This window comes from Pipistrellus kuhlii, unplaced genomic scaffold (genome assembly GCF_014108245.1).
Source record: "Pipistrellus kuhlii isolate mPipKuh1 unplaced genomic scaffold, mPipKuh1.p scaffold_m20_p_4, whole genome shotgun sequence".
Taxonomy (NCBI): Eukaryota; Metazoa; Chordata; class Mammalia; order Chiroptera; family Vespertilionidae; genus Pipistrellus; species Pipistrellus kuhlii.
Window position 1 is genome coordinate 77,873,272 of NW_023425540.1, and position 110,939 is coordinate 77,984,210.

Sequence of the window (110,939 nt, forward strand, 5' to 3'; positions counted from 1 at the left end):
GTGAAATTTTGTGCCAGGTGCTTGGATTACCTATTCAAAATGAATAAATTTGTAACTTTTTACGAAAAGAACTCTCACTGTCTCAGCACATATGAACATCTGGTTCACGTGACATTTCTACGTTTCTGTGTAATTTAATGCGCCTCATGTTGAATACACATTCTGAACACTGCATCTGTTTCTCCTCCCGGGCTTACCGCCTCCACGTGATAGAGCTCAGACTCGGAAAACCTGACATGAGGGCACAGACACTGTACCCGCTGACCACGAGGCCGTTCTGAGGGCTCAGAGCTTGTTTCTCCCAAACAGCCCGGCAGTCCCAGGAGGGCCACGGACAGAGAGGGAGGGGCCACGTGCTGACACCCCAGTGAGAGCCCAGAAGCCGCTGCCCTCTCCCAGCCGTTGCATGGCTTCTGCCTCGGGGATTCATCCTCCAGGACAAAGGCCCAGCCAAGGGTAAGCGGGGGACCCTCACGGCAGTGCCCTCGCCTCCTGGAGGGGAAGTCTGTGCATCACATCTGGAAGTGCTCAGGTTTTGAGGGCAACTGAAGAGCAGCACGGCCCCCCACACGTGCATTCTGAGGGCGGTTGGCTGTGCTTTGGCTTTTGGAAGGACAGACAGATGTGTAGCACATCTCGCTCCGTGGCATTTCCATTCCCGGAGCTGGCCTGGAGAGAGGCTGCTGCCGGGATAGGAGGTGGAGGGGGTAGGGGCGACCTCAGAAAAAGAAAACTGGGGAAGAGAACATTCGGGTCCTACTTTTTTCTTCTCTATCCTAGACCCAAGGAGCTAGAACTGAAGGTTAAGAAGCAAAGGGTTTGAACACAGAAAGAGGAGAGGACAGGCTACCTTCGAAAAGCAAGTGCAGGAGCAGAGAGCTCTCAGAGAGCACAGACAGGCTGTGGGGGGAAGTGGAAAAGTGGGGACAAAGGAAGGTTTTTTTTGTTGTTGTTTTCTAAAAAGATATATTTTATTGATATTTTACAGAGAGGAAGGGAGAGGGATAGAAAGTTGGAAACATCGATGAGAGAGAAACATCGATCAGTTGCCCCCTGCATACCCCCCACTGGGGATGTGCCCGCAACCAAGGTACATGCCCTTGACTGGAATCGAACCTGGGACCCTTCAGTCCTCAGGCTGATGCTCTATCCACTGAGCCAAACTGGTTTCGGCAAAGGAAGTTCTTAGGGTAAGGGCAGAAATGAGGAGGACAGAAGGTAGCTTGTCTGCCCCATCCTCCACCCTGTCCCCTGCATGAAGCGTGGCACTAAATGAATGAATGGATGGGAGAATGAATGGCTAGATGGTTAGCAAACGCTGTGGTTATCAATGAAGGCCACCAGAGCAAAGCAGAGGGGGACACAGGAAAGAGAGTAAGAGGGAGCTCAGGGTCCTACCTGGAAAGGAGTAAGACAGACTCCAGGTAAGGGCTTCCGGGCCAAAGATCCTCGAGAGGGAACTGAGGGAAAACATTCGCTTAACTTAAAATGACCCCAAAGCCCTGGCTTACTTAGGACAAGTTAAGCACTTACCTGCAGACAGCATCAGAGAGCCAACGAGCTGCAGGAGGCACCTCACAATTCTCTTGAAGCTTGTGGGACAGAGGGAGCTGAGACAAAAATAAAACGGGGGTACAATTCAAAGAAAAGGGGGAAAGGGAGCATGCTTCCTCACTTTCCCCACCTCTAGATCCAGGAAAGCTGGCGAGGTCAGGCCCCTCGGCCACATCAGCATTTTAAAACAAGAATTCAGCCTATGAGCAGGCGTTTTCCAAATGGCTACGGAATTCCTGCACCTTCCAAAAATACCTCTTCGTGCAACTCCTGCCAGGGAGAGAGGGCCACATGCCCAGACTGGAACCAACCAACTGGCTCTCTGAGCCCCGGAGCCGCGTTCACATGCTCTGCAGACCCCGGTTACAGGAAATGCCCGCTGCTCGGTGGGTAAACACAGCCAGGCGGCTACTGGTGCTGAGTCGAAGACTGACAGCAAAGCATCCTCTAGTTCCACTTGTGACGAAGGAGGTCATATGGCTGCGGGGAGGGGTTCCAAGCCTTGCTCTGCCTGTTGGCCACCTGTGCAGCACTGTAAAAGCACCAGGCCTCTGGTCCGAGGCCCTGGGGGGACAGGGAGGTGGCAGGAAGGGGACTTCTGAGAGGCCAGTTGGTGAGATTCTGTCCGGACCTGGGAGTTACCTGGTTTGTTCACTTTGTGAGAATTCATCACACTATTGACCCATGTGCACTTTTCTGTGTTTGTTATACTTTACTTAAAACTATGCAGCCGAACCGAAACCGGTTTGGCTCAATGGATAGAGCATCAGCCTGTGGACTGAAGGGTCCCAGGTTCGATTCCGGTCAAGAGCATGTACCTTGGTTGCGGGCACATCCCCAGTGGGGGTGGGTGGGTGTGTGTGTGTGTGCAAGAGGCAGCTGATCAATGATTCTCTCTCATTGATGTTTCGGGTTCTCTGTCCCTCTCCCTTCCTCTCTGTAAAAAAATCAATAAAATAACACACACACACACACACACACACACACACCTCCTGGGTGAATTCTGCTCCCCTGCTGTGCTTTAGAACCACTGTGTCAGAGGTCCAGGGTGAGAGTATTGGATTATACAAACAATGCTGGGTGCTTTGAGTATGGGCTGGAATTGCCATGGGTGTTTGCAAACTTCCCTGGCAAATGGCTGGCCAACAAGAAGAAAGGTTCAGGGAGGGGAAGGATGGGGAAGGGAGGTGCTCCAGGGAGCCCTTCTCTGCCTGCAGATGCTGACCAGTGACCAGTGTGGACCAAACACAGCCGCCAAGCCTGTGACTTGTCCTGTACCTCATGCACGGCGAGGACAGAGCTAATTCAGGCCCCCGTGTTACCTGATTCAAAAAGGTGATATCCTCCTGTGGCTGGTTTCCCGCCCTGGTTCAAGAGGGAATTAAATTCTAGCCACCCTTCTGGGTTCCCTTCCCAGGGCAAGCAGCTTCTATGCTATTTCCAGCAGGATCTGTGTGACTCCAGCATGAGATCTCCCAGCGTCCTGTGCCAGGCGCTGTTCTAGGCACTAAGGATGAATCAGTGAACAGATCTGTCCCTGCTGCACTGATGAGTTTATAGCTTCATGTGGAGCCTGACACCCAATTACATCTGAAGGAGATTAGAATTCCCCACTTCAAAAATGTGCCACTGTGGCATAGCGAATCTTTTGAGATGAAGGCAATTAAGAAACAGAAAACACAGGAATTCTTTGTCCTTTCTTTCGCCTGAAGCAAGGCATAAATTTCTCTTTTGTAAAAGACATGTTTCCATTTGAAAATTGGTGAAAGAAATACCAGTCACTTAGATATGCAGATGACACCATCTCCCCAGCAGAGAGTGGCCATGATTTGAAACAACTGATGAACGTGAAAGAAGAAAGTGTCAAAGCAGGACTGCGTTTGAACACCAAGAAAAACAAAACTCGTGACTATAGGAGTCATACCCAACTTTAACACAGACGGTGAAGAGACTGGCATTGTTAAAGAACTTCCTTACCTTGGCTCAATCCATTCAAATGGAGACTGCAGCCAAGAAGTCAAGAGAAGACTGGGATTCTGAAGAATTAGAAAAGATCACCCAGAGCAAAGATGTGTCCTCACATGCTGAGATCACCCACATCCTCATAGCCCCAGTTTACTCTGAACAGATGCAAAAGTTTGACAGTGGAGAGAACTGATAAGAAAAAATAAAAATTAATTGGAAATATGGTGTTGGACGGGAGCTCTATGGTTACCTGTACCAGCAGAGAGACGAGTGATCCTGAAACCAATTAAGCCTGAAACGCCACTGCAGGCAAACATGACAAAACTGATGTTATTGTACTTGAGGCCCATCAGAGGAAGGCAGGGTTCTTTGGAAAAGACAATAGGGCTGCCGAAACCGGTTTGGCTCAGTGGTAGAGCGTTGGTCTGCGGACTGAAAGGTCCCGGGTTCGATTCCAGTCAAGGGCATGTATCGATACATTGGTTGCGGGCACATCCCCAGTGCGGGGTGTGCAAGAGTCAGTCAGTCGATGTTTCTCTCTCATCGACGTTTCTAGCTCTCTATCCCTCTCTCCTCCTCTCTGTAAAAAATCAATAAAATATATTAAAAAAAAAAAAAAAAAAAGACAATAGGGCTGGGAAAATAGAAGGCAGCAGGAAAAGAGGAAGACCCAATATGAGGATTGACTCCATAGAAGGAGCCGTAGGCACAAGTATCCCGGAGCTGAGCAGGGCTGTTGAGGACAGGACATTGTGGACATCAGCCATAGACTTGCCAGGAGTTAACTCAATGGCAGGCAGCACAAAGGTGTCCCCCACCTACACCAGAAAGGGGAAACAACTTGGAGATCAGTCTGACCAGCTTGTTATGACTTGAGTCTTCATAACACACTCATTTTATGTTAGGGCCCAAACCAGACAAAAAAAGGGACCACATACTGAACCCAACCAGCTTATGGGAGGCCTGCATGGTGAGTCTGACCAACTCAGAGACCTCAACTAATATTCTTGTTCCTGCGTTCCAAGAGGCCCATGATCCAAGAGCTATGTGGATTCCAAGAGTCCACTGTTTTTTATAAATAAATCCATGTTTAGACTTAAACTAGTTTGAGTTAGATTTCTATCATTTGCAACCAAGAGTCCGCAGTTGAGTAGCTTTAAAACCAGTATTCTCAGATAGATTTCAGGTGAACCAGCCTGGACACCTGGCTTTACCTGGCCCACAGTTTGGATGACTCTCCCTTCGGTGCCCCGAGCCAGAGCCTTCCCTAACACAGGCCAGCAGCTGGCAGACAATCTTCGTTCCCTTTCTCTGCAGGAATTTTATCTGCTGGGGATACACAATGGGAAGTGGTCGCCCCTTGTCCTTTTTAAAATGCAGGCTTTATCTAATGTAAATACTCGTCTTGTTTTTATGTTTGGATTCAAACCTTTTGTTAGAATTTAATTACCATATTTGTCATTAAAATTGCACAAATGATCATTAAAATTGCACAAATGAGGCTGTTAAAGGCCTCACTGGCAAGTGCTACCCATGTCAAGAGCTCCTCGAAATAAGATGTAAGCCCAAGATGGTACTTCAAGAGAAATACTAAAAATCTCCACCACTTCTGCTTCTCTTTATAAATACCATGAAGCAGGGGTGGTATAGTGACAGGAGAGTAATGTTTTGAATTTTGAGGAGAAGTTTTGAAGACATAAAATCTTGTGCTTGTGTGCTTTTTAGTTTTCTTCTCATAATTAATTTTGTTTCATACCATTGTGATAAGAGAAGATGTTTGATAGGATTTCAGTCTTCTTACATTTATTGAGACTTGTTTTGGGCCCTAACATGTGGTCTATCATGAAAAATGTTTAATGTGTACTTGAAAAGCATGTATATTCTGTTGCTTTTGAGTGAAATGTTTTAAAAATATCAATATTAACTAAATCCATCTAAAGTGTCATTTAAGGCCACTCTTTCTTTGCTGATTTTCTGTCTGGATGATCTATTCATTGATGTCAAAGGGATGTTAAAGTCCCCTACTATAACTGTATCACTGTTGATATCTCCTTTTATGGCAGCCAGTATTTGCTTTATATATTTTAGGTGCTCCTGTGTTGGATGTGTAAATATTTATAAGGGTTACATCCTCTTGTTAGACTAATCCCTTTATCATTATGTGATGCCCTTCTTTGTCTCTTACAATAGTATAGTCTTTGTTTTAAAGTCTGTGGCACTGTTGGTTGGAGGGTCATTCCATACACCAAAAATTGGTGGGCCCAAACGCCAGTCAGGGCACATACCTAAATTTGGGGTTTGATCCTAGGTTGGGTTGAGTGCAGGAGACAACCAATGGATGTTTCTCTCTCACATTGATGTTTCTCTCTCTCTCCCCCTTCCTCTTTCTAAAATTAATTTAGAAATAAATCTTTAAAAAAGTCTATTTGTCTGATATAAGTATTGCTACCCCAGCTTTTGTTTTGGTTTCTATTAGCATGAAATATCCTTTTCCATCCTTCCACTTTCCCAGTGAATTTTTCAAAGGCTGAATTTTAACTTTTAACTCTCAGCAGGCTCCAGATGATTTCAGGCCCATGGAGGTGCTGTGTAGCTGCCAAAAGTCCAACTTTAGTAATCAATTGTCACCATTATCAGTGTAGCAATTGATGTCATTATGTAAATATAATATTTAATAGAATATATGCAATGAAGGTACTGTTCAGTGATAAGAAACAAAGGTCTCATAAACTTAACAAAGTTGACACATACATGGGAATGATTAGCTGTGCTCAAATTGGTGAATCTTTACCTTTAAGTTAAAGTCTCATGATATTGAAACTAATTTTGTAGTTACTTGTGAAGGGGGGAAAACCAACTTATGTAATACAATGGAGGCCCCTGTAGATTCTAGGAAAATGCATTCCTTTGGACTGGACCTGAAATATCTTATGGCCTGCCTCCATGACCCTGAGAGCATAATAGAGCCAGTGAAGTTTCTTAAGATTCCACAAGGCAGTGTGTTCTTGGCATTTTCTATGTTACCCTGACAACTTCAAGAATGTCCGAGCCACTAAACTTTAACAGGATTGTAAAAGCTTTATTATGCTTCAGACTTTCTAGATCAAGGTTATATTTCTTTGTAATATAAATATCTCTACAACTATCTATCTATATCCAGACGATGATAGAGAGATGATGATGATGATAGATAAATGAGAGAGATGATAGAAAGAGAGATAAATAGATAGGTAGGTAGATATTTTATAGGACTTACAGAATCCTTTAATCAGTGGGATCTGGGTCTGATTCTTCAGGGGGGAAAGGATTTAAACCTTGAGAACTGAGTAAAGGAACTCTAGAGTTTCTGAAAGTTGAGTTAGAACAGCTTAGGAATGCACTGTCCGTTGGGGAATAGGCACATGAGGACACATTTTAATCATTAATGCTGATGCAGGCCAGATTGCTTTCCAAGAAACCCTGCCCTGTCACTTTTTCCAGCCATTCTTGTTTGAGGCCCGAGGAAAATAAGCAAGCTTGGGTATTCTTGAAAGGAAAACTGTGCCTGAGCTTGGTGGGGTATGTGCAATGCAGGGTGTGATGACAGAGAGCGCGCGCAGCTTCAGGCAAGAGAGGGGATTCAGCAACTGGCCACTCCCAGAGGCCACACTCTTCCAGGTTTGGAGGCCACAGAATAGAATCCGCGCCAAAATCCAAATGTGACCTATTTCCCCTGTGCTTCTGAAACAGGGCCAGGGCTCACTTCTTATCCAATTACTCCATCAGCAGATTGTACAATTTGAATAATTGATCTGGTGTGAGGCAGCAAAGCACCCAGGACTGTGAGATTAAGGGTTCTCAACTGACAGTACGTCACCTGGACAGACAGTTCAAAATCCATAGACCAGATCCCCATTCTGGACCCATAGAATCAGAAAGTCTGAGGCCTAGACTCATGTAGGGTTGAGAAAGTTTATGGAGATTCTAGTGCAAGCCCTGGGTTAAGGGATGGTGGGAAAGAACATGGAGTCAATAAGGCCAGACCATGGCCTTGATATTTTTTCTTATTGTGTTAAAAATGTCAGTTTCGCCTGAGTCACCAAAATACATTAGAGGCCATCTTCCACAGGGCGGGCTAGGCCAGGCCTCTCAGCTTAATGAGCATACAAATCACATCTTGTGAAAATGCAGATCTTGATTCTGTGGGACTGGAGTGGGGACTGACAACTTACATTTCTAACTAGTTCCCATGTGCTGCCTGTCCATGATCCATACTTAGCAAGGGGGCTAGGTCAGTGACTCTTAACCGTCACCCGGAGAAAACATTTGGCAATGGGAAATGCCTGGAAACACATATGGTTGTCAAATGGGGAAGGGAAAGGTTTAACCATATAGCCAGTAGAGGCCAGACATCTACTAAACATTCTACAGTGCACAAGACAGCCCCCACAGCAAAGAATTATCCAGTCCAAAATGAGGCCCTAGGGCTGAGAAACCCTGAACTTACACCAAATGCAGAATTTATGAGTTTTCTGAAAAGTAATTACTTGATTTTCAACTGGTTATTCCCAGAGGGACTGAAGGAGATACGTTCTGGGAGAGAACTTTATAGGAGAAGATGTGCATTCGCCACACCCAGCTCCATACCAAAGGATTGTTTTATCAGCACAGTCCTCGAGCCTCGGAGCTTGGATTGACATAGTCCATCCAAAGCTCCGGGGGAAACTTTGAGCAGAAGTCTCTTCAAGAGGCTGCTGAAGACGAGAACTGGACTGGATGCTATTTGTGGCCCTCTGCACATCCAACAATGCGGGAGAGCTGAGGAAGACGAGAGAAAGAGGCCACTTAGATTTTTATTGCACTTCCCAGCTTCGCTCTTCTGGAAAATTCAGCCCCTGGAAAGCAACCAGCCTTCCAGCTGCAAATCAGTTTCAGGAGTTCTTCCTTTCCTCCGTCTCTCCCTCCCTTCTCTCTCTCCCTTTTTCTTCCCTTCTCCTCTTTTTTTCTAACTTTATTTTTCCAATGATAAAAAAATATATTTATTTACCATGAGCAGTTTAGAATACACAGCAAAGTAGTAAAATGTAAAATACCTCAAAGACAGTCTCTATTATTAACATTTTGATTTCACTTATTATGTGGAATCTAAAGGACAAAATAAATGAACAGGCAGCCTTGAAACAGACTCATAGATACAGAGAACAGATTGATGGTTGCCGGAGGAGAGGAGAGTTGGGGGAGTGGGTGAAAGCGGTGAAGGGATTAAGAAATACAAATTGTTAGAAAATACATAATCATGGGAATGTAAAGCACAGCATAGAAAATACTGACAATAATATTGTAACAACTGTGGTGCCAGATGGGTACTGGAAATATTAAGGGGAACACTTTGTAAAGTGTATGATTGTCTAACCACTAGGCCATGCACCTGAAACCAATACAAAATAATTTTGAAAGTAAACTGTAATTTAAAATAAATAAACTCATTAAAAAACATTTTGATAACTCCTTTTGGTTTAATAATGTAGTTTTTAAAAACCATAATTAAGAACATTTTTGAAGTAGATTCTTGCAGTAGAGACCTCTGGTTTATTCATGCTTCCCTCTACCTCAGCAATTCTTGGTGTGCCACAAGAGTTTTTAAAAGATCAATACCTGACTATTTAGTCAGGGGCTCTGACCATTTCCCCCTTAGATTGTCAAATTTAAAAAATGACAACAGCCAACACAATAGCCATCCTGTGTGAATAAATCAAAATTACAGCTATATTTCGGTCAGATCAGCAAAAAAATATATTTTTTGGTGTGCCACAAAATTTTAGTAATAGCTTACATGTACCATGAGATGAAAAAGGTTGAAAATAGCCGCTCTAGCCCTTGCCAGTTTGGCTCAGTGGATAAAGCATCAGCCTGCAGACAAAAGGGTCTGAGGTTTGATTCCAACCAAGGGCACATGCCCAGGTTGTGGGCTCGATTCCCAGTGGGGGGCATAATGGAGGCAGCCAATCAATGATTCTCTCTCATCATTGATGTTTCTATCTCTCTCCCCCTCTCCCTTCCTCTCTGAAATCAATAAAAAAATATATTAAAAATTAATTTTTTAAAAAAAGAAAATAGCTGCTCTAGCCAACCTACTGTCCAATGCCCTCCCTTACTGACTCTGGGCTTGGTCTGCCTGACTTGCTTTTAGCCAATGGGACATTAGTAAATTGAAACAAGCCTGAGCTTGACAAGTGTTTGCACCGGATGCTTGCTTTTTGCTGCTCTTTGGAACCATGAAATTGCTATGAGAAGCCTGGGCTCGCTTGTGAGATCACAGGAAACAGAAACGGGCTTCCCCCGATGAGAAAAACTTTGCCCTCTATCCCAGGTAGCCAGGCAATCACCAGACTTGTGAGGGAGGCCATCCTGGACTATCTACAGCTAGACACAAAACACCCGGACACACAGAACAAGGGAAATAATAAGTGCTTTTTGCTTAACCCATTACATTTGGAGTGGTTAGTTACACGGCAAAAGCTGACTTAAATACGAATTTATATAAAATCCTATGGCCTACTTTTGGCACTTGATATTTTAACATAAGCACTTTGTCATGATTACAACTCCTCATAAACATTTGTGTTTAACAGTCACGTTATAATCCCATGAGGAATATAGTTTACAAAATTGTTCCCCTATTTATATAGTTCTTAAGTTTGGCACTCATAATATTGTTGGAATCTTTATGCCTAAAGATTTTTTTATATTTTATATTATTTTCTAAGAATACACCCTTGGGAGTAGAATTACAGAGTCAAAGCTAATTTTATTTAGCTTCTTAATATAAAAACTTAAACAAGGAAAACATCTAAGAGAAGAGTGGGATGCATCTATATACCAGCACCCAGCTTCAACAATTATCGTACTTTGCCATTCTTATTTCCTATATCTATTCCCCACCCTCTTTTCTTCCTTAAGTATTTTAATCTATTATTTAACCCAGACATTTTTAGTATGTATTTCTAACTGGTTAAGATTAAAAAACAACATAAGCACAATTTCACTATTACACCTAACAGCATTAACAATAATACATTCGCCAAAACTGGTTTGGCTCAGTAGATAGAGCATAAGCCTGCGGACTGAAGGGTCCCAGGTTCGATTCCGGTCAAGGGCATGTACATTGATTGTGAGCACAAACCTAGTGGGGGGGGGGGGGTGTGCAAGAGGCAATTGATCGATGTTTCTCTCTCATCGATGTTTCTAACTCTCTATCCCTCTCTCTTCCTCTCTGTAAAAAGTAAATAAACATATATTTTTAAAAAATAATACATTCATGACTGCCACAGTTTAGTCCATATTAATTTTCCCTGATTGTCTGAAATTATACTGATCTTTTCAAATCATGATTCAAAGTGGGTTTTGGTTGGCATATGTCTTAACTTATTGCTCCTATAAATTTCCCATAAACTGGATTTGGTTGACTGTATTCTTATGATGACATTTACCACATTTCTCTAGTCTTCATATTTCCTGATATTCCAAGAAGATGCTTGATTAAATTAATGGCAATCACTAGACATGTGAGGGAGGCCATCCTGGATTATCTATACCCAGCCAGAAAACACCCAGACACACAGAACAAGGGAAATAATAAGTGCTTTTTGCTTAACCCATTACATTTGGAGTGGTTTAGTTACACGGCAAAAGCTGACTTACATACAAGTTTATATAAAACCTAATATAAGAATATTTCATTGGGACCCTGGCCAGTTGGTTGGGTACCGCCCTGTGCACCGAAAGGTTGCCAGTTAGGTTCCCAGTCAGGGCACATCTGCCTTTCCTGTGCAGAATTGCTAGAATGTGTCCTGATGTTTGTAACTAGGCAAACCTAAATTAAGGCAAGACAGGTGTTGTATCTAGAATGAACTGTAGGTGTTGTCTGGATTCTAGACTGACCCTTGATCCAGTGTGACCCATGCAGACCAGCAGCACCTGCAGCAGCTGGGAACTTGTTAGAAATGCATAATCTCAGCTTCACCCCAGTTCTGCTGAATCCAAATTGCATTTTACCAAGATCCCCAGGGGATGTGTTAACAAATTGAGAAGCACTGGTCTAGATTCCCAACCCTGGTTGTACTTTAAAATCATTTGGGGACCATTTAAAAAAATATTGATGTTCATTTACATCCTCCATGACAACAATTGATTCAGAAAAGAATCATTAATGAAGCCTAAAACCTCAGAATTTCCCCACAGATCACTTATGAATTACAAAAGGGTAAGTGACCTTTACAGCAGAGAAATTTGGCAGAGACCACATAAACAAATGAGAAAACATCGCAAATAATTGGGCAAAGTGCATTATGAGCCTCCTAATAATCAGAACACAATATCACCTATGTGTAATTTTATATTACAAAATCTCCAAATGTTAACATTTAGAATCCTCCATCAAGGGTCAGCAGACTCTTGAGCCAGATGGTAAATGCAGTAAGCAGTACAATCTCTGTTGCAATACTCAACCCTGCTGTGTTAGTGTGACAGCATCCGTCAATGATAAGTACACAATAGATCTGCCTGGGTTTCAATAAAGCTGCGTTTATGAAAAATAATGTACAAATTTTATTACATTAAAATTAGAAAACAGTCATTTCGGCAATTTCCATCTCTGAAAGATAATGCACCAAAATGTTATCAATGATAATGACTCCTGAGGAGCAGGCAGCTGCTCAGGAGGAATGTTATGTTTTGTTAATATACTTCTGTACTGATTAAATGTTCGAAAGAGTGTTTGACGGTTTTGTTTTGTTTTTCATAAGTGGCCTCTTAAGTTAGTCAGCTTTTGGTGCAGTAACAAACAAGCCCAAATCTCAGTGCCTCATAACAACAAATATTTGTTTCTTATGTTACCTGAGGGCTGAGGATAAGCTGCATTTTGAATATATTTTATTGATTTTTTTTTTTACAGAGAGGGAGAGGGACAAAGAGTTAGAAACATTGATGAGAGAGAATCATCGATCAGCTGCCTCTTGCACACCCCCTACTGGGGATGTTCCTGCAACCAATGTACATGCCCTTGACCAGAATCGAACCTGGGACCTTTCAGTCCGCAGGCTGATGCTCTATCCACTGAGCCAAACTGGTTTCGGCAGTAAGCTGCATTTTGGCTCATGTATTTTCTCACTCTGAGACGCAGGCCAAAGGACCAGTCCTGTTTGGAGCACTGGCAAAGGGCAGAATTTCTAGAGATCAGGCCAAACTATATAATTGCATTTAAGCTTTCTGCTCCGACTGATTGGGTCATGCCTGTTCACATGTTAGAGGCCAAAGGAGTCACATAGCCACGCCTCACAAGGGAAGACTTAGTGACAGGGTATATGTAACCAGGGTACAGGGAAGGGGATGAGTAATTGTAAAACAAGGATATACTTTACTACACTTTTGTTGAATTAAGCAAATTTATTTGAGAAAATATTTCTTTGCTCTTATATAATTTGCTCTTATTGACTCACTTTTTTCTTTTCAGTCTTTGATTCCCTATTTAAATGTAGAGACACAAGTCTTCAGCAGTACTTTTCAAATATGGGTGGTAACTTAGTGAGTCATGAAATGAATTTAGTGAAGACACACCACTAAATTTTTGTTGAAAAGAAACAGGATACAATAAAATAGAATACAATAGAAGAGAAAATTATAAGCCCAGCGTCATAGCTCAGGGGTTGAGTGTCGACCTGTGAACCAGGTGTTCATGGTTCGATTCCCAATCAGGGCATGTGCTCTTGTTGCGGATTCAATGCCTAGTGTGGAGCACACAGGAGGTAGTCAATCAATGATACTCTCTCATCATTGATGTTTCTATCTCTCTCTCCCCTTCTCTTTTCCTCTCTGAAATCAATAAAAATATATATTTTTAAAAGCATTGCACATGGTAAAGATAAAGACTGTTTCATGAAACTTTTGCTTCAATTACATATATATTCCATAATGATATCAACTATAGTTTTTGCTGAGTTTCAGTAAAAAACATTTTTCAGTCCTGACTAGTTTGGCTCAGTAAATAGAGCGTCGGCCTGGGGACTGAGGTGTCCCAGGTTCGATTCCGGTCAAGGACATGTACCTTGGTTGTGGGCACATCCCCAGAAGGGGGTGTGCAGGAGGCAGCAGATCAATTTTCTAACTCTCTATTCCTCTCTGTAAAAAAATCAATAAAGTATATATATTTAAAAAGAAACACATTTTTTCAAACCTTTATCTAGAGGACAGGCTAGATTGAGGAGATGAATGCTCCCAGTTCCCACTTGAACTCAAGGATGCTGGTGCCAAAGATGAAGGGAAACTGGTTATAGAACCTAATCACTAAGACATGACTGCATGCTGAGAGCCCATGGTGCATACAGCAGGCTTACTGCCTCACCCTCCTTCCAGTGTCCCATCCTCCTAATCATTGCAACTAAAAACCTAAAACTACATTTCCCAGACCTCATTGCAGCGGAGTTCCAGGTGGGATTTTGCTTCCACTCATCAGATGCTATTGTCGATTAAAGATTGAACACAATCTTTGCTGCTCCTCCCATTGAATGGTGGAATCTAATTCCCTCCCTAAAAATCTATCTGGCTTTGTACGTAATTGAAGCAATTTCAAGGTCCCACAGCCTCTAAATGGCAGAGCTGGACTCATCTGACCTAGAGCTTGTGCTCCAACCAGCCACTCACACTGGTGTGGCTGGTATGGCTCAATGGTTGAGCATCGACTTATGAACCAGGAGGTTATCGTTTGATTCCCAGTCAGGTCACATGCCCGGCTCAATCCTTGGTAGGGGGCATGCAGGAGGCAACCAATCAATTATTCTCTCTCATCATTGATGTTTCTATCTCTTCCTCCCTCTCCCTTCCTCTCTGAAATCAATAACATATATTTTAAAGGATGCAGAAATGATGTTCTCCAGCTTTGAGCATAGTCCATAAGAAGCCTTGCAGCTTCAACCTGGGCCTCTTGGAATGCTCACTCTGGGGAAGCCAGTTACCATGTGAGAAGTCTGACAGCATCCTGAAGGCCCAGAAGGATGAGAGCCCACAGAGGTGCTCTCCCTGGGAGTGAAGAAGCTATCTCACAGGTGGATCCTCCAGCCCCTGCTGCCCCAGTATTGGCTGGGGATGCATCACCCAACCAAGTCCTCTCGTGCCTCACAAAATGATCAAAATAAAAGGCTTATTTCAAGCCACCAAGTTTTGGAGTACTTTGCCACATGATACTAGATAAACAGAAGAGATGCCTTTTCTTGAGACTTGCCGTTTGAACCGAATTAAGCAGAAAGACAGTGTCATGCAAGGCTCCCGAGGGGTAGAAGGCTGTTTCTTGTTTGGGTATCTTGAGGCAGATGTCTGATATGCAGGGCACATGCTTCTACCCTTAGCAGGTGTAAGAGTAGGGCAAGCTCCAGGACAGAACTCTTGGGAACCAAGAGCCATTGTGCTGAGAGAATCTAGAGACTAACACTAAGGACCACCAAAAAGCCAAGAAGAACTTGGGGTACAGAGCCAGAAACGAGCAAGGCAAAGTGATGCCTTCAGACAGCTGTCATCTGTTGGACACCTACTATGCGCTGGGAAGGCATCTGCACTCTGTGTTCCCCCCAGCTATCCCGGGAGGTAGCTTCTATTATTCACATTTTTTAAAATGAAGAAATAATTCAAGACACAAAGAAGTTAACTAATTTCAAGGTCCCACGGCCTATAAATGGCAGAGCCTGGACTCATCTGACCTAGAGCTTGTGCTCCTATCAACCACTTGCACTGGCGTGGCTTCAAGCCCTTCAAATGAGGCTGAGACCAGAGCAAGCACTAAAGGGCATGGGAGCTGGGTGTATGTTCTTGCTCAAAAGCACGGACAGGATTCGGCCACACAAACCTGCCCTATTGCAGTTGTTCTTTTACTCAAGTTAACCCACGGGGGTGTGCTACCCTTCACTCTCTGAGACATAGGATATGCAGCCTCCATCACTATGAGTTTTTGGGGCCCTAAGGCTCCTCCATTCATGGTGACCAGAGACTGACTTAGCTTCGGCATTGCTCAGAGCTTATTCTGGGCTGGCCAGGACAATTGCTAGGAGGGCTGGGCCTTTTAAGATGGCCCCTATAACTTTAGTCCCCTGGTGTTATGCTATGTTATATGGCAAAAGGGAAATTATCCAGGTGGGTCTAGCCACACTCGTCTGAGCCTCTTATCAAGCAGGCATTCATCTTGGCCTATAAAGACTTGAACCCTAACATAATTTCTAACTGCTCAAGAACACATTTGTAGGATTACCCTAGCCCCCTAAAAGTACATGCCCCAGAAAGCTCAAGACTGCCAAAGAATTAACTATTTGTTCCTGTCAATACCAGAGAGTAGGGCCTCTTTCTCCCAGTCTTTTGGGGAGGATAGAATCTTAACTTCAATAATTGCTGGCTAGCAAACAGAGCTGGCCTAAATGCATTTACATTAACTGATCCTCTACAATTTGTCATTTCCCTGACTCTACTTGAACCCCGCTTACCCTCTCCCCTCCCATCACTCCACCTCATTCTCCCTTTAAAAACCCAATCACCGGTTTGGCTCAGTGGATAGAGCATCAGCCTGCGAACTGAAAGGTCCCAGGTTCGATTTCGGTCAAGGGCATGTGCCTTGGTTGCGGGCACATCCCCAGTAGGGGTTGTGCAGGAGGCAGCTAATCGATGTCTCTCTGTCATCGATGCTTCTATAATAACTCTCTATCCCTCTACCTTCCTCTCTGTAAAAAATCAATAAAAATATATTTTAAAATAAAATAAAATAAAAACCTAATCAACTCTGTACAAATCGATGTTCAGTCCAGTTTACGTTGGACCCTTTTCCCTATTGCAATAGTTGTTAATGATTAAACTCTGTCCTTAACACTTCAACTAGTACCCACCTCTGTGTATCTTTGACAGACCTTGGAGAGATTCCAAGCGAGAATGATTTCACCCACTTTGGCTGTTTTGAAGATGGAGGGGGCCATGTAGCAAGGAATAGGGGGCAGCCACTGGAAGTTGAGAGCAGACAACAAAATGGGAACTCAGTCCTAGGGACTAAATTCTGCCACTGAATTTCCTTGGAAGTGAATTCTTTCCAGAGCTCAGCCAACATCTTAATTTTGGCCTTGTGATAATTTCCTTGATCTCTATCCTTCACCACTGAAAGGAAACAGGCTCCTTAGAGGAATGACCGAGTCCAGGGCTGGTGCAAGATATGCTTGGAATCCCCTCGTTATACCAGAAAGTAAGGAAGTGCTAAAAATAATAATGCCCTGGCCAGTTTGGCTCAGTGGATAATGTCAGCCTGCAGACTGAAGGTTGTGAGTTTGATTTTGATCAAGGGCACATACCTTGGTTGCACACTCAATCCCCGGCTCATGTGAGAGGCAACCAATTGATGGTTGCCTTTCTCACATCAATGTTTCTCTCTCTCTCTGTCTCTCCCCCACCCTTTCACTCTCTAAATATCAACAAGGGGGGGGGAGGGCGGGGGAAGGATATATGTCCTTGGGTGAGGATTAACAAAATGAGAATGAGAATAAGAAGAATCAGAATAATAAGAATAAGAATAGGAGAAGGAGGAGGAGGAGGAACTGGAAGAAGGAAGAAAAGGAGGAGGAAGAGGAGGAGGAAGGAGAAAAAGTTCCCACTAGCAAATCAGGGACAATTTGAATGCCAAAATAATTAAGAATTAAATTGTAAACCATGGAAAAAATTTGAATTCATGAGCCCATAAGGTGAGTCCATCAATACATAAATGGGAGAACATCTCTCATTCACAGAATGCTGAGGGCAGAATGGAAAGCATGGAAGGATTATTGGAGTTAGTAAATCACTATTTTGCAGCCATCATGGTAAGGACTGGCATAGACAAGAATCATAAGTGGATGCTCAATCTAGGAGGCAATTTTGATAAAGAACATGATATTTGCATGGTCTCCCCACACTGCTTATTAGTTGCAAAGAAGAGGAAAAAACAGCAGTAATTATACGGTGAAGTACTAAAGGGTAAAGAAAGGCCAAGATGTATTTAACTCACCTTAAGATGGTTCAGGAAGGAAATGAGCATTTTTTATATTGTGCTGCTTTTATTTTTGCAACTTTTAGAAGTTTTAAATTATTTCCAGATAGTTTAAAGACAAAAGAGCCACTATATGTAAAGTCTCTGAGAGTAAAGCTCTTGAAGAATGCAGTTTTCATCCAAAGAGGGTGGAGGCCTGACAGAGTAATCACAGCAGATGAGGCACGGAGCTGGGTGACTCCAGCTGTTAGGACACAGAGCTGCGCCCCAGGTAGCAGAGGTGGGTCTAGGCCTGAGGGGCCCATTTGAGATGTTCTATTGTAACTGAAGAGGTAGACGTCTACCATGAAGCCTGATCCAGGAGGGCATCACAACTATGCACACTCCTGGCTTTGTACCTCTACCAGACTTAGGCCACTGTCAGCCGTGGAGACTCAGGATTTCCTAGAGCAGCCCTGAGTGACCCTGACCTGCTGGAGCTTGTTCCTGGCTCCGGTTCTGACTGTCCCCTCCTGTGATCTTGCCTGCATCTGTTGACTTCTCCCTCCTCCCAGCATTCAAACCGCGGCATTACTCCAGGTTTTCTGGCTCAGCATGTCATGCCCTGGCCCTGACTCTTTGGTTTCCCTATGACTCAGGGCTCTGGCTCTCAGCCCTAGGACCCACCCTGCCTATGTTCTGGTCCTCTCAGCTAAGGCCCCACAAGAGGGAAGAATGGGATGTTTAACCCAGAACCTGCCAGGTTACCAGGACCTGCCATGCCCGTCCTGTGAACAAACAGCTTGGGGCTTCTGGTTGTGTGAACCCAGCCATGTCTGCAGGGCACTGTAGATACAGTGACACATGAGGCTGCAAACTGGGGGTCAGTCTGAATGGCTCTATTTGGGGAATTGCCTACTGACTGCAGAACACACCCAGCGAGTTATAGCCACAGCCCAGAAGTCCGCCTGCCATACCCGCTCTAAGTCAGGGAGTGTATGGGAAGCACATAGAGGAACGTCAGAAACAGGCTTGCTTCGTAGACCTGATGCTTGGAGTCCCTGTTCCCAGCTAACACTTGCTTCCCAACCTGCAGCATGTGAGCTTGGAGCAGATGGTCCTGGAGTCTACCCCCATTTCCACGCTTGTGCCATTGTTTCACCACTTCAGCTTCAGCCTCCTGATCTGTGACATAGAAATGGTACATGTTAGGCAGTACCTGGAACAAGGTTGGTGCTCAAAAATAGCAGCTGTTGATTTGAGAATTATCAATAAATGCTTACACTAGTAAGTGAAAATTTGATGAAGAAGAGAATATTTATATAACCTTAAAGATTATTTTTATGATCTTCCTATAAATTGCTAATTAATGGGGGGAGGGAAATAATCAAAGGGTATCCTCTAGTGCACATGTGTCAAACACAAGGCCCGCGGGCCAAATCCGTCCCGCCAGGCCTTGCAATGTGGCCCGCACCGCGCTGTCATCACTGCACTCCGCTGCGTTTCCATCACAATGACAGTTTATGACTGTTCAGTAAACAATTCGGCCCGCGATTTAGGCTGGATTTTAGATTTTGGCCCCTTCTCTGATTGAGTTCAACACCCCTACTCTAGTGAGTGAAAACAACCCATAAATGGGAGAAAATATTTTCAAACTGTATATCTGATAAGGAATTTAATATACAAAATATAAAAAGAACTGACTCTCTGCAACTAAACAACAAAAACAATGCAATTCAAAGTAACTGAAGAGACATTTCTCCAAATAAGATGTACAAATGCTCAATAGGCACATGAAAGGATGCTCGTTATTAATCATTAATCATTAGAGAGATGCAAATTAAAACCACAAAGAGATACCACCACACACCTATTGTATCAGCTATTATGAAAATAAAACAAAAAAACAGCCCAGCAGTGTGGCTCAGTGGTTGAGCATGGATCTATCAGTCAAGAGGTCACCGGTTCAATTCTGGTCAGGGTACATGCCCAGGTTGCAGGCTCAATCCCCAGCGAAGGGCATGTGGGAAGCAGCCAATCAATGATTCTCCCATTATTGACGTCTCTCTCTCTTCCTCTCCCTTTCTCTCTGAAATCAATAAAAATGTGAATTTTTAAAAATACTAAATAACAAGTTTCAGGTAACTAAAATGAGGGATAAGAACGTAACACAACCCAAACTAGAGAGATATGAATTTTTATATATGAACTCAGTTGACTGAAAAGGCCTAGAAACAATGATCCATCAGAAGCAAGGCAGATGTGATCCTGAAACCAGGGCTTTTGGGAAAAATGGATGATTTCAGGGAAGGAAAGGTACAAGATGGCCTGTACCTCTTCTCATACCAGATCACAAAGTAGCGCTCAAAGCCTTTACAGAGTCAAAAGGACACAGGAGCCAACTTTGAAGAGGCTCCTACTGGCCAGTAGACAATTTGAACTGCATTAAGAATAACTACATAGAGTGAAGCTCATCTATTATTGCCTGAGTTAATAATGGTATTTAAAACAAACAAACAAAATTTATTGGTCACCTCTGGAGAACTATTAGTCCCCCCTCCTCACCTTCCTTCTGCCCAGGCTTTCCTTTAAAAAACTTGAAATTACAAATACTTCCTGTCTCTTTTGAGATGTAAATCTGTAAAAAAGTTAAATTGACTTCTTGCCAGTTTTTCATGCCAGAAATGTCTTTCCAAAGGCCTACGAGCCATCTCCTTGAAATGTGCACTATTGTGGTAAGGGATGCACACTTAATAAAACCATACGAAACCCAAAGAAGTGGCTACCATAAAAGTCACAATTGAGGGTATTTTAAGTGGAAGGAATGCGACTCTATCTGGGAATGGGCAAAAGGAGAGTTTCTGGGGTGGCTGGCAAAGTTCTATTTCTTTTTTCTTTTTCTTTAGCAACAGTACTTATACTGTGCTACAAATTCTAAACTGTTTCACAATACAGTGAAATCTTGTTTCTCAAACGTAATCCGTTCCGGAAGGCCATGTGAAAACAGAATCATTTTTTCCCATTAGAAATCATGTAAATTGAAATCATCTGTGCCAGACCCCCAAATGATTCCGTTTTAACCTTTCTTATATAAAGTACATGTCTATTATACTGTTTACTCTATAAACAAACACTTTAAAAACAAACAGGACATGAAATGTTAATAAAAACTTGAAAATGTACAGTAAAAAATGAAAATGTAACAATTAAAATCAGGAACAAAAGCAAAAAAAAACAAACACACACACACAAAAAAAATATTCACAGCACAATAGCTTGAGATTTTAACAGCGTACCTTTGATCATACATGAAAGGGTTGCCAGGTTGAGAAGTGGTTTGAGATGGGAGACGTCCGAGAAACAAAGTTCCACTGTAATTAATTAGAATGACATGATAAATTCTAACTACACACTTTCATTTTTTTTTAAACTATCATTGGACTAGGACTTAATAAGCATGAAATCAGCCTAGACCTTACCTAATTATATTTCTGTATTAATATACAGTTCTGAAAACTCAATAATAATTTCCAGTGGACAAGTTTCCACACTATGATGATCTACAATAATAAAAATCTTACAGCTATTTAAAGTGTTAGAAATATAAATTTGTGACTCAATACTTTTACCTTGGAGCATGTTTTCATCTAAAAATTTTTGTCTTTCCCAATTTATTTTCCCTTTCACCCACTCCCATTCCTCCCCTTTGGCAACCATCAGGGAATTCTCTTTATCTATGGGTTTTTTTCTGATTATTCATTTGTTTTGTTATTCAAATTCCACATATAAGTGAAATCATATAGCATTTGTCTTTCTCTGACTTATTTCATTTAGCAAAATACCCTCTAGATCCATCCATATTGTCCCAAATGGCAAGATTTTATTCATTTTTATCGCTGAGTAATATTCCATTATTTATTTCCCCAAAAATAGGACAGTGTCTTATATTAATTTTTGCTCCCAAAGATGCGTTATGTCTTATTTTCAGGGGATGTCTTATTTTTCCATGAAGAAGAATACGGTACACATTTATTGTTAAATGAAAATAAAGGAAATTTATTACCTGTATACGGCACGGTAGTACGGTAGTTGTCAACACAAACCAAACTGTGAATCCTACAGTATCAAGAATTTACTCATTTATTCAATGACAATCATGTCATCATCTTCTGGAACATCATCATAACAATCCAATTCCTGAATTTCCTGGTGAATTTCTGTGACTCCATTTCTTTCAGAATCAGTGGACCAAATCTCTCACGTATCAAGGTGGGGGGAGGGGGATCACTTAAAATGACACAGGGGGGATCAGAGGGGGGATTACCATTTAGTAACCCCTTTTGATCCTCCTGTGTCATTTTGATTGCCCCCTCTGATCCTCCTGTGTCATTTTAAGTGATCCTCCTCCCCCACCCCTGTGCCACTGAACACCTTCACCAGATATTCCCCCTACCCCTTTATCAGACATTTACCCCCTGGGGCCTGCCTGAGAACCTTCAGTCATCATGAGGGTGTCTGCGAGCATCAGGTGGTGTCAAGTGTCACCAGAGACAGACCAGCACTCATCACCTTCACCGCATCCCGTCCACTCTAATCCTCCTGTTCTTCTACACACAACTGCAAAAGGCTCCTCCTCTCTCCCTCCCCGCACTCACCGCTCACTCCGACCTCCGCTCCACCTCCACACAGCAGTGACGTCAGGACTCCGCGAAACGTCACTGGTTGCTAGATGCCAGTCGGGGCAGCCCTAGCGACCAGTTTACGGTAAATTAATTTTCATTCTGAGACAGAGCCTAGGAGGGCCTTATTTTTGGGGGGATGCCTTATATTTCACTCAGGAAACCAGTAAGTAGGTCTTATTTTCGGAGTTTGTTTTATTTTCGGGGAAACATGGTACTAGAGGCTTAGTGCACAAAATTCTTGTGCCGAGTATGGTCCCTAGGCCTGGCCTGCAATCAAGACCATCTTCCCCAGCTGCTTGCGGCTGGCCCCGCCCCCTGCCACAGGTCGCAGTGTGTGTGGTGCGACCAGCAGGGCAGGGGCCTTGACCTGGAGCCACCCATGTCCCCCACCAGCTACCCCTGGTTCCCCATTCACCATTGGGTGATTGGAGCCTGCCGGCCGGGGAAAGAAACCAAGAGGTGGTCAGTGCTCCTCATAGTGACTGGTCCAGTGGTCATTTTGGTTGTTCCACCAGTAGGGTCAATTTGCATATTACCCTTTTATTATATAGGAAATTTTTAAAAAAATATATTTTATTGATTTTTTTTTACAGAGAGGAAGAGAGCTAGAAACATCAATGAGAGAAACATCGACCAGGTGCCTCCTGCACACCCCCCACCGGGATTTGCCTGCAACCAGTGTACATGCCCCTGACCGGAATCGAACCTGGGACCTTTCAGTCCGCAGACTGATGCTCTACCACTGAGCCAAACCGGTTTCGACTTATATAGGATATTTTAAAAATTTATCCATAAGCTTATCAATGAACACCTAGGTTGCTTCCATATCTTGGCTATGGTAAATAATGCTCCAATTTGGTTTTCTTTGAATAACCAGAAGTGGTACATTGCTGGGTAGTTCTATATCTTGAACTGAGTAGTGGTTTTAAGGATATTCTCCTTGTAACTCATTAAGCTATGAATCATAAATTCTCTTTACAATCCAGCTCCTGTAATTTATGTTTGATGTGGGGAGTTTTTATATCCGTTTTATTTTACAATTTTAAAAAGGTAAAAAGGTTAAGATTAGTTAGTCCTTTAATCATTGCTTTCTCAAAAAATTCTGCATGAAACTAAAAGAGATGTGACATGCTAATGGATTACATGGAGGTTGGAGTCAAGGGTGACTTCTAGATTTATGTAACAGGGCAAGGTGAGGATTGCAAAAATATAGTAAGTCCATGCATATATGGCAGCTAAAAACCAACAAATGTGTCTAGTTTATAGTCAGGAGAGAATACTTCAGCAGAAGATTACTAGAAAGGAGTTAAAATTTGGATACTTGAAAAAGGCATGAAGTACAAGCAGATGGCACAGCATACACAAAAGTACAGAGATGGGGAAACACAAAAATATCTTCAAGGAATGTTCTTTCATTTACTAACTTCTCCTCATCCTTCTACTCATTCATTCTCCCAGACCAGGTCAGGTTTTTTATTTATATACTAGAGGACTGGTGATCAGCCAGCTAACTGGATTCTGCTAAGTTCTCATCCCAGCAGCACTCTGCGCCCCCGCTTGGGAAGTCCCTAAGGAAGTAGATGGAGCTAATTAGTAGGCCAGCCCATCAAAGGCAACACAGTACTGTACTAGCGGCGTAAAAAGGACTTGCCCACAATTGTGGCAAAGGCCACAAAAGAAATATTTTCCCACAGAGGGTTCCCCAGTCCTTGTCCTCCTTTCTTCAGCTCTCTGTGCTGACGTCAGCCTGGCTTCACCATGTTTCTTCTCCCGAATGCAGTTCTCTCTCTCTCCCACTTATTTTTGAGAATTATTTTTGTCATTTACCCAACTAACCATGGAATCAGGTGTGCTGGGATAGAGGATAAAACTAGACAAATAGTGCTCTGTGTCTGAAAAGCAGCGCTGGCCTCTGAGGTTCCTGAGATGCCTGGCCCGGGTGTGCGTGCTCTTCTACGCCGGGTCCCCTTCCTCCATCGTCACGTCACAGCCGGCAGTTTTCTTCTGCTCAGCCTCTGGCCCCGCAGGCAGAATGCTTGTGACCGTGTGGAGAAGCGCTTCGATCTGCTCCTCTGTGAGCCGTTCTTCACTCTCTTCCACCATCTGCAGAAGGAAGGAAACCTCCAGGGTTACAATGGGCCTGCTGGGCTGGGCCACCCATGTCGTTCCCAGTCCCAGCCCAGCCTCTTAGCACAGAGCTCGGGCCAGTCCCGAGCAACCTCCGGTCTCTGGGTCCGCTCCACCTTGGCTCCACAGGAGGGGGAAGTTTTCTTTAAAGAAAAAGAAGCTGAAACCGGTTTGGCTCAATGGATAGAGCGTCGGCCTGTGGACTCCAGGGTCCCGGGTTCGATTCCGGTCAAGGGCATGTACTTGAGTTGCGGGCTGGGGACGTGGAAGAGGCAGCTGATCGATGTTACTCTCTCATCACTGTTTCTGGCTTTCTATCCCTCTCCCTTCCTCTCTGTAAAAAAATCAATAAAATACATTAAAAAGAAAAAAGAAAAAAAAGAAAAAGAAAACCCTAACAGTTTTGTCCCTATATACACATGTGAATATGTTGTACATGCAAAGAAAGTGCATGGTGCTTTATATATTTTAGTATTTCACAAGTTCATCTGTAACTTACAAACTAGCAACAACTCATCTGATGACTCAGCAGGAGTCTAATGAGCGCCCCTGGAAAACAATCCCACACTGCCTCACCAACGGTGCCAAATGGTTTATACATTTTTTTCTAATCCTCATTAACCCCACCACCTAAGAACAGCTCTTTAGGGAGCTATGTGCCTGGCGCTGCACCTTACACTTTACATCCATTATTTCTTTTAAGCCTCAGAACAATCCTGGCAAGGGGCGAACTAGAAATCCAAGCCAGGCCTATCCAACTCAAACACACAACACTGGGCCCTAAGTCTCCTCCTGAGAATGCAGAACAGGAGTCTGATGAGTGACGCTGGAAAGCAACCCTACATTGCCTCCTCACAGGTCTACTTAAAGCCTGACTTCCAACAGTCCTGGAAATCTGAACACACAGCTGACACCCTATCTCTGACATCTGGCAAGTAAGACCAAAAGGAATTCTAGAAAGAAATCCGGCAGATTTAAATAAAGGAAGATGGCAAGCTAGATTTACAATCCTGAAATCAGTCCACTGCCTCACTTTACAAATAACAGGATAGAAACAAAAGAAGTCCGGTGATACATCCAAGAGCATTCTGCAAACTCCTGACAAAACATTAGTCTCTTCGTTTATCTTAGTCCAAAAATGTTTCCACAACTAGAAAATAAACCCAGGTAGTGTAGGGTGGGGAAGATACCAAGTGAACCAATGAAATTAATTCCCATCACACTGTGAAATAAAATGTCCATTGTCTAGCCAAAACCAGTTTGGCTCAATGGATAGAGCGTCGGCTTGGGGACTGAATGGTCCCGGGTTTGATTCCGGTCAAGGGCATGTACCTTGGTTGCGGGCACATCCCCTGTAGGGGGCGTGCAAGAGGCAGCTGATCAATGACTCTCTCATCAAAGTTTCTAACTCTCTATCTCTCTTCCTTCCTCTCTGTACAAAATCAATAAAATATATATATATATATATATATATATATATTTAAATATATTTTATTGATTTTGTACAGAGAGGAAGGGAGAGAGATAGAGAGCTAGAAACGTCAATGAGAAACATCGACCAGCTGCCTCTTGCACACCCCCTACCGGGGATGTGCCCGCAACCAATGTACATGCCCTTGACAGGAATCAAACCTGGGACCTTTCAGTACGCAGACCGATGCTCTATCACTGAGCCAAACCGGCTTCAGCAAAATATATATATTTTTTAAATGTCCATTGTCTAATGATTCAAAGGCATAATAAAATGTAACTTCTTTTTTAAAAAAAAAATTTTTATTGATTTTTTTTTTGTTTTTACAGAGAGGAATAGAGAGTTAGAAACATCAATGAGAAACATCAATGAGCTTCCTCCTGCACACTCCCTACTGGGGATGTGCCCGCAACCAAGGTACATGCCCTTGACCGGAATCGAACCCGGGACCCTTCAGTCTGCAAGCCAATGGTCTATCCACCGAGCCAAACCGGTTTCAGCTGTAACTTCTTAACTGAACAAGAAACAATCCCCAAGCCCATTTTTAAAATCAGACATGCAAAACTGGTGTCTATGAAAGGACTAACATAGACTGCCTCCAAAGAATGAAGTAAGAGGAAGGAGGGACATAGCCAATCTGATTTAATCTTGAGAAAAAATTATCTCCATTTGAGAAGAATCTCTCCAAGTTTATGAATAACTGGCATATGCAGTTGATGGTGAACTACTTCCTGCCTCAGGTGAGAGGATGAAGGAGTTCTGAACTACTGTTAAAAGAGTGAGAGTCTCCACTAGAATCTGTGCAGTGCTCCACAGACTGTGAGGGGCTGTCACAGAATCACCGCCCCAGAGCTTCTCAAGAGCACTGCACATCAAGGCAGGACAAATTTACCGGTAAGTGGAACCTGACCTGGGTCTCAAAGCAAGTGGGGCAAGGTTTTTGACTTTCCATCCCAGCTTTCTAGAACACATGCCTTCTACGAGGAGGTTCTAGTGTTTCCTCTCTCAGAGATGCTCTGCTGTACAGCAGACTACTACAGAGTCCACTGGTTAAGAGTTCGGTTATGTGACCTCTAAGAGGCCTTCCCTTTCAGAAAACCAAACAGAGAGAACCTCAATAGGCCACCTTCTTGCATCCCAGTCTCTGGGTTTGGTAGATGCAACACTAAGATCAGGTGTCAGGGAGGTGTGTTCTTGGCAAAAGGGCTGATGAGCTTTCCATTTAGCCAAATATTCCAGAAGCAGCTTTGATTCGCAAATGATCCTCAGGGATAATTATAATCAGGAAGTTTTCTTTTCAACCCAAGACTCTCAGGCCCAAATAAAGAAGTGCAAAGCACCATCTCAACATTCTGAAATCAAAGGTTTCAAGTTATTCAGAATATAAAGGCAAATGAAATTTTAAAATCCAAAGTATTTGCAGATGGGTCAACATACATCACACGTCTTTAATCATACACAAAGATTATATCAATGGTCAGGAGCTGTCAAATTGAGCTGATGAACTGTTTCTCATTTTAAGCTGCCAGGCCTAACCTCTTACTTTACGCAAACATCTCAAAATCTAATAATAGTCACTGACACTTTTAGCTAGTTGACCCAGGAACAGTTCACCCAACCTCTGTAAATTTCAATTTTCTCTATTATAAAATGAAAGTAATGTGTAGAGCCAAAACCGATTTGGCTCAGTGGACAGAGCATCGGCCTGTGGACTGAAAGGTCCCAGGTTCAATTCCGGTCAAGGGCATGTACATTGGTTGCGGGCACATCCCCAGTAGGGGGTGTGCAGGAGGCAGCTGGTCGATGTTTCTCTCTCATTGACGTTTCTAGCTCTCTATCTCTCTCCCTTTCTCTCTGTAAAAAATCAATATATCTAAAATAATAATAATAATAAATAAAATATATTAAAAAAAGAAAAAGAAAAAAAGTAATGTGTATAGTCAGGACCAAATAAGAACAAATACTATCGTCTTTTGTAAGCCATAAAACTCTACATAATTCAAGACATTTTGCTGAAACCGGTTTGGCTCAGTGAATAGAGCGTCAGCCTACGGACTGAAAGGTCCCAGGTTCGATTCCAGTCAAGGGCATGTACCTTGGTTGCAGGCATATCACAGTGGGGGGAGTGCAGGAGGCATCTGATCGATGTTTCTTTCTTATCAATGTTTCTAGCTCTCTATCCCTTTCCCTTCCTCTCTGTAAAAAATCAATAAAATATATGTTTGTTTAAAAAAAAGACATTTTATAGTCACTACACTATAACAGGCATAGATGGCAGTGCTGCTCAGGGCCATGGCCGGTGAGGTCATGGGTTCACTGTCCTATCTTCAGATCAGAGGGCTCAAAGGGGAGGCAGAGTCATAGAAGCTGGTGGCTTCCTCTTCTTCAGACAGGTCTGAGGATTCCAACAAATCATGGCTGAGGTGCAATTGAAAAAGAGAAGCTTCAGACCCTAATACTGAATACTAACAAATGTTAGATGCTGGGATTACTTCAAAATGGTTGTAAGCTTTAAATGAGGAAAGTCTCAAGTGCTCTGCAGTTTCCATTCTCTGTGAAAACTCAACTTCTTATTCCACTCTGGTGAGAAGAGATACTGCTACAAGCCTTGGTAAATGATTTGCTATCTTTTACAGCCAAATCCCAGGCTGGGAAAACTCTGTATATAAAATGGTCCAATTACTGGAAAACAACATACATAATTTTCACCAAGGAAAGGAAAAGAGAACAGTCTGAGGGGATCCAAAAGTACGTGGCTTGGGGGAACACAGTAAGACTTGTGAATGAGACAAACTCGAATCAGCCTCTCACTAACCAAGATTATGGTGGAGGCATTAAAGGTGACCTTTACAAAGCCTTAGCACCACGTCTGGCATAAATAGGTATTCTCAACAGCAGCTAATTTTACAAGGGATGATAGAGCTTTCTACAGGCTCTGGGATGAGGTCACACTAATCCTCCTCATCTCTTTTCCATCTGTTCTGAAGCCATGAATAACATATGTTGCTGATTAAAGTTGAAGGAGACATGACATGTGATCTTTAACCCAGAGGGAAAGGAATTAGTTTCTTGCTGTTTTGTTTGTTTTTTCTCTTTTCCAAGTTGAATCTCCTACACACAGTCGAAAGCATAAGAACAATGAGGGTTTAAAATGAATCTTTGTGATCCTGAAGGCCAGTTACCCAGAAAGGCACCCTTTGTGGAAGGAACTTTTCTAAATTTTGAGTGCATTCTGAAGGGCAGAAGCAACACTACAAAGACAATAAGTTTTAGTCAAAAATTAAGTATCCCATGACTCTTTAAGGAAAGAATATTTTTGTTTTGTTTTTTAAACAATTTTAGAGATCATAGGCATTACTGGCCATTTTCTTCCACACTTTTCTGAAGGAAATCTGACAAAGTGCTAAATACTTCTAAAACTGATTTTGGAAACAGTTTTATTCTCATTTTGTTAATTCTCCAGCCAAAGTTTCTCTCTGGCAGTTGAATAGCTTGCCTAATATTTGTTGCTTACTGATGCTCTTTGCTCTGTACTACTGAAGGAAACAGCAAGTCAATATAGCAACCACTCATCTGTATCACTGGACCTGTTTCACAGTCTCCTTACACCACCTCAGCTTCCTACTCCAGCTGCCTCCCACAATTCTGAAGCTTTATGCTGGGGCTGCAATTTAGACTTTCCATGTGATGAGGCTCCTCTGAATGGTTTTATGCAGGGAAATAAGATCATCAAATCTGTGGTTTTAGAAAATGAACTATATAGTGCTGTGGAAGATAGACTGAAGGGGCCAGACTGGAACAGGGAGAATGGTGAGAGGATAACTGCAAGAGCCGAGTGGAGATATGATGACAGAGAGTAGTTCAGTGCAGTAGGGAAAGGAAGAATAAGAGACAGAAGCAATAGAACCTGAGGACGCAGTGTGATAAAAGAAGAGAATGACTTCCAGGTTTCTAGCTTAGGAGACTGGGCCAGGAGGGTAAGAAAGAGAGCATGTGGGAAAGTGCACATATGCTCTATTAGCCAAGAAAAGAAATTCAGGAAGAGCAGGTCAAAGGGTAGGCGTGGGGGAGATGTATTCCAGCAGTCGTGTCGAGTCTGTTTGTATGCAACATCTGGGTTGGCAATAACCCTACAGGGGAGCAATGGCCAGAATCACGCAGAACATCAGGTGAGAAAAGAGCTACCAAATCATAGGCCTAAACCTATAGAAGGAATTAAATTTCGTCTTCTACTTTACCTAAGTCCATACTAAGTAGGATTAAATTTCACTTATAAAATGTAGTGGCCTGACAGTCTTTCCAAGTTATGCCAGTTCCTGGCTTGGCTGTTGTCTGCCTTTATATCACCCTTTCTACATCTCATACCCATAAATCAACCCACCCACCCCCATTACACACACACACACACACACACACACACACACACACTACCCTCCTTCACTCACCAGCTGGATCTCAACAGCAGTCATAGGCCTGTGATTCAGCAGCTGAAGTTTTTCAGCTCTGTCAAAAAACAAATTACAAAGCATTGAAAACTCTCACACCCCTAAGGATCTTGATTCTTTACCAAGTTGTTTAGAGAACAGTTTGCAAGACAAGTGGGAGAACCACTTGGAATATGGCCCTCCACTTCCTCAACTGTAAAATGAAACTCAAGGATACAAATGTGTATTAGAATCTTACTGGTCATAGAGACTTAGACTGTTATAAATGCAACAAACATTAGAGATGAAAGTTTAATAAATTTTATTTGGAAAATGTAAAACCAGTTTTCTTAATTCAGATAATAGAAAGTAAAGATTAACAAAATAATATTGGTTGGTCACTGCTTGAGAATTCCTTTTTGAGATTAAGATGAACTCTTATTCAAGTTTGACCTATTATCTTAGAAAACAATGGTTTTAAGGGAGCAGGAGTTAATATGCATAGTAGTACACAGTACGGATCTTCTGCCCTCAGAGTTTACAAACCAGTTGGGGGAAAAAGACAAATACAAACAAATTTTAAAAAAGGTTTGCTGAAACCGGTTTGGCTCAGTGGATAGAGCGTCGGCTTACGGACTAAGGGGTCCCGGGTTCGATTCCGATCAAGAGAACGTGCCTTGGTTGCGGGCACATCCCAGTGGGGGATGTGCAGGAGGCGGCTGATTTTTATTTCTCTCATCGGTGTTTCTGACTATCTATTCCTCTCCCTTCCTCTCTGTAAAAACTCAGTAAAAATAAAAAATAAATAAAAAAGGTTTAAGTAACAGTTGAGGATCACTGCCATATGTCACATGGCACTATGTAGCTCACTGCTGAAGTGTGGTTGAAATGTGTGGACTCTCAAAGACGACAAGACTTAGAGAACAACTTAAATTACCACTCTGTACAGGTAACAATTCCTAAATTTTTCTATCATCTGACCCCGGAACTCCAGATACAACCTTAAATTCAATAAATACTTACTGAGTTTAAAGATACTATAGAATAAAAAGATGAGTAAGCCACAAATCCCACAGTCGTGTGTTTGGGGAAGCAGTACAAGTTACCCAGACTCCCTAAACCTCAGTTTCATCATTTGTAAAACATGCATAATGATATATCTACTATCTCACAAGGGGTGAGAAGGGATGAAAACCTTACCATTTATGGTGGCAGCAACAATAATTTATTGCTTACTTTCCATTAAGAGAAGCACATTTAACTGTCAGACTTAACTGATGCTGAGATTATAAATAACTCTTATCATCAAAGCTCACGTTCTTAATCATCTGCTTTTAGTGTTCGCAGTGTTCATAATGTGGCTGTCACACAGTAATTTCTCCATAGTCATTGCTATTAGAGTTGTAGCACAGTTCTATTCCTCGTAATCCCCCAAACATTTACTCTAAACTTGAAGAAGACTTCACAGAGAAGACCCTTGCACTGGACTCTGCAGGACTTTCTGGGCAGAAAGGAGAAACAGAATGGGCAGTCAAGGCAGGAACACACAAGTAAATGCCCAGAAGTACAAACATTCATGGAGCTTTAGGAAATGGCTCCTCGAGCGGTTGTGGGACACAAGGTCCAGAGAGTCCTCTGGGACAAGATTGCTAAGAGTCCTGCCCACCAAGAGGCTGGATGTTACTCTGTATTCACGGAGAGCAACCAAGGAAAGAACTAACATGCTCAAGCCGATACTGAAGCAATTCTGGAAGACCTGAGAAAGTGGAGGCAAGGACACTGTAATACTCCCAGGTGAGAGAAAACAAAGTCATGAACTTGGGCAGCAGCAGCAGCAGCAGCAGGGATGGCAAAGAGAGTCTGGACATGTGAAATGCTCTTGGTCACCCCAGGTCTATCAGTTAACAGACCTAACAAGTGCCTAAGTTTGGTGAGGCTGGAGGAAGGCAAGGGAAGAATTAAAGTTTATTGTCAGGTTTTTAGCCTGTTTGGAAAATGTTTAACTGAAATTTTATTGATTGACTGATTGACTGGTTTGAGAAAGGCAAAGAGAAACATCGATTTATTGTTCTTCTTATTTATGCATTCACTGATTGATTCTGATACGTGCCCTGACTGGGGTTCGAACCCACAACCTTGGAGTATCAGGATGACACTCTAACCAACTGAGCTACCTGGCCAGGGACAAGTTGGTGGTACTGTAAAAAAAACACACACACAAATTCTATCAAGCAGACTGTGTAATTTTAATCTTAATTTGTTCTAAAACGAAAGAAAAAGACCAGAGCTGGATTTATTCTCAAGGAGTTATCTAAAACCATCACAGTGGATAGCATAGCCCAGAGACCAAGTACAGGGTAAGTGAAGAACAAGGACAACACCATAAAGCACCTCCATTTAAAGGGCCAGGAGAGAAGGCGGTTTAGGAGAATGAGGAGGAGGAAAAAGCATAGTATATACAGAGTTCGGTACTTTCCATGGTTTCAATCATCCACTAGGAGTCTTGAAATGAACGTCCCATGGATAAGGGGGGACTGCCGTAAACAACACTGCAAACACTACACAGGAAAGCATCAGGCTGCCTCCTGATTCCATGCCTCAGCACATGATCCTTCTACTTAGAGCGCATTAACTTACCTGCATCTGGCCAACTCTTCCTTTACATTAAACCCCTGTAATTTCCTAAGACAAATTCTCAAATTCTGACACTTCAGTATCTCTCTACTATGTCCCCACTACACAGCAATTACACTGTATTCATATCTTTGTATCTCCAACAACTGAACGACAGGTCGCTATGATGCACCCTGACTACCTGGGGTAGACGCTCAATGCAGAAGCTGCTTCCTGGCGGTCAGTGTGCCCCCCACGGGGGGGAGCACTGCTCAGCCAGAAGCCGCGAGAGCCTCTCCTGCCTCCGTGGTAGCATTCAGCAGCAGCGAGCCGAGCTGTAAGGAGCAGTGAACAGGCGAGCGGTAAGGAGAGAGTGCAGGCTGGGCTAAGGGACCCCCACCCCCATCCCAGTGCTTGAATGTCATACACTGGGCCTCTAGTATGAGAATAAATTAAAGAAAAGGATAGGGTAGCACTAACTTACAGAAGTTCAAGGGAGAGACAGCTATTGAACACTGGGGAAACATGAGTCAGGATTCCATGTTCTGAAAGCAGTCACGGTAACCACATAGGTTTTCCAGGTACTAGGAAAACCTGACCACCCTTCCACCCTGAGCTTTGCTGGCTCCAGAGGTCATGTTCCAAATATGGTGGCAAATCCCAAGAGTAATCTGTGCACAAAAGAGTCCCTTTTAGGGACCCAAAGTTATTTACAGGCCTGCCTGGCTGGGTCTTAAAGGCAAGTCCTTCCTCTGTGCCTGGTAGTCACAGCTGTACATCTTTGAGAGACCTAAGGAAGAGACCTGGGCTGTAAGCCAGAGTGTAGTTCTTGAGAATTAAATACCTTAAGCAAAAAATTAAAATGATTAAATAACCAAATGCTTTGGAGAATTAACATGCTAAAGAAAATATGACACAGGACTTAGTGTCAAAGTGAATTCAAGTTGAGTCTCAATACTACCATTTTGCTGAATAAAGCTATGATGTAAAATAAAGAATAGTTCCTACGATATCCTCAGCGACTCTAGTAATGGAAGTACTTAACCAAATTAATGAAACTCCAGTTTGCACTACTAGGTCTGGACCAGTTAAGGGCTATCTTTCATCTCCTTTCCATGAAAGAATGGTAGAGAAAAACTCGATTGAGATATCCTATCCTATGTATTATGCAAATTGACCATCATGCCCTCGCAAACATGGCCGGCAGGGAAGGTCAGTTGTGGGCGACCAGGCCAGCAGGGGAGGGTAGTTAGGGGCAACCAGGCCTGCAGGGGAGGGCAGTTGTGGGTGACTGGGCCAACAGGAGAGGGCAGTTGGGGGTGACCAGGCCAGCAGAGGGCAGATAGAGGAAACAGGGCTGGCAGGGGAGGGCAGTTGTGGGCAATCAGGCCAGCAGGGGAGGGCAGTTAGGGGCGAACAGGCTGGCAAGGGAGGGCAGTTAGGGGCGACCAGGTCGGCAGGGGAGAGCAGTTGGGGGCAATCAGGCCAGCAGGTGATGGCAGTTGGGGGCGATCGGGCTGGCAGGGGAATAGTTAGGCATCAATCAGGCCAGCAGGTGAGTGGTTAGGGGTGATCAGGCTGGTAGGCATAAGAGGTTGGGGGCAACAGGCAAACAGGCAGGCGAGCAGTTAGGAGCCAACAGTCCCAGATTGGAGAGGGTACAGGCTGGGCTGAGGGACACCCCCCTCCAGTGCACAAATTTTGTGCATCGGGCCTCTGATTCCTCTATAAGGATTAAAGAGCACATCTTCAGTTTCTATTAAGAATGTGATTCCTGCTTTGAACTGCACTAGCTAGCAAAAGATGGTTCAGGCCCTGACCAGTTTTGCTCAGTGGATAGAGCGTCAGCCTGCAGACTGAAGGGTCCCAGGTTCGATTCCAGTCAAAGGCATGTACCTTGGTTGTGGGGACATCCCCAGTAGTAGGTGTGCAGGAGGCAGCTGATGGATGTTTCTCTCTCATCGATGTTTCTAACTCTCTATTCTCCTCCCTTTCTTTCTGTAAAAAAATCAATACAAATAAAAAAAAGATGGTTCAGGTCTTAATGGTATATGGCAAGCAGCCACCTGGATCACCAGGCCCTGAGGCCAATTAATTCCAATGGGCTGCAATGGTTGGCTCCCTCCTAGAGGAGCCAGGCCCCAGCCACAGGGAAAGAAGCCTGACTGTCCCCTCTAGTGTTTGGTTTTGGAAAAACTCTGCCTGCAGCTTTTGCTTCTGACAGTCATGAATAACTTATATACATGTTAATCTGATCTAGGAATCAACCATTTAATTAAAAGTAGACATGAAACTTAAAAAAAAACGTTGATTACTTTGTTTCAGTCATAGATTCAAATGGAGACTATAGCGTTGGTGCCATAGTGGTGAGCATAGCTGCCTTCCCAATGGAGACTACAGTCATGAAATCAAGAGAAGGTTGAAACTTGGAAGGGCAGCAATGGAAAAATTAGGAAAGGTTTCTAGTCAAGTCTGCAGAGTAGATAAATGCTGTACTTGCCTTCTCCCTGGATCACATCAAAATTACAATTAAACTACAGAACCACCATCACTGAGAACCACTTGGAGTCTAGCTGACCAGAAGTCCTATAACTAAGGATATAAAAAAGCAGCCATGCAAAGACTGATAGGAAGCACAGAGACATGGAACAAGCAAGCTGGTCCCAATCTACCTGTTGCAGTTAAAAATGGGGAAGAGCCAGGGGCCTGAACCCTCACCCCTGCTAAGGGAGTCTCCTGCCCACTTGGCTGCTTAACTTCCCATGCCCAGCTCAAATCGGGACCGGGTAAAAGACGGAGTCTTGGCTGACAGCAGCTGCCTTCTCACTACAATAAGACTTGTTTGAGTTGTCTTGTACCCATAGTGTGGGGAAGTGGGTTTTTGATATCTAAATCCAGCCTACCACTGGGAATGCTCAGGGCTACTCAAGAAGGCAAATAATCCTTTCCACTTATATTTACACAGTAAAATAAGATTGTTTTAGAGTAATAAATTTGATAGTAAAATAGTAGACAAGTAGCTAATTTAAACTGGCTAACTGAAATAAGCAAATATTCTAGAAAAATTAATTGCACTGGACAAAAAGCTGTTCCTAAAGTGTTAACTAAAACTATTGGTAGTTCATCTCATGATAAAAATCTCACAATAGGAAGTGAATCTAAAGCAGTCATATTATAGTGCAAAAAATTAAAATTTAAAAGCTATCAAAACTACATTATAAAATTTTCAAAAGCCTCCTAATATTTAAATCAAAAAAGGGAGAATGTAGAAGAATATCATGTAAGGAAAAATATCCTGTAAGTAAATTACATCTAGAAAATTTGTACTTTAGAAAATTAATTGTAATGCTAACAGCAAAACATCTATGAAAAACACAGATGGTGTCAAAACAAGCCAGAGGAAAATCATTTGGGCAAAAAATGAAAAAAGATCCCAAGTCAAATTTATAGAAAATATTCCTTTATTAACTTTTGGTCGAGAATATGTTTGTATATTGTATTTTCAGAAAACAACTCCGAGACCATGTGGATTCTGGCAAGAGAGGAACTGACAGGACTACTCTAACCATGAAGACAGAAGCAGCCCAGAGATGGAAGATGCTGACGACGCCTTGCCATAATAGCAGTCAGTAGCTGTGTGTCACTGCAGGTTGCCCAGGACCAAACCACAGAGGGTCGGACCTGCATTACCACCATTTGTCCACCACCCAGAACTGAAATATCATTGCTGACATATACACAGAAGGAACTGTTTGACATTGAAATTGGGTCTCAAAAGAACTGTTGGCCCAGAAAGAAACTCATTACAGACTGATTCATATGCCTCTCAGCATAACCATTATTGCTTGTCTCATTTTTGATTCTTATATTTCCAGTAGGACATGATCTCACTCATCTAGGGGAAAAGGTGAACAACATAGACTGGTGAACAAGAACAGACCGAGATTAGGAGCCATGGATCAGACTGTTGGACCTCAGAGGGAGGGTGGGAATAAAAGGGAGAGATCAACAAAGGACTTATATGCATACATATGAGCCTAACCAGTGGTCAAGGACAATAGGAGGGTGGTGGCATGAGTGGGAAGGGGTGGGAGATTGAAATGGGGGGGTTGAGGACAAATATGTGATAGCTTAATCAATAAAAAAGTTAAATAAAAATAAAATAAATTGAAGAAAAAAAAATGGGGAAGGGCATCTCAGCTGTGAGGTCCCCTTTGAAGAATGAGGAATCCCAGCTCCAAACCATGCCCTCCAGCCCAGGATTCCAGAGCCAGAAAGAGAAGTCCCCATAACTTCTGGCTTTGAAAACCAGCAGGGATTATGGCTGAGTAAGAAAGAGAGCTGTTGGAGTCCTAGGGGTTCCTCTTAAAGGGCCCTCAGAGACTTTCTTGCTTTGAGCTCCAGTGCTGGGGCACCAGCTTAAAAGGCAACATGAACATACAGGAAGGAATTGAATTGTCTGGTTTTGGGGCGAGGGCTGCCATAAAACTTTAAAATCATTCAGCAAACGATTTGTAAGGGGCACTTGAATTCTGCATATGGCTGTGAGATGAAGTCAATCAAGGAGGTATTATAAATGGCCCTGTTCAACATGTCAGCAACTGATTATATATGACTATTAATACTTAAATTTGCCCAGCCGGTGTGGCCAGTGGTTGAGTGGCAGCCGATGAGCAAGGAGGTCACAGTTTAATTCCCGGTCAGGGCACATGCCTGGGTTTCAGGCTCAAGCCCCAGTGGGGGCCATGCAAAATGCAGCTGATCAATGATTCTCCATCATCGATGTTTCTGTCTCTCCCTCTCCTTCCTCTCTGAAATAAATAAAACTTTTATTAAAATACTTAAATTTAATTAAAATTAAATAAAACTAAAAATAAAATTCCTCTGTAGCCATATTTAAAATGAGTGAGCCAGTGTGACTCAGTGGTTGAGCTGAGTTGGATTCCAGGCCAGGGCACATGCCTGGATTGCAGGCTCAATCCCCAGAGGGGACATGCAGAAGGCAGCCAATCAATGATGTTTTTCTCATTGATGTTTCTATGTCTTCATTTTTCTCCTTTCCTCTCTCAAAAAAAACCCACAAAAACATATTTTAAAAAAAAAATTATCAACAGTTACATGTGGCTAGAAGCTACAGTGTAGGATAGAGCAGAGAAATATTGCCATTATCACAGAAAGTTCTATTGGACAGGATTGCTCTGTAATCTCTATTGATAGTCTACAGAAGAACCGCAGATTGAAAGAAAATACTGTCACATGAGAAGATGCAGTCCAGCACAAATTACATGCAACTTCTGTAGTCTGAGATCTCTATCTTTGAGACAAAGTAAATCTACTGTAGAAGGTGATGCATCATTTTCTTCCTCCCTGCTCCCTTCCCTAAGTCCTGATCCCCGCCTTGTGTTTCTATTATCCAAAGCTTTTTGTGTCAATGTGGTCACACATGCTCCAACTAAGAATGAGTGATAAGCATATAGATTGTTTGGAAAATGTTAATAAAAAGTTTCCTTTTCTATAAAAAAGAGAGAGCCCAGTAAAGTGTGGCTCATCAGTTAAACGTCGACCCAGGAATCAGGAGGTCACCGGTTCAATTCCCGGTCGGAGCATATGCCCAGGTTGCAGGCTCGATCCCCAGTATAGGTTGTGCAGGAGACAGCCAATCATTGTTTCTCATCATTGATGTTTCTATCTCACTCCTTCCCATCTCCTCTCTGAAATCAATAAAAATATATATTTAAAGAAAGAAAGCCCTGACTGGTTTGGCTCAGTGGATACAGCATCAGCCTGTGACTGAAGGGTCCCAGGTTTGATTCCAGTCAAGGGCCTGTACCTTAGTTGCAGGCACATCCCTAGTATGGGGTATACAGGAGGCAGCTGATCATTGTTTCTCTCTCATCAATAATGTTTCTAACTCTCTATCCCTCTCCCTTCCACTCTGTAAAAAAAAATCAATAAAGTGAAGGGAAGGGAGGGGAGGGGAGGGGAGGGGAGGGGAGGGGAGGGGAGGGGAGGGGAGGGGAAAGAAAAGAGAGAGAACAGAGCCTTGGGGACCTGTAAGAACAATTATCAAAGTTCTCACAGTTGCACCTTTGGAGCTTGAGAAGAAAAGAGAATGAGATTAAAGCAGAACAAATATTTCAAGAAATAATGGACCCAGACTTCACAAATTTGGTAAGAAATAGACAAGAAAAAATATTAAAAGCTGTACGAGGAAAACAACATATTACATATTTGCATGATTACAGATTACTCATCAGAAACTATGACAGTCAGAAGCCACTTTATTAGCATCATTAAAGCACTGAAAGACTCTCAACACACTGAAATTATCCTTCAGCAATTAAAGAAAACATTCATTGTTGAAAGAAAATTTGTAGCCATGTTCTAAAAGAAGTGCTAAAGGAAGTTCTTCAGGCTGAATGAAGTACATAGTAAAAAGTAAGCATGAAACTTCAGGAATAAATAAAGAGCAAAAGAAATGGTAAAATTCTGGGGAAACATAAAAGACTATTTTTGTACTCTTAAATTATATAGGAATATATAAAATTATATTAAAACACCACTAAGTACTATTTCAATGTATGAACTACCCGACCAGGGCTGAGGTGATAAATTTAATATTCTATGTATTTTACAGCTAAAAACAAGATAAACTATATAGACACACATTCATACACACACATGTATACACACACATTTGAAATATATTTCCTTCGAAGTAAAAAAGTGCACTAAGTTTACAACTGTGAGCCAAATGGTCCCTCCACAAGAAAATTTTTTATTGTCCTAAATGAAATAACAAACACTTTTGGAATGTATCAGCTCTGGTAATAATTCTAAAAGACTAAGAATAGTTTTCTTCTCATGTAAAATCTTGATCTAATTCCTTTAAAATTTTTTTAAATGTATTTTTATTGATTTCAGAGAGAAAAGGAGAGGGAGAGAAAGATAGAAACATCATCAATCAGCTGCCTCTTGCACACCCCCAACTAGGAATCAAGCCCACAACCCGGGCATGTGCCCTAATTGGTAATTGAGCCATGACCTCCTAGTTCATAGGTCGATGCTCAACCACTGAGCAACAACAGTCGGGCTTGATCTAATTATTATTATTTTTTAAATATATATTTTTTTATTTCAGAGAGGAAGGGAGAGAGAGATAGAAACATCAATGAGAGAGAATCACTGATTGGCTGCCTCCTGCATGTCCCCTACTAGGAATTGAGCCTGCAACCCAGGCATGTGGCCTTGACCAGAATGGAACCTGGGACCCTGGGACCCTTTAGTCCACATGCCAACGCTCTATCCACTGCGTCAAACCAGCTAGGGCTTAATTATTGTTTTTAAGTCCTACAAGCCTATCTTATTTAAGAAAGCCACCAAGAAAAATAACTGGGCACTAGAAGAGCAAACAGAATATTATTAAGGCATTTTTGCCCCAAGCCAAAAAAACAAATGTCAAATGCCTTAATTGATAAACTTTATAAAAAGCAGTTTGGCTCAATGGATAGAGCGTCGGCTTGGGGACTGAAGGATCCCGGGTTCGATTCCGGTCAAGGGCATGTACCTTGGTTGCAGGCATATCCCCAGTAGGGGGTGTGCAAGAGGCAGCTGATCGATGACTCTCTCTCATCGATGTTTCTAACTATCTCTCTCCCTTCCTCTCTGTACAAAATCAATAAAATATATTATAAAAAAAAAAAGGCAGTTTAATCTGTGAACCCCATTTTTCAATTAATTTGGTCTGAATACTGACAGGGGTAATGGAACAGATCATAGAACTGGGACTAAAAATAATTTTTTTTTGAGATTAAAAAAACCCACTATGTTCTATTGCTGGCTCTAAAAGGATCCCTATATTGAATTCTCAGCTGTCTCATCTCCAATACCATAATATTACTTTAAAAGAGCATATTGAGGCCCTGACTGGGTAGCTCAGTTGGTTAGGATGTCATCCTGATACGCCAACATTGCAGTTTTGATCTCTGGTAAGAACACATGTAAGAATCAACCAATGAGGCCTATCCAGTTGCTTGAAACCTGGCCCCAGTCAGGGTATGTGCAAGAGGCAACCAATTAATATACTCTCTCACATTGATGTTTTTCTCTGCTCCCTCTCTCCCTTCTACCCTCTTTAGAAAGCAATGGAAAAATATTCTCAGGTGAGGATTAACACACACACACATACTCACTCACTCACTCACACAAAAGAATTAACCAATGGACGCATAAGTAAGTGGTATAATAAATCAATGTTTCTCTTTCTCTTCAATCAGTTTAAAAAAAAAAAGAACATACTGCCCTGACTGGTTTGGCTCAGTGGATGGAGCGCTGGCCTATGAACTGAAGGGTCCAGGTTCGATTCCAGTCAAGAGTATGTATCTTGGTTGTGGGCACATCCCCGGTAAGTTTGTTTCTAACTATCTCTCTCCCTTCCTCTCTGTAAAAAAATCAATAAAATATATAAAAAATAAAATAAAAAAGAACACAGTTAATTAGAATTCAAGACCCAACTAAATATAAATAGTTTCTGAGGGGGCTTTTGTAAGTTATTTTCATTATGAGTCATTCTTCCTCCTTATGGTAATTTTTACTTACTTGGTCAACTTGTGGCTTTTCATTGCTGTGAGAAATTCCCTGACAATCTCAGGACTCTGGTGACTGCATGGTGTTTTTGATATGTATTTTAATGTCTACAAAAAAAAAAAAAAAATCAAATCCAAATGAGAAATAATTTAGTATTCTACAATGTTGTTACAAAAATCTTCTGTAAAACAAATGCCTCAGGAGAGTCCATCTTCATATTAATAGGAATTCCTCAAAAAGTAAACCAGTAACTGGAACAGAAAGAATAATGAAATTTCAGAAGAAAACTTTTCTGATCTTAAAAAGAAAGAAGAGCCCTGATTGGTTCGACTCAGTGGATAGAGCATCGGCCTGTGGACTGAAGGTTCCAGGTTCGATTCCAGTCAAGGGCATGAACCTTGGTTGCGGGAAAATCGCCAGTAGGGTTGTGCAGGAGGCAGCTGATCAATGTTTCTCTCTCATTGATGTTTCTAACTCTCTATCCCTCTTTCTTCCTCTCTGTAAAAAATCAATAAAATATATCAAAAAAACAAAAAACAAAAAAGATAGTTTAGGTAGACCCTCCAAAAGCCTAGGCTTACTTCATAAGTGATAGTATTCAAGTTCTGTTGTCCAGTACTGTGTTTATTCTTTCCACTCTCTTTACGTTGTTCTTTCAGATCAGTTAGTAACTGGAACACCTAGGGAGAAATATACAAAAGATTTTTAAATTAGAGAAGTTTAAAAAATAAATCTATTCCAAGGCCATTGATTTTGAAGAAAACAAAATAGTACGCCCCAACTCTTGCAAATATTAGAGCAAATATGAATCCAAGAAATATGTGACCTTTTAAAAATATTTTTATCTGTCAAATAATTCAAATTCATTAGTATACTTAAAATATTTCAATGTTTCCTACCATACTTCTGATCTCAAAAATATTTTGAGTATTAAAAGTAAATTTTGCTAAAATAAATAATTTTTAAAAGAACAGATTCTAGCCGAGCTGGCATGGCTCAGTGGTTGAGCGTCAACCTAAGAACCAGGAGGTCACGGTTCAATTCCCACTTCAGGGCACATGCCCGGGTTGTGGGCTGGATCCCCAGTGTGGGACGTGCAAGAGGCAGCCAATCAGTGATTCTTTCTCATCACTGATGTTTCTATCTCTCGCTGCTTCTCGCTTCCTCCATAAAATCAATTTTTTAAAAAATTAAAAATAAATGGATTCTACCTCTCTAATATGAAAATCTAGTATACTTTATTTTGGGCAAGTGCCGAAATATTGTTTTAAGAGGGGAGGAGGCCCCTGGCTGGTGCTGCTTGGTGGATAGTGTGCGCCTGCACACTGAAGGGTCTTAGGTTCGACTTATGGTCAAGGGCACGTGCCTGGGTTATAGATTTGATCTCTAGCCCTGTATGGGAGGCAACCAAATTGATGTCTCTCTCTCACGTCGCTGTTTTTCTCCTTTCCCTTCTCCCTCCCTCTCTCCCTCTGTCTTCCTCTCTTCCTTCCTTTTTCTCTCTCCCTCTCTCCAACTCTCTCCTCTACCTCCCAGTTTCTTGCTCTCTCTCTTCTTCTCTTCCTCCCTCCCTCCCATTCCACTCTCAATAAAAATCACTGGGAAAAATATCCTCAGATGAGGATTAAAAAAAGGGGGGGGGGTGGGGATGCTATAGGACTTAATAAGTAAAGTATCCCCACAAGAGGAAAAAAATGTGTATTAGTGTTAAGAAGGGTGTGGAGATTATATCTCTCTCCTGTTTTAGAGATTTTACAGAAAATTCAGGGAAGTATTATAGGTTAACAGATTCATAGGCCATTACCAGATACAATGCAACTCCTTGCCTGCCTGTCATTTTCAGAAATAGTGGCATGAGACCCAATTAAGGCAATCAATATTTCTCCAATGGATAAAACACCCAAACACATAGCAGAGTTCAAACTGGAAAAGGAAATTCCTAAAAGCCAATGGCTTAACCAACAACTATTTCTTCCTGTTATGAGCAGAAACCATTTAAGATGAATCTTTGGAAAGAGAGGAATATGGCCAACTGTGTTAACTCAACTACCTTCGATAAACTAATATATCACACAGTGGAGACCCAAGTCTCCTACAAGTCTTTGAGTTTAGACTCTTATATATAAAAAATAGACAATGAATGTACATATGAATGGCTCTTTCTACACCGGGAATTAACCTATCAGATGATTTTACTAGTACCAAACAAGATCCAGGCAAAATGGAAGGTAGGCAAAATAATGTTATGTCTCCCCCTCACCAACATCTTTCCTTCTTTCCTCCCTTTCCCCAATCCAACTCCTCAGCCCCAAAATCCCCAATCTGTTAGTTCTTATTACAGTATTGATGATAATTGTGAGTCAACTAAGCTCTCACTTTCAAAATGAAGATTTTAATATTTATGAGACTATTATGAGGATCAAAATAATGACATAGAAGTATTTTATAAGTAAAGAGTGGTAATTAAGCCGAAACCGGTTTGGCTCAGTGGTAGAGCGTTGGTCTGCAGACTGAAAGGTCCCAGGTTTGATTCCGGTCAGGGGCATGTACGTTGGTTGCGGGCACATCCCCGGTAGGGGGTGTGCAAGAGGCAGCTGGTTTTTGTTTCTCTCTCATCGACGTTTCTATCTCTCTATCTCTCTCCCTTCCTCTCTGTAAAAAATCAATTAAATATATTAAAAAAAAAAAAAAAAAGAGTGGTAATTAAGCCAGGACCGGTTTGGCTCAGTGGATAGAGCGTCGGCCTGTAGACTGAAAGGTCCTGGGTTCGATTCCGGTCGGGGGCATGTATCTTTGTTGCGGGCACATCCGGTGGGGGGTGTGCAAGAGGCAGCTGATCGATGATTCTCTCTCATCAATGTTTCTAGCTCTCTATCCCTCTCTCTTCCTCTCTGTGAAAATTCAATAAAATATATATATATAAAAAGAGTGGCAATTAAGAAAAAGCATATATATTTTAATAGAAACTTGTTGAAAGAGTTCCAAAATAGATGCTTCTATTCTTCATGAAGCCTTCCCTATAAAGATCTAAAATTTTCAGATTTGGGGAAGATTACCTACTGTACACTAAAGTCTTCCCAGTTTTCTGAATTAATGTAATTTACCAAGCTTAGGATGTTACAAGGTAGTGCCATCTGTCATTTTTTAAAGTGGAAAATCCAAATTAATTCAGTCATTTCTAACTACAGTTAATTCAATAATCTTCAAAAGCAAAGAACAAAACCATCAAGAGGAAAATACTTCAAAGCTATTTACCTCATAGTTACTGAGCAGCGCAGAATTGGCATCCTTCCTGCAAAAGAAAAGTAAATTATCATAGTCTGGGTTCAAATCATTTTGTGTGAATATCTATGTAATAATTCCTCTGTCAATATTCAGTAGTCCAGCCTGGCAGGTATGACTCAATGGTTAGAGCACTGGCCCAAGGGCCAAAGGGTCACAAGTTCAATTCCCGGTCAAGGGCATATACCTTGGTTGCAGGTTTGATCCCCAGCCTCAGTTGGTGTGGGAGGCAACCAGTAGATGTAACTCTCTCACACTGATGTTTTCTTTTCTTTTTTTTTTTAATATATTTTATTGATTTTACACAGAGAGGAATTGAGAGGGACAGAGAGTTAGAATCGTCGATGAGAGAAACATCGACCAGCCACCTCTTGCACACCCCCCACAGGGGATGTGCCCGCAACCAAGGTACATGCCCTTGACCGGAATCGAACCCGGGACCTTTCAGTCCGCAGGCCGACGCTCTATCCACTGAGCCAAACCGGTCCCGGCACACTGATGTTCTTTTCTCTCTCTTTCTCTTTCTCTCTCTCCTCTTCCCCCATTCCCTCCTCCCTTTCATTCAAAAAAAAAAAAAAATCAATGGAAAAAATATCCTAGGGTAAGAATTTTAAAATTGTATTAATTTTTTTAAAATTCAGTAGTCCAGAACAACAAGACTGCACACACAGCCCACAAAGGGCTACACCAAGACTGTCCACCTCAGGTAACTGGAAGGCTGACTCACTGAACCATATAGGACACTTTAACACACAAAGCCACCCTACCAACTCAGGGAAGCTGTGAAAATGCTGAGATAAGTAAATAGATCACAAACAAAAGAAATGGAGGAAAAGAAGAGACTGGATATAGAGTTCAAATCTACGCTTATAAGGTTTTTCAAGAATTTCCTGGAAAAGGTCGATAAGACCTATGAGGAGATGAAAAGGAATCAACAAGAACTAATAAGGGATCAACAAGAAATAATAAGGGATCAACAAGAAATAAAGAATACATTGTCTGAAATAAAAAATATTATACAGAGTCCTAAAAACAGAATGGAAGATCACAAGAATCAAGTCAAAGATTTGGAACATAAAGAGCCAGAAGACACTCCTCCGCAGAAGCAAGAAGGCAAGAGAATCCAGAAAGTTGAAGATAATGTAAGAAACCTCTGGGACAACTTCAAGGGAACCAATATCAGAATTATGGGGGTCCCAGAAGATGAGAGAGAGCAAGATATCGAAAACATACTAAAAGAAATAGTGACAGAAAACTTCCCCCACCTGGTGAAAGAATTAGACTTACAAGTCCAGGAAGCGCAAAGAACTCCAAACAAAAGGAATCCAAAGAAGAGCACACCAAGACAAATCATAATTAAAATTCCAAGAGCAAAAGACAAAGAGAGAATATTAAAAGCAGCAAGAACAAAGCAGGTAGTTACCTCTAAAGGAGCACCTATACGATTGTCAGCTGATTTCTCAACAGAAACCATGCAGGCCAGAAGGGAATGGCAAGAAATATTCAAGGTGATGAATAGTAAGAACTTACAGCCAAAGATAATCTACCCAGCAAAGCTATCACTCAGAATCGAAGGCTGGATAAAGAGCTTCACTAATAAAAAAAGCTAAAGGAGTTCATCACCGCCAAAACCAGAATTATATGAATTGCTGAAGGAGGTTCTTTCGGAAGAGAAAGTAAATAAAGATAAAAACTATGAACAACAGCCGGGACCAGTTTGGCTCAGTGGATAGAGCGTTGGCCTGGGGACTCAAGGGTCCCGGGTTCGATTCGGGACAAGGGCATGTACCTTGGTTGCGGGCACATCCCCAGTATGGGGTGTGCAGGGGGCAGCTGATCGATGATTCTCTCTCATCGATGTTTCTGACTCTCTTTCCCTCTCTCTTCCTCTCTGTGAAAAATCAATAAAATATATTTAAAAACAAAAAACAAAAAACTATGAACAACAAATACGTAACTATAAACAAGTGAATCTAAAAACCAAGGGAATTAAAAAAAAAATCTGATGAACAATATTAACTGGTGAAAATAATAGAATCAGAGGTATGGAAGGGGAGTGAACTGATGATTCTCGGGGGAAAAGGAGAGAGGGGAATGTGGGAAGAGACTGAACATAAACTGTGCACCTATGGATGAGGACAATGGGGGTTGGGGAAAGGGCAGAGGGTGGGGAGGGAACCTGGTGGAGGAGAGCAATGGAGGGGGGGTGGAAATGAGGAACATTTGCAATAATATGAACAATAAAGATTTATTTAGAAAAAGAAAAAAAATAATAAAATAAAATTTAAAAATTCAGTAGTCCAGTTCAGGAATTTAGGGACAACTTTTAGGAGAAATGCCCCAAGTCCCACTGGTTTAACTAATAATGGACAATTTTAGAGCATACTTTCCTTTTTACAGCCATTGTATACCACACATCCATCACCAGGTAGGTGATTAAAATACTCTACTTATCCCTAGTCTATGTGCTTCTCATCCCACAGCCATGGCCTCTTCCCAGTACATCTACCTTCCATCAGCTACTGACATCTTGGGCAGCCCAAGTCCTCCTGCTGAATCGCCAGCAATGGGATCCTTAACACTAGCATCACCACTGGGAATTCCAGCAATGTCAGAAATCTTGGCAGATATCAACAAAACTACAACAAAGATGTTCATTTTCTATTTCAGGTCAACAGGTACAGTTCATGTGTTAAGCATAGGTCAAAAGCCTGGCTCCCCTGTGTAATAGTCAAGGTAAAACATCATCTTTCATTTATGAATGAGCACAGCGATGTGACTTGCATTAAATTGACCCATTCTATGATACAACAACAGAAAGTATTTATTGTTTTTGATAATCTAAAGAAAGTCTAGTATAATAATTATAAACAGTTTTTAAATCAGACAAATCTGGATTCATATTATAGCCCAGCTACTTATAAGGTATATGAATTTTAGTGAGTTAATCGACCCCTCTAAGCTTCCTCATCTAAAACAAATAGACAAAAAATTAAATAAATAAATAAATAAATAAATAGGGCTAAACTGGTACCTAAAAGTGCAGCTCCACTATACATTCACTATGTACACTATAAACTTAGGCAAGTTATTGAGCCTCTCTCTGTGCTTAAATTTCCTCATCTATAAAATAGCAATTATAGTACCAATCTCATAAGATTGTTTGACAGGACTAAATAGAAATATGTAAAGTACCTGGAACAGAGGTACTTTATGCCATCTATTATCACCGCTACCTGTGCTACTACCACCACCACAACTTCATCCTAGCCCATAAAGCTATGATAAGGATGCAGAGACAACAAATTTTAGAAGTAGAGCATACTTTGGATACTTATTAAGATCTCCCTAAATGGAGGCTATTATTTTAAAAATACCAATGTTATTTCACTTATTTGCATTAAAAAAAACCTGTGATACAGGAGCTATTATTTCTTCTTTATAGATTCAATTGAGGCTCAAAGATTTTAAAACTTGCTTAAGGTCACACAGTAATAAGCTTAATTGAAGTGGACAATAATTAAGGAATTGTGAAAAGTAAGACTGGACTGTACAAATGGAAACCAGTAATGCAGAATTCTAAAACTTCAGGAAGGAGTTTGGGCTTGACATAATGTGCAACAAAGTCTACTGTATGTTCTTAAACCAGGAGTGAGGCTATATGTGAAAATGATGATACAAAAAATTCAAAAACATGGGTCAAACATATGGGTGATTTCCCCAGTCAATATGTAAAGCAGTTAACACAAGGATCTAACTTAAGCCTTGGTCATCAGCACAATGCTGTCAGCACTGTAATCAAATAAGCATTGTGAAGCTTACCAAATGCTACATTTTGGTAAGTATTCATTCAACAAATAGCTGAGATTTCACAAAAGTGCTGCTTGGCCCAAATAACCATGAGCTCACAAATATCATATTTAAAAGGAATGGAACACAGGAAGGACAATGCATAATCAATATATGTGATTTGGTTCTTTTAAAATTGAAAATGACAAATCAAATCATATGTCATCATTGCCTACTTAGTCAGGAAATCAGCCCTATCTCTGTTTGAAATTGAATTACTACTCCCTGTGTGCCCTAAAATACAACTATGATATCACTGCCTGGAACAAACTGGACTGGGAAAAATACAACTGTTATTTTCCTCAAGGATAATGGATCCATCCCAGGTGCCACTGTTACAATTTCATTTCCAAATCATTATGCAAAATAGTCCATCCCCTTGGAAATCTGTTCCTGGCTCTTTCAAGTTAATGCCTCATTGCCCAAGTCAATATTGTAATGCAAGAATCCAAAAACCACCATCAGCCTATTCTAGAACCAATATCCAAAGGACAGAAAGCCTCTCTCATGTTTTTTTAATGAACCTCTGGTTTTGGAAGCTGATTTACTCATTAATTCTTTAATAGTAAGATAATGTTTTTAAACTCATCATTATTGGTGGTGTTAAATAGACAGCTTGGTAAGTTAATGTTTGTTAAATCTCACTATGTCCTCTTTCCTACAACCTGCCACTTAGTGGTGGTTACAATAACTTCTTCAGAAAAAAAAAAAAGCCTTAAATTTTTTTCTTGGTAAATAGTTCATTTAGGACTTAATAAAAGGTAGATATTATACACTCATTGATAACTTATTGAATAAAGGAGTGCTTAACATATATTAGCATTTACTCTATTAGCTGAGTTTAAAAACATTATCTTATTATTAAAGAATTAATGAGTAAGTCAGCTTCTGCCAGCCAGAGTCTGCAGGATGCAGTATCTGTTTAAGTATCCATGTGCTACTGGCATCACCAAAACCAGAGGTTCATATCAAGATGTTAACAAATGATGACTATGTAAAAAATATAAAGTGACTGGTGCTCTTTTTGCAACTGTTCTATGGGTTTGAAATTTTTCAAGTTAACATGTTGAGAAAAGTGGAAATGTAAAACTAAAGAATTACATGTGGTTAAAAAAAAAAAGACATTAATATAACTTATAACTGAGGGTATAAAATGCATTTTGCCCCAATGTTTTTTTAAGGTAACTAAAATCCATACCTGTCAATCATATTTACAAGTTATTGATCCCTACTAAGCAGGAATTGTCTACTCCATAGCTAACATTTCAGTATTATGTAATATGTTCACAAGCATACATATGAAACTGCCAATCTACACAAAATTTCATATTCTCTTATCAGACTTAGAATATTACTGAATTTATTTACAGGTGTTTAAAGCAAATATTCCAAGTGAAATTTAAAGACCATCTAAATCTATACTTACAGGCAGGCAGTCACTTAATTTCCTTAAGTAATGAATTAACTGACTGAAGTTGACTTGCTGTTTGAAATTTAACCTGTACAATTTGCTTAACTTGCTGAGTCAATTCAATGGATGTAAACAACTACTTTGTAAAACCAAATTCTGAAAAACAGAACAAAATGATCTATTAGCAGACTTTCCTTAGAAACACACACAAAAAGCCCATGCAAACAGTGCTACTGATTGCCACATAGTTAACTCTTATGAAAGCAGTGACGAATGGAATTGCTCAAATTCTCTTATGTTCAACCTATGTTATCAATGTAAGTCATGTTCTGGAAAACTAAAGTCTAGTTCAAAAAAACTGGGTGGCAGTCCATGAACAATTTCACTTGTAGCATTCTTTTGGGAGTTAACAAACAAATATCCTCTTTCCAGTCCTGTTACTGAAGTGTTATAGGACCTACATTATTAGCTAACTTCTTTAAGCCTCAGTATTTCCAGCTATAAAATGAAGGAAATTTTTACACTATCTTCAAGGTGCTACAGAAATAAATACCATCCATTTTTGTAACTATGTGTAATAAATTCAATAATAAAAGAGTGAACACAGCAGAAACCGGTTTGGCTCAGCGGATAGAGCATCAGCTGTGGACTGAAAGGTCCCAGGTTCGATTCCGGTCAAGGGCATGTACCTTAGTTGTGGGCACATCCACAGTAGGGAGTGTGCAAGAAGAGACAGCTGATCGAGATTCTCTCTCATCGATGTTTCAAACTCTCTATCCCTCTCTCTTCCTCTCTGTAAAAAATCAATAAAAAAAATTTTAAAAAAAGAATGTGTATAGTGTAGTAACTGGATATACAATAGTATCCCATAGACCTCAACCAGGTCAAATTATTTACACTGTAACACAAATCTGTATTTTTGTCTATTAATTCTATCAAGTATGAGAGGGATATTAAGTTCTCTAACAATAAAAAAATCTGTCATTCACAAACCAAAAGTCAGATATAAAGACAGTAAAGCAATAAGCAGACTGTAAAATTACAGCGGGGAGAGTAGGGAGATCTGGGGGAGATAAGAGATCAACCAAAGGACTTGTATACATGCATATAAGTACAACCAATGGACACAAAACTCTGGGGAGGGAGGGTATGTATGGGAGGGGGGGCAATGTTAAAATATGTAAACAGATAATAATTTAATAAAAAAATCTGTCATTCAACCAAATAAAAGCATAAACATTCCTCACCTTTAAAAAATTTCTAGTGAATGTCTATTATGTATTATTCACTCAGTAGGTATTTACTCAGTGACTGAAGAAAAAACAGTAGTAATAACTCAGGGGAGTTTTCCATTCGTGTCTTCTTGCTCCAGAACCTAGAAGTATAGTATGTTTGCCTCTCAGAGACTCAGGGTTCTACTGAAGATCCAAGCACCACGCTGCCAGAAGTCATACCTCACGCTGGAGGCATGACAGCAACTAGAAGTTAGGCCCTTAGACCTTTCCATTTCAGGGATCCTTCTATGCTCAAATCACATGTCTACCTCAGAAAAACTCAGCTTTCCCATAAACTGCTAGCTTCAAAATTCTTGATTAGCCTCGTAAGTCAAAGACTCCTTGGGAAGAGCAGATGCTTATAAGAGAAAAATCCCTTGAATCAAACAATTTCACTTAGAAAAATCAGAAAATTAATATGCTAGCAATTATATAGAAAGCGAGCTAATTTGTACTTATTAAACTAATGAAGTATCATCATATTACTTTAGTCAACTAGAATTTGCTGAATGTCTACTCTGCCAGATGCCATGCTAAGCATTAAGTGAATAGATATTGGCCCCGCCTTCATAGACTTGCACTCTGGGGCTCACGGCTGCCTGAGCTCATGGACATATATCAAACCAGCCAGCCGATAACCCTCTGACTACCCCCAGGACTCAGGACCAGACCTCCTGGCAACCATTCTCGGATTACGTGACATCTGGATAACAGTGCAGGGCCAATCCCAGGGTTAAGAAGGCAGGACTGATTATTCTCAAGGATATGACTTTTACTGTAAGAACTTAACTTTCCTTTCTTCTTGGGAACCCTTCCAGGTTTTCCAGTTAGCAACCTCTAAAAACCTTAAGTAAATCGTTGTCATTTGTTTCTAGCCAAAGCCTCCTCTTCTTGCGTAGGTTTGACACGATAGCATCAGAGCGTTCATAAGACTGTTTCATGAAGCTTTCACTTCAGGCACATATACATATTGGATGTGTATTTTTTTTTTAAAGTATTTTATTGATTTTTTTACAGAGAGGAAGAGAGAGGGATAGAGAGTTAGAAACATCGATGAGAGAGTCATCGATCAGCCGCCTCCTGCACACCCCCTACTGGGGATGTGCCCGCAACCAAGGTACATGCCCCTGACCGGAATCGAACCCGGGACCCCTCAGTCCGCAGGCCGACGCTCCATCCATTGAGCCAAACCGATTTCGGCTGGATGTGTATTTTTGTTAAGTGTGAAAAATAGTAGTGCACACGACCATTAAGTATGAGGCAAAAGAACATAAAATATTGAGTATTCAATTATCAGTGCCAAAGACAAACACAATATCGTTATGCCTATATAAAAAAAAAACAAAAAACTTCCATTTGCATGCAATACGACGAGCCAACATGGAAAAGAGCATGTGGGGTTAAACTGCTGGAACGACTGTTACTCCCCCTTCACACACTCAGCCTCCGGGTCTGCGGTCACAACGGGGCCCAAGCACAGTCTTCCTCCCAGAAAACCCGCCCCTTCCCTTGAAGAGCTCGCGGCTCCTCCACACGCTGGGAGAGCACCTCCTCAGTCACGGCTCCCAGCCCCCCGCCCCGCCAAGAGGATCCTTCTCTCCTCCAGGAACCTCCAGGGCCCAAGGCCCGGAGAAGGCCGGGATCACCCCTGCGCCCTCGGCACGCCAGCAGATGAATGAGGGGGAGCAGGCTCACTGAAAGGCACCGGGCACCGGATGGGAGTGCAGACGGCGGTTCAGAGGGGCAGAGCGCGTCTCCTTCTGCCCCGCCCCCCTGCACGTGGCCCTCCCCACACGCCGCCCGCGAGGCCGCCCAGCCCACGCCTCTCGGCTCCCAGCTCCTGGCCGTCCCGTCCCCCGCGGTGAGGCTCGGCGGACAGCCGGAACGCGCACCGGGTGACTCACACTTCCATGCCGACCCCGTCGCGCCGCCCCTGCAAGCCACGAGCCTCGCTCCCGCCGTCGGCGCAGCACACCTTGCCGCTTCCGCCTCCGAGCGCCGCGGTGCACGCCGGGTCCGCCGCGCTGCACGCCGGGAGTCTGGAGGACCCGGCGGGATCGCGGTGGTGCGCGCCCCGCCTCCCCGGCTGTCCCCTGGGCTTGCTGTTCGCCCAGCTGGACTTCAGCTTGACTAGCGTTTGCAGGCAGGACTTAGCTTATAGTTCCGTGGTCTAGGATATGCCAAAATGTTAATACACTAAGGTTCCAAAGACGTCATCTCCTTAATAGCCCTGTGAAAGCCCAGCCCCTCTGAGAGCAGTGATGCGCTGGAAAAGAGGCGGCTCAGGGCCGCTGGGAATGTTCTATTTCATGATCTGAGTGCTGGGCACTCGGTGTGTTTTTTGCTGCAAATTCAGAGAGATGTTCACTTATGTCCACTTTTATGTGTGTGTTATAAGTTAATAAAAAGGTTTAAAAGGTAAAATAATAATAATAATCCTAACCGACCTTCTCCCTGTTCCCATTCTTCTTTGAGAGCTATTTGGAAAAATAAAAAAGTAGGCATAAAGACCTTTAACATCAGACAGTCCCTGACCTTCTGGCCTTTCTAGGAATTTATCCAAAGGGAATTATCAGGTTCTTTGAAAGATGACGTGTAGTGATATGTTTTTGCTCGGAAATATCCCAAATGCCTAACAGTAGGGAGTAAATAATGTTTCAGTCATACAATATAATATTGTATGCTACCATGAAGAGTCATGGGGCATATTTGGTATGTTGAGGAAATGCTCAAGATAGGATTTTTAAAGGTAGGAAATGATGTGGTGTGACCCTAATTGTGTAAAGAAAAATAACACAAAGGGAATAAAATACCTAAGATTTTGGGAGGTAGAGCTACCTAACCAAATTTTTATGTATTTTTATAAAGCAGGGGTGAAAGTTTGATATCTGTTATCTTCTGGATTTTTTTTTTTTTTTTTGGTGTGTTTGAAATATTACCTAAAGACTGGAAGGAAGCCCTAGCCGGTTTGGCTCAGTGGATAAAGGGTCAATCTGGTAAAAGGCACATGCCAAGGTTGTGGGCTCGATCCTCAGTGTGGGGTATGCAGGATGCAGCCAATCAATGATTCTCTTTCATCAATGATGTTTCTATCTCTCTCTTCCTCTCTGAAATCAATAAAAATATATATTTTTAAAAAAATAAGACTAGTGCCTGTTTAAAAAAAAAAAGACTGGAAGGAAATGTGTCAAAATATTAAGTGGTGGGTGTCTTTAGATGAGTTAATTGGTAATTTTTTCTCCTTTGCTAAAGTTCTATCCATTATTATATACTAAACTCATTCTCTTTGCAAGGTTCTTGCTAAGCACTTCATTATTCCAGAATATTGTGGAGGCTATGCAATTGGTCAGCCTGTGATTCTGTTTACCGCCATCATTTTCATAGGGACTGTTTGATTTGGGGAGATTGCTTAACCTCTCCTAATCTCAATTCCCTAATCTGAAAATCAGAGCTATTAGGTAATCCTTACAACATGCCTAGTATATAGTTAAGTGCTCAACAAATATTAATTACTGTGACAATACAACGATGACATTATATGAGGTAAATTCCATTGTTATTCAAAATTTACTATTGAGGAAACAGAGGCAGGCTTAGGTTATGATTTTTGCTCTAACTGGTTTGACTCAGGGGATACAGCATTGGCCTGCAGACTGAAGGGTCCCAGGTTCTATTCCAGACAAGGGCATATGCCCAGGTTGCATGATCCCCAATAGGCGATGTGCAGGAGGCAGCCAATCAATGATTCTCTCATCATTGATGTTTTTTTCTCTCTCTTCTTTTCCCTTCCACTCTGAAATCAATAAAAATATATATTTTTAAAAAGATTATGATTTACCTAAGGTCACTCATCTAGTAACTTGTTCAGCAGGGATTCAAACCCAATCTGAAAAAATATGTGAGTTGTATTAAACTGTTAATAGTGACAGGGGATTAGATTTTTAAAATGTGCTTTATTAATACAGTGGAATGCTATCTATAGATATAAAAGCCTAGCAACCCAACAGCAGAGCAAGCAGAATGACTGGTTGACCAGTCGCTATGATACACACTGACCAGCAGGGGGCAGATGTTCAATGCAGGAGCTGCCCCCTGGTGGTCAGTGTGCTCCCACAGTGGGAGCGCCACTAGGCTGACCAGGATGAGTGGCACTCCCACAACAGGCCAATCCCTGCAGGCCACACCCCTGACCAGTGCACGAATCTGTGCACTGGGCCTTTAGTTTACCAATAAAAAGGAAGGGAGTACCGATACATACTACAACATGGATGACCCTCAAAAACATGCTAAGTGAAAGAAGCCAGACACAAAAGACCACATATTATATGATTAACTTACATGAAATGTCAAAGAATAGGCAAATCTCTAGAGACAGGAAGATAATCAGTGGTTGCTTAGGGCTGGGAGAGAGATGGTGATGGGAAGTGACAGTTGATAAGAGTTTCTTTTGGGGAAACAAAAATGTCCTAAAATTAGGTTGTAGTAATGGTTGCATATCCCTAGAAATATACTGAAAAACACTGAACTGTACATTTTAAATGGGTGAATTGTATGATATCTGAATTATATATCAATAAAAATATTTTTAAAATTTTACTGGTGTTCGCCTATGTGTATTGGATTGGAAAAGAAGTAAGCGAAATTTAACATTTAACTCTACACATTCAGAATTTTAAAAATATTTTTCAAAACCCATGTTATTTTTAATTATAAAAAATATTATTCATGCCGAAACCGGTTTGGCTCAATGGATAGAGTGTCGGCTTGGGGACTGAAAAGTCCCGGGTTTGATTCCGGTCTAGGGCATGTACCTTGGTTGCGGGCACATCCCCAGTAGGGGGTGTGCAAGAGGCGGCTGACCGATGACTCTCTCTCATCGATGTTTCTAACTCTCTCTCTCTCTCCCTTCCTCTCTGTACAAAATCAATAAAATATATTTAAAAAATATTATTCATTTACTTTAAAATATTTTTATTGATTTTTAGAGAATAAGGGCGAGGAGATAAAGAGGTAGGAACATCCATGAGAGAGGACCATGTGGAGAGTCCCCCGCACCTCTCGGGAGGAGAATGACCCCCACCAAGAAGTGCTGAAGATGCTCCTGTGCCATTCACTCAGCAATCGTAGCGAGGACGGCTCATTCGGTGGCGGCGATACGAATGTGAACAATACTCCCTGCCTGGCTAGCGGACAGCTGAGTTGGAGAACCAGCTCTGGACATCAACAACTACAATATGTTGTGTTTGGACGCGATGGAGCAAAAGGGAAATGACTAATGAGGTGGAGAGGCGTCGCAAAGCCCAGGGTGTTTGAGCTGGTGCGGGGAGGAGCACACAAAGCCAATGCTTCCGGAATGAGCTTCCGCGGAAGAGAGACTCCTGCCGCTGAGGGCCCACCATCAAATGGCTGAGCTCCAGGTGCTCCAAGGGAAGCCACCCTAAGACCTTGGGGCCATATGCAGTCACCCAACTTATCCCCTGGGGCAGCTGAGTAGTCAGGAGTGAGGCCTGCTCCCAGGGGAAGGCTGCCCAAGAGCCTGCAGGAAAGAGAACCCAGCCAACAAAGCTGAAACTCCAGCCTGACCTGGCCCCGTGCCGGGCCTCCTGCAGCTTTTCTAACTTGAGGCTGCCTCATGAGTCTCTATTCTTTGCCACCCAAAGCACACAAACCAAGTAAAAGGCTCCCCCCGCCCCTCCAATAACAGCTGGCTTTTTAGGCAGAGCTATCAAATATCCACAAAAGTCCAGAACATGAGCAGACCTTCTAAGTCTTCCAAGTGGAAAGTCCTGTTGTACACTGAAGCCATTAGATCTAGGACTCGGAAGAAAATCAGCAGATAGCGCTCTTGAAGTAGAAATACAGTTCTTAAAGTTAAGTCACCCAGGAAGAGTCTAGAAGAATAAGACTTTTTTGGTGGTTAGCTTTTCACATGTGTGTACTCATTTAATTCTCACAAAGTTCTCATGAGGATGTGTGCCAGGCACAGCACTAGCAGTCTCATTTACTTCTTTCGAGAGTTCTTGAAGCTAAAAGAACTATGAGCAGACCTAGCCAGTTTGGCTCAGTGAATAGAGTGCTGGCCTAAGGACAGAAGGATCCTGGCTTTGATTCCAGTCTAGGGCACATGCACGGGATGCAGGCTCAATCTCTCATCACTGATGTTCCTATCTCTCTCTCCCTCTCCCTGCCCCTCTGAAATCAATTAAAAGGTACTATGATCAGCCCATTTCACAGAGAGGATTTGGGAAGTGGCAGAGCCAGGGTTCTCACTCTTCTCTGGCCAACTCCAACACCGTGTGCACCAGCACCACCCCAACATTACCTCTCGCGGTTTCAGGACCTGCCACCAACATTAGGGGTACCTCCCTTTTTTTTTTTTTTTTTTTTTGCACTACTCCCTTCCTCGGTTATTTGGATGTACCCAGGTTGGAATTTCAGAGGAGAGAGGCCAGGCAAAGTTTTCACACTTCTGAGGCAGATGAATCCTGGACAGCCCTCAGCTGAGAACAGGCATCATCCATTGTTTCAGCTGGACCTCCAAGCTGAAAATGAGGATGGACACAGAAAGTGTGCCTATGATCGAGGCCTGGAAGGAAACACCAGCAAAGGAACCTCCAGAAAGGACTGCAGCTCTGCCAATACCTTGATTTTATCCCAGTAAAAGCCATGTAGGACTAGGGAATTGTGAGGTTATAAATTTGTGGGGCTTTGTGTTATAATTTGTTATAGCAGCAATAGGAAACAGATACTCCCATGCAAATCCTTTGTTTCATATTACTCGAAAGCATGCCATATTACTGAGCAGGGGTTGTGATCCCTTTTTTATCACCCCAGGAGCAGGAGTTGTAGACCCTTGATGACATCTACTTATGGGTTATATTCCTGGGACACACAGGAATGAGGCAGCCAAGTGTTGTGGTGACAGGTGTGGGTTCTGAGCCAGACACCCGAGTTAAATGCTGGCTCCATCACTCACTAGCTGTGTGGCCTCAGGCAAGTTTAACAACCTTTCTGCGCCTCGGTTAATTCCCCTATAAAACAATATAGAGCTGTTGTGCTTAGAATCACACTTGGCAAGTGGGAAGCATGGAGGGGGAAATGTTAACTATTATTCTCCTATGTATCTAAAGCAAGGAAATAAGATTTTTTTAATAAAGAAAGCTCTAAGTATAAGGTGATGTGTGCAAAACATCTCATCTAGCTCTCATTGCAGATATACTATCCATCTTCTTGGGGAAATCACAGAGTCCTTGATTACCCACCCTTACCTCAGAACAGTTGACATGAGTTAATTTAGGGGCTTCCAGTTAGTAAGAAAATGTGTTCCCTGGCAGTGCAGGCTCGGGGGAGGTTGTTGGGGATGGAGGGAGAGTGGTGAGCCCCATTGAGGAGCATTTTCCTGGAGTCTCTCCATATGATAAGCAGAATAATGGTTCTTCAAAGATGTCCACACCCTAAATTCTGCAGATGTGATTAAAGTTACGAACCTTGAGATGGGGAGGTTTTCCTGTGGCATTTGGACGGGCCCAATCCCATCACCTGGGTCCTTACGAGAGGAGAATCATTCCCAGCTGGTTTCAGTCATGTGTGACTATGAAAGAATGTTCAGAAAGATACTATGTCACCAGCTGGAGGAAGGGGGCCGTGAGCCAAGGAATATAGGTGGCATCCAGAAACCAGAAAAGGCAAATAAATGAATTCTCCACTGGAACCTCCAGAAAGGACTGCAGTCCTGACAACACCTTGATTTTATCCCAGGAAAAGCCATGTAGGACAACTAACACAGAGAATTCTGAGATAATAAATTTGTGGGGTTTTGTGTTGTAATTTGTTACAGCAGCAAGGGGAAACAGGTACTCCCATGCAAATCCTTTGTTTCATGCAGACTGTACTGCTCAGCCTCATAGACATGTGACAAAGGCAGCCTTTGAAATGACCCAGCCCTCGCCAGTGCTGAACTACAACTGCATGACAAACCTTCTGCCAGAACCTCTTAGCTGAACCCGCTCACCCCCCAGAATGATCCATCCCCAAATTAAAAGCACTGAATAAATACTAGTTCTAATTATTTCAAACCGGCATATCCTAGTCCACTAGGGTTTTATTTATTCATAATAGCAACGACCATTTATTGACTACTTAGTATAAATCAGACATAGTACATAGACAACTTCTTCACTCCATGCCCAGCACACTATCCTCTTTTTAATGAACCCCCAACGGTTACATCACTTACCTGAGATCACACCCACAGAGTGAAGGGGCTGAGGTTCAACCCCTGGCTCCTCTGGCTCTCAGAGCCTGTGGTGAAACACACGCTAGTGTGGTAATTGCTGCATGAGCCCTTCCCAAGGGCTGCCCGTGGTGAGGCCACTGGCCACGCTGCTCACCAGCTGTCTCCATTAATCACGCACTGGATGGGGCTCTTGCCGTCCTCTGCGGCATTCATTCAGGTTCTGCACTCTCAATACCATGTAGGGTCGATCCTAATTCAGCATTTGAAGAGTACGGCAGCCCCCAGGCCTCAAGATTCATTGTCCAACTTTTGTTTTCTTTTTTTAACTTTTTAAAAAAATATGTTTTATTGATTTTCCACAGAGAGGAAGGGAGAGGGATAGAAAGCTAGAAACGTCGATGAGAGAGAAAAACATCGACCAGCTGACTCCTGCACACCCCCTACCAATGTACATGTCCTTGGCCGGAATCGAACCTGGGACCCTTCAGTCCACAGACAGACGCTCTATCCACTGAGCCAAACCGGTTTCGGCCAACTTTTGTTTTCACCACAATGACTGGAAGGACAGTTGATTGTCATGGGAGAGTCGGTAAGGATCATATTGGCCAGTTGTTCTTAACTTGAACCCTCAGGTAATTAATTTCTGATAAACATGGGTGTTATTGCTGCTCTGCACAGAATGATGGCTTTGTGGCCAGACTGCTGGGGTTCAATTCCCAGTTTGGTCACTTTCCAGCTGGGTGTTGTTAGGCACGTAACGTGATCTCCCAGACTCAGTATTCTCATCAGTAGAATGGGAGCAACTGTAGTAATGACCACAAGGGGTAGTTGTGAGGACTTAAGGAGATAATCACCTCCTGTATAAGATGTTTGGCATAGTGCCTGGCACAATTAGAGCTCAAGGAATTGTTGTTGGAATTGTGAATAGGGCCCTTGGTGGTTTGGCTCCGTGGATAAAGCATCGGCCTGCAGATAGAAGGGTCCCAGGTTCCATTCGGGCCAAGCATGTCCAGGTTGTGGGCTCAGTCCCCAGTAGAAGGCATGCAGGAGGCAGCTGATCAATGATTATCTCTCATCAGTGATATGTCTATCATCATCATTTTATGTATTGTCCTATTGACATAGAGAAAACACCTCAGCCTACCTCTACATGTCTTCCTTCACTTTTTCTCCTTTACTCAGGCAGGCGTCAGGGCTTGGGATTTCCCAGGATGGTGCTCGGGAGGGATAATCAGGTGAGAGCCTCTTCCTTCCCTCTCTGTCTCCCCCTTTTCCTGAGCGCACATGTGTTCTGTTCAATAACGGCAATGGCAGGACACTCAATGAGGCTGATTATGTAGCTGCCAGACCAGCTTGAAATTTTATATATGCATTATTAACTCAAATTCTCAGGACAAATCATGCAAACTAGGTCTTTTTGCTCATTGATTCTTTTTTTGTTTTTGTTTTTGTTTTCATTTAACAAATACTTATTGTATTATTTCAGTCTTCTCATTATTTGGAAGACATTAAAAAATAAAACAGACACCCCTGGCCAGCATGGCTCAGTGGTTACAGCATAGGCCCTCATTGTATGATTATCAGTGAAGGGCACTACCTAGGTTGCAAGTTTGATCCCTAGCCTGTATCCAGGCACAAATGGGAGGCAAACAGTTAATGTGTCTCTCTCACATCAATGTTTCTCTCTTTCTCCTCTCTCTCTCCCCTCCTCACCTCCTTACCACTCTCAATGGGAAAATATCCTAGGGTGTTTCTCTCCCTCTCTCTGCCCCCTCCCTCCTCGTCCACTCTCTCTCTAAAACTCGATGGATAAATCTATAATAATAATAATAGCATAATATGCTAATTATATTGGACATCCTTCTGGACAAAGCCACAGCAGTGGGAGGGGCTGGGGCCAAGGCCCTTGCACAAATTTATCATCAGGCCTCTAGTAAATAAATAAAATGTTACAAGTGAGACCTGGCCACAGAGCTTAGTTGGTTAGAGCATTGTCTGGATATGCCAAGGTTCCATCCCTATCAGGGCACATACAAGAAGCAACCATGCCCGGCTGGCATGACTCAGTGTTTGAGCATAGACCTATGTACCAGGAGGTCACAGTTAGATTCCCAATTAGGGCACATGCCTGGGTTTTGGGCTTGATCCCCACTAGGGGCATGCAGGAGTGGCGGATCGATGATTCTCTCTCATCATTGATGTTTTTATCTCTCTCTCTCCCTTTCCCTTTCTCTCTGAAATCAATAAAAATACATTTTTAAAAAAGAACTCTTAAAACACAACAATAAGCAAACAACCCAATTTTAAAAGGGCAAAAAATTTGAACAGACACTTCACTAAAAAAGGCATATGGATGGCAAATAACCACATGGGAAAATGCTCAGCTTTAGTCACTAGGGAAATGCAAATTAAAATGATAATGAGATGCCATAATGCACCTATAAGAGTGAATAAGTTAAAAAGACTGACCCGTCTAAGTGTTGACAAGGATGGACAGAACTGGAACTCATATACTACTGGTGGGAAAAGTAAAATTGTACCATTTTGTAATACTATTTGTTAATGTCCTAAAACTGTGGTCGGCAAACTGCAGCTCAAGAGCCACATTAAGCTCTTTGGCCCCTTGAGTGTGGCTCTTCCACAAAATACCACGGCCTGGGCGAGTCTATTTTGAAGAAGTGGCATTAGAAGTTTAAAAAATTTGGCTCTCAACAGAAATTTCAATTGTTGTACTTCAATATTTGGCTCTGTTGACTAATGAGTTTGCTGACCACTGTCATAAAAAGTTAAACATATGATCTAATCATTCTACTCCTAGGTAGTTACCCAAGAGAAATGAAAACATATGTCTATAGAAAGACTTATACATGCATGTTTCTTTATAATAACTACCCTCCCATTCCTAATCCCTGGCAACCACTATTCTGTCCTCCATCTCTAAAAGGTTGTCATTTCAAAAATGTCATATTAGTAGAATCAAGTAGAATCAATGTATTCCTTTGGGATCGGCTTTTTTTCCCCCCCCCCCACAAAGCATAAAATTTCCTAGAGATTCAGCCAATTTGTAGTATGTATAAACTGTTCATTTCTTTCTACTGCTGAGTTATATTCTGTGGTATATACTTATACTGTAATTTATTTTTATGGGTCATTTTAAAATACAAAATGATTATCATTATCTGCTGCTTGCAAAGGGCAACAATAATTTATTTTGCAGTTGTTGTGTGGCATGTTCTCTAAATATTATGACATATAACATGCAAAGTATGTGTTAATTGACTGTTCAGTAAGGCTCCCAGTCAACAGCAGTTTAAGTTTTGGGGAGTCAAAAACTATACATGGGTTTTCAACTGTGTGGGGTTCGGTGCCCCTAATCTCCATATCGTTCAAAGGTCAACTGTAGTTGTTTGTCTATCATCTGGTTATTTTTTTCTATCTGTACTTGTGTCATTTATTTCTGACTTCTTCTGGATTGAGGACATTTTAAAAGCCCATTTTATCCCCTCTCTTGGGTTTTTATATCCACATTTTTTTTTGGTGGTTGCTCTAAGAATTACAATATAAATTCCTAACTCATTCCAATGTTCCCTGAATTAAAATTATACCTCTTCATGTACTAGTATAATGTAAGAACCTTACAACAGTATAATTGCATTGGCATCCCTCTCCACTTGCTATAAAACTAACAATATATTATTATTTTAAAATAGTTATTTGTAGCCGAAACCGGTTTGGCTCAGTAGATAGAGTGGTGGCCTGCAGACTGAAAGGTCCCGGGTTCGATTCCGGTCAAAGGCATGTACCTTGGTTGCGGGCGCATTCCCAGTAGGGGGTGTGCAAGAGGCAGCTGATTAATGATTCTCTCTCATTGATGTTTCTAACTCTATCCCTCTCTCTTCCTCTCTGTAAAAAGTCAATAAAATATATTAAAGAAATAAATAAATAAAAGTTATTTGTATTTAAATTTTAAAGGGTTTTTAAAAGTCTTCCATGCATAAATGAGAGAGAAATATCAATCAGCTGTCTCCTGCACACCCCCCACTAGAGATGTGCCCACAATTAAGGTACATGCTCTTAACCAGAATTGAACCTGGGACCCTTGAGTCCGCAGGCCGACGCTCTATCCACTGAGCCAAACCAGTTCGGGCAATCATGTGAAATCTTTTTCTTTTTTTTTTAATATATTTTATTGACTTTTTACAGAGAGGAGGAGAGACGGATAGAAAGCCAGAAATGTTGATGAGAGAGAAACATCGACCAGCTGCCTCTTACACACCCTCCACTGGGGATGTGCCTGCAACCAAGGTACATGCCCTTGACCGGAATCGAACCCGGGACCTTTCAGTCCGCAGACTGACACTCTATCACTGAGCCAAACCGGTTTCGACCATGTGAAGTCTTTAGTATAGAATCTGGAACCTGATGAGTTATCCACGTTAGGTATCATGGTCACAGCCCTGCCCTCAAACATTTTTCCCAACTCCCTTTCCAGCTTCAGTTCATTTGCCGAGAGGTTTGGCTCCTGTATGTTGCTGGATATTCAGGAATGTGACCTCATTTTGCCGAGTGGCACTGGCCTCCCAGGAAGGGATGTCCGGCCTCAGACACTAGCAGGTAGATCCTAGGGACTTGCCACCTGCTCTCTCAGTTTTCAGGGCCACGTGGCTTTCTCGGGGGCTTTCCTGTCCACCTAGTGGCCTGCTGGGGTCAGAGAGGCAAGATGGGTGAGGCCTGGCTTCCAAGGAGCTCACGCCTGCGTGGGGAGAAGACACAGAAGCCACAACTATAGCGCTCCCAGCTCAGGGAAAGACTGCTAGATGCTCCTATGCTCAGGAGCCCTCCGGGAGCACCTGGACCCTGCATCCACCTGGATCGGCTGAGAGTCTCCCTGACATTGATGATGCGAGGCTAGAACACTGAGGGGCGAATGGGAGGTAGCAAGACAGACAGTGAGGGAAGGGCTTCCAGGCATAGAAAAGAGCATTTAAGAAAGCTTGAAGCCAAAACCGGTTTGGCTCAGTGAATAGAGCGCCGGCCTGCGGACTGAAAGGTCCCAGGTTCAATTTCTGTCAAGGGCATGTACGTTGGTTGCGGGCACATCCCCAGTAGGAGGTAGCTGATGGATGTTTCTAACTCTCTCCCTTCTTCTCTGTAAAAAGTCAATAAAATCTATTTTAAAAGCACAGCACATTACTGGAAGTCCACTCCTGGTCCACTCCTGGGAGAGCTAAAAACCTTCAATCCACAAGGCATCCAAGACCAAACTCTCTCCCTTGAATTCAAAGCCCTTCACAATCTTGCCCCACCTTACTTCCCACCTCTCCTCCCCACCCCCATCCATCCACTCCGATGGTTTCCTGTTCTCCACACCGGCCATTCTCCGTCTGGCCTCCAGGCCTTGGCCCAGGCTGCTCCCTCTGCAGGGAATGTTCTAATCTCCACTGAGCTACCTCCCTCTCATCTTCCAAAACCCAACTCAGGGGCCATCTCCACTAGAAGCCCTTCCAGGAGGAGTCCGGGCTACCCCTTAGAAACCAGCCCGTTACTTTTGCTGATTAGTTCATCACGCCAAGGAGCCATCCCCTGCGGCTTGCGACACGCCCCCACCCTCCGCACACCTTGGCCCGTGCTTTGCTAAATTAGCTTCTTTTTTTTTTTTTTTAAATACATTTTATTGATTTTACACAGAGAGGAATTGAGGAGGAATTGAGAAGGACAGAGAGTTAGAAACGTCGATGAGAGAGAAACATCGACCAGCCGCCTCTTGCACACTCCCACAGGGGATGTGCCCGCAACCAAGGTACATGCCCTTGACCGGAATCGAACCCGGGACCTTTCAGTCCGCAGGCCGACGCTCTATCCACTGAGCCAAACCGGTCCCAGCTAAATTAGCTTCTTGAGGCAGGCGTCCTTTCTGATGCGCTTTGCTCTTTCTTCCGTGTCTAACACTGTGCCTGTCCTACAGGACGGTCCCAGGGCGTGTTTGTTGAATGAATAAACGATCGGCATGCTATTTCACATTGTATGTATCTTGCCCTGCCCGCATCTCCGCCTCTAACCCAGCTCCCGTCTGCAGGGCCCGGAGCTATAACGAGCGCCGGGTGGAGGCACCGTCCCCTCCCCGCACCCGGGGCCGCGCCGAGGCCGGGCTGAGCCCGCCCCGCCCAGCGCGGTGCGGCGGGGATTGGTGCCACCGCCGCGGAGGCGGGGACAGGCCGGTGGCGCTGACGCCGGCTCCGCAGAAAAGCCCCGCGGGCTGGCGGGCGGCGCAGACGGCGCGGCCGGCGGGTGAGTGCGTGGCGGCCGGGGCGGGGCGGGCGGGGCGCGGGAGCGGGGACGCCGGGGACCGAGGCGCGGCCCGCGTCCGCCGCACCACGTGTGTGCGGGAGCCCAGGGCAGCTCCTCCCCGGGACCCGCCTCGGGGCTCAGGAGGTTGTCCCTCCCGTCTTGTCTTCCAGACCCTGAGGATCGAGGCTCCCGGAAGACGAGGAACCACCCAACATGGCATCGGAGGTGAGGGGCCCTCGGGGACGCGGTCCTGCAGGGCTCCGGGCGAGGGGGAGGGGCGCCCTGCGCGCGGGCCTCCGGTGCCGCCCCCGCCCCGGCCGCCCTCCCGGGAAGGGTCCTCTCTGGCTCCAGGCTGTGGGCACCTGCCAGGGCCTGGCGGAGCCCTGCGCCCCTCCCCAGAGCCTGTGGGGCAAAGCCACCAAAGCACACTGCCCGGGAAGGCGGTCCTGACCTCACCTGCTGCCGAGGCAGTTGTCCCCGAGTAGCAGAATCCGCATGACTGGCTGTGGCAAGAGGCAGCAGGTGGGGGACCTTGCCCTGTGGCCCCAGTGGCCCCTGTGCCCAAGCTTCCTCCCTGCCCTAGAGCCAGGGGACTCCTGGTTGTCTTCCTGACCAGAGTGGCAGGAGTCTGAGGCACAGGCTCCTTTTCTGTGCCCTCGTTGATTTGTCTGGCAAATGGGGGCGTGGAGGGGGGGGGGGGTCGTTGTCTGCCTCCCTCAGGAAGGGACTGGATTATGAGGTCTTGGCCTGGAAGCCTTCAGGTAAAAGGGACTGTTTGCTTGCTGTCATCGGACCTGGGAAGCAGGAGGTGTGGGGTACAGCCCCTCCGGGCCCTCATTAGCTGGCAAATCACTTCCTCCTCTGGGCCTGTTTGTGCATCTGAATAAATGGGACAAGAATGCCAGCTTCGAGGTCCCTGTGGAGGGCTGGGGGCAGGGCCTGGACTTTGGAGCCCAAACCAAACAGACTTGGTTTCTGAACAGTCACTGGACCTCCCTGAACCTCTTTTCTCGTTTACAAAACAGGAGTGACAGTGCCCACGTCACAGGAGGTGTGACAGCACATACAGCATGCATAGGCAGGGCCAGGGAGCAGGAGGTGCTCAATACGTGGTGGCAGACTGTGCTCACAGCAGCATCTCAGCCCAGCCCAATGCCCCTGCCCCTGGCCCTTACGGGATCCTCTGGCCCCGATGTTCGCTGCCTTAGCGCTTCCCTCTCCCACCACACTGGGCTTTCCCGGTGCCCAGGCTGTGGCACCTCCTTCTGGCATTTTCCTGGGGTCCTTTTAAGCCTGCCGGTGAGGTGGGAGGCTCCACTTGGCCCCAAAGCAGAACAGGCTGCTTTCAGGAGACCCGGGTGCCAGGTGACCTCTGCTTGCCCCCAGGCTGTCCTGTGGGTTTGGACTAATTGGTTTGGCTGCAGCCCCACTTGTTAAATAGTTGTTATTACGAACAACCCAGGCGGGGAGTCAGGGACCTGCTGGGAGAGGCAGTGCCAGGACTCCCACTGTGGGGGGAGCTGGCTCCCCATCCTTACCGGCTGGCCCTGGCCCTCTGGCCCCAACAGTTAGAACTGGGACCCCATGTTTTGGTGGAGATCAAGGTTTGCTGGGGCAGCAGAGGGTAAGGGGCAGGCCCAGTTCCAAAGGCTGAGGAGGGCGGAGGCAGCTTCTGCAAGGGGCCAGGGCTGCTGGGCACGGAGGGGTCAGCTCACCGCCTGGGCCTGAGCATGGCGGAGGCCCCCTGGCGCACACAGGAACCAAGCCGAGGCACAGCCTGGCCCACGCAGCCCTCGGCTGCTCCCTTAGCAACACCTAGACTTTACTGAGTCCTTCCTGAGAGGCAGGCACCGTGCTATGTGTGTGCTTGGCAAATTTTATCCAATCGATAGAGGGGCAATCCTGAGGCTGGGAGAGGTTATATAACGTGCCCACGGACAGCTGGCTCGCAGAGGTACGAGACATTGCAGAGGGACAGGGGAGGACATGTCCCCGGTGGCCATTTAAACCCCGATGCCAGAGATCACCATGCACACCTCCGCCTTGGCACACTCTCTTTTTCATCATTGGCACTCTGGCTGCTCAGGCTGCTTCAAACGTGTTCTGCACCCCTCCCCCACCTGTCCCATGCCCTGGCCTATGCCCTCTTTCAAAACAGAGATGCCTCTGTCCCACCTCTCTGCCCTTGGCTCCTGGGGGCAGGGGGGCAGCTCGTGACCTCCCGAAGGCCAGGGATGACAGGTGTGTCATGTCGGAGGTGCTCTCCAAAGGAGTTTCGGGGATGGGACCGGAGGTCCTGCCCCGAGCTCTGGGAGGGAGACGCGGGTGACGTGAGCCTGCTGGGCCCCTCGGTGCCTGTCCCTGCCGCAGAAGTTCTGAACGGCAGAGCCGGCAGAGGTCCTGGCGGACCGTAGGTGCAGCGTGCGGCGGGCTGGCTGCCTTCACGCTGCCGGCCTGCAGCCCTGGCTCTGCCAGCCCCGGCGAGGGCAAAAGACACATCGCTGCTCTGTGCTTCAGTTCCCCCCTCTGTGTACCAGATAGATCGGCGCCTGCTTCAGAGGGTCGCTGCCAGTGCGTGCCCAGCATTTACAACAACAGAGCCTGGTACACGGAGGTGTTACCAGGATTGCCATCATGATCACTGGCACCTCAGAGCGGATTCTGGCTCTGGATTCCACCCTGGTCGCTGCAGGAGAGGCCCCAGAAGTTCTGCTTAGGTCTCAGGGTCCTTGCACCCTGGAGCCGTGCCAGGTGGTGGGAAGAGCCCTAACCTCACCGTCCAGCCACCGCCCCACACTCACTCCGTGGGCACGTGCCTGCCTCTCTCTGAGCCTCAGTTTCCTTACCTGTCCAGCGCCGGCTGCCACTGCCATCACACTGACAGCCCTCCCGAGGGCCCTTTGGGCGAGGCGCTGCCCTGGAGGCGGGGGGAGGGCGGGAGAGTAATTGCTGCTGCTCTCCCCCCCAGAGCGGGAAGCTATGGGGCGGCCGCTTTGTGGGCGCCGTGGACCCCATCATGGAGAAGTTCAACGCGTCCATCGCCTACGACCGGCAGCTGTGGGAAGTGGACGTGCAGGGCAGCAAGGCCTACAGCCGGGGCCTGCAGAAGGCCGGCCTCCTCACCAAGGCCGAGATGGACAAGATCCTCCAGGGCCTGGACAAGGTACTGCTCACGCCCCGAGGTCCTTCCGAGGGCTCCCAGAAATCCCCAGACAGGCTGCAGTGTCACCCGAAGCCTCACACCCCTTTGCGGTGATTACACACCTGGAGAGGTGCCCTTTGCCCCTGCACAGAGCTCCCTGTCTCTCTCCATCCCCGATGCCCCGCGGCCCCGTGGCTCAGGGCAAAGGTGCAGGGGGCCTGAGAGGCTCCGTGGGTGGGGGCTGCACAGCCCCCCCCCCGCCCCCCTGCCTGGGGAGCACTGCCAGGACTCTGCTCCAATCCAGGGAGAGCCAGTGATCAGGGTGTGGGTGGGAGCAGGGCCTGGCCCTCGTGGCTGCCCGGGCCTGCCAGCCTGACCCCTGGTGGCTGCCCTGCACCACAGGTGGCTGAGGAGTGGGCCCAGGGCACCTTCAAACTGAATCCCAACGACGAGGACATCCACACAGCCAACGAGCGGCGTCTCAAGGTATGATCCCGTCCTCCCTCCTCTCTCTCCCATCCCCTGCCCCCGCCTTCCCTCTCCCCTTGCCCTGGGCCTCTTGGAGTGTAAGCACCAGAGTTCTGTTCACTTCGTCCTTGGCAGTTTGGGCGGGACTTCAGAACAGGAGGCCTTGGCAGAGACTTGGGCAGAGACTTGGGGCAGAACCAGGGCCCCTGGGGCAGGGAGGGAGGACTCCAGGGCACGTGGGCGGACCCCCCTGGGCTTGGGCAGACCCTGACCCGTGCCTCCTGCACCCCTAGGAGCTCATTGGTGAGACCGCAGGGAAGCTGCACACCGGACGAAGCCGGAACGACCAGGTGCCGCCAGCCCTCCTCCCCACCCTGTGCTTCCCGGCCTCGGGGAGCTCCGACAGTAGAGTTGGGGCTCAGGAGCTGTCCTGGCTCCCCAGGGGAGTCACACGTCCGTCCGTCCATCCGTCCGTCCGTCTCCCTGAGTGCCCCTCCCCCCACAGGTGGTCACAGACCTCCGGCTGTGGATGCGGCAGAACTGCTCCACGCTCTCCGGCCTCCTCCGGGAGCTCATCAGGACCATGGTGGACCGGGCAGAGGCGTGAGTCCCCCGGGGACGCCGGCTGGCAGAGGGGGCACGGGGCAGCCAGGTCTCTGCTCCCCTGAGACAGGCAGCTTGAACGCCAGCCCCAGGAGGCCCAGGGGAAGAGGGGAGGGGAGCCAGGCCTTGGGGTGCCGGGGGGCGGGGGGTCCCAGAGCTCCCGGACTGAGTGAGCAGAGCAGCAGGAGGGGGGCGTTTCTTGCAGGTGCCTTACCCCGCGGCAGGTAAGGAAGCTAAAGCACTCAGGGCAGATGCCCTGAAGCCCGAGGACGGGGGCTGGCAGTGCCCGGGGCAGACGGAGCCGGTCCCCAGCCACCTGGGCCCCTCGTCCCCATTTCTGCCCAGCACGCTGGCCAAGGACAGAACTGGAGGCTGCCTCCCAGCTGCCTCAGCCCCAGGCCTGGGCTCCTGAGAAGCCCCTGTTTGGTGTCAGGGACAGGGCTGAGCCCTCCTTTTCCCTTGAGACCCCCGTTTCACAGACCACACCTCCTGGGGGCAAACCCGGGCACAAGCACCATCACCCTGGAGGGCCGGAGGCTTAAAGAGGGACTGCTGAGGAGGGCTGGCCTTCTGTGTTGGGGTAGTGACAGGTTCTAACATTGATGGGGTGATGGTTGTACACTTCAAATGAGAGAACTGTATGTGAACCATCACCTCAGAAATGTTTACTAAAAAAGCAAACCAGAACCACCACCCGCAGCACTCTGCCCCTGCCCCGCCCGCTCGGAAGTGCCCCCCCCCCCCGGCCCTCTGGGCTCCTGGGGAGCTTCTCGCTCGCAGACATGGGTCCCGCTGCCAGGTGGCACCCGCGGTGCTGTGAGCTGCAAAGCCCCGAGCTGAGGGTCTGATCCCCGCTTGGTCTTGGGTCTGTTCCCTTACGACGACTTCTCCCCGGGAGATCACTCCACCCCTCGTGCGTGCGGGTAGCTCCTGGCCGACCCGCCCTGCCGCTCTCCGCTCTCCGGAGGGGCCAGGCCTGCAGGCCCTCAGGCCCTCTGCCCCCGCTCTCCCCCCACAGGGAACGCGACATCCTCTTCCCGGGCTACACACACCTGCAGAGGGCCCAGCCCATCCGCTGGAGCCACTGGATCCTGAGGTGTGCGGGGCGGTGAGGGAGGGGCGTGGGGGAGGGGAGGCCCCCTGGCCGCCCTGACCCTCCCCTGCCCGGCCCCCCGCAGCCACGCCGTGGCCCTGACCAGGGACTCCGAGAGGCTGCTGCAGGTGCAGAAGCGGATCAACGTCCTGCCCCTGGGGAGGTGAGTGAGGTCCCGGTGCTCCGAGGGTGGGGACAGGGTGCCTGAGGGTGAGCATGGCCGCTGGGGACTGACAGGAGAGGAGCCAGCAAGGACCAGGGGCCTGGCCTCCCTGCTCTCCCTGAGGGGTGGACAGCCAAGCTAGAAGGTGTGCCAGAGCAGGGCCGGAGAAGCCCCTGAGAGCCGGCCAGGTACCCCCAGCCTGCCGTTCCCTGCAGGGGGACAAGTGTCAGGCGCCAAGCTGACTGGCTGCGGCCCTGGCAGCCAGGGCGCTGCTCTGGGCGTGTATGTGCCAGGGCCTGCTTGCCGGGAGCCCTGGTCACTCTGAACCCCCTGCCCCTGCAGTGGGGCCATTGCAGGCAATCCTCTGGGCGTGGACCGGGAGCTGCTCCGAACAGGTAAGCCCTCCGCCCGCCCCCGGGAGATCACCGTCAGCCTCTGCCCTGGCCTTGCAGAGAGAGGGCGGGGGTCTGGGTGGGTCCCGTTACCTGTGGGCGCTGACGTCAGAGAGGCCGGGGAAGGCCTGTAGCAGGGGGGCCCGGCCTTGGGTGCACACAGGGCTCCTGCCTCCCTCTGGGGCCTGGACAGGAGGCCTCCCGTCTCCCCGCCCCTCTCTGCTCCTCCTCCCTGCATGGGGGCCACGGGGAGTGTCGGGAGCCGCCCGTTGTCCTCACTGGCAGAGAGTGTGGACAAGGAACCCGGAAGGCTGGTCAACCTCGAAGCTCTGAGAGGTCAGAGCCAACCACCCACTGTCTGGTTGAGACAATGGTAGCTAAAGCAACCTCCATCCTTTCGTCTTACGTAAATCCTTGCTGATTGGCTATTCCTGGGTGGATCCCAAGCCTTAAAAAAAGGGGTAGCAAGGCCAGAGCAAGGCGAGACCTCCCCCTTGAATTGAGCTTCCCCCAATATCGCCAAAATAATACTTTCTAGTCTCTTTCATTTGTGTGCCACCTCCCCCAGAACCCTAACCCTGAACCTGCACCCTGACCACTGGGTCAGTGGGGGCAGGGGGACACTCCCAACTGGGGCCCAAACGTGGGGCTCTCACAGGGGAGGTGGCTGGGCAGCCTGGTTCGGGGTGGAGGAGGCCCATCCTTGTCCACAGCTCAGCCCCACTGCCTTCCCCCTCTCCCCCTTTCCAGAACTCAAATTTGGGGCCATCACTCTCAACAGCATGGATGCTACCAGCGAGCGAGACTTTGTGGGTGAGTCCTGGGGGCCAGCCCACTCACCCCCTGCACAGCGCACCGCCCCTGTCCCCCATCCCAGTCCCCTCCAGCCGCCCCCCACTCCCGTATGGCGCCCCCGGAGCCCTCCAGGCGGGGGAAGAGCAAGAGAGGCCTGGTGACCCGAGAGCCTGCTTTCCCTCCCCGTCTCCCCCCACAAGCCGAGTTCCTGTTCTGGGCCTCGCTGTGCATGACCCACCTCAGCAGGATGGCTGAGGATCTCATCCTCTACGGCACCAAGGAGTTCAGCTTCGTGCAGCTCTCCGACGCCTACAGGTGAGGCCGCACGCCGGCCCGCCCGGCTCTGCGCCCCCACGTGGCCTCCTCCCTCTGCGCCCCAGCCAGCCGAGCGGCCAGGGCCAGAGGAGCGCCCTCAGCCCAGCGTCTCTGTCCCCAGCACTGGAAGCAGCCTGATGCCCCAGAAGAAAAACCCCGACAGCCTGGAGCTGATCCGCAGCAAGGCGGGCCGCGTGTTCGGACGGGTGAGACGGGCAGGGAGCGGGGCGAGGCCTCCGGCTGACCCAGGGGGTCCTGGGAAGCTTGCAGGACGGGCTCCGGGGTCCAGCCTCCTGACCCTCCCTCTGCCCTCAGTGTGCTGGGCTCCTGATGACCCTCAAGGGACTTCCGAGCACCTACAACAAGGACTTACAGGTGTGAGGCGGCGGCGGCGGAGGGACCCCTCTGCGTACACGCCACGGACCGGTTCTCAGGGCCCCGCCACCTTCCATCCCGACCCTGACCGCCCTGAGCGCTCTCCTCTCCCTCGGGGTGGGGGGTGGGCGTGCTGAGGGCTCCCAGTGGAAAGAGTGGGGATGCCTCCGTGAGGGGAGGGGCGCTGAGCCCTCACCCCCTGCCATGTGCCCCCCTCCCAGGAGGACAAGGAAGCCGTGTTTGAGGTGTCAGACACCATGGGGGCTGTCCTCCAGGTGGCCACGGGCGTCATCTCTACATTGCAGGTGAGACATGCCTCTCTTCTCCCGGCCCCTGAGCTCTGGGACGGGCAGAGGGGACATGAGAGGAGCTGCGGTGGGCGGTCCAGGAGCCCAGGGCAGGGGGCGGGGGCACGTGCCTGGCTCTGCCTTTGAGGGACAAAACCATAGAAATAGTTAGACTCAAGGAGTCCCATCCCCAGGCCCAGGGGTCGGCAAACTCGTTAGCCCACAGAGCCAAACATCAACAGAACAATGATTGACATTTCTTTTGAGAGCCACATTTTTTAAACTTAAGCTCTATAGGAAGGTGCATTGTTATTAACTCAATGAGGGTACTCCTAAGCTGGCCTTTGCTAAAAACTCAAGGGGCTGCATGTGGCTCTCGAGCCGCAGTTTGCTGACCACTGATCTGGTCTGACCAGATCCCTTTTCATTATGGGACATTCCATTATGCAGCAGCTGGGAACGTGTGTAAGGGACCCCTGTGTACCAACACCAGCTTCAGCCATAGCCACCTCGTGGCCGTTCTTGGTTTGGCAGCTGTCTTCGCCCCACCCCCTTAGCTGAACCAGATCCCCATCTGCGCAGCATGTCCACTCGAACTAGTTGGGGTGTGTCTAGCGCGGTGGTTCTGGGACCCGCAAAGTCAGCATCCCCTGAGAACTTGGGAGAGTGCGATGCTGGGCCTCCTTCCAGTAACACAGGGTCCGACTCCGGGGATGGGGCCTGGCGTCTGTCTTTGGAATAAATCCCGCAGGGGATTCTGATGTGCACTGAGGACAAGGACTCTGAAAACGCAACGGCAGCCCCTGTAGCACCCCTAAAAATTACCCATAATTACGAGAGAGAGCCGGAGAGAGCCAGCAGGGTGGGAAAGAGTGGCTCTGCCCAGGGCGGGAGACTTACTGGCTGAGGGGTAGGCTGGGAGCTGGCAGCTTCAGGCCAGGGGTGCCCAGGACCCCCCGAAACTCACCACTTCCCCACCCACATCCCCAGATTCACCGTGAGAACATGGTGCAGGCTCTCAGCCCTGACATGCTGGCCACTGACCTCGCCTACTACCTGGTCCGCAAAGGGGTGAGTGTGGGGTGCTGGGCCGGAGGGGCCGGGTGGAGGGGTGGTTAGGGAGGCACGGGTGCCCACAGCAGGTCAGGGAGCCTGGACACCCGCCTCAGTGCTGCCCTCCGCTGGGACCCGCAGATGCCATTCCGCCAGGCCCACGAGGCCTCTGGGAAAGCGGTGTTCATGGCGGAGACCAAGGGGGTCCCCCTGAACCAGCTGTCGCTGAAGGAGCTGCAGACCATCAGGTGCGGCCCCTTCCCTCCCCTCCCTCCGCTGCCCCCCGGGCCCAGAGGCTGCGGGGCTGGGCAGTGCTAGCCCGTCTCCTTCCTTCCCAGCCCCCTGTTCGCGGGCGACGTGAGCCAGGTGTGGGACTACGGGCACAGCGTGGAGCAGTATGCCGCCCTGGGCGGCACCGCCCGCTCCAGTGTCGACTGGCAGATCAGCCAGGTGCGGGCGCTGCTGCGGGCACAGCAGGCCTAGGCCCCCCACCCACCCGCCCCCAAATAAAGTGCCGCCTGTCTCCTGCCGAGCCTGACTCCCTCCCCGGGGCGTTCTGGGGTCTGCTGGGAGGCAGTGGAGGTCATCGAGGAGGTGGAGACACTGGACAAGGATGGCGATTCGCAGTGGGCATGGCGTCTCGTCAGAGCCTCTGCCCTGCTCAGACCCCTCTTCCCTTCACTGGGGGGGAGGGGGGGCACCACAGTGGCCTCCTGTCCGGTGTCTCGGCAGGACCGGCCTCTCTGGAGCCCTGTTGGGACCTGACAGGCTTCGTTCACCAGTCAGTCCCTGTCTATCTCCTTCCTCCGGTGTCCCCGAGGCTCCCACTCCCGTTCTCCCCGCTGAGCCCACCTCCCCGGGCCATCGGGCACAGTTGCAGGGTATCGTTGTCCTGAGGGGATAGTTGGTGTGCGAAGCTTCACACACAGGATAAGAAGCACCTTCTCCAATGGGGCAAGGATACTCTAGTCAATAAATGGTGTTGGGAAAACAGGACAGATACATTAAAAAAAAAAAAAAGTCATGAAAGCACCTTCTTGCAGCATATATAAGCGTAAACTCAAAATGGATTAAAGATGTAAATGTAAGACATGAAACTTCTGAAAGAAAACTCTCACATTGCTCTTACTAATATGTTTTCTGATCTGTCTCCTTGGTTAAGGAGAACAACCACCACAAAAATAAACGAACAGGACCACATCACACTAAAAAGGTTTTGCACAGCAAAGGGAGCCATCAACAAAACAAAAAGACAGCCTACTGAGTGGGAGAATATATTCGCCAACGGTTCATCTGATAAGGGGTGACCTGGATTTGGAGGGGACGCCATTCCACGCGCTACGCCGTGCTTTCCGATTCCTTTACCGGCATTTTCCCTTCCGTTTCTAGTCTGAAGAGCACGCTCCCGGACAGATGAGATGGGATTAAAACAAGCTGTAGGCAGTTCGTCACTGTCCTTATCTCAAACCCAACTTAAACTCATCATTTGAGCTCCTTTTTGTGTTTTTCCGCTCCTGCCCTTTTACTCTAAGCCAGGTCTCCACGTGCCACCGGGCCTTCTTTCCTGCGCCCGCTCAGCCAGAGCACACCCTCCCCACCTCCGAACTCACTTAAAATTGTCCAAGGAGAATGTGGCGGTTTCCAGAGCCATCCTCTGACTTAGAGCATCTACTTGGTTAACGCTGCGATTGGCACTTCAACGGCTCACACTGGGTCACGTCCTGGAGCTGACGAGTCCCCCCAATATGAGACAAAGGGTTTTTGCTGAGGACAGGGGCTGCTGGGAGTGTGGCTGCCTCTAGATGTGAACTCCGGAGTGGGTCAGTGTGACAAGCTTCCTCCTTGACAAGGAGGAAGAGGCTCCGAGTTGACAAAGCAGAGCTTCCACATACCAACTTAGCAGACGCCTGTCCCGTGGCTGACCTTGCAGAATATCCCCACAGGAAGTACCTGTGGCTCCTAGGCAGCCTCAAGAGTGACCCGGCCTGTTGGCAAGTGCCTCATTCTCTCTCTCTCTCTCTCCCTCTCTCTCTCTCTCCCTCCCGCCCTCCCTCCCTCCCTCTCTGATATATATATCAGAGAGGAAGCGAGAAGGAGAGATAGAAACATCAATGATGATAGAGAATCACTGATTGGCTGCCTCCCGCGTGCCTCACACTGGGAATTGAGCCCACATGTGCCCTGACAGGGAATCAAACCATGACCTGATTCATAGGTCAATGCACAACCATGGAGCCACGCCAGCCAAGCAAATGCCTCATCTTTAGCCTTTGCTCCAATAACTGCTGCTTCCTCTAGCAGATGGGACATTTCCTCTCTTTCCTTCACTCTTGCCCCTTTGAGTGACCTCTGGGTGTCCTCAGGCATCTTTCCTACAGACAGGGCAGCCCTGCAGTCTGGAAATGGGGCAGGAGACAGCCCTGACCATCCAAGGCCCAGCCTTTTGCATCTCAAAGCTGAGCTCCGACCCCAGGGCAGGCAGGACCTGGAGATCAGGGTCCTGGATGGTAAAAACTTCAATTAGAGTTCAAAATGTCCTAATTCCCTCCGTGGTTATTTGCATTCCTTTTCACTTTGTTTCCTTGAGAAATAGAGCCTCTGGGCTTCTCTCCGGGGAAGGGAGGATAAAATTTAACTGGATTTGCTGTAATGTCCTGCTAATCTTCAAAAACGTATAAAATCACAAGGCTAAAAACACGGATTCCAACTAATTGTGATACAAAGCAAAGGTACATTGTAAACACACTTAATTTCAAAATATGTAAGAGGTAAGAGACCACATAAATGGTCTCTTACCTCTTTCATATATAATTTATTTTTGTGAAACATCCATAATGGCAAATTTATGTAGACAAAAAGATTAGTGGTTGTTTAGGGCTGGGTGTGAGGGATAGAAAGATAGATAGCTAATAGGTACAGAGTTGTTTTTATCCTTATTGAAAAGTGAGAATATTTTTTTCATTGATTTTTGTAGAGCGGAAGGGAGAAGGGGAGGAGGGCGCAAGAGAGAAACATCATTGGTTACCTCCCACTTGTGCCCTGACCAGGGCCTGGGATTGAACCTGCAACCAAGGCATGAGGTATGACTGGGAATCAAACCCTCAGCCCTTCAAGGGATGGTGCTCCTACCACTGAGCACCAGCTTGGGTGGGTACAGTTTCTTGATGAGGTCATTCTGCAAGGAACTCAGCCTCATTGGAAATAACAGGAAGAGTTGACAAACTGGAGAAGAGAAAGAAACTGGCCATAGTTCACACAGTTTGTAGTCAAGGCACGCGGTGGAGGGTGCTCCACTGAGCCTTTGTGACAGGATGAGGTCGGTGAATGCTCACTTCCCTATCAACGTCTCTGTTCAGGAGAGTGGGCTCTTGTTGAAATCTGATAATTTTTGTTTAAAAAAAAAAAAAAGTCTAGGGGTGGGGGGAGATAAAATCTACCCGTAGTGTTCATATAGGGCCAAGCATTGTCCGTTCAATATATCCCTCCCAAAAAGTTAGTGGCATTGAACTTGTATCAACCTCAGCTGCTTAGATTCAGCAAGACACCGCAGTTAAACACCAAGGATATCAGGAAAATGTTAGATGTTATCTCTCTCTCTGGAAAAGAAACCAACCAGCGAGCCCATGTATAAGATCTAAGAGTTGTCTAGCTGCAAAGAAGATGGTAGATGACTCTCAAAACCGACTTGTCATATTTTAAAAATGCAATGACATTTCTCTATTGGGAAAAGTGTAAAAGGAAGTCTAAACTTGTCTTCCAGTCAGCTGAGCATCCTGTGACTTGCTTCTGGTGCCGAAGGCAGTAACCCTACCATCTCTGCAGGGATATTGTGTTTTGCTGCATCCCTCCAGCAGGGGGAGCACAGTCTATTATTTCTTGTCCTACACACCAGAAGGTCCTTTCAGTGCAGGGCAATCTGGGGAAGAAGTGATGCGCCATCAACAATGGTAAATGTAGTTTTGCATGTGTTACTTTGGGTAAGTCACTCCACCTCTCTAAGTTTCCTCAACTGTGGCAGAGAAAGAATAACTCCATTTGGAGCTGTAGATGCCAGCTAATGTGGGCTACTGTTATCACTGTCATCAAGCAGTAGAAATCCAGTTGGTGCCCCCACGTGCCCCAGATCACCTTTACCCAAGTGACACCCGGTGGGGTGAGGGCCCGCATCATTGTGGTTTGAGAACAAGGAGGCGTATCTGATGCCAGAGACTCACAGCTTAGCTCAGGCCAGGCAGCCAGGACTCCAACTCAGGCCCCTGCTACAAATGTGGTAGCAGCTGCTGAACCAGGAGGATGGAGAAAGGAGAGGTTCCTTCTGACTGAGGAGACAAAAGAGCTGGCATCTGGACTAAGCTTGGAAAGATGGCTCAGAGAGTGGGAGGAAGCATGGCAGCCTCCGAGACAAGCCTGGAAAAGTGTTTCTGGGCCAGAGGAGCAGGTGCACCAGTTAGAACCCCCCTGAGGGATGGGGAAGGTACAGAAAAGTGACTTAAGGCAGACTTATACTGACATTAAGAAAGTCCAGCCGAAAGCGGTTTGGCTCAGTGGATAGAGCGTCGGTCTGCAGACTGGAAGGTCCCGGGTTCGATTCCAGTCAAGGGCATGTACCTTGGTTGCAGGCACATCCCCAGTAAGCTGATTAATGATTCTCTCTCATCGTTGATTCTAACTCTCTATCCCTCTCTCTTCCTCCCTGTGAAAAACCAATAAAATATATTAAAATAAAATAAAAAAAGAACATCCAAATCTGTAGAGAATTTGAACCAAAACAGATGACAATTGCCAGAAAGCAAGATCCCCAAAGCTCCAGAGAACGACAGTTTTGCAGTTTCTTCTGTGCATTTGAAGTTAAGGATGGAATGTAAGGAAAATTACATGAAGGTGGGAAAAGGCAAGAAGGGGAGTGGATGACAGGATAATTAACAATTATGTGCTCTCTTGAGGGTGGTTATACTTATTTCAGAGGTGTGTTAACCTACACACACGAAAACAGTGGACAGGGCTTGTTTAAGGCAAAGATGAACTTTTTTTTTTTTTTAATAAATCTTTATTGTTCACATTATTACAAATGTTCCTCTTCCCCCCCCCCCTCCATTGCTCTCCTCCACCAGGTTCCCAACCCACCCTCTGCCCTTTCCCCACCCCCCATTGTCCTCATCCATAGGTACACAGTTTATGTTCAGTATCTTCCCACATCCCCCTCTCCCCTTTTCCCCAAGAATAAACAGTTCACTCCCCTTCCATACCTATGATTATATTATATTCAACAGTTAATATTGTTCATCAGATTTTTTTAAATTTCCTTGGTTTTTAGATTCACTTGTTGATAGTTATGTATTTGTTGTTCATAATTTTTATCTTTATTTACTTTCTCTTCCAAAAGAACCCCCTTCAGCAATTCATATAATTCTGGTTTGGTGGTGATGAACTCCTTTAGCTGTTTTTTATTAGTGAAGCTCTTTATCTGGCCTTTGATTCTGAGTAATAGCTTTGCTGGGTAGATTATTTTTGGCTGTAGGTTACTATTCATCACCTTGAATATTACTTGCCATTCCCGTCTGGCCTGCATGGTTTCTGTTGAGAAATCAGCTGACAATTGTATAGGTGCTCCTTTATAGGTAACTACCTGCTTTGCTCTTGCTGCTTTTAATATTCTTTGTCTTTTGCTCTTGGAATTTTAATTATGATTTGTCTTGGTGTGGTCCTCTTTGGATTCCTTTTGTTTGGAGTTCTGTGGGCTTCCTGGACTTGTAAGTCTAATTCTTTCACCAGGTGGGGGAAGTTTTCTGTCACTATTTCTTTCAGTATGTTTTCGATATCTTGCTTTCTCTCATCTTCTGGGACCCCCATAATTCTGATGTTGTTTCACTTGAAGTTGTCCCAGAGGTTTCTTAAATTATCTTCAATTTTCTGGATTCTCTTGCCTTCTTGCTTCTGCGGAGGAGTGTCTTCTGGCTCTTTATGTTCTAAATCTTTGACTTGATTCTTTCGATCTTCCATTCTGTTTTTAGGACTCTGTATAATATTTTTTATTTCAGACAATGTATTCTTTATTTCTTGTTGATCCCTTATTATTTCTTGTTGATTCCTTATTAATTCTAGTTGATCCCTTTTCATATCCTCATAGGCCTTATCGACCTTTTCTAGGAAATTCTTGAAAAACCTTATAAGCGTAGATTTGAACTCTATATTCAGTCGCGTTTTGTCCTCCATTTCTTTCGTTTGTGATCTATTTTGTTGTCTCGGCATTTTCGCAGAGTTTCAGGGTGGAGCCTACAGCCAGGCTTCCGTCAGCCCTGCCCTATGCGGCTCCTGAGACTCAGTATTTCCCAGGGTCCTTCAGTATTCTCTGAAAGCACTTCTGAGAGAAAAGTGCCCTCGATTTTTGCCTGCTACCAAACAGTCTAGGCTCTCCCCCAATGAGCCCGGAACTGGGGTTCAGTTCAGTTGGAAGTGGAGTCGGAGGTGGCGTTCAGAGCAGTCTGGAGCCCCAGTCTCCTTCCTGCCAGGGCAATCCCGCTGCACAGCCAACCGTCCCTTCTCTGTGTGCAGTGTGCACGCCTCCAGGGGCTCTGCCTTTCGCGGCTCCCCCAGGGTTCTGCCTTACAGCCCAGCTCCCTATGGATGAGCCTGGGTCCTGGGGTCTGGCCTAGAACTGGGGTTCAGCGCTGTCGGGTCTGGGGTTCAGCACAGTCGGGGCTTTTATCTCCTTCCCACTAGGGAACGCCAGTCAGGCACTCAGCCTCCCTCCTCTCCGGCTCCGTCCTCTCCGCGTGCGCTGCATGTCTGCGTACCTTAGGCTTTTCCAGCTCCTCCGCTCTTCCTTCTGGTTTTCTCCTTGCTTCTCGTTGTAGAATTTCCAGTCAGTCGACTTTCCTGTAGTTCTGGGTAATTTTAAAATGGACATTTTATATTTTAGTTGTATTTTATTGAAATTATTGTGTGCGGCTGCGGCTAGGTGTTTAGGCTGCAGCCATCTTGGATTCTCCCAATCTTTTTTCACGTGGCCCAATTTTCAATATGTCCTCCTGCAGCAGCAGGATATGGATTTCTTTAAACAGCACCAAGGAGCTCTTTGGTTTTGGCCACAGAGGTGAGAGAAGATAGGGAACCTCATCGTTCAGAAAGCATTGCAGTCAGTCACCTGTGATGTGCTGCTGCTGCGACTCTAAGCCCTCGACCTTCAGAGGTCTCCCTGGGCCACAGTGGCTAGCCTGCCAAGCAGAAGAGAAAGCATCACCTTTGATTTGTTTGTTCATTTCAACACTCCCCTAGGCTTTTGATTTTCCTACTACCTTATGAGTGCCAAGGCTAGAAATGAAATGCCACCGGGACTGGTCAGATGAGGCACCTAAAAATGGTACACTGCAGATTCAGGCACGGATTCCACCCAGGAACAACATCTAAACCCAGGGCAGCTGTTGCAGCACCCAGCTCATCTGAAGGATTTCAATTATTAGTCATGCAATAAATGTTCTTTTTTTAAAAAGCAAGCAGACCGGTTTGGCTCAGTGGATAGAGCATCAGCCTGTGGACTGAAGGGTCCCAGGTGCAATTCCGGTCAAGGGCACATGCCTGGGGTTGCAGGCTCAATCCCCAGGCCGATCAATAATTCTCTCATCATTGATGTTTCTATTTCTCTCCCTCTTCCTTCCTCTCTGAAACCAATAAAAATCTATTTTTAAAAAAGACAGAAAACAACACCAGTTCCAAAGAGGCTTTGACACTGTGCCTGATATTGTTAGTTGGCTGAATGGAGCCTGTGATTCTTTTTCTTCAAGGTTCTCTGGGCACCTAGCAAAACTGGCTAACTCCAAATTCCTTATAATTACCTTAACTCCAATTTCATTCAAGTTATATTGCACAACCTAGTGTTTGCTCTCCCACTTGTATCTTATCTCAATTCACAACAGGTAATAAGTAGTCTTAGGAATTATAATTTGACAGCATCCTAGGAACCATCACCCTATACGTGTACTTACTAACCCAACAACCGGGTCCTTGTTGGTGACTAACTGGAAGGTTGACTAGTTCCAGAATCTCATTCTGAGGGGTGACTTTCTAGAGATGCTTCCAGTTGGGTCCTCTCGAATGCAGAGCCTAAGACAAAGGCCCTTGGACACAGGAAGTGATCCCATGAATGTGGTAGCAGGAAGAGTAAACGGAGAAGGAATAGTCAATAGCAGAGTGCATTATCAAGGTCACACCTGATCATACATGTCTTCCCAGAGTTGCCATTCCTCCGATGGCTCCTGGGTCCTTTTGGATGAGGTGTATCCAGGTTATTAATACCCATTTCACCCTCCACTTCTCACCTCCACTGAAGAAGCGGGATTTAGCGTTTTAGAGCCTGCTGAAATGGGATGCTGTTAGCAGGGGCTGAGCCTGAGCTTCCAGGGAGCTCATCTCTGGCTGAAATCAGAGGTTGCTGGGGACGTGGGATGTAGGGTGCCAGAGGTACCCACGACACCATGTGAACATTTCCTGTCGCCTCTCCTAGGGCCTTAGAAGAAGCTCTGGTGAGTGAGGGACCCTAACGCTTAAACTTCTAGCTCTGCCTCTGCAGGGAACTCACATTGGTCCCAGAGGGAATGATTGAGGAAGAATGTTTCACTCAAGTCAGCTCTACACACACGAGTTTGCCCTCCTCCCCTAGTCCCCTGCCTGCCACTCTGGAGTCTCGGGGTCTCTCTCTCTCAGGCACTTCCTACGTGGTCCTCTTCCCAGCCCTCGGGAATCCCATGGGTGGGGTGCAGGGCAGTCCGGAAGCATAGGCCTTGTCATGGGCTTTATCGGGATGTTGCTGAGTTTTAAGAGACCCTGTGTCAATTGCCTCAGTGAGATAAACTAGAATGAAGATGAAAAAGGCTGGAGTCAGCATCATGCACTCAGGAGGAAATGCCCTGGGCGCTCATCCGAGGACAGGGAGGAAACAGTCCCTCCAGGCCACTTCAGACTTCAGCTGTTCCCTGGAGGTGGTAGTGGCTAGCTCAGGCCAGGCCCCTGACCGATACTCGGAGGAAAGGCTCAGAATAAAGGCCGAGCTATAGACCAGTCCCCGTGAGAGTCGGAACTTGGTAACTTCCCCACCATATCTGATAGCTTGGTTCCTCCTTTCTCCTGCAGGGTTACTGGCAGGTGAGCTCTGAGAAGATAAAGAGCCGAAATCGGTTTGGCTCTGTGGATAGAGCGTCAGCCTGCAGACTGAAAGGTCCCAGGTTCCATTCCAGTCAAGGGCATGTGCATTAGTTGCGGGCACATTCCCAGTGGGGGGGGGTGGTGCAAGAGGCAGCTGATTGATTATTCTTTCTCATTGATGTTTCTAGCTTTCTATCCCGCTCCCTTCCTCTCTGTAAAAAACAAACAAACAAAGAACAAACAAACAAAAAAACAAACAAAGAGGACATCGATCTCATTCCCAGGGCAGGCTTGGGGGCCGGGAAGGAGAAGATTCCGCAGAGATAGGCGGGTGCTGGCCAGTGAGAAAGAGAAAAGGGGAGGCAGAGGAGAAGCTATGGGGAGGCGGGTGACCCAGGGAGCTGCACGGCTTCGGTGAAGAAGTGGGTGGAGGAAGGAGTGGCTTCCAGGCTGAGAAACCAGGAGCCGGCAGCTCTATTCAGAAAAAATAGGGAGGGGAGAAGTGTAGTTCCGTCCGGTAAAGGAGCAAGTTTATTGTTGATTTTTTCCAAATATGGCACCCCAGTAACAGAGAGCCAGGGAGGCACGTGTGATGTTTAGGCGTCAGCAGCACTGTCCTCACTTCAAGCTCACTGGACAGGAACGTAGCCCGAGGGAAGGATGGTTAAGGAGCAGGTGTAGGGTGAGCGGGGATGGTGGAAGAGAGAACTGTCGCTGGGAGAAATCTCAGGGGTAGCGAGGGGTTCAGAAAATGAAAGTTTACAGCGTGGAAATGAGCAAACAGAGGAAGGGAAAGACTAAGGTCAAGGAGGTGGCAGAGGTCAAGACTCAGTACGGGAAGGCCACTCACAGGCCGTGAAGTGGGATGGAGAAGGGCCTGAGCCAAGCGCCAAATTCCTCAGTGAACTTTGGGTGTGTGTGTGTGCGTGCGTGTGCGTGTGTGCGTGTGTGTGTGTGTGTGTGTGTGTGTTGGCAGTGCCCTGGAGGCCTAGGAATGGGAAGATAGAGACGTCTGAGCTGAGTTTGAAGAATGAGAGTTCTTGAGGAAGCATTAATTAGTCAAGGAGGAAGGGCTTCCAGAGAGGAAAGGGCACAAAGGCACGCAGGTGGGCGGGCGACAGGCCGGGACAGACCATGCGCTGGGAGTGTGGCTCTGCCCTCAAGGAGAGGAGGACCTGCTCCTGCCTCCTCTCCATCCCGCACTCCCAGTGGGGGCGTCTCAGAGATCTCTCCCTGAGGCAGGCTGAGCCTCTCAAACGGATGGAGATGCTCTCCAGGTATTTTTGAAGCCTCTCCCACATACGTTTAAAGTTTCCCTTCAGGCACTCCCCGAAGCGCTCCTCTGGACCTGCCCCCTGGAGCCTGGAAAGCGAAGAGCCCACCCAGCCCAGCTAGCCGCCCTGGCAGAGTGCGGGCGCCACATCCGCGTGAGGGTGTGCTGCCTGGCTGCGCACGCTCCTTCCCTTTCTCCTTTCTCTCCACCTTGTTTTCAGGAAACCTCTTCTTTTGAATCTGTTTCACCTCCTCTCTTGATTTCTTGATTTCTTTCTTTCTTTCTTTCTTTCTTTCTTTCTTTCTTTCTTTCTTTCTATCTATCTATCTATCTATCTATCTAGTATTGATTTTTACAGAGAGGAAGGTAGAGGGATAGAGAGTCAGAAACATTGTTGAGAGAGAAACATTAATCAGCTGCCTCCTGCACACCTCCCACTGGGTTGTGCCCGCAACCAAGGTACATGCTCTTGACCAGAATCACCTGGGACCCGTCAGTCCACAGGCTGATGCTCTATCCACTGAGCCAAACCGGTTAGAGCTTGATTTCTATCTTGAGGACAAGCAAGACCCCTTCGCCGGTGACATTTTCATCCGTTCTCTACCTGCCTTCCTTTCATCCATTCTCAATGCCAACAACTCCCGCATTCACATCTCCAGAGTCACGTATTTGTACACAGCTGCAGACTCAGGCAGGAAAGGAAACTGGCTGGTGGACTTTCCCCACCAGGGTCTGGTGTTCAGGTTCATAAATTTGGAAACTATTACGTCAGTGCTCTATTCTCCTCCTCCCCATTAGGCAGGAGCGGGGAACAAACTCAAAAAGAGTCCTGAGGCTTTGGCTTGAAATAACTGATAACGATTTGTCAATACCCAGAGTGCTTTGAAGAAGGAAGAAAAGCCAAGAGTTCTTATAAGAAAAAGTACATACTTGAGACGAACCAGTCCTGCATTCTTAGCCTCCGGATTGGTCTGGATCCTGGGCATCAGGTGGTCTGCATATGTGAACGTTCGTTCCTTAGTCCAGAGGGTAATCAGAGTTACTTGGAGGTCTTCTATACATCCAGGCATTGACTAGACTGGAAAGTTCAAAAGTGTAAGTTCCCAGGCTAGTTAAAGCAAGAATAGAATAATTTCCTCACGCTTCAACCTACTTAACTTCAGTAATTTTTAGCAGCTTGACTATAATGACTCCATTTCTTCAATCTTGCCTCAGTAGAAAATCATCTTGTACAGCCCGAGCTGGTTTGGCTTAGTGAGGGGAGTGCTGGCCTGCGGACTGGAGGGTCGTCCCGGGCTCTATTCCGGTCAAGGGCATGTACCTCAGTTGCAGGCTCTTTCCCTGACCCCAGCTGAGGTGTGTGTATGATGCAACCAATTTATGCTTTCTCTTTCTCTCTCTCTCTCTCCCTCTCCCTTTCTCCCTTTCTCCCTCTCTCCCTCCCGTCTACTCTCTCTAAAAGATCAACAACAGAAGGAACACTTCTAAACTCCTTCTATGAAGCCAGCATCACCCTAATACCAAAACCAGATAAAGACAACTCAATGAAAGAGAATTATAGGCCAATATCCCTCATGAACATAGATGCCAAAATCCTCAACAAAATTCTAGCAAATCGGCTCCAGCAGAGCATCACAAAGATCATACACCATGACCAAGTAGGATTTATTCCAGGAATGCAAGGTTGGTACAATATCCGCAAATCAATAAACGTGATACATCACATAAACAAATTGAAAGATAAAAATCATATAGTCATATCAATTGATGCAGAAAAAGCATTTGATAAAATCCAACACCCTTTCCTGATAAAAACTCTTAACAAGGTGGGAGTACAAGGATCATACCTCAACATAATAAAGGCTATATATGATAAACCCACAGCCAACATTATACTCAATGGGCAAAAACTAAAACCATTCCCTTTAAGAACAGGAACAAGACAGGGATGCCCACTCTCGCCACTCCTGTTTGACATAGTACTGGAAGTACTAGCCATTGCAATTAGACAAGAGGAGGAAATAAAAGGCATCCAAATTGGAAAAGAAGAAGTAAAGTTATCCTTATTTGCAGATGACATGATATTGTACATAAAAAACCCAAAAGACACCATTATAAAACTAATTGACTTAATAAATGAATTTGGCAGTGTAGCAGGATACAAAATTAATGCCAAGAAATCCATGGCATTTCTACACCAACAGTGAAACTACAGAAACAGAGACTAAAAAAGCAATTCCATTTACCATCGCACCAAAAAAATTAAGATACCTAGGAATAAATTTAACTGAGGAAGTAAAGGACCTATATGCAGAAAACTACACGACACTGAAAAAAGAGATAGAGGATGATGTAAGGAGATGGAAAAACATACCATGTTCATGGATTGGTAGGATCAACATCATCAAAATGTCCATACCTCCTAAAGCAATCTATAGGTTCAATGCACTCCCCATTAAAATACCAACGGCATATTTCACTGACCTACAAAGAACTCTCCAAAAGTTCATTTGGAACAATAAAAGACCCCGAATAGCCACAGCAATCCTGAGAAAGAAGGGTAAAGTAGAAGGGATCTCAATACCAGACTTCAAACTGTATTACAAAGCCACTGTTCTCAAAACAGCCTGGTACTGGCACAAGAACAGACATATAGATCAATGGAATAGAATCGAGAACCCAGATATCAACCCAAATCAATATGCTCAATTAATATCTGACAAAGGAGGCACGAATATACAATGGAGTCAAGACAGTTTCTTCAATAAATGGTGTTGGGAAAATTGGGCAGACACATGCAAAAGAATGAAACTAGATCACCAACTTACACCATTCACAAAAATAAACTCAAAATGGATACAGGACTTAAACATCAGATGGGAAACCATAAAAATACTAGAAGCATCTACAGGCAGCAAAATCTCAGACGAATGCCAAAGAACTTCTTCACTGATACTGCCCCTAGGGCAATGGAAGCTAAAGAGAAAATAAACAAATGGGACTACATCAAAATAAAAAGCTTTTTTTACAGCAAAAGAAACCATCAACAAAACAACAAGAAAGCCCACGATGTGGGAGAACATATTTGCAAATAACACCACTGATAAAGGTTTAATCTCCAACATCTACAGACAGCTGATACAACTAAATAAAAGGAAGATGAATGATCCAATTAAGAAATGGGCAATGGACCTAAATAGAATATTTTCAAAAGAAGACAGAAAGAAGGCCAAAAGGCACATGAAAACATGCTCAAAGTCACTAATTATACGAGTGATGCAAATCAAAACAACAATGCGGTACCATCTCACACCTGTCAGAATGGCCAACATCAACAAATCAACAAACGACAAGTGTTGGCAAGGTTGCGGAGAAAAAGGAACTCTCGTGCACTGCTGGTGGGAATGCAGACTGGTGCAACCACTGTGGAGAACAGTGTGGAGTTTCCTCAAAAAACTGAAAATGGAACTCCCATTTGACCCAGTAATCTCACTCCTAGGAATATATCCCAAGAAACTAGAAACACCCATCAGAAAGGATATATGCACCCCTATGTTCATAGCAGCACAATCTACAATAGCCAGAATTTGGAAACAGCCTAGGTGCCCGTCAGCAGATGATTGGATCCAAAAACTATGGTACATCTACACAATGGAATACTATGCTGCCATAAAAAAGAAGGAATTCTCATCATTTGCAGCAACCTGGATGGAATTGGAGAACATCATGCTGAGTGAAATAAGCCAATCAATGAAAGAGAAACACCACATGACCCCACTCATTTGTGGATAATAAAGATCATTATAAACTGATGAACCAAAAGATAGATATAGAGACAGTAAAGCAACAAGCAGATTGTCAAATTACAGCGGGGAGGGGAGGAGGATCTGGGGGAGATAATAGATCAACCGAAGGACTTGTATACATGCATATAAGTACAACCAATGGACATAAAACTCTGGGGAGGGAGGGAATGCGTGGGAGGGAGGGAAGGGGTAAAAAAAAATCAATAAAATATGTAAAAATAAATAAATGATTAAAAATAAATAAAAGATCAACAACAACAACAACAAAAGAAAATCAAGTTGCACAAACTAAATCTATAAAGGCTTGTGGGTAAATTGTGGAAACCCCTTTCACATCCCTCGTGATTCAGGGTCCTGGTTCTGGTTCTGAAGAAGGCCGCACACAAATGAAAAAAGACTTGAAAAGCACTGATTTGGGAAATGGGGGCCAGGCGGTAGTCCACCTCCAGTGGGAGACTACTCCTTGCTCTGGCTTTTCCATCCCTTTCATTAAGATTAAAGCTACAGGATACACCCATATCCCCTCGGCAGGAAACTCCAATAGAGCCAATCAGTGGCTTTAGGACTAACAGGTGGGAGCTGCTTCAATGTCTAGTGATTAGCTCTGACCCTTTGCCCTGCGGATTCCCTGTCCACAGCTCTCTATTATTAAAACAATGATCTGCTTCCGGCAGTAAATGAAAATTAAAATATAGGGACAGATAGACCTTTATTGATTTTTTAAAATATATTTTATTTATTTTTTACAGAGAGGAAGAGAGAGGGATAGAGAGTTAGAAACATCGATGAGAGAGAAACATTGATCAGCTGCCTCCTGCACACCCTCCACTGGGGATGTGCCCGCAACCAAGGTACATGCCCTTGACCGGAATCTAACCCGGGACCCTTCAGTCCGCAGGCCGACGCTCTATCCACTGAGCCAAACTGGCTTCGGCTGATTTCTTTATTTTGCTATTTGTGGTTTTTAAAGACCTATCGGCTTGATTCTGATTATAAAAATAATGCATGTCCAGGCGCACCCTCCCTCCGGGGAGCATGCCCTCACTGCCTCCCAGCTCCTCTTCCCCCACAGGCGTGGGCCCACTAAACGCCAAGGGACCCCACGAGACTTGCCACCAGGGAGCAATGGGAAGTGGCAGCTCTCCGGGACTAACCCCCTGAACCCGTCTTCAAGGCCCCCTTTTCTCTGGCTTCCCCGTGACTGACAGCAGCCCAGCCCTGGCTCACTTCTTTCACAGTGACGGCTCGCAGTGAGCCAAAGCAGCCCCAGCCTCTCTCCTGTTGCTTCTCCTGTCCCAGCCCTTCCTTGTTTCACTGTCCCCAGCTTTAATAAACGTTCTCTCGAAATAATAATAGCCCAGCTGGAGGGGCTTAGTGGTTGAGCATCGACCTATGAACCAGGAGGGCAGGGTTCGATTCCCAGTCAGGGTACTTGCCCAGTTTGCAGGCTCCATCCCCATTGTGGGGCTCACAGGAGGCAGTCAATGATTCTCTCACCATTGATGTTTCTGTCCCGCTCTCCCTCTCTTCCTTCCTCTCTGAAATCAATAGTGATGATGGTGATGCATGTTCATTATAGATTTTAAGAAATCAGGAAAGTATGAAGAACAACATGGAAATAATCTATACAACTTCAATAATAATAGATAACACTTTATTTGTGTGGGGAGCATGCTGGATATACTTTTGCATCCTACGTTCTCTTATCTTTATATTGTAAGCATTTTGGGGAAAGCCTTTAAATCTTGGCAGTTGCTAGAATATATTTTATTTTTACTGCCCCGGGATTCCATTGCTAGTATCAAGACCACTATCAGAAACTTGCTTAGGTAAGCATGAAATCAGAGCAAAAATGAAACGTAATTTTTTTTTTTTTAAAGTCAGGTAATTGTACGAACAATGATATCCAGACTGGGTTACCTGGGCCATCAGTCCCCTATCCTTGCAATCTTGGCCCCCAGGGTAGGGGTTTGGGGCCCCTGGTTCCTGGGACTGGAGTCCCCGCGGAGGGACCCACCAGGCACTGGGAAGACCTCGCCCGGGCTCACTGGGGTCAGACAGGCAAACGCAATGGGGTCTCATGGCGGCCTCTGAAGAAACAGGTCCGGGTGGGAGTTGGGGGATCTCGGCCTTTTGCGAGGTCTCGCTCTGGCCCGCGGCCCTGGCCCGGCCACCCGGGGCAGAGCAGTCCGGGAGGGCGGGGCGCAGGCAGTGTCCCCGGGAAGGTGGAGAGGGGTTAGGGGGGCGGGGCGGGGCGGGCACCTTTCGGGGTTGGAGGCTCGAGGTTCCTCTTCCCTGAAGTCCAGCCTCGGGGTCCCCACAGCCCTCGGGCAGCGCCGGTCTCCTCCAGGCCGGGCACCGCCTTAAGCCAAGAACGCGCCTGAGGCTTAAGCCGGGACCCGTGGCCCCGCCCCTCCCGCCAGGCCCCCCCACCCCGTGCCGCACTCTCTAAGTCCCGTTCCGGTCACGCCCCACCCCTAGTAGGCCCCGCCCCTTTCCCCCCTAGGCCCGGCCCCGCCCCCTCGGGCCCCGCCTCCCACGCGGCGCCCCCTGCACCCGGAGAGCGGAGAGCGGAGAGCGGCGGGAGGGCGCGCGGAAGCCATGGCGCGGCGGGCGGCGGGGCTCTGGGCGCTCGGGCCGCTGCTGTGGGGCTGCGCGCTGGCGCTGCGGGGCGGGATGCTGTACCCGCGGGAGAGCCCGTCGCGGGAGCGCAAGGAGCTCGGCGGCCTCTGGAAGTTCCGTGCCGACTTCTCCGAGAACCGGCGGCAGGGCTTCGAGCAGCAGTGGTACCGGGCGCCGCTGCGGGAGGTGCGGGCGCCGGGGGCGGGGAGTCCCGGGGAGCCCGCGGGGCTGCGGCCCGGAGGGGTTCAGGGTAACCGGCTTGGAGAGGTGGGGGCAGGGGGATCTGCGGTCGCGGAAAGGCTGAAGAGCCGAGGGCAGACCGGAACCGAAAGTCTGCGGGGCGGGCGCCCACCCTCCCGGGGCGGGAAGGGCCTGGTCCAGCCCGGCCAGTGGGGTGGGCCGGGCCGAGCCGGGCGGGCAGCGGGAGGAGGGAGGGCAGCGGGGGGAGGGCGGGCGTCGGACTCCTCGGGACCAGCTCTGCCCTGGCCGGCAGGACCGCGGGTCCAGGTTGAAGTAGAGGTCCAGCCTGGGACCCCCCCAGGTCTCCCCTCTGCCTGGAGTCGGGTCAGCCAGAAGTGGGCTGGGACTAGCCTGGGTACCTCTCCAGATCCTATTTTGGGGGTTGCAGCCCAGCATTCAGCAGGGAAGGAAAAAAAGGAAGTGGCGGTGGAGGGGTGCTGGGTGCCAGGCATGTGCCCCACTCACAGTTTCCCCAGCGAAGCAGCCCCTGCATGGCCCGCCTTCCTCTTGGGGCGGCCAGTCAGTTATCTTCCTCTTGTTCTCTGGGCGCTGCCGATCGATCCTCCTTTCATTCAGGCTGCGCTGTCCTGGGCCACCTCTTTCCCTGGTGCTGGAGACCCTATTGCTGGTGGCCTTGAGAAAGCACTGGCCCCACCAGTCCTTGGACACAAACCATCCTAGCAGGCGATCCCTGATCTGCAAGTTATCCATCCATCCATTCAGCCAGTATTTATCCGGTTCCAGAGCTTGTGTCAGACCCTGGGGATAGAGCTGTGAAGGACTGAGGAAATCCCCTGCTTAGCGGTCCCACCTCCCACATCCACGCTGTCCTTAGGAAAGCCAGGCTGTGTCCGGCTCACTGAGCTCTCCGCCTCACTCCTGCCCTGCCTTGGACCCGAGGTGTCCACGGGATTCCCGGCCGGGCGGGCGCAGGCTCACCCAGTTCCCCCAGGTCGTCCTGAGGCCGTATCCCCTTGGCCCTGGCCCCAAAAGGCCTTCCCCGACCCCTAAGATGGTCCCCTGCCCCTGTCAGCGTGCTCTTCAGAGAGCTGCCCGCCTGCCCGCAGAGGCCTGCTCACCGCTGTCTCCCTGGTGCCCAGAACAGCACTGCAGGTGCTCCCTGCACTGTCCACTGAGTGAGTGAGTGGCTCGTGTCCACATCATGGAGCTGTGAAAATGAAATGAGCTCTGTAAAAGACATTGGTCAGTTGCTGGCAGAGAATCACAAATGGCGAGGCGGCCTGGACTTCCGGGGTCTGAAGACAGGGCTGCAGGGGAACCTGGCCTCTGGGGAAGGGGGCTGCCTGGGCCCCGTCTCAGATTCCCGGGTGGTCTGGACCTGATCCCGGCCCTTCCTTCCCCAGTCGGGTCCCACCCTGGACATGCCTGTCCCCTCCAGCTTCAATGACGTGGGCCAGGACGGGCGGCTGCGTGGCTTTGTCGGCTGGGTGTGGTACGAACGAGAGGCAGTGCTGCCCCAGCGGTGGACCCAGGACACGCACACGAGAGTGGTGCTGAGGATCGGCAGCGCCCACTACCATGCCATCGTGGTCAGTATGGCGAGCAGCAGGCAGGGCGAGCGGGCAGGCGCGGCCGCTGGGCACGCACGGGTCTTCCTTGGGTGCCTGACTCCCAGCTCTCACCCGACAGGCTGTCTTCTGGGGTGGGTGGGGGGAAACGCTCATGCCCCACATTGGGGCGGGTTGTCTGATCTCCATTGGTGCTCCATTCCTCCCATCAGGCTGGTGAGGCGGGCAGACGCGGGCAGGGCGCCTCTGTGTGAGGGGTTTCTGAGATGGCAGTGGCCCTTCCTTCCGGCCCCCTCCCCCCTATTTTCCTGTGTCCGCAGTGGGTGAACGGGGTCCATGTGGCCGAGCACGAGGGGGGCCATCTTCCGTTCGAGGTTGACATCAGCAAGCTGGTCCAGGTTGGGCCCATGTCCTCCTGCCGCATCACCATCGCCGTCAACAACACGCTCACCCCCCACACCCTGCCGCCGGGGACCATCGTCTACGAGACCGATACCTCCAAGTGAGCGGAACCTGCTCCCCATTCCAGTCCCCACCCTGCCCGTGGCCTTCCCTCCTGCCTTAGCGGAAGTGAGGGGAGGGCCTCAGGGCAAGACCCCAGTCGGCCACTGTCCTCCCCCTCTAGGTACCCCAACAATTACTTTGTCCAGAACACACACTTTGACTTCTTCAACTACGCGGGACTGCACCGGCCGGTGATCCTCTATACCACGCCCACCGCCTACATCGATGACATCGACGTCACCACCAGCGTGGACCAAGGCACCGGTGAGGGCTCCGGCAGGCTCTTCCCTCCCCCAGCCTCAGAGTGGCTCTGCTCCCAGCTTTGAAAGATGCTGCAGGAGAAAGGCTCTTCCTGCATTTCTTAACCCTCACAGGGTCCCCTTTACCTAAGGAGCTAAAATCCAGCCTGTGTAAGCTGGGAAGGGCTTCTGAAATACCATCTGGCCTGACCTCATTTTATGAGGAAATAAAGCCCATTGAGAAATGGGCTTGCCTAAAATCACATCACTCAGGCTACATGGAGATCCCATGTCCCTTCCCCACTGTGCTGCCCTCAGTCCCCTCACTGCAGGTCAAGCTCAGAAAATAAACAATTGTTGGCTGGGGTCTCGGTGGTGGCTTCAGGGTCCTCCCACCTGTGTGACCCAGATCACATCTTTCCTTCTCTTTTTTCTGATCTCTTGTTTTCCACTCCCACAGGGCTGGTGTATTACCAGATTTCCATCCAGGGCAGTGAACACTTTGAGCTGGAAGTATTCCTTTGGGATGAGAAAGGCAATATTGTGGCCCAGGGGTCTGGAGGCCGCGGCCAGCTGCAGGTGCCCAATGCCCACCTCTGGTGGCCATACCTGATGCATGAGCACCCTGCCTACCTGTACACATTGGAGGTAATGGCAGTTAAGACTGAGGCTGTGGGAGGCCTTCTGCCCTCTTCCAGCAACCTTACCTGGCTTTAGCAGGTGATTGGACAGATGGACTGGCAGGTATGGGCCTCTGAGCTTCCTAGTCAATTGGACTGAAGCATTCTCAGCCCAAGTTTTTTTCAACCCTGGATGGGGCAGCCCAGATTTGAAGAGCAGGCTCGAGGGGCAGGTGCCGGTGGCCTTGATCCAGAATCTAGAAGGGTTCAGAAATCTGGAAAAGGCGCTGTGTGTAAATAAACAAGAGTCCAGAGACAAAACATAATTTTGAAAGGCATCATGGGAAGTCAGAGGAGCTTGGCTAAAGAAACCAAGTTCTCTTTGTCTCAGGACCCCTCGCTTTTTATTAACACAATTTATCCTAAGGCAAGGTGGAGATATACACATGGAAGGCTAGGGTTTAGTTCACAGAATCCATTGTCAGATTGCTGAAACTACCTCCAGCTGTTCAGGTGTTTGGCCAGGAGGAGGCAGAAACATGTAGATTAAGATGCCCTGAGCTGTCTGGCAGCAAGCAGACATCCTTTTCAGATTTGGGGAAATGCCCTCAGCAATCTCCAGATGATTCAGCCCTGCTGACAGGCTGGAATTGGCTTCCGGCAGGAAGGGTGGGGAAAGGTTCTTCCTTGCTAATGGCAAGAGCCTGTAATTTCCCAGTCTCTCTGCATGTGTCCCAGAGGTGGGCTGCTGTGGTTTTCACTGGCCGTTCTGCTGCTGGGCGCCTGTGTGGGACTCGGCCGTTAAGGATGCCTCACTCCAGTGCCTTGTGCAGGGCCTGGATGAGGCTGGTTGACCTGTTTGGAAATGTCTTTTGTGTGAAGTGTATCTTTGGGCATGTGGAGGTATTATTGATCTGAGAAAATGCTAAGTAACTGATTTACTATCTGAAAAGGGATTTACTATCGGGGAAAGGGAGGGAGGAAGAGACTGAACATAAACTGTGCACCTATGGATGAGGACAATGGGGGAGGAGAGGGGGGCGGAGGGTGGGGTGAGAACCTGGTGGAGGGGGGAAGAAATGAGGAACTTTTGTAATAATATGAACAATAAAGATTGATTAAAAAAAAAAAAAAGGATGCCTCACTCCAGTGCTTGGCTTTCATAGGCGAGGCTGACTGTGCAGACGGCAGCTGGGGACGTGTCTGACTTCTACTTGCTCCCCGTGGGGATTCGCACTGTGGCTGTCACCAAGAACCAGTTCCTCATTAACGGGAAGCCTTTCTATTTCCGTGGGGTCAACAAGCATGAGGATGCAGACGTGAGTTGGGGCTCCCGGGTCCCTGTGGGGCTGTTCCTCATCTTTACCTTCCCCGTGCCCCTGCAGTGGCTGAGGGCAGCTCAGAGCAGTTAAGCAAACTGCTCAAAACTGCTGCCTGATGGGGTCCGTGCACGGCTGGGTAGAGGGCCGACGGGCCCAGCTCTGGAAGGAAGTGCACCAGGGCAGGAGGCAGGGACCACTCTAGTTTGCTGTCCTCTAGATCCGAGGGAAGGGCTTCGACTGGCCGCTGCTGATGAAGGACTTGAACTTGCTTCGCTGGCTTGGTGCCAACGCCTTCCGGACCAGCCACTACCCCTATGCGGAGGAGGTGATGCAGCTCTGTGACCAGTATGGGGTCGTGGTCATCGACGAGAGTCCTGGCGTGGGCATCGTGCTGAGGTGAGTGCCCGCTGCCAGGCTGCCCCGCCGGCCACCGTGGCAGGGGACGAGGACACACTCCCTTTTCTCCCCACCCGCAGCCAGAGCTACAACAACCAGTCTCTGCAGCACCACCTGGAGGTGATGGAGGAGCTGGTGCGCAGGGACAAGAACCACCCGGCCGTCGTGATGTGGTCCGTGGCCAACGAGCCCGCTTCCTCCCTGGGACCTGCGGGTTACTACTTCAAGTGAGTGCCCTCTCCTGGCCCGGCCTGGCCTGGGCCGGGGAAGTGACCCTGCCGCTGAGGCCTCCCCGAGGAGGGTGTGTGCTGTAGGGGAGCCAGCAGCCAGCTCCCAGCCCAGACTTGAGAGCATCCAGACGTGCTCAGTTCAGGGGACCAGATCTCTTCCCACCTGTTGTAATTTCAACCCAGTGAGACTCAGAGTCTGCTTTTCACACCTGAAATGACATCCAGAGGTAACTTTAACCTACTTATACATGTAACTTTAAGTTAAAAAAAAAATAGTGACATGGCCTAACTGTGATATCAAGGAGTCATTTATATAATAAATGAATTCATGGGCCTGACTCCCTAGAAGACCAGTGAAGGGGCCAGATGCAGAATCCCTTGAAAGCATAACTCCAGAAGCTAACAGCAGTAGTGCCGTGTTGGCACTGGTACCCCAAACAGTTCCCTTCAGTGCCACACATTTCCAAAATGGTGAACCACTCTAGGTAAAGTTCCACACGAAACCAAGTATAATCTCTCACTTAAAAAAAAAAAAAAAATTATATATATATATATATATATATATATATATATATATATATATATATAAAACTTATTTCTGAGAGGAAGGGAGAAATAGAAACATCAACGATGAGAGAGAATCATTGATTGGCTGCCACCTGCACACCCCACACTGGGGTTCGAGCCCGCAACCCCAGGCATGTGCCCTTGACTGGACTTGAACTGTGGACCCTCAGTCCACAGGCCAGTGCTGTCCACTGAGCCAAACAGGCTAGGGCTAATCTACCCTCACCTTTAATGGTGTGTCCATTCCTGGGAAACTTAGTATATTAAACTAAAAAAAAAAAACATCCACTTTGTCATGCTTCGGCTCATCTGTGAAGTGGAACTAAGCTTCATAAAACCAGCTTATCTGCCCACATAATTATAAACAGGCTTTTCAATGTCTAAGTATTCTAAAGTATTACATTTGGATAGGACCAGGCCATCTAAAGTTCATGGTTCCAAGTAGCTCTTCCCTCCCTGCTCCCCTCTCCCTGCATTGCAATGGAAAGAAACACCACTTGGGGCAGTGTTTCCACACTGGGAGGGATTCTCCTTTCCCTATCTTCCTTGGTTCTGTCTTTTTTAAAATCTTTACTGTTGAGGGTATTATAGATGTGCCCCGTTTTTCCCATTGTCACCTTCCACCCGGTTCCCAGCCCACCCCAGACTTCACGCCCTATTGTCTGTGTCCATAGGTAATGCATATATGCATGTAAGATCTTTTGCTAATTTCCTCCCCCAGGTCCCCTCAGCTTCCCTCTGAGATTTGTCAGTTTGCTCCATGTTTCCATGCCTCTGATTCTATTTTATTCACCAGTTTATTTTGTTCATTAGATTTCTTGTTCGTTTATTTTGACTTTTAGATTCAATTGTTGATAGATATGTATTTATTGCCATTTGATTGTTCATATTTTTTATCTCTTCTTCCTCTTCATAAAGAATACCCTTCAACATTTCACATAAAATTGGTTTGGTGGATGATGAACTCATTTAGCTTTTTCCTGTATGTGAAGCTTTTTATCTGACCTTCAGTTCTAAATGACTAGAGTCCCAGTGCATGAATTTATGCACCAGGGGGTCCCTCTGCCTGGCCTGCAGGATTGGGCCGAAACTGGCTCTCCAATATCCCTTGAGGAGTTCTAGATTGCAAGAGGGTGCAGGCCAGGCAGAGACCCACACCGATGTACGATCAGGGCCAAGGAGGGACCCGGGAAGTTGGCCAGCAGGGGAGGGACCATAGGAGGGCTCCAGGGCATGTCCAACCTGTCTCACTCAGTTCCTACCCTGTCTCCCTGAAAATAAGACAGTGTCTTATATTAATTTTTTCTCCCAAAGTTGCGCTAGGTCTTATTTTTAGGGGATGTCTTATCTTTCTATGTGCTAGGTCTTATTTTCGGAGGATGTCTTATTTTTGGGGAAACACGGTATCAGCTGGACCCCAGCAGGAAGCTAACCTGCCCCGTGGTGGTCAGTGCACATCATAGTGAGCAGTTGAGCAGCCTTAGCATATCATTAGCATATTATGCTTTGATTGGTCGGATGGACGGACTGAACACTTAGCATATTAGGTTTTTATTATATAGGATAGCTTTGCTGTATAGAGTAGCTCCTTGCTATTCATCACTTGGTTGTAGCTATTCATCGCTTTGAATATTTCTTGCCACTCCCGTCTGGCCTGCAAAGTTTCTGTTGAGAAATCAGTTGTTTGTATGGGTGCTCCCTTGTAGGTAGGTAACTGCTTTTCTCTTGCTGCTTTTAAGATTATCTCTTTGTCTTTAGCATTTTAATTATGATGTGTCTTGGTGTGGGCCTCTGAGTTCCTCTTGTTTGGGACTCTGTGTTTCCTGGATTTCTAAGTCTATTTTTTTTTACCAGATAGGGGAAATTTTCTGTTATTATTTCTTCAAATAGGTTTTCAATATCTTCCTCTCTCTCTTCTCCTGGTACCCCCATAATGCAAATTTTGGTATGCTTGACATCATCCCAGAGGCTCCTTACACTATTTTTATATTTTTGGATTTTTTTTTCTTCTGTTCTTTTGATTGGGTGTTTTTGCTTCCTCATATTCCAAAGCATTGATTTGATTATCAGAATCCTCTACTGTTGAATCCCTGTAAATTATTCTTTATTTCAATAGTGTAGGCTTAACTTCTGACCGGTCCTTTTTCATATTTTCAACCTTCTCACTAAGATACTTAAAAGTCTCACTAAGTTCCTTGAAGCATTCTTTGAGTCCCTTGAAGCTCTCATTAAGATCCTTGAGTGACCTTAAAACCATCCTTTGAACTCTATATCCAGTAGTTTGCTTGCTTCCATTTCTGACATGTTTATTTGTCCCTGTGTTTGTTTCTATGTATTGGGTAGAGCTGCTATGTCTCCTGGAATCTGTAGGGGGCCTTGTAAGTAGGTGTCCTGTAGAGCCCAGTGGCTCAGCCTCCCCAGTCACCTGAGCTGGACATTCTAGGTATGCCCTGATTACTATTAGTATCACTGGGAGGATTTGACCTCCAACCCAATTGGCTGTGAAAACCAGCTATGACTGCAGTGGAAGAGCAGCTGTGCAGATTTCTCTGTGAAGCAGGACTTGCTTCAGTGGGGTTTTGGTGCTCACTGAGTCTGCCCCTTGAGTGTGTTGCTTGTGGATGTGTAGAGTTGTAATCTGGTATAACCTGAAGCTGTTTACCTGATGCTCTGGCTCTGGAGCCTCCCAGGAGGTGCTAAGTCAGCCACTGCCTGGGGCCACCGGGCAGGAGCTACAGAGAGATCTGTAGATGGTTGATACTTATACTGGGCTTGTGAAGTGCCCAGGTGAGGCCCAGCTGTGAAGCAAGGCAGGCTGGTGCTGGTGCCGGGACTTGGGTTCCTTCTCTTCCTTACAGTCCTGCCCGTTATAACTTTGCCTGCAGAGGAAAATCATTTCACTTGCTGCAAGAGGCTATCAAAACACTCCCTGAGGCACATTGCATGCCAGTTTCATGGACTGCTCTTAGCTGAGCCACACCTGTAGAAGGCTCTGAGGAGTGGCCCACCTGGGCAAAGTGACCCACTGCTCTGCACACACAGCCCCAGAGTGCATGGGGCCCATAGTGTGTTGAGCCAGGGCTGGTGGACAGAATTTTTGTTGTGAGGGTGAAAGGATAGGCTTCCAGGAACGGGTGCCTGAGGTTTCAGACGGGCTTTTCTGGGAGGCGGGACGAGGGAGATGCATGAGTTTGGGAGCAGCAGGATGGGGCAGGGCGTGGATAGAGCTGTCCGGGCTGGAGGAGCTCAGCTGGACTTTGAACCTTCCCAGGGGACACACAGGCCCTTTCGGCGTGTGGGTTCGAGGCTTGAGGGTAAGGGGTACAGTCCTGGCCTGTGGAAAGCAGAGCCTTCGAATGAGAAAAGCGATTATGAGGAGAAGGTGTAGAGGAAAGAAAAGGTGTGAGGAAGGAATAGAGGAACATGGGCTTAAACAGGGAGTGCGGGTGACCAGCCCTGGGAGACCTCTGACGGGTTCCTCTGCTGGGAAGCCTCTCCTTGCCCTCCCTCCTCGGTTCATGCGACTCAGCATGAATGCCGTTTCTTCAGAGAGGCCCACGCTGACTCCCCTGTCAGTGAGGGGCCCTGGGACTGATGGTCTCCTAGAACCCCCTTTCCTGCTACCACGTGTAGTTGCAATTTCTCACACCTGCAAGTGCCTCTGCTCCCACGCTCCACAAGCTATGACACAGCTGTGAAGTGTGTGTGAGGGCCCTGCACACAGCACACACCCTGATACCCAGCACCACTCCCTAATTATTTGTTAAATTAACCGCCGTTCTAATCAACACCCCATCCAATCCTGTTGTCAAGAGCTTTTTCAGAGATTCAGAACCAAGTTTTTGGCAGTGCCCAGCCTGACGACCCAGGTCTCCCTGCGAGGTGGCCTCTTTGGAGGAGGGGAAGCTCGGAGTTGGGGAGGGAGAAGGAATGATGTCAGCAAACATGAGGGACTAGAGGGACGTGTTTTCATACCTAAAATACACTTAGAGGAAGGAGGGGAGCAGTGGATTTGGGGGGGACGGGATGAGAGGGAGGGATTGAGAGGTGGCTGACAGCCCCTCTCAGTTGTCGGCAGCCCTGTCTTCTGCCTCCACGACAGGACGCTGATTGCTCACACCAAAGCCTTGGACCCCTCCCGGCCTGTGACCTTCGTGACCAACTCCAAGTATGACGCAGACCTCGGGGTGAGCCTGGGGGCGCCCCACACCTCTCATTTCTCCTGTCCTCGAGTCCTTGCTCCTGATGTGGGCCCAGGCCATTAGGGGACACCTTGTACAGCAGAATCCTCGAGGTGGGGGGCGGGGGGCTCCTGGGCCACGTGAGGGGAAGAATCATGAACGGCCAGTCCAGTGTTTTCATAGACGGGCTGTAGGTCAAAGATAACTACCTGCTATTCACTGGGCAGTGTGGCTTCCTAATCCAAGGAGGCCAGGCACACGGAAATTTAATTCCTCGTTTCAGATTCTAGGTGCCTCCGTTTACTTGTATGCACCTCTGTTTACTGTGCTCATACAGTGGCCAAGTTTTAAGGGAGACTCAAGTCATCATTGTCCATTGTTTCTCAAACCTGGCTGATCATCAGAACCACTAAGGTGTCTGGATGTTGAGATGCCGATCGAGTCAGTCCAGGGTGGGAATCTGAGCTGTAAAAAGCTCTGCAGTGACTCCGGTCATCAGCCAGCTTTGGGAACCATTGACTAGATCTAGATTGAGGATCCAAGCGCAGGACCCCAAAGCTGGCTGGCCCAACAGCCTCCCTCACCGTGGTCCCCCCCCCCCCTACTCCTGTGCCCTGGCACAGCAGCCCTTTAGAAACAATGCGTTCAATTGCACTGGAAGCTGAAAAACATGGGCACAAAGAAATGCTCCCCTGGAGAACTGACGGCAGCACTTAGGAGGGAAGTGCCACAGAAAGAGAAGTCATCTAGAGAGACAATGGATGAGAAAACACTATAGAAACATAAATTGTGATCGCCCAGTAGAAAGAAGCTCACAGCCCTGGTGCTCCGCTGCCATCTGTCGAGACAGAGGCATAAAGATGAAGCACCAGCAGGGCCGCCTCGGGCTGCAGACTCACCTGGCGGGATGTGTGATCATGTACACGTGTCCACCCAGAGGTGCCCGCAGCTTCCTCTCCCTCTGCATTCCCCACCACGGTTTGGAAAGAGGCTGTGGTCACTTGGGAAAGAGCCCATACCAGTCCCGGTGCAGGATCTGGAGGCGAGCCTGGCATTAGAGACTCAACGTTGGGCTGTCCAGTCTTTGCTGCCGACTCCTGAGCTCTGTTGGTTAGACTCAAGGCTATTTCGCTCCATCATCGTGGCTACCCTGCTAGGAGGGAATCTTCCAGCCACTTGAGGGCCCACAGTACAGGCTCAGAAACAGTACGGGGAAAACTGCATCTCAGTTGGGAATATTTCTCTAGGGCCAGATGGGGGAAGACTACAGCCCTGTCTTCTGTTCCTCTCTAGCTAGTGACAGGAGCATAGCTAGAGAAGAGCAGAATCCAGTTCACTAGCTAGAGAGGAACAGAATCCAGTTGGATGGGCCCTAGGCTTCCACTTAGGGCAGCTCCCTCAGCCTCAGCCCTCGCCAGAACCTTAGCCAGGTCAGGAGCGTCCGTCCAGGAGTGTAGACTTGTCCATTCGCGTCACTCCTTGACTACACATGTAAGCATCTAGATCATTTTCCATGTCCCCTTTTTACCTGCTCTGTCAGAATGGCTCCTGAGCAGGAGAGTCCTGACTTCCACCATCTTCGGGTGCAGGGACAAGCTTTCATGCTCTTGTCCTAGGCACCATACGTGGATGTTATCTGTGTGAACAGCTACTTCTCCTGGTATCATGACTTTGGGCACCTGGAGGTGATTCAGCTGCAACTGGCCACCCAGTTTGAGAACTGGTACAAGACCTATCAGAAGCCGATTATTCAGAGCGAGTATGGGGCGGATGCCATCTCAGGGTTTCACCATGTAAGTAATGCAGAACATTCTGTCCCTTCTCTGTCTTGGGCAGTGATGTCACTCATTGCCCTAGGTTAGAAATGTACCTCCTTTCCTCCCCCACCTCACCTATCCTGACAACCTCCCTGCAGTTCTTTAGCCTCACCCAGCCTGCCCCTCCACATGCACGCTGCCTACCATGCAGGCCTCCCCTCACTTGGTTCTCAGAGGCAGCCTCTTTAAAGCTATTGGCCTCCTTCTGCCTGGAATGCCCTTGTTAGCATGACAGTCCAACCAGTGATCCCTCTGTGGTGGCCTTTACCCCATCTGCCAGGCAGAGGAAACTTCCCTGTCCTCGATTTTTCCGTCTTGCTGTCTCTCACTGTACACTGTCATTTCTTTGGCTCTGCCTTGACCAGACTGTGAGCTCTAGGAGGGAGACTGAACCCTATTCATTGTTGCTTTGCCAGCACTAAGCAGTGGTCAGCACACCATGGGTGCTAAACAGTGTTTGCTAAGGGAATGCACGAAATCTTGGAGCAAGTTTTAATCACTAGCTCTTTTCTCATTGTTTTGTCCATTTCCTCACCAGAGATATGCTGCTTTGTCTTGCTGCCTGTGGGTCTTGATCCAGCATCTAGAAGGGTTCTGTAATCCGGAGAAGGCGCTGTGCGTAAATTAAGAGTCCAGAGATGAGACATAATTTTGGAAGGCATTTGGGGTGCCAGATGAGTCTTAGTTCTCCTTGTCTCAGGTCCCCTTGCTATTTATTAACAGAATTTGTCCTAAGGCAAGGTGGAGATATACACATCAAAGGGTAGGGTTAGGTACAGAATCCATTGTCAGATTGGGGAATTGCCTTGGCTGTTCAGGTGTTTGGCCAGGAGGAGGCGATAGAATGTAGATTAAGATGCCCTGAGCTGTCTGGCAGCCAGCAATCAATTTATGTATCCTTTTCAAGTTTAAGGAAATGCCTTTAGCCATTCCCAGATGATTCAGCCATGCTGGGATTGGCTTCTGGCATCTTGTGGGGACTTTTTTTCATGGGGATTCTTGAACCACAGCCAACCCTTTGTCTCCACCCCAGCCACCTCATACTCCCATCACAACTATTGGGATTCTTTGTTGCCACACAATCCTTAGTAGGCTGATTCTTGGTATGTCTAACAGCTACCCATATGAACTGTATTATTCTGTTCACACCCTTAAATTCATCTTGCTTACACAGAATAACACTTCTGCAAACTGGCAAAGGAGGGAACTAGCTCATGAAGACAGTGTCTATGCATATTTGTTCTCCCTCTCTGAAAAGGTGCCAACTCTGAATTTGTAGGAAATTCTGCGAGCGCCTAGGTTAGCACTGTCTGCTAGAACCCTTGCAGCGATGGAAGTGTTGTTGTGTCTGCACTGCCCCCAAGGGCAGCCATAGCAACACCTGGCCTTTGAGGACCTGAAATGTGACTAAGAGTTGATTGGGTTTAATTTAGTTTTAAATTTATTTTTATTTTTTAAAAATATATTTTATTGATTTTTTACAGAGAGGAAGAGAGAGGGATAGAGAGCTAGAAACATTGATGAGAGAGAGACATCGACCAGCTGCCCCCTGCACACCCCTCACCGGAATCAAACCTGGGACCCTTCAGTACACAGACCGATACTCTATCCACTGAGCCAAACCGGTTTCGGCTAATTTAGTTTTAAATAGCCACGTGTGACTCATAGTAGACAATGCAAGGTTATATCCATTAAAGCAAAGTAAGAAAATCTACATCTTGCCCTGCCCTCAAATTCAACTTTGGACCGGAAACAAAACTGTGCCTCAGTTGTACAGTTGTATTCTCAGTGCTTCGTATACAGCGTTTTAATCCTTCTCACTGGAAAAGAAAGGCAGAGCCAACAGGGCTTCGTGCTCTCACAAATGACTGGATCCCGCATCCCTCAGCATCGAACACTAGAGCCCCTCCCTGACCCCCCACCGCCCCAGGTTCCCACGGGATGAAAACTTAGACCCAGGAACGTCGGAAAGGTCTCTGTCCTAGTACAGGACACACAGCCCTTCACCTAGGCTGGAGGGGTCTGTTGGCGTGGCCTTCTCACCTGGCAGGTCTGGCTTAGAGGTTCCTCAGGGGAGTTTTCTGTGGCCCCTGAGTCCATTAGCTCCTTCAGCCAACTCACCCCGGCTCCTTTGCTCTCCCGCTCACCTCGTTACATTTCCCTGTCTTTTTTTTTTTTTAATATAATTGATTTTGTACAGTGAGGAAGGGAGAGAGATAGAGAGTTAGAAACATCGATCAGCTGCCTCTTGCACACCCCCACTGGGGATATGCCCGCAACCAAGGTACATGCCCTTGACCGGAATCGAACCCGGGACCTTTCAGTCCCCAAGCCGACGCTCTATCCATTGACCAAACCGGTTTTAGCTCCCTTTGTCTTTCTTACTGGATTGGAAAGGCTGTGAAGGTGGGGCCACTTATCTTTCTTGCTTATCACTTCATGTCCAACACCTGCCATATAAGCACATACTAAATGATTATTTGTTGAATGATGAATGTGCTAAACCAGATAAAGGTGAGTCTGAGGTGAGTAAATCTGAGTCACACTAGTTCTCAAATCATACAGTGGCAGCTGCTGAAGACTTGAGCTTTAAATTAGTCAGACATTTTTACCTCCAGTGTAGTAGATCTGGTGAATAGAGATGGAAAAGATAAAGCAAATCATATTGATAAAGTACCGTATTTTTCGGACCATAAGACGCTCTGGACCATAAGACGCACCAGTTTTTAGAGAAGGGAAATGAAGAAAAAAAGATTCTGAAACAAACAGTGTCCTAAAATATTTTATGTGCATTAAAACCCAACATCACAGTCATAAACACATGTAATCAACCCTGTAAAGTAAACAGCAGCATTTAGAACCATTTTAGAGCCGGGCAAGCACTCAGAGACCACACAGAGCCGGGCAAGTAAAAAAACTTTTTTTTAAAAGTATATGTGTAGGCTATATTTGGACCATAAGACGCAGGGACTTTTCCCCCCCACTTCTGGGGGGAAAAAAGTGCGGTTTATGGTCCGAAAAATACGGTAGTTAGATTAAGTTTCTTTTAAAAAAATATTTTTTTCATACCCTGGCTGTCTCTACACCACCAGCGGCCCACCCTGAGGACAGATATTTTGGTTCTTATCACATGGATCTTTATTTTTATCTGACATTTACAATTCTGCCAGTTCTGATTCTTAAGTTCTCTCTTTGCCTTGAATTCTAGGATCCACCTCTGATGTTCAGCGAGGAGTACCAGAAAAGTCTGCTGGAGCAGTATCATTTGGTTCTGGATCAAAAACGCAAAGAATATGTGGTTGGAGAGCTCATCTGGAATTTTGCCGATTTTATGACTGACCAATGTAAGTGGTAACTTGGTTTATGGAATGTACTGATTCTTAATTTTTTCAGGTCGGTCTCTCAGTTCAGGCCTTTTGGTGGTAGGAACATTGGAAAGGAGAGGGAGAAAGTGGATCTAACCAATGTAGGTCTCGTAGGAAAAGTAAGTTGCCTTTAACAAGCAATAATTGCTTGCTTGCTTGCTTCCCCATTTTACAGTAAAAAAGCAAATGGGAGAGCCTACTCTCTCGAGGCAGAATGGCTAACTTGCCATGTCTGTTTCATAACAGTCCGAGGAAAAAGTGGGCATTGTGAAATACACTCATTATTCCCGAGTAGGGTACAAAGCCTGAGGAATTTAAGATATTCACTTGTACGAGGCAGGTTTGTCAAACACAGGGAAGGGTCCAAGCATTTAAAAAAAAATTATATATATATATATATATATATATATATATATATATATATATATATATATATATATAGATAGATATAGATATAATTTAAAATATATTTTTATTAAATTATCTGTGTACATATTTTAACATTGCCCCCCCCCCCATACATACCTTCCCTCCCCAGAGTTTTGTGTCCATTGGTACTTATATGCATGTATACAAGTCGTTCGGTTGATCTCTTATCTCCCCCAGATAAAAAATATATTTTTATTTCAGAGAGGAAGGGAGAGATAGAAACATCAATGATGAAAGTGAATCGTTGATCAGCTGCCTCTTGCACGCCCCACACAGGGATTGAGTCCACAGCCGGCATGTGCCCTGACTGGGAATTAACTGTGACCTCCTGGTTCACTGGCTGATGCTCAACCATTGAGCCATGCTGGCCAGGCATGTTGAGTGTGGGAGTGTTCAAACGTCTTCCAGAATACATCTGTACACCTTTCTCAAGTGGGATAGATAGGGCTGCTCCAGACCATAAACTAAGGATGGCAATTTGGAGAGTGGGGAAGTGTTTAGTAGTAGTAGCAATTACAGTGCATTACTTAAGGGGAGAGACAGGTCTTTGGAAGGTTCAAGTTTAATTAAAGTTTGAATAGGACGAGTTAAACAGAAGAATGAGAACATGAGCCTCTACTCTGCTTGGCTAATGAGAAGAATGGCTTCTGGAAATACCCTGCATGGCAGTCTAGTTTCCTGAGCAGGTGCCCCAGCTTTGTGTGGTGCGAGTTAGCTTTGTGACCTTGGACAAGTTACCTAGTTTCATGAACCTGTACAGTGGGACAGAGCCACCACCCTGCAGGTTGATGTAGGGATCCATTTGATGAAGTGCTTGGTACAGTGCCTGCCATTTGTTTACTGTGGAAGAAATCCCTGTTGTCTGAACTTCTTGGTGGGAAAGATCTACTTTGGTTTTACGGAAACTGTGGTTTCAAAAGGGTTGGAGAGGAGGTGTGCTGCGAGCGCAGTCCTGACTGGCTATGGCCAGCTCCGCTCCCTACCCAGCTTCAGCTCTGGCAGACCTGCCAGCAGGAGGGGGAGTCCCGCTGGAAGGTGCTGGGAGGACATGGACATCTGCTGGGAGGTCCCACCTGGGCACCTAGGCTGGTCAGGACTCTGGCTCCCACTTTTCATCTCTGCTCCCTCCAGTTACCAGGCATCTGGGTACCTTAATGTTTTAGTCCTTAGTTTGCAAGTAAAAGATAAACCATTTTGGGTAGTTTCCCCTAACGGATGAAAAATTGACTCCCAGGAGCTAAGGTATTTTGGGGGAACAGTAGTAAATCTTTAACCCCATTAAGTAGCCACATTAGACCAAACCACCCTAAACTGTAAGGCTATTTTTTAGTGTCCAGCTGGGCTCCAGCTTTGCCCATTGGAGTCATCTAAAACGTCTCTTTGCTTGTTTTTAGCAACGTTCAGAGTTCTAGGAAATAAAAAGGGGATCTTCACTCGCCAGAGACAACCAAAAGGTGCAGCGTTCCTTTTACGAGAGAGATACTGGAAACTTGCCAACGAGACTGGGTGCCACCCACCAGCTGAGAAGCCACAGTGTCTGGGAAAGAGCCACTGTACTTGGTAAAGCAAGAACTGCCTCTTGGCTGACACCAGCTGCCAGCCCCCCTTCCCAGGTGAGGCTGTGGCACAGCCGACAGAGGAAGTGCCTCCTGGCCATGTGTGGCAGAAAGGAGTTTCTGGTCTGGATTTTGTAGTCATTTGCTGGAAGGGAACATTAGAAGTGAAAATAAAGTATTTTGTAGTATGGGAATTAAGAGTTGGCTCAGAAGTGACCATTCCATAAATTGAATGATGATCTGTACTGCTGAAAAGCATCGGAAGTTATTTTTGTGTCAAGTTGTTTACATAGCCTTAACTGGGTATAGACTTTTGAGAAACTTTTGCTTCAACACTCACACAAGTTCAGAGTTGCTGGTTACAGACTGCTTCGTAGGAGTTGCTCCCCTGCCTTGGGGCCGTCCTGCTCACGTACCAAACCAGGCCAGCCTGTAAAACTCCAGATGAGAGCTGCAATACTAACAAATTTACAGAAAGTGATAAGCTGAAATAATGAACACTCATACTAGTTGCCACAGGTAAGATTTGAGGAATGTCAGAATTGGAAGGGAGCTCAGAGGTAAACCAGCTCTTCCAGGACATTGCGCCATCCTGTCGAAGCTTTATTTTGAAGAACACTAGCAAGGTGGCTAACTTTGATCTCCATTTTTCTTCCCCCAAAATGTAACACCATGTAGAAAACATGGCTCTGGGATTTCAGGGGTGACCTCCCCCAGGACTGCTCAGGTGAGGGCAAGAAGCTAACACATAAAACAGCTTTGTACCAAACCCCCAATCATTACAGTGGAAGAAATACCCACCTAGTTATGGTAGGGTGACAGTACCTTCTCAGTAAAAAAAAGTTTAATCATAAATGAGCGCCTGGCTGCTTTGCTAGCCTGGCATTCCACTGTTTTGTACCAAAGGAATAAAACTGCAAACTTGGTATTTGTTGCCTATCAGGGATTTTTCTGTCCTTAACAAAAATGAAAGCAAAATAATAAATTAATCTTCAAGCCTTTTTGTTTTCTAAAAGCCAAAACAGACCATTACCCTTTTGCTTTTCCCTTTAGCACTGCCATTCACTGCAAATTCTCCCCGTGTTGTTCCTATTTAGATCGTCCACTTTCTCATACAACTGGTAGAACATTATTTTCATTCGAGGGATGTCTCCAAATTACAGACAGGGTATGCCATTTTTTGTTTTCCTGCAGGCAAATCATTACATTTAGGTAAATTCTTAATATACTTCAATTCTTGGACCAAAGTATTTTATCTTCTCCAATCTAGGTGTCCCGTTCACTTTGATGCCTTATCACCGTCACTTCTAATCAGAGTTCTAAGGCTCATTTGAGGCTTTTAGTCTTCCTTTATTTTCTGTTTTCTGAAATGAATATCCAAATTGGGTCAAACGGGTAAGTTTTGAAAAAGTGGTTCTGGTTTTCAGACTATACTTCCCACACTGCCTTTCATGTAGAGGGAACGGATCCTCACAAAGAACATTTCAATGATCAAAACAAATGATGTGTCTGTCAGGCCCATTTCTTAAGTCCGAAGGGTCTAACACAGAACACATTTGTTCTAGTCAATAAAATATGGCTAAACTGCATTCCAAATTGCAGGTGTGACTTTTAGAAATTTGTAAAAATGGAGTATTCAAGGTCAGCTAAAATAGAGCAGTGGAAAAACGGTTGGTTCCTACATTCTTTGTGCTTCTGGAACTTGCCAATGAGTCAGGGTACCACTCGCCAGCGGAGAGGCCATGGTATCTGGGAAAGAGCCCATTTACTTGGTAAAGTAAGAACTACTACCACGTGGCTGTAACACCTTTTTCATGCTTAACCACATAAATTATAAACCTACAGAAATCCCAGAAACTAGAATCTCTGAGAATTCTGCTTGTGTATTCTATAAGTTATATATGATTTAAGAGGAAAAAAACCAACTTGGTATACCTGTAGATGTGAAGTTCCAGTTATGAGGTTACTTTAAGAATAGTTTATGAGTGGATTCGTTCCGCTTCTTTTTGACCTGTAATACTGCAGTATAAGAATGATGGCAGCACAACTTCCACAGGTAACTTCTACATTTATTTTATACCAAAAAAGTTATGTGCAACAAATAAACATTCTTACATATTTACATTTTTTTTTTTTTTTTACCAGTTAACAAAACTGTGTCCTAAATCTCTGATAAAGAATATTCCTATCTAATATTAAAGGGGATATCTGTCCAGTGAACTCCATTTTAAAAGAATGTACTCTGGAGTTTAAAGCACTAGTAATATTTTTGATGGGGCATACTATACAGATCATACTATACCTCATACTTCGGCCATGCTTAATAGTTTTATAAGAAAACATTTCATCTTTTCTGGGATAATTTGTTAAAAACATGTTTAACCAATTGGCCTGGGCTCCCACCACACTAATCCCTTTTGTTTTGTTGAAGGTCAGTTCTCATAAAGAGGAGCCCTAAGTGCTGCCTAATATGTCTGAGCAGCGAGAGATTTTTCCAGTGTTTGCATATTAGGTGCTTCTTCCCAAATAGGTTACCAAAAAAGGGAGTGGGTTTCTTGTTGGCATCTATTTAATACTGATTTTCACGATCTGTCAGCATTCCCTGGAGTCAGGCAGAGATACCAATCTTAGTTACAAAGTAATTGTTGAAGGTAACCT

General features: G+C 46.2%; 3 protein-coding genes and 1 long non-coding RNA gene across 10 annotated transcripts; 2 read left to right on the forward strand and 2 right to left on the reverse strand.

Moving 5' to 3' along the window:
- Positions 1–23,693: 23,693 nt before the first annotated feature.
- On the reverse strand, positions 23,694–64,139 carry LOC118703116 (CGRP receptor component). 4 transcript variants are annotated; one of them, XM_045571236.1, is made up of 7 exons: positions 64,135–64,139; positions 59,400–59,410; positions 44,677–44,713; positions 42,003–42,101; positions 41,434–41,528; positions 30,244–30,301; positions 23,694–24,303 (listed from the first exon to the last, which is right to left on the reverse strand). In XM_045571236.1, coding segments are annotated over exons 2-7 (441 nt in total). In that variant the 5' UTR covers positions 59,402–59,410; positions 64,135–64,139; the 3' UTR covers positions 23,694–24,153. The 4 variants fall into 4 exon arrangements, with proteins under 4 accessions (XP_045427192.1, XP_036265655.1, XP_045427193.1 ...); XM_036409762.2 differs by lacking the exons at positions 59,400–59,410; positions 64,135–64,139 and adding an exon at positions 53,142–53,258; XM_045571237.1 differs by lacking the exons at positions 59,400–59,410; positions 64,135–64,139 and adding an exon at positions 49,979–49,997.
- Positions 64,140–65,742: 1,603 nt separating this feature from the next.
- On the forward strand, positions 65,743–74,970 carry ASL (argininosuccinate lyase). 2 transcript variants are annotated; one of them, XM_045571239.1, is made up of 17 exons: positions 65,743–65,761; positions 65,930–65,986; positions 68,730–68,924; positions 69,306–69,389; positions 69,665–69,721; positions 69,877–69,974; positions 70,993–71,070; positions 71,153–71,230; positions 71,573–71,625; positions 72,373–72,435; positions 72,618–72,732; positions 72,854–72,938; positions 73,048–73,107; positions 73,329–73,412; positions 74,385–74,465; positions 74,589–74,695; positions 74,786–74,970. In XM_045571239.1, the coding sequence occupies exons 2-17, from the start codon at positions 65,975–65,977 to the stop codon at positions 74,928–74,930; spliced, it is 1,395 nt and encodes a 464-aa protein (XP_045427195.1). In that variant the 5' UTR covers positions 65,743–65,761; positions 65,930–65,974; the 3' UTR covers positions 74,931–74,970. The 2 variants fall into 2 exon arrangements, with proteins under 2 accessions (XP_045427195.1, XP_036265365.1); XM_036409472.2 differs by lacking the exon at positions 65,743–65,761 and having other exon boundaries at positions 65,834–65,986.
- A 6,366-nt stretch (positions 74,971–81,336) lies between these two features.
- On the reverse strand, positions 81,337–91,093 carry LOC123651225. Of its 2 annotated transcripts, none has more exons than XR_006739780.1 (3): positions 90,927–91,093; positions 85,789–85,936; positions 81,337–81,661 (listed from the first exon to the last, which is right to left on the reverse strand). It is a non-coding gene; the product is annotated as an uncharacterized LOC123651225 (long non-coding RNA). The 2 variants fall into 2 exon arrangements; XR_006739779.1 differs by having other exon boundaries at positions 85,800–85,936; positions 90,927–91,092.
- A 130-nt stretch (positions 91,094–91,223) lies between these two features.
- GUSB (glucuronidase beta) lies at positions 91,224–110,458 on the forward strand. 2 transcript variants are annotated; one of them, XM_045571240.1, is made up of 13 exons: positions 91,224–91,472; positions 92,891–93,076; positions 93,376–93,557; positions 93,681–93,823; positions 94,259–94,446; positions 95,585–95,737; positions 95,958–96,136; positions 96,217–96,363; positions 101,036–101,120; positions 102,731–102,907; positions 106,140–106,275; positions 108,120–108,304; positions 110,355–110,458. In XM_045571240.1, the coding sequence occupies exons 1-12, from the start codon at positions 91,266–91,268 to the stop codon at positions 108,287–108,289; spliced, it is 1,953 nt and encodes a 650-aa protein (XP_045427196.1). In that variant the 5' UTR covers positions 91,224–91,265; the 3' UTR covers positions 108,290–108,304; positions 110,355–110,458. The 2 variants fall into 2 exon arrangements, with proteins under 2 accessions (XP_045427196.1, XP_036265363.1); XM_036409470.2 differs by lacking the exon at positions 110,355–110,458 and having other exon boundaries at positions 108,120–108,469.
- The last annotated feature ends 481 nt before the right edge of the window (positions 110,459–110,939 follow it).

Bases quoted from the DNA above. Each gene is read 5' to 3' on its own strand.
- LOC118703116 (XM_036409762.2), bottom strand. The intron at 41,529-42,002 runs GTAAGCCTAGGC...TTTTTTTTGTAG, and splicing joins TGAATACTATCACTTATGAA to ACATTAAAATACATATCAAA. The intron at 24,304-30,243 runs GTGAGTGAAGGA...TTCCTTCTGCAG, and splicing joins CTGCTGTTGAGATCCAGCTG to ATGGTGGAAGAGAGTGAAGA.
- ASL (XM_045571239.1), top strand. The intron at 69,722-69,876 runs GTGCCGCCAGCC...CTCCCCCCACAG, and splicing joins GACGAAGCCGGAACGACCAG to GTGGTCACAGACCTCCGGCT. The intron at 71,231-71,572 runs GTGAGTGAGGTC...CTGCCCCTGCAG, and splicing joins AACGTCCTGCCCCTGGGGAG to TGGGGCCATTGCAGGCAATC.
- GUSB (XM_045571240.1), top strand. From the start codon at position 91,266: ATGGCGCGGCGGGCGGCGGGGCTCTGGGCGCTCGGGCCGCTGCTGTGG. The intron at 94,447-95,584 runs GTAATGGCAGTT...TGGCTTTCATAG, and splicing joins CCTACCTGTACACATTGGAG to GCGAGGCTGACTGTGCAGAC. The intron at 101,121-102,730 runs GTGAGCCTGGGG...CTCTTGTCCTAG, and splicing joins AGTATGACGCAGACCTCGGG to GCACCATACGTGGATGTTAT.